Source organism: Lipophrys pholis, assembly GCF_963383615.2.
Source record: "Lipophrys pholis genome assembly, chromosome: 13".
Lineage (NCBI taxonomy): Eukaryota > Metazoa > Chordata > Actinopteri > Blenniiformes > Blenniidae > Lipophrys > Lipophrys pholis.
In genome coordinates, this window is record NC_137632.1 from 9149024 (window position 1) to 9290734 (window position 141711).

The following is a 141711-nucleotide window of genomic DNA, read 5'->3' on the forward strand; positions in this document are numbered from 1 at the left end:
GCACAAATTTGGCTGTAAACACTATTACACCCTCCTGGATAGCTGATAACAGGAGTGCTGGACATTTTGGCGCTGTCTGAAATCTGCCCTTTTTAGCGTTGGTGTGTAATAAGCACATGTGGACACACACACTAAAACCTTGATAATTAGCCATACAAACAGCAGTCTGTGACAGTAATGGCAGGTTGAAGGTCAGGAGGGTTTTAATGTTTTAGTGCTCTAGCCGTAATGTATCCTTGTTAGAGAGCCTCTTGACCTCTACATCCTGCCAGAAACAATATCACTTTCACTTCATCCTGTAGGTCGGTCACCATGCTCCAAGCTTGTATGCAACCAACTTCCGTATGCAAGGTTCATTATATACTTTCATTCCTTATTATTTTTGTCCATCGCCCCCAACAGTCAGTAACTATGTGTTTTGAGGCTGAAATGATGCAGCGAGTCTCCGACTGGCTACTCAGTTGACCTCATCCTCTCCTCCGCCCCCACCGCTGGTCCCACCAGCTCTTCAGGAAGCTAATAATCTCCTTCCTGTCTGACACAGGACGCGGCGGAGGGCAGCCAGGCTCATGTGTGAAGCGCATACATGACTGCATGTGAGCGTACGTGCAGGCGCAGGCACAATGATTATTCAGCCATAACGGAAGTCATAAAGACTTCCTCTGATCACTATCAGTGTAGACAGAGGGAGTGGAGAGATAATAGAGCCACAGGGTATATACGCAAAACTAGACCAGCACTGTAGGCCCACTGACACCAAAACAAAGCTGCTGGCTGGGAGGCCTGCAGACTCCACATACCACTCACATTATTTCTAAATGCCACTAAATGTCAGGTGGTGTCATTTAAAAAAAAAAATACAGTTAGGCAACGCCGATATAAATACATGACTTACAGTGAAAGGTGACCATATGACCGCGTTACTCTGACACAGTGAGGATGTAAGTCAAGATCTGTCTGGCAGAGCAATAATTTTATGCATTTTACAGCGATGGAATTTGACACGCTACCTCAGCTCAACTCTTTTATTTCTCCATTCTCGTCTGCACCAGCACTGAAAACAAGGCTGAATAAATTGTCTCGTGTTACGCAATACTGTCTGGATTTCAAATAAATCTCCAGTGCGTGCACACTGTTAAGCATGAACAGCATGGTACACCGTGATAGGCACACCTGCAATAAATAAATCCTGGCTTTGGCTGAGGATCAGATCAGAATATGAGGAAGGGGAGGACATGCAAGGAAAGTGAACATGAGGTGAGGCGATGTGGGGTGAAGTGAGGTGAGAGGACATGTCTGACAAATCTCTATGGATCAATTTTTTTTTTTAGGGTCTTTTGCATTTATTGGATGTCTGATATTGCATTTATTGGATCTCTACAGTCGACACAGGCTGTCGACAGTGGAGGTGGGGAACAGGAACAGGGAGATGACACGTGGCAAGGATCCTGTTTGCCAGGAGTGAAATTAGCTTGACCCATCCCAGCTGCTGAGGGTAATTTTCGGCCATGTGCTATGTGCTCCCCTTGGCCATCAGGTTCGTTCTGGACTCAATAGTTTATTTTGAGCCCACCTCACATACCCTTTTCCTGCTATTTATCCAACTTATATACTGCTTTGGCCATCTTAAGAGGCACAGGCTCACACTCTCCACTTATAAGGTTAGGCTTAAAACCTTTCTATCCAATAAAGCTTGTGGTTCAAGCCACCCTGGACCCTTTTCTGGTGAAGCTGCTATAGGTTTAGACTCCTGGGATGCCTTTACTGCACTGAACTGCTTTTCATACAGTGCTGTTTCACTATTACATATCATCAGCATTCTGTCTATCTGTGCTCTCTCTCTTCTTTGTCCTCTCTCTCTCTCTCTCTCTCTCTCTCTCTCTCTCTCTCTGTTCCTGAATGCAAGAACTCTGACTGTGAAACTGGAAATCCCCATCAATTCTGCAATGAGTGGATGAGCTGACTTCTTATGACAATCTGTATGTTGCTTGTTTCTCTCTGTCATTTTCCTATCCTTTTCTCTCTTTCTATCTCCTAAACCCAACTAGAACAGTAGAAAGTCTCCACCTCTGAGCCTGCTACTGCAGATTTCTTTCTGGTAAAAATTAGTTTTTTCCTTAGAAAACAAATTGGAAATTGAATCGAAAACCCATGCGAGGGGAGAACATGCAAACTACATTAAAAAACCAACCCTCCTTTGTGAAACAACCTCTACACCGTCATGCAGCTTCATATCGTAACTTGTATGAAGGACCCATGGTCATGTCAATGTGGAACCTCTTTATTTGCCAGATGTCACAGCACATGCTGTTTGTATGTTTGTTTGTTTTTTACACACTGCACCTATTTGTGCATTAGTTCTCTGCAGTGGAATGACATGCCACCAGGCCTGTGTCAGCTACACGTTGTGCAGTTAAAATGTATTTATTTTGCCGTTTCTTTATGAGCAACAGTTTTTTGTTTGGTCTTCCAGATGTTGCCTTGACCTGGAGAGTTTCTTTTGACAGTCGTTTATTATTGACTCTGTGGCAGGGTGCCAGTTCCTTCTGAGGTCTTTAATCACTTGAGTGTAACTGCAAAGTTTGAAAAGTTGAGGAATTAGCAAATTGTGAGTGGAAAAATCCTAATGACAGTTCATAACCTACCTTACCAGACTTAATTAGTCAATTAACGCCGAAGACGATTTTCCATGCATTCAGCAGAATCTATAACTTGCTAAAAACTTTTTCTCGTGGCTGCAGAGTCAGCAATTTTCCAAAAATGAGCTCTGATGCGGTGGCAACAATAAAAGTGGGGTCGCTGTCCCTCTCCACTTGTAAACCAGCTCCGAGAGATGTCACACACAGGAAACATCAAAAGGCCAAAGTTTAACAACAGACCAATAAACTAGCCATTCTTACAACCTTCTTTTATGTGACCCAATATCGCACTATCACTCTAGTTAGCACTTAAGGGACCAACAACTTATGTCATTAATGGCCGCTGCTAATCCTGCCTTTTGACCTGGGCAAAAAATACATCAGTCACATCCATTTATTCACTTTTCTTATAATCAATTATAGCCCGATCAACATACATTCATATTCTTTTCTGTTCATCAGACACACACATTCTTAGGATAAGCACAAATGACGAAACTGTTTATCGATGTACAACCGCTGCACCATTGCTTGAATAGTGTTGAATTACAAGTAAAAGTAGTTTTGATTAAAAAAACCCAACAAAAACAACACCAACCCTCGAATTAAAAGAGTTGTATTGTCAATACTTCCAAGCACATTTCTTGATGAAACAATAAAGTAAATACAAGACTGAGGATAGTCAGCAAACACAACTGTGAAGCACAAATGTTCTCTGTGAATGTAATGATGTTATTGGGTACAAAAATACAGATCTAAAGGTTTTGAATATAATTTGAAACTGACTCAAAAGCAGAATCACCAAATAATGTATGTGTATTCTATAACTACTTCAATTGATTTTTCAGGTAGCTCTTTGTACTTTACTTGGGTATTCATTTCTCTATACTTTTACTCCCTACATTTGAAGCTTAATACTTGTTCTTTCTACTCCTGATATTCCTCAAAGTGACTAATTAATTGTTGTAAACTCTTGGAGGAAGACTCACACTAAAGCAGCAGGAATTAACAAATGAATATGGCACATTTAAAAGTGATCAAGATACATTGGTTTGAGATAAATGCCAAGACTTCATGTTTCCATTTAAAACACTTTAAATGGTGTCTTATAAAAAGGTCATCCAGGTATTGTCTTTCTTTTTTTCAAACTCTAAAATAAATGACTCAGAAGTATGATGTAAATTGAATTCTTAATCTATGGTGAAGTGGTCAAGAAGATGGATGGATAATTAGAATGTTACTGTGTGCACGTGTGTGCATAAGAACATCTCAGCTGTCTCACCTGTACATTTTACTGAGGTAAAGCAGGCAAATCAGTCATTTTTAGTATCTGTCCTTATCCTACAGTGAAGAATACTAGCAATTTATGATTTTACAAGTAGCAAAAAAGACAACATGGTATTGATTTGACATAAATGTGAATAAAATGAGATACTTTAGAAAAAAGTCAAAATTATTTGGACATACTACAAATTAAAACAATATATTTGTCATGTGTTATTCCCATCTCAGATTTTTAGATTAGTTTACATTGAAAGAAAAAAAAAAAACTTCTTCACTCTGTTTTCGTCTTTTTTTAATCCTTAGTTCCTCGTCCCAGAGTCAACAGTCACTGTGATTTAATGGTGGTCTTAACAATATGAAGAGATGGAAATTCTTTCCACGGTTTTCTGTCTCTCTCTGACTCTGTTGCCTCCCCGCTGTCTCACCCTGCTCCTTGTTTTCTCTGTCCTGGTCTAGATGTTGTAATCCACACCTGGATGGGCGCCAAGCATGTCTGCAGGCACCTGCGTTGGACTGAGAAAAACAAGAGTAAAAAGAACAGATCCCGCCCCTTCCTCCTGTGTGTGTGAGTCCCCCCCTCCACCCCCCCACCCCCCTCTCTCTCTCTCCGATTAGTTTCAATGTGCCATGTGACTTCCTTCCTGTTGTTCTGACCCCGGGGTCACTCCGCCTCAGGGTCAGTGTACCTCCCCTGCATCCACTTCAACACTATCCCATTTTGCTTATTAAACGCAATCTGAAAATCTCAGTCTTTTTTCTGCCTTCTCCAACACACACACACACACACACACACACACACACACACACACACACACACACACACACACACACACACACACACACACACACACACACACGATCATAGAAAGACAGCAGCAGAGACAGAGGAGAGATGTAGGCAAAAGCTGAATCTGATTGAACTTCAGAGGAACTCAGTGACCACGTCCTCCTTCTTTATGGCGCTCTCCGACTGACCTTTATGTCTGTGGAGTACGGCAGGCTGTGGTGGGGGGTTGTGGTCCTGCCTCTCACAATTCGCTTGTTAAAAAAAAAGAAAAAAACCCAAAAAAGAATGAAAAATGGACACCTTGTTTTGGGGTCAAGACATTGACTTTTGGATAAGAACGGCCACTTCTTTTGTGCAGACAGAATCACATCATGAATAGTCTGCCCGCTTAATTCAGATCTTTTATCACACCGTTGGTGATAATCGTTATTTTCTTTAAGGTTTTGGGGTCAATTTGACGATTACAACCCAAGGTCGTCTGAGCATTAAAAGAACCCGAGAGGTTCCCCCTGGAAGTCTGCATGTACAGTTGCAATCTGAATTATCAGAGGCTTCGCTGTCGCACGGTTTTCCCACAGCAGTTCCTATCTAAACACCATTCGTGACCCTTTGCAGTGGCAGAACAAGCGTCAGAGGGCCTGTGGTGGATCCAGGGTGTTGTCATGGTTACAGATAAGGTTGGGCGTTATCAATCCCTTCAGTTATGGGAAACACATGAGCATGGATGGTATCACAAGTGCTTTATGTGTGTATTTGCTCATGTGATTATTGCTGCTACATATGCGTGTATGTGATTGTGTGCACATACGACAGCAGCATGAAATGGCTGCATGAACAGAATTCTTGAAGCGGGAAAAGAATGACATTTATTTAGCTTCTTTTTTTTAATACATCAAGTGACCTTATTACTGATGGAACAACTGCATATGTCTGCCATGATGGCTCAAACACAACACTTGCAAGAGAGTGACAGGGGAATGAATAAAGGAGAAAGGTCACCGTGCATGATACTATTGCCTGACAGTGTCTTTGTGGTGCTGTAGCAACAGATCAGAGAGTCCCCACTGGGTGGAAGTGTCAGTACAAAGCCAAATATCTGCTTTTTGTAAAGTTTAAACCTTCATTCCTGTCATTTCTTTCATGCTAAACATGATATGTAACTGAAATTCTCTGAATACAGAGTTATCGACCTGGTCAGGAGTGGGATGTCACGTATAAAAGCCTTATATTTAACTTAATTCTGATCAATAATGATAAAATAACTCCTGATACATAGCAGTAGCCCTCAAGGTTTGGATAAGCAACTTATAAGGAAAATGTAAGACAGACATAGTTACCACACATATAATTGTGACATAACTTTACACACCACCACACAGTCCTTTAGTAAGGTTCAAATTGTAACAGTATCCCATTGACCCTTTTCCCCAATGCTGTTCTCCTACTGAACTCTAAGGGGTTACAATAACTTTAAACTTTGCTCAACACCATCTCGTGCAATATTGTCAATGTCCTCATGTGCAATTGTACAATGTCAGTGTGAGACGCAATCTTACTTTTACTTTCTACACTGTGCTATATTGGCATTTTGCGCATCATGCTGTTCATCTTGCAGTTGCACTTTTTTAATTACTACTTTTAATATACTTGCTCTTTTCATATGGACAATAATTCCTTTTACTAGCAGCAGGCCTGCCACTGTACATAATCTTCTGCTTTCACCCACCCACCTTTTTCGTGTTTTTTTCTTTCTCTTAGTCTTTTTTTTAACGAGCAGCTCTTTAAAAAAAGCAAAAAAAAATGTATCCTCATTTTTTCTGATTCTATCACAAGGTTGATATTTCTGTTTGCTAGTCCTAAATGTCTCTTTTCTCAGATTATTGGATTATTATTGGTGAATGGTGATGTTTCTTTTTCTTGAGCTGTGGCCTCAATCACCCCTCAACTAATCTCCCCACCCCAGCCTCGCGCCCACATCTCAAAATCACATGCACTGACAACATTCTCAGGACCACAGCTGCAGCTGAAACGTGTGTTAAATCTTTTTATGCGACTTTGAAAGGGCAATACATCATTTTATTTAATCCAGACTGAACTGATGTCATGTTTTGAGTTTTTCTTCATGTCTTTCAGAAAAGCTGCTGTTTCTAAATGCACTCCATAAACATTTGATTTGATTCAGATGCCGGTCTAAATTTAGCTGTGCTTGGTTATGACAATAATGTCCATTCGACTCCATTCAGGTTGGTAGAGGTTGATTTTTCACCCAGGTTGACCGAGCGATTGCAACGAAATTGTTTCCCATTTGTTGTAACTTGACATCCCGCTTGGTAACTGAGCTTCAGTAACACGACCTTATCTGACACATGCTTAACTACCTAAGTTTTGTTTGACTTTGGATGGCACACACAGAGCGGATCATTGTGTACTGAAGCTCAGTCTCATTCTTAAAAGCCTGAAATTCCGCCACCGCCTGAATGAATGGCTGAGCAACTGAGTGATGAACGTACACCACTGGCCACACTGCTGATTGTTCGAATTACGTTTCTGGCATTATGAAGGTCAGACCATCTAGTAAGCTTTGACCTATAGACTTGTTCCAAGACGGCATTCAGTTCCTTTTCATAGTAATCTGTGAGCATGAACAGAAAATATCTCTTCACCTAACAAAGCTCGACTTCAAGGATGAAGCAGTAATTCCTCCGACAGAGGAACAGTCTGTATCGTGTTTAATCTTTCCGCGCCGTTGTTGGGAAATGCTTCGGTCCCTGTAGTTCAGAGTGAAAGGGATGTTTTCCAGCGTGGCTGAACACAGGGTGCTAAGCAGTCCAAATTAAACCTGCTTCCAGCTGCATAACGTTCTGTTCCCAACCTGGGTACGACGAGCCCCCCTGGCACGGAGTCAGACATAAGTTTGAGTGCTTCTCAACACCTTAGCCAAGCAGAGCAAGGTGACCTACTAGTGTCATGTCAGCCATTAGTTCGACAAGAGGAGTTGAGAGTACTTTCTCCCTCGGCGTGCCGAGGGTGTGTGTTACCACTCAATGAAGGCAGAGTTCCGCAAGCAAACACACAGAGATAAGCTCTTTTCAGGAATCGGCAACACTATACAGTTCAGTCTGTAAGGTATTAAACGGCTATACTGTTTGTTTTTCCTGTTCGCTGGCTCACATCACATTCAATGAAAGATTTGGAGGATTTGAAGGAGATTTTCTTCATATTAGAAGAACTATGTGTTCTGTTTTCAACTCGGTTTGTTCTCCCCTCCAGTCTGCCCTCATTGTACTTTATTATTGTTAACTCTGAAAAAAAAAGTTTGTTATTTTTTTCAGTTTTATTTTTATACCCGGTGCTGTTAGTAACCTGTTGCCAATCACACCAACTGCTTACAAATTTATTCTCCTGCTGCCTTTTTTTTTGTATTAGTAACACTTACATTACAATCCTTAATTCATTTGGCCAGTTTATTTTGTAGGTGTGTGCAAACATCAAATTGAAAATGAGCCAACATTGTTTATGAAATGATAAAAAAAGAGTCATTTTTGTAAGATTTCCAAATGTCGCATATGTTTTCCTCTTAATTTGCCTGACAGACAATCCTGCTTAGATTTGCATGTTCTCCCTGTACAAGGATAGTTTTCCTCCAAATATTGCATTTTCTCCGCACAATTCCAAAACACCTTTAAGGTTGACCAGTGTCCAGAGTTTATTCTCTCTTCAGTCATAGTGGGATGGGAGTGCTGGAGTCGATCCCAAAGGGTTTGGAAGACCGATGGGTGGGGGATCAGATAATAGGGTCACAGCAATAGGAAAGATGCTATAACTGCTGTTAATATTAAATGTTGATTGATTGGCCATCTTCTATCTGAAACATTGTCCCCACCATTTTGAGCTTGGGTTTGTTCATTTACTTTGTGTTTTCATTTGCTCTTGAAACAGCAAGTAGAGTCAGTTTTCTTATATTCCTGACAGCAACCTTTTCTTGATATTAGATAAATACCTTCTGTGCCAAATTATACCTTTACCAGACAGATCAGGGGTTGTTTCATACGCTGATTATAAGATTGTGTTTGAATTTCTGTTACCTTCTAATATAGAAGAGTCAAAGCATAAAACTAATACAGTGTATGGTACTTTGGGAGGCAATGTGAACATGTTTTTTATTTTTTTATTCCATTCATTGGGTATCTATTTTGAAACAGAGGCAGCAGAAAGGATTGGGACAGAATGTTGCAGTTACACACTGTTGATTCCATCATGCCACACGTTTCCCTTTTTGTACATTTTAAACAAAACCGTGCTACCCTTATCTCGTGGTTTTGTTTGCTTCCGGTAAATTATAGCTGATAAACGAGTTTGCTAGAGCAGAAGTTGTCAAAGAGTCAGGCATTGTTGAGGAACACGCAGACAAGTCATGCTAATTGTCACTGCAAGTGAGCATGCAGCACCAACTGTGATGCTTAACAATTATTTCAATGATTTTACTGTCAGTCTGAGCTCTTTCGCACATTACAGACATCCTCCTGGCAGCACATAATGAATGAGGAACCAAGGGAAAAAATAAATTGTACAAAGATTGCAAATTAATGATTCATTTGAATTCTGTTTTTCACATTTTCTTTCTCTCCCAACACCCCCACCCCCCCCCACCCCCGCAACCCCCCACACCCCCCTCCACCCTGTGTTTCTCCCAGATTGGTTGTAACCTCCGTGTGGAAGAGTGAGCGCTATGATGTGCAACAGTTAAGCTTAGGCACACTCATTAATTCTCGGCACCAGTGAATCGCTCTGTTTGCATTGTCTTTGATGATTGTATGTAAATAATACGTCAAACCCGACAGAAGCACATAATCCTCGTGCCTTTTTCCATACCGGCACCCAAAAGAGCAGACATCACAGCGTGGCGCATAATAGAGGATACGTGCGTGTTTGGGTGAATGCGACTGTGTGCACGTCACCCGCCTGTTTGTAACAGAGAGGCCTTGTGCTACACCTGCTGTATACCAATATCCAGACCGAGCAGAGCATGCTCATTAAGGAGCGCAGCGCTCTGACAGGATGTGGAGATGAAGACCTTCAGCTGGAACGATGCCTGTGCCCACACACGCCTCACACTAAAAATGCAGTGAATGGATTCAAAAAGAATGAATGGCTTAAAGGGAAAAAAACCCAAAAACCAACACTTTTTTTTTTTCTTTTTATTTCAACTGCAATGCAGTGCAAGCAAGGGGGAGTTTTGACTGTGTCGGACGGCTTTTAAATGTGTCATCAAATCTGCTGTGCTGTACTGGTTGATCCAACTCTGAATCGATCCCAGTTGACTATGTCGCCTTTTCAGGTATTGTGCAATCTGTACAGGTCACCAGTTCATCACTGGTAATCACATGCACATATTCACACCAAACAAACAGAAACGGAATAATGGCCAATGACATCATTCCTGCCAATAATGAAATAGTTTTGTCCTTTTGTCAATGCAGTGAAGCCATTCAGGTCATAAGTTGACAGAAGAGAACTAAGATATTGATCCATCATCATAATAACATTTTGGCAATATTGTCATTACTCGTTATATGTTTGAAGTGCCATTAAAAATAATCCTTGTAAAATTGTTTAACTGCAGCTGATTCTGTAATAATAGAAAAGTGCATTTATTTATTTATTTATTTTTAGAAATGAAAACCTTTTTTTGTAGGTTTTGGGCAGTTTGCTATGAAATATAGTGATAGTAGATGAGATACTCATGACGTTCATTCATTGAGGAAACATAGTCAGCAACACTCAATTATGGTCGTAAAAAACCTTTATTGTTTTATTACATCATTGGCAGTTATTACTTTATTAGCCATGATTATATTCTTGTTTTGGCCTTTGGGAGGACTCTGGAAGATCTGGAGAAAGCCTATACACGCACAGGGGAGAACACAGAAAAGCTTCTCTAATCCTGAATTCCAACTGGAGATATTCTTGTTATTGTTGTCAATTACACTCCATCACCACGTCCATTCAATCTGTCAGGCACAAGAATTGTAAAAGCAAAATTGAACTGAAATCAAATATGACAAGTTTAACAAAAGTAAATTGACTTTTGGCTATAATATGACTCTCATTTTCTCATATTTCCATTAATCCAATTATTCAAATTTCACTATGCAGATTAAAATAGTGTGGCTGGAGTGTCTTCTCGTGTGAAAAAATAAACAAGTCCTCAGAGCAGAATTTGACCGCAAACCAGAGAAATAATTGGCTTCTCACTCAAATAACCAAATAACAATTGATGCTTTAAACCAGTGTTGGCCAACCACGGATCCAGGACCCCAAGGGGGCGCTGTCAGAGATCACAGGGGAGGTTTTGCCTGCGTCACAATTAGATTTGCACGTTAAGAAACGAGTTTCGAACAATAATGTAGGCCTGTGAAAACTATTCATTGCTCTTCTTTTGATGACTCCTGCTTTTTCATGTTGGCGTAAACGGACGCGTCTGCTAGTGCTTCGCTTTGCTGTAACATTTTGTGGAAATACTATCTGATGGTTAGAAATCCACACTGTAATCTCCCGGCAAGTTGTTTCATCTTGACATACAACGATAATGATTAAACCCAACATTGTACATGCTTACATGACATTTATTGAGGGTATGGAGAGCACATATGTACATTATATCTCCATGTTATACACAGTGGCAGGCGCTATGTAAATGTGAGCCTTTGTGTGCTTGTCAGGTCTTGATCCTTAATTTTCTTGACAGACTATAAATGCAGACGGCCTGTGGGTGACTCTAAAGTAAATTAGGATGGACCAGGCGGTTCATTGCAACACCATTCAGCGGCTCTTCTTGCACACACTAAAGAGGAGCCAGCCATGCTAATTAAATTACTCATACCTCTTAAGTAGGGCAATTATAAGATTTAATTAGTTGCCAAATGGTTGATTAGATAGTTAGCTAATGCCGCATTTAAAAGTGGCACTGCATTATGTGACGCTGATTGTCATTTACACTTGGGGGAGGGGTAGGCAAGAGGGAAACTCAGACCCTTTTCAGGTAAACAAATATAATGTATGTAGGATCAGAGGCGAAATCGTTTGGTTGGTTTCTCTCTCCATTTGTCATCATTTCTGCTTTCAGATGCTAAGTGCTTTGGGGTTTTCTCAAATCTTTCATTTCACCGCTGACAGCGGAGACAAATGAAGGAAGAACGCTTGTCCAACACACAAAGGCGACCGAGCGGAGGAACATCTGACATTTCCCTTCTTAACAAGACCATATTGACTTGTTGAGCATTTCGCATATTCCCAGAGTTTTCTTTTCTCTTCTGAATTAGAGGAGCGCGTGATTACGTCATCTCAGCTTTAATTGTATTTGACCATGAGTAGTTTCCCAGCGCCATCCTTCTGGACACACATGTGGATTTTCTTGGTATCCAATACAGAAATGCACACTTATAGACTGGTAATAGAGTAGCGTGTGTTTGCATCCAGATGCAGTGTGGGTTGTTGATGTAAATATGACACACAGCAAAGAGAGGCAAATAAGAGGTCCTTGGAGAAATGACCCAAGGGAGGAAAAAGCAGTACAATGGATACGCTGCACTGACAGGACCTCCAGTTACCATGGAAACGATACAGAGGTTACTGACATAATATCAGAGTTCCCTGAAATCCCATGTTTGCATTATTTTATTAATACCTATGTGGAAAAGAAACTGCCATCAAAAACATCTGCTGGTATCCAAACTTTTTTTTTTTTTTTTATCATTGTAAAGCATGAAATGTGAGCAAATGTAAAATGTCTGTGAGTGGAGGAATTTCTTTCTCTAATCTTTATGCGGTCTCTCAAACAAAAACCAGATGAGGAGGTTTCCTTCAGACTCCCTTTCCGTGCATGCTTTTCCTCCCATTTACATGGAAATGAATCTGAATAACAAGACAACAGATCATGGCAACAAAATAATGTCTGTTTAAAAAAAGAAAACACACACACACACACACACACACACACACACACACACACACACACACACACACACACACACACACACACACACACACACACACACACACACACACACACACACGAAACTGGGTGTTCAACCCTTCATCAGGCAGGTGACCATATTTAGCAATTTGTTCTTCAAAAAATGGTAAAATGAAGGAAACAGGCATCATTATTATTTTCACTGTATTTATTTATTTTTGGGGATAAATAACACATTGTATTGTTAGTAGTTATGTAGAAGTAAATTTTGATGGCAGCTAAACAAAAATTTTATGAAATAGAAAATGTGAAAATTTCATGAGTAATGTGTCATTTTTGCAAGAGATTTCAATTCAATTTCATTTATATAGTGCCGGATACAACACAGTCCTCTCAAGAAAAAAAACCAACAATTCCACATGAGCAAGCATAAGCAATGGTGGAAAGGAAGAACTCCCTTTCACCAGGAAGGAACCTGCAGAACCAGGTGGTCGGTTTCTGGTGTTCGGGTTTGGGTTAGGGGATACAAAGGGAGAGAAGGATAAAACATCGGCAGATTATTGGTAGGGATTCAAAACTAAAATGCTTAAACAGCGTTCAAGCGATTCAATAGCTTAAAAAGCATTCCATAGTGTATTCGGAATTTCAAGTCTTGGAGCCACAATAACTAATTTACACCTATTTTTGTCAGTGAGCTATAAAGGGTTAACCTAAAAAAATGATTGTGATGAATGTAAAAATCAAGACAATAGGCTACTTTTAAAACCCAATGGCTGTTGTGATTGTTACAGGCTGATTATACAAACAATTATTATGCATTTCATACAAGCAGAAGTCAACAAACATTATCTATTGTGCATGGATCTAAAAAGATATACCTCATTGTGCAGCACATTATAAAATCTGATGTTTAACTTAATATTTAGACTTGGCGCGAGACAAAACATGCATGGCATGAGAGTGTGAGCCGAATTCTCAGCGCAGGTGTTGTGAGAGTTGACATTTCTGCACTAGGCATATTTCAAAATACAGTACATTTATCTTCTTGAGTATTGTCTGCAGGTGAAGTAGCACTGACCAGCGTGAGGAGGGAATAGACTGTGTGCCCTCTGGCAATAAAAATAATTCTTCAGAAGAAAGCTAAATGGACCAAAGGGAGAGTGAACACCTTTCATTCTCATCCCCCCTCTGTAAGTATTACCCTAACTGCACCGCTCTACACGCAGGGTACAATTTGCTGGAGGGTATGAATCTGGCCAACGCATCCATCCTACTTTCTTCTGAATTATTTTTCATGGCTGGGGGAATGAAATCTATCTCCGTCTCACATGGATCAAAGCTACTTCACCGGCAGACCTGACAAAACACATCAAATAAATGTTATTATTATTTTTTTTTTTTTTTGTAAATTTAATAAATGCAGCGTGAGACCCACAGAATTAATTCTCAGATCGGGTCTGGTGAAGGGAGCAAACTGAAGTTGATGCCAGATTTTCAAGAGATTTTAGCATGAACATATTTACCAGATAAAAGCATTTGATAACTAATGAAGGCATTATATTTTAAGTTCTGAAAGAGAATCCTGCAACTGTTGTAATGTTACATTATGGCTTATTCCTTTATCAATTTCTTTTTTTTTTTTGACGACAAACATTCTTAAAACCCACGGTCTCTTTCCTGTTCCCCCTGAGCATGACCAAATACCTTCCTTAGTGCACACGTGCATTTCCTCATGCCTATATGACCGAAACCACACGCCGGAGATGTTGTCAGCAGTACAGGGCTTTGTTAATTGCCTTGTTACTTGACTTTTTCAAAGACAGCCTCAGTCTCTGCTGACAGACAAGACAAATAGAAAGAAGATGTTTCCAGCTGCTGGGATTCAGAGCGGGCGCGGCAGATATGATTCATCTTGTGGCACTGATGCATTGCCAGTGATTTATTACCCTGTTTTTCTTTTCTGAAGTATGATATCATTTTGTTTTTACACTAGAGAGTTAAATGGATGTTCATCAGGTTCGGAAGGGGAAGAACATTTCCATGGTGGCCATGTTGGGAGAGTGTTTGTTGCACTATTGACACAATACATACCCCAACATGGGGGCAGAGGAAAACTGTGTGTGCCTGGAGAGGAAATGTATACTTTTAGAATTATACCTTTTATCTAAGCAGTATTGTTTTCACCTTTTGTTAAATATTCCTGTTTCTTTTGTTCCACGCTGAAGAAATTGAAGTAAAAAAATACACACTGTCACAATAGACGATGCCAAAATTGTGTAATTCTTGTTTTGCCACACTTATGATTATGAATAACTTACTAATTTCCCTGTAGAGGCAGATTTTGAAGAGAAACATGAAACCAAAGCCAAAGTTTAACTCTTGGCAATCAGCTATATCTGCCTCTTAAGACAATGTGTATTTTTTTGAGGGTAAAAACATACAGATATATCCTCAATGACATTCCAAGATGAAATACAATTCATCCCACATTTCGAGTTCAAGTTACCGTCAGATTTGAGTTTTCATCGTCTTTATATGAAACTTTTCACAATGATTGACACTTAATGGATAATGGAAATGTGAGAGACCCCATCACTGCCTTTCATTATCCTGTAATTCTGTTTCAGTTTTTAACCATTGGCTAATCAGCTGCTAATTCCTCCACTTTGAGTTAATGTCTAATTTTGCTGATCAGCCCTCCAGTTCATCATGTTTTCCGACTGAGAATTTGTACCTTTTGTAGCTGAAAATGGATGAAAATGGAGCTGTGAGCCATAAAAACTAAAATAGTGAAATGTATCATACTGAAATGCTGCTTCGGGCTGAGAAGTCGAACTGTAAAATTGGTTGTAATTCAGACAAGATGCAAGTCTTTTTAATCATTTCGAGTAGATTTGAGCCACTAATATGAAATGTTGATTAGCTTTGCAGTTTCTAAAAAAAAAAGATCCCCCCGGTGAGCTGTGTGAATGCACTCGTCACCTCCTATATGTGTTTGTGTCTAATGTAATGTCTCGAAGGCTGATGTGATGGGACGTGATGGATGTGTCTGAGGAGACAGACCTTAAAGTCGTTAATTGAAAATCGAGGCAGTACTGAGATGATGATGATATTGATTTTCACACTCTCAGAGAGCGGTACATGGAAGTCTGCACCTTTGCAAGACATGGGTGAAGAGGTGAAACAGAACAACAGTGGGGTCAAAGTGGAATATTCAAAACGGGGTGTGGGTGGTAGGAAGACCGGAGAGGGCAACAGGAGGTGAGAGCGGGGGGGGGGGGGGGGGGGGGGCGTCGTGGGGGTGGGTAGTAAAGTGGGTTTGAAAATGGACATTATGGGCCCTTTATTGCTTGGAAAAAGAGCGACCATCCTTCATCTAGTACATTACGAGAATAACCCTAAACCACTGGCTATCGTAAAGCTGGTGAAGGCTCACAGCTGTGGGAGGAACACTTCAAACCTGTGTCTTCTCTCCACGGCATCGATCAGACCGGAGCAAACCAGTCCCTGGGCTGTTTCTAAGTCAACTGAAACCTACCATGCCTCCGACCAGTGCTCAAGTAATCAATAGAGGTGGGATTCCTGTTTACTCCTCTGCTTCATGGCCTTTGAAATGTCTCTGATGGAAGGACTCTTGCAGCTTTTGTCTGCTTCCTCTGGCTTGTTTTCTTTTTTTTTGTGAAGCATAAACCTACTGACGCTTAAACAAACAGGACTGTAACTGTCTCAGGTGCTGGTTTCAACACCAAAACAAGCGTTTAGGATCAATACGTTGCCTTTTCCTTGACAATATCCACACACCGCAAACAATAGTTCCCTCTCTCTCTGCACTGCCCACACACTCTCACACGGCTGAACGATAACAAACTGGTTCCTCCAGCAGGAGATGATACAAACTTTCTATGCAAATACTGATGGAAGCATCATTTATTTGTTCACATGGCAGGGATCCAGATTCCTGTGAAGAGGAAGCATGTGTTCAGCGTTTCTGGGGAATCCTTACCCATAAAATACCGTTTGTTTATTCCTTTTAGCTTGAGGTGCAGCTGAGTTCACTCTGGATTCGATTTGGCCTCCTGCGAGTGAACAACAAGACCCAGCTGCCGGTTAAATGTTCGATAAGTCCCAATTAATTAGCCTTTTGTTTCTGTTTCCCCATTGAGAATCCTAGAGTGAAATGTGCAGCTAACAGTGATAGTAATTGGGGGTTGATTGGGGGGGGGGGGTTCTCTGTCATCCGAGACCAAATGTAATATCCAAGCATGTGGGAGGAAAATAATAATTAAAGTGACTTTATGCCCTGCTTTACTTTCAAGCAGCAATAGCTTTTTCATATCAGTAAAGCAACAGAAGCAGCGAGCTTATGCTAAAAAGTGATTTTCTATCATAGTTATAGTCAGTGATGGGCCACACTGTGTGATAATGGAGAGCTGAAGTCAATACCAGGTGACTATGAGTGAAGGCAGAATACACATTGGACAGCGCTCCATCACAGCACCAACTCAACAAATTTTAGTTACAAATTAATTCAAAGCATGTTTTTGGATTGTGGAAGGAAACAAGAATACCTGCAGAAAAACATGTGAAGTCTTTGCCCAGAGAGAGAGAGAGAGATACACGTACTGGGAAGCTAAAATGTTAACATCCACTGTGCTGCTCCCTGTCGATTCTAATTACAGGTAAAGTCAATTGAATGCCTCCTATTGACAATGTAATAAATGCAGTGAAATAGTAACTTCTAATTTAAGTAGTTCTGTTCTCGTATTTTTACTTGCACATGGAGCAACAGCATTCAAGGTATCAATCATTAACCTTCTCATGCAACTGCTTTCTGCCACATTGATATTCTGTTGCTGGATGTCTTGATGTGTTTTGTTTTGTTTATTGGGAGCTGTGGCTACGGTTGTGGGTTCGGTCTCAGAGCATCCCTGTTCGAGCGTTGAAGTGTCCTTGAGCAAAACTGTAAACACCAATGAGGTCACCATGACTGTGTGTGAATGGGTGAATGTGACAGCTCACATAAAAGTAGATTTTTATTGTGTGTTTTTACCATTATTTTCAATTTTACTTGTATACATATTCAGTTTTTTCTGTGCTGTTGTGTTTTTTTTTAGTTTTGTTTTTTTTAAGCTCCTTTCACTTCCTCTTCAGAGGGGCCTTCTTCAGGTCTCCATTGTAAATACCATTTGTTTTGTTATTGGCTTACCTTAATAAAAGTTCAATATCCTAGTTGTTTTGGTGGGGTTTTTCTTCATCCAGAGTTTGTTCGGCTTGCTTTACCTGGACAATGTTTCCAGTTCAGAAGAGGGCGTCATCAAAGAGTGAGCTCAGGATATTACAGCTTCTTGCGGTTCCCTGCTGTTATTACGCCGTAGAGTGCCTGGTTGTCGTCCTGACAATCATCTCCTCCATGTGCTTCAGCAACTTTTTTTCCCCGTTTTAATCTTGAGCCCCCACCAACCTTAAAACACATACATACTGCTGACAGACACAGCATGCACCTGCTGCAAGCTGCTCTCTGAAGTGTCCCCGGGGGAATTCTGGAGGCCAAAGAGAATCAGCAGAAACAGGATATATGACAAAGGTGAACACATTTAGCGGCCTAAATGGCAGACTGAGAGGGATTCAGGGCTTACTGGTGGAGCATCAGGGGGCAGTTTGGCCCATATTACCTCTTGGCCTCCGTCCTTCTGTGTAATAGCGGACCCTTTCAACCCCGGACAAATGACTGAAAGGCTCTGCTGGCACTTGTGTTGTTAGGTATAAATTACAGAGAAACCCCCCCTACCCTGGTGGTTTAAATTTATATTAATGGTCAATTGTGCAATTGTGTTACTCATACAATTGTAGTGCAGTAGAAATGTGAGGTAGAGAACTTAGTCTTCCAATAATGATAAAGTTTATATATATATATACTGTATATGGCCGGGAGCTGATCCCAGCTGACTACAGGAGAAGGCAGGGTACATTTGGACAGTCAGTCCATCACAGGGTAAACACAGAGAGACAGACAGTCAAAGTCTCATTTTCACACATGCAGGCAATTTGGAGTTGGGATTCAGACATATGTTTTTCAATATTTATCAGTTAAGGCCATATTTATGGGGATTTTCTTTCAAGTCTGAAAACAGAATCATGTTGAATGAGTGACGTTACTAGAAACAATTCCCCACACAAGTAGATCTCAGCTTTGACAACACTGACTGCTGCATTGGTGCAATTGTTCTATAGAAGTGTGGCCACTGTGTGATTGTTCTTTGAACGAAGGTGAGGAGGACAAACAGCAAATTTAGAGCCACCAGTAATCCTAAATGCCACGTGTTAGGATTTGTTTGAGAAAAACCAGAGTAGAGGAGAAAAAAGAACCAATCAAACAAACAAAAAAAACCAACAGATCAAAAAACAAAATTACCTTGACTGGTGAAGCAACAGATGACATCTCTTTTTTGGGTGAAACGTTCACTATTAAAATTGTAAACGAGACAGCGCGAACCACGATTCCATCATTCTACCTTGATTTTGGCATTTACTACTAAAATCTAGTCATTGTGACAACTTCACTCTCAAAAACCATGAAGTTCTTACTCATAAAGAACAGAATGGGTGACGTGATCTCTGAAGAGAACTAAGGATTGGTCTGCTGGACCTTCATCACCATGGTAACAATGATGACCTACTCTTTTTGGGGTCAGGAAAACACTAAATATTGTTTTATGTTTTTCTCTTAATAGTGGTAAAGGACGTCACCTCACGTGAAATAAATTATCAAATGAGCAATGTACACTAACTGGCCACTTCATTAGATACACCTTTTCAAATACCCATTACTGCAAATCGGTAAGCAGCAAATCACAAGGTAAGAACTTCATGTAGTTAAGAATTTAGACTCTCAATTTCAAATTAACCATGAGAATAGGAGGAAAGATGATTTCTGGGTCTTGGAACGTGGTTGTTGGTGACATACTGGCCAAGTAATTACCAAATAATTCCCCTCTGCTGATCTACCGCTGATCTACGCACAACCATCTCTAAATTTTCCAGGAAAAAAAAAGAAAAAAAAAATAATTATTGTGTAATGAGTGGCAGTTCTGTGGATCAAACAGCCTTGATGACACCAGAGGTCAGATGAGAATAGACAAACTGGTTTGAGATGGTGGAAAGGCAACAGTTATTGAAATGACTACTGGCTATAACCAAGGTTTTCAGCCCATCTCTGGCCACACAACATGTTAAACCTTGAAGCTGGAGGACTACAGCAGCAGAAAAACACATCTGGTGCCACTTTTGTTAGCGGAGAACAGGAAGCTGAGGCTACAGTTCATGCCGACTCACTGAAGTTGGAAAAATATTACCGATGAGTCTTGATTTCTCTACCACATTCAGATGTCAGAATCTGTAAACAACTTGAAGGAACGGTGAACCCTACCACGCCTCAATGTTTCAGGGATATATTCTTGGCACACTCTGCACCCGCACTGACAACTGAGCATTGTGGTTCGCTGGACTCAAAACGGCCTTCACAGTCAACAGAGTGGAAGGAGAGATTCTCATCGTGGATGTTCAGTCAACAAATGGTGCCGCGTCAATATAAACCAAAATCTCAGGGGCTTTCAGCAACTTGCTTAATCTCTAAAATCAAGGATGAAGACAGGTCTGATGGTAAAACCTGCCACTAGCTAAATCTATCTAATATTATGCCCAGTGTGTGTGTGTGTGTGTGTGTGTGTGTGTGTGTGTGTGTGTGTGTGTGTGTGTGTGTGTGTGTGTGTGTGTGTGTGTGTGTGTGTGTAAGCCCTCTTGGGCGATACTTTTGAGCAGGACTTTGTACATTTTTACACTTGCACAACCTTTCCCGCTCCTCCCATCATGTCCTATAACATCTCAATCGCACCCTAAACGTGAATGTAAATCGTTTTGACAGCCTTCAATAATTAATCACTTTTGTCACTGTTGCTATGAAGTTTGACAGCCAAGGGAAGAGAGTCGCAGCCAATAAAGCAACCACCACGCCAAAGTTATAATATTACTTCCCAGGTGATATAAATCTGTCATGACATAAACACTAAGTCAACACCTGTATGGAAATTTGTGTAAGTTTTGTATCACACCTGGCGACACTTGGCTCAGAACCCTTTGGTGGAAGCTATGAAATATACACACAAACCTTAAAGGCAAGATCCCACACTCCGAGGCAAATCCTTCCAGTCAGCACTGCTTGTGGGGAAACATTCCTCTGAATTACAATCACAATTTGTTTTTGTTGGATGACAAATAGGCAACTGACGTGGTCTTGTTTTGACCTGAGTAGTAGGAAGAAGCCACCCCTTCTTAGTAAATAGCTGTAAGGACTGAATCTGCTCCAGGGAAATGTCACACGTCACGCAGTGTATGCACCCTGTAAATAAGAAGTGTGACGAACTTTTTTTTTTTTTTAAAGTTTGCTTTACCTTGGTGACATTTTGTGTTTCACACAAACAGAAAAACTCACACGATTTAACCACCATAGGTCAGTTTTGACCTGCAAGCCCTCGTCTCACTGTGGCAACAGTCAGAGACACAAAAATGTGTTAAAGAGCAACAATGTGGCTCTTTTACAAATTCATTCACCCATTCATATTCATGATTCCTAATTTCTTGTACATTCTGATTCATGAAAACGTAAATTCAGAAGGGTTAGATCCAAGATATTTCCACAAAGAACTGCGAGAATTTCCAGCAATTCGCTTGCAAGGTGCAGTCACTCATGGAATGAAAATGTTATCTCCAAATATTTTGAGGTATTTTGGAAACAATGAACCCTTTATTTGTTGCTGTCCTCGGAGAAAGTGCTTTGGCCCTGCCTTAATTTATCATTGCAGATACTCTAGAAGCTGCACACAATAATGTGAATTGCTTAGAGGTGTCCCATTTATCATCTACGAGGCCAAGAAAACAACCATTAAAAACAGCCTGAATTGTTAATACTGAGCTAAATGGATCTACACTTTAAGTTTATGTTCAATTTTAACCAAATACACCAAATGTTGCAGCAAAAACTGAGACCCAGACGAAACCAATGTTTTTCTCTTTTAAAATATCTATAGAGCTATTTGTTTCAAGTTTCAATGTGTCGGGCATTTGTGATCATTCAGAGGTTTTTGCTTGTCTTTGTTATAACAAGTGGTTGTTGGAGTTGTTGTTGCCTGTCTGCCATTTAAAACCAGTCTAGCCATTCTCTCCCCAGAGATCTGGAATCAACATCAACGTGGCAGATTGACCCTTCCCTGCTGCTCCCTGGTTATTTAGTCTTTCGACACTGTTGTCTGTAAACTTTGTGTGTGTGTGTGTGTGTGCAGTTTGTGAAATACTCAGTTCAGCCTGTCTGGAACCAGCAAAAATGTCATAGCATTCAATCTGACCCCAGGTCTGGTATGTCTGCCCTGAACCATTAATGCTTTAGTTTATGATCCTATGCTGTGTTAGGATCTAATGTCGTCTCTTGTCCCTGTCTCCTATAGTCTCTGTAGTCTGCCTGGTCTCATCATATGTTTTTTTTTTTTCTTTCTCCTTGTCGAGAACCGGACTGCGAATTGGCGCTAGGCTCTTGGCTTCCATTGGATTCGATCTTGATTTGAGATCTCAGTCTTGAAATGATTCCAAATCTCAATGTCTGGGATCCAGGATTAATGTTCGGATCCAGTTGACGTCAGTGCAGTCGCGCTCGATATTTGATGTCTGTGGCTGAGTCTCTACTCATCTTTGTTTCATTCCAGGCCTACATTTGCCCCACCATCATGTGCTGCTTTGTTCCGGCCATTCATCACATTTTCATCAAGATCTTCACCCCTGCTGTGTATATAAGCTGTGGGGTTCTGTCTGGATGATGTCAAGTCTTTAACATCATCCTTCTCTCATCAAATAAACCTCATTAAATATCTTTTTGTGAAATTTGTCCCTATTTGAATCCTGTCTGTGAGGTGTTTGGAACGTCCCTTTTTGTGTCCCTGACTGACCTTAAGATTTACTGAATCGCTGCTGCTGTGTGTTAAATGAAACATTCTCAGATCTTGGAATTTGGATACAGTTTGGCTGGATTTATGTCCCAACTTTTACATAAAATCCCTTAATTGTAATGCTGGATTGTATCTTTAGACTCTGTTCACTGCCGTCTCAACAATCAATGATCTCATTGTCAGAAAATGTCCATCTTCTATATCACTATGTCCATCTTGGGGTCATAGGAGGCTGGTTGACACACAAAAAGACAAAATCCCACACAAAGGCTGAAAGGCATTTTTGAATCGTTACATTAACCTGCAATGTATGTTTTTGGACTGTGTGAGGAAGCTGGGAAACACGCAAACTCCACCAAGAAAGGCCTCAGCAGCCAAAAATGAAACAAGAATCTTCTTGGTGCGAGGTGAGAGTGCCAAACACAGCTCGTGGAATTTTAATAAGATGGATACTTTTCCATGCTAATAAGTTCACATGATAACTTTGCCAAGTAATTTTACTTCCTGCATTCTTCCTGCGATATGGCTCAAACCCTCCCTAAATTTGGTAACCATAGTCTGGAACACTCCTCGAAGACGCACAGGTCGAAAGTGACAAAAGATCACACACCAACACACACAGGGACACACACACACACGCACACACACACAACCCCAGCAGTCTGTATTGAGCAAGTCATCAGTCATCTGTGAGTCAATACCCCAGTAAATCTATCAATAAGACAGCATTTCCAATTTTCCTTAGTCAGTAAAAGCAGTAATCCAGACCGGATTAGGAACTGAAGGTTATAATGGAAACAGTTCTTGTTCTGGTAAAAGAGAAAACCTTTGATATATTCCAGTAACAAACAGAGACATTGAGATTTGAAATTAACCCTTTTATCACCTTGTTGCTTCTCTTTAATATTTTCTTGTGTACTAACAATGAAAAGTAGAAGAAAAATTGCTCTAGAAATTGAGGTAGGCGTTATTTTTGAAGCAGAGGTCATGCGAGCGTCAGTGTTTGAGCTCCTCGCTTTGGCGAATCGTCTCCTATTACCAGTGAATTCAAACTGTTCTAAATAGAAAACCACTGTAAGTGACAGTGTGTTTCTACACACATGGCCAGTCAATCTTTTCGATCACATTAGGTGTACTTAGTAGTTTTTTTGCAAATCACACATTGTATTAATTGACAGTTGTAGTTAATAATGAAAGAGCAATCTTAAAGGCTGGGGCATGGTGTAATGGCACAATTTATTTGAACTAGAAATGGTGTCTTATGTACAATTTTTGATAAGCTCCACATTATTCTGAAAAAAACACAAAGTTTATACTTTCAAGCTTTCATATAATATCCTTCAACTCCTGAGGGTATAAAACAATTTGGGCAAGATTCCTTTGCACGGTTAAATAATATAATTGTATTTAAAGGGTGCATTGAATGTATTTACTGTTTCGCTTAACAGACAAAAGACTGGCTTTGACACGATTGTGCTTTATTGCTGTACAGGTACAGTACTTATAAAACATTGGGAACGTAACAATTCAAATATCACAATTTTGTTTCTTTTCACAAACACATCTGTATGCAGAATAAAATATACTGTATGTCATGTACAAAAGAAAGATTACATTAGAAATAATAAGAATAAAAAAACTGTATGAAAGGCAGTGAGATATCCCTTTTCAGGTGCTGACATTTTAGTGTCTCTGTGGACAACCATACATGGACTGGGGAATACACGATGAGCTGATATCCGAGTGGAGGATTTATAGATTGCTGACTAACAAAGATGACTGGCAGTAATGCGACTGCCACATTTTCACACGCTCACGATAGACTGACATAATTTACCGTCGCGTGGATGTGTTTGCGGGCCGTTCCAGTTAAATGTGGATGATGAGCGTTGGGATGAGCCACAGGAGACAGTGGAGTGATTCACAGTGCATCGAGAAGCAGTACAGCGCATTAGACAGCCTTTATCTTTTCAGCAGGATGATGTTGCAGGAAGCAAGGCCAAACATGTGGTCTGACAATGGCTTTAAATGACAGGAAAGCAAAAACAAAAACAAAAAACAACAAAAAAAAAAATCCTAATTTCATGACTTATGTAAACATGGGTAAAACACAAAACCACACGAGTAACCAGAACTCAGAACATAGTGTAGGATAGGATAAATACAGAGGTTAGAAAATTGTCTTTCACTGTCTTGACAAGCTTGATCTTCTGTAATTGTTTGATCACAGATGAGTATAAATTTTTGTGTGAAAATATTTGATATAGTACTCCATTTCTTTTCTTCTTCTTCTTTTTTTTTTTATTTCATTTTTTTACATATTACTCATGCAGCCCCAGTCACAGCGCATAAAGTGTGAAATATGGAGCAAATCAATACCTAGATAGGTTGCTTTAAAAATTAACTGCATACATAACTTGGAAAGACAATAATCACATTAAGCAGGTAGGTATATTTTCGATACAGGTGCATGTTCCAGACACAAAGGGATTCAGGTAAACTTTTTTTTTTTTTTTGTTTGTTTGTTTTCACATTCAGCCAGTCAGTCAAAAATGCAGCTCAGCTTGCTCACTGTCTCCAGTTTCTAAGTATCAGCCGTCTCATCAGATTCCTCGAATATTTGTGCACCTTTCACGCGGCTGAGATCGATTCGGTGATGGTGCCGCTAATTTGTGAGGCTGAATCAATCAGATACATTGCAGGTGATCAGGAGGAATGAGAAATCAATTAGCGCTATTGATACTCTGCGACTCTTAACAGTTCGGAGCGATCTGTGACGATCAAACAGCATGTCGGGGCACACCCGGCCCATTACAGGAGTCAACACAACACCGCATAAACAATGTGCCATGAAAACATCCATATACGGTTAAAAGCATCTGCCTTGCATCGGAGGAACAGAACAACAGGATCTAGCGGAGAATAAACAAATATTATTAGAGTATAAAGAATTTCATAGCAATAGACAGTCATTCTGAAAAAAAAAAAAGAGATATTCACATTTTAAAATAAACTTCTTCTCTTTACCTCAATCATTGCATCTAACCCAAGACATTCTTAAATATCAGTTTCACCATCATAGATAGTATTATCTCCCCTCTTTCTTGAACCTTCCCTTTCAATGCCACCTTGCGGCTCTTCTGCCAGAGTAAAAGCGAGAAAAGACAACACCAGTCACTATTTACATTGTGGTTAGCATGGAAACACCCGTAAAGCCGGATTGATCCACGGAGGTGAGGGGGAAGGAGAAGGGCCATGTGGGGATAAGGGTCTGCCAAAGGACGAAAAGGTAAAAAGATGGCGGGAGGACATACGAGGTGAACAGTGGCCGTGAGGACGCACTCACGATGGGGGATTCTGTACAATGACCTTCTGTGTGGAAAGTCTCCTGAACAACAACTCCCTAACACACAGACCTGTTCAGGTGTCGAAACGAGACACAATTAGAGTTACGTTGCTACTTTATACATTAAGTGCAGACTGTCCCCCCCTTTTTTTTCTGTAAGTTGTACATTTGATCTAATCCAGAAACAGTTCACATGATCAACACTGAATGCAGCAACTACTATGATTTGGTCATTAGTCTGTACATGGATCACTAGAAGGAGATCACATTGCTATTCATAAGCACATTTGTTAGTTTAGACACATCTTTCACACGTCGTTTCACTTTGGCACAGAGTTTCATGTTCACAACATGAACTATATACCTGTCAGCTAAAGCTTTGTAGATACAGCTTTACCATTATACCATAAATCAGGGGTCTGCAACCCGAGGCTTCTTACCCTCTCTGCAGGGGGTTTTCTGTGGCTTCCATGCAACTACTGCTACAAAAAAACTGTTGTTTCTCAAAATTAGGTTTGCCCGTCTTTCACCGGACCAACAGCCAGTCACATGCACACCTACAGTATATGGGCAACTGAGCCCCTGAGTAGCTTGAAATGTTTTTCCATTTCCACTTTGGAAACGAAACACGTGCGAACGGAAATGTATTGACATCGGTCGCCACACAAACAGAACCACAAGAAATGTCGAAAAGGCTGAAGTCTCCATGTCAGGCCACTAATTATTGATGTATGTATTAATGCAGCAACATGCCCTATGCATGCAGACTGTGTAATGGTGTCGTGAATGTACACGTGAGCGGCACAAACAACATTGTTAATTGTTGTCGATCTTCTCGCAGACGTGTTGTTCACATGTGAAGTCCTACGCCAGTGAGGGGGGTCATTTAGAAAATGTTGCACTCTGGAAGCCATTTTCAAAGAAGTGTCACTTCCAGGCACTCAAAACGCTGTTGTCGTGCAAACGGACAGAAAGTTCATAAGTTTACTGTTTTCACTTGAAAACACTGTGGAAACAGGGACTTTGCGTCAACCTCAAATATATATATTTTTTAGGACTCTTTAAGTCCTTTTTGAGCAGATACTGTAGATCCCAAGTCGGGACTCAACTTTTCCATGTTCTCACTGTGAGGACAAAGTGCTTACCACCACGCCACCGTGACACCCCCATTTCTTTTTATAATATGCAGCAAATATATATCTACAATCTTTCATTTTGAAAGGTGTGATATCTTTGTTTGAAAGGTTAAATCTGTTGTGTGGCGAGAGAGTTGGGGGAGGAAATTAGCTCTTTTGGTCATTCAGGTTGCAGACCCCTGCTCTAAACCAAAACAGGCTCATTTGTCGGATCTCCATCTCATGGTAAAGGTGTAAGTGCAGTAGTTTGGAATTTGGCCAGAGGGTTTTGTTCCTCAAAGGCTGGTGGTAACGAGAGAGAAGAGAAGTGCACCTTCGGATCACGCTGAGGTTACCCTGACCCCTGGTCACTCGTTGCCAGGGCTGCAGCAGCACCCAAACAGGAGAGGCTAAGTGAGAGCTGGGTACCTGAAAAAAAGGTCTCAAGCAAGTACACTCATGCTGAAAACCAGAGGTTATTATAGGCGTTTGTTGACTTGTAAACTTCAGAGATCTGAGACTCGGGGAGGTGTGCACACACAAGAAACTCGTGGGGACATCACAGCACGTCAAGTATAGTCAGCACCATGTTTTGGGGGCGGAGCTCTGTCGTGTGCAAGCAGTGACTAAGATTCTCATTGCTGAAAATTAAATTAAATCTTTCTTACATTTGTTTCAGAAATATTCGAATATTTTGAGATCACTTTCGTATCGCATGTTCTTAAGCTGTCATAAAGGTTTGGACATCTTCTGCAAAAGCAGAATCTTCAGCCCAGGACTACGCCCGTGCTTTGCGGCTTGGAGCTTCGGCATTGTCAATGAGCATAGTAATTATTGGCTGAAACCAAAATAGTGAATGAAGGAGGCGGGTACATCGAATCTAGCAAGACTGACTGCGACACACAACCCCTGTCAGGGAGAGGCTTTCCTGTTGGTCCAGAGCAGCGTGGGGGGCAGAGGCGGGGACTGAGGAGGGCGGTGCTTCCAGTAGCCCTGCCCCTCACACTGCGCTCGCCGCCATCGCAGAAGCTGCCTCAGAGCCGCGCTCTCGTCCCCTTTAGACAGACGTAGCCGCTGGAACACCTGGGACAGAGATGGGATGGGAAGTCAGTGTGAGCCGCGGAGTTAAAACCAACACGTCCACATTCAGAACACAGAACAAGCCATAACATTTGACAGATGGTAGGAAGCTGATGCATACATGTCAACCTTTATGGTTTGTTTGACTTTATGTGGATTTGTGCATAGGCGACAAAAAAAATAAGTAAATACTGAAACTATTCCAAATGATGTTTGCTTCCAAGTTGCTCCAGCAAACTGTTTCAACCTTGAGAGGGATTTGAAGCCCGACCACTCGTCTAACCATTGAGGCCACCATTGTCCCCGATGTAGTTGAGTTTCTTCCTTTTAGACCTCCCATGTTGCTTTCTTGACTAAACACAAATGTGGAAATATTTTGAAAGTGATCTTATTTGGAGCAAATGTGTCTGATTAAAGCAGGAGGAAACCAATTGGTGCAGATTACTGTCTCATCATAATTGATGACTCTTATCATGAATGTCCAGATGTATTCATTGACAACTTTCAGGCAAACCGAATTGAAAACCTATATTCATTTCTTTTAAAAAAATACATGTCCATTTATATGAGCACATGAGGACTTTCAGCACCGGTTGCACAGGTGACACCAATTTGGGGTAGACATGTATGCTGGAAGGACCAAACTATGACTGCAAAAGACAGACACAAAATAAACATAGACACTCTACACCTTCAATCTTATCTTCCTGAAGCATTGTGAAAATGATCCCATTGTCATGGTTGATCAAAAAGCATGATGCAAAACAAATGAAAAAGGTATAATTTTGTCCAATTCTTCACCACGAAGTGGGAGAAGTTTCTCTTCTTCAACTGGGTCAACTTTCCTCATTATTCACACAATAAATGTAACAAGTATGTGACACAAGGTCTTTCCTGTTGAAACCCAACTGAAAACACTGAGGGGGAAAACCCTTCCTCTTGATTCCTGTGACTCGTTTCCATATTCCCGTCTGTCATTTCAAAACTGAACACTTCCTCTGGATACTAATACAGTCAGCGGAATCTGTTTTGGAAGCTCATATAATTCCCCTCAAGGAAGATCCTGGAAATTACAGCAAGGTCCGTCTTTCAGCAGCTGAAAGTGGCTTCTCTACTTTCTCGTGCGCGCCCACACACACACACACACACACACACACACACACACACACACACACACACACACACACACACACACACACACACACACACACACACACACACACACACACACACACACACACACACACACACACACACACAGTCTTAACACTCTTTATAGACGACATCATCCGTCATCTGCGAGTCAATATCCAGCTAAATCAATCAGACGGGAATTCCAATCTTCCAAAGTCAGAGGTACCTGCAAACAGGCCTGAGCAAAGATGATCTACACCAGATTAGAAACCGGGATGTGGAAGGTGGAGGGGGTGTAATAGAGGCAGGTGATGGGCGGTTAAAGGCCAAGAAACCATTCCTTAGTGCTCACAGATGAAATTCAAAGGGAATACAGATAGCACATTTTTCTCCAACGTTCAACAAATCCCTGGAAAACAACAGAAAGCGGAATAATGCTTTTCTTACAAGCCATTATGTCTTCCATCCACGTGTCTCCTAGTGCTTACTAAACATTGAAATCAGTTCATCTATCCACTTGTCCATCCATCTTCTCTACTGCGTTACCCAGCTTAAGGTCACATGACGCTGGAGTTCAGCCCGGCTGACTCTAGTTGAAGGCAGAGTACATCCTGGACAGGTCAAATATACAGAGCGACACACACATTCACAGCTCCAGGGCATTTTAGAGCCATCTATCAAACTCAAATGCATGTTTCTGGACCATCAGAGGACACCTAAGTTCCATAGAAAGCAAGCAGAGAGAAGACGCTCTCTACATATGAAATGTAAATTAAAGGCAAACCAAGGGCATATTTTCAATCTTGAGTATAATTGCTGTAATTTCAGATCTGAGTGAACATGAATGGCCAACATATATAAAATGTAATTTCAGTGGACTTATGTGTGATGTGTATTAGAACAATGATGTGATTTCTGAAAGCTGAAATGTTCCCACTCAAAACCAGACCAATTAAAAAAATAAAAAAAAAATAACATTAATCCCTCATAATTAAAATATGGTCTTAATTGAACCATACTAATAAGGATCAACTTAATGAAATTATCAATCATACAGTAACTTCGGATCAGATTGAAGGAAACAATTTAATAAAAGGACCAGTCCTAGACATTTTTAATAAAGATGGGTGTGTATAATGATCATACCAAACATGAAAATTATCATAGTGGACATGAACAAAACATGAGGGCCTCCACTACATGCTCGCACAAAAAGATTCTCCTTTCAGTTTGTGTGTGTTTAGATTGTGATCAGTTAACAATAACGCAAAAGATTATTGAAAAAAACTGTTTTGCATGCATTAGCCCTGAGCCACTGCAAGTATAGCATGAAGTGTGTTCCTATGGATCTGGACGTGTTGTAGAAAAAAAGTTAACACATTGGTGCATCAGAAGAGTTTCACAAAACATTGCAAGACCTAAAAAGTGGCACAACACAGAAAGAAAGTATGCAAATAAAAATCATGGGGGACCAGCTGAGGAAATGCCTCTCACCACAATAAGAATAGCATCTTGATTTGCGTCTCTTTTTCATGTATGGAAAAACAGATGCATAAAATCATCATAAAATAAGGAAATGTTATGTATCATGTTAGGTGGTGTACATTTATATAGTTATATGATCTTGTACACATTTAAACTAATCCTTATCTATGAAAGAAAATGTGTTTTTTGCGTGTTAATTTATGGTCAGGCATGATCCCCCATCTATAAAGTTATGCCTATTATTGTACACACAAATCTTTACTTGATCAGACAAGTGTATTTATCTGCACAAATTGTGGGAAGAATTTAAGAAGGGCTTAAGATAAATTGCCTGACACTTTGATAAATAAATAGTGGATGGTGAATATTCATCAATTATATGGACATTTCAGTCCATAAGTGATCACATTGTTCCGCAGGTAGCAGATGTCCCACATCTTTGCAATCTCACATGGGGATTAGGCAACTATGATGTGCTCTGTAGGTGTACTAACTTCCCGATCTGAATCCACAATCACTCTTACTGGCAGTGACACGGATAATCCACTTAGAATGTTACAGTCATTTAATTACTGGTAGCATGCTGTATATGGCAGATGAATAATGCTCATGTTACTTGGCTGTGATAAATAGAAGCACAATGTGGCAACACAGATATAACAATGTTTCGACCTGTCAGTCACTGTGTCTTCTGACAATCACCGCTATGCCTGAAATGTTGCCAGCTGTGCTTTGCAGGGAATTGGCTATTGGGGGGAAACGGTGGGGAATGAGAATGAAGCTGACCCCAGTGAAAGCATCTTTTGTTTTCAGCGTGATTCCAAGTATACTGATGATGTGCTAATTTTTCTATTTTTCATTTTTCCTCAAGTGTGGAGGGACTGTGCTGTACTTCTCACAGATGATGCCGAAAGGAATAAATATGTTTTGTACACCAACTCAACCCGCATGGCTGATTTAGAAACATAGTTTTTTTCAGACCTTGCCCTTCAACCCTGGCGATTGTGCATGCATGCACGTGTATATCACACACACACACACACACACACACACACACACACACACACACACACACACACACACACACACACACACAGCTCATCCCTGTGTGTATCTATACTGTATGTACTGTACAGCAGACACATGAACACGCCTAAAGATTGACTGTCTGCACGAGTACAATACTCAAGAAGCTAATCCATAATTTACACCTCCCTGCCAGGCTATTCTCTGCTCTGGCGCCAGATAGGAACACCAGCTACTGGAACCGTAGACAAGAAGGAACACCGTGTCCTTCTGCAATGCATGACTTTACACGCACGCACGCAGGCAGGCACGCACACACTAGTTTTTGACGCTACAGAATCTAAAACACTTATTACATTAATTATTTTTTAACTATGTTGCCATAGAATCAGGAAGATAATATGCAGCATCTTATTAATTATCCATCTCTACTTTTGAGTGTAATTTCTATTCATTGGCATTGCAGTTGGAAAGGCGTCTACAACTAAAGCTTATGCTTTATTTATCCTGTCTCAGGAAATCTGAATGAGTGGCCCTCTTTTAACACTTATGAAGGCTTTGGGGGGAGGGTACAAACATCTCCACCAACATGCTAATGGGACAGCAATGTTATGGTAATTGTATGATAATGTCGAATGACTAGTGGTCAGTGCAAATGCTTGCTCACAAACAGAATGAGATTTGTGGTGCACGAGGAACTCGTCCACAAACTGCAACCCTGGACATCTCGTCCATGTGATTCCGGCCATGTCGTCAGTGACAAATTATTTCAGCATTATTGATTTGAAAGATTGGATTTCAAAGTACAATTGACGCATTTGTAAGGATTATTAAGTATATTTGACACAAAAACACAAGATATATATTTCATTATCAGCCATGATAAATTTTTTCAGCATTATTGATTCGAAGGATTTCAAAGTATATTTGACACAAAAACTTGCTTGTGTATTAAGGGAGGACAATATTGTGTATTTTTAGCGTTTTGATATGGCAAAGAGAGGATTTGTTGGAGCATAACAATCAGCTTGATTTATGAGCCTAATGGCCCTTTTCTGAAGTGAGAATGAGGGAGTTATATAATAAGTTGAGTGAATTTTGATCTAATACTGATCCGATTTTACACATTATGCCAATATTTTTTGCAAATTTTGACTTGAGGATATTTATACACGGCTTCCAACTGAGCTTTTCTTCAAAAGTAATTCCTGAAAATATATTGCCATGCGCACAGTTTGTTTACCATTAAGAGAATAATAAATAAAGAGAAACAAAGCCATATGATACTACACTAAATATATATGGACCATGGTTTTAGGCAGCGAGCCGTCCAGCCGGTCAATTTTAGAGTTGTCCAGGGTTGCAGTTTTGTGGACGAGATATTCTAAAATCGATATATATATATAAATATATTTACTTTTTGTGGATCAGATTGTAGGTTAATCCTGACATTGGCGGTCTGATCCGGGGCTTTGCTTTTCCTTGTGCTGAACTGTCCTTGGGCAACGCGTTGCAAACAAAGTTACTCCTGATTGAGGGCGAGCACCTTCCAGGGCTTCTCTTTCTCCATTGGCGCTTCACTATGTGCATGAATGTGTTATAAATGTGCCTGACAGCATAAAGCGCTGTGAGACCACTTAGTAGCCTATAAATGAAATCCATTTCTTTTTTCTCTCTCTCCAGACTAGAGGATGAGATCAAAGCGTGCAATGAGTAGAAAAAGAGAGAAATTGCAAAAAGGCAGCGATGTTAGTGGTCTCTGACGACCGACAGCTTGTATGAGCTCTTTCCTGGATAATATCTCGGGACAGGCTCGGTGGATTCATGCAGAAGCAGTAAGTTATTCTCTGCCCAAGTTGGGAAAGTGCAACATGTTTTGAAGCTGTGAGGACTCCCATTCATCTTGCTAACACAATGTCTGGAGAGGTAAACAAAAATATAAATCTTTGTTGCATCCACCTATTTAAAAGCCCGTTTTCAGTCTAGACTCCCGTTGTCTTCTCACAACGGGGATCAAAACAAACTACTCCATTCATTCTTAAATCAGCCCACCTCCCTCCTATGTTCCTTCATTCTTTCATTTTCATTTATCCCATTAGTTCTGCAAATCCACCATAAACACAGTCTGGAATGCAGCTAATTGAAAGGCATTCTGGGTCACAGAAATGTTCCCATCTCCTGAATGAACCCATGGAAGTGAACTTGTGTCACGCGTTAAGGAACCGAGTAAAGCCCATGTCTTGTTCCGTGTTTCGCTGCGTGTTTCTTTGGTCATAACTTACACACACACAAGAGGAAGCTGTGTGTCGACCACAGTGATAATATCAGGCGCGTCAGGAAGACGACTACAGAAAGAGAACAAGTCTTTAAAGAATTTGCTGAAAAGAAATTCAACAGATAGATTCAGGAACATAAAATTCTTAAAGATGAATCAACAATAAAAAACTGCAGCTCGAGTTGTAGTGCTTGTTTAGAGTAAAACACATGGCAGTAACTTTTGGCATTCATTTTTATTTGGCCTGGGCTTAAGCAAATGCCAAACCACGGACGGAATCACAAGAGAACACATGTAATTACCAGGCTTTGTTCATATTGATGTATTTAAAGTGAATCCACAAGCTGCAGTTTCTTTCTACAAATGAAAAATGAGAAAACAGGGGGGTGAAGCAGCACAACGACTGGTTTGAGGATCTGAATGTTTGCATCGACAAACATGATAAACAGAAGGCACAAGGAAACTACCAAAATAATGTTGATGCTAAAGCAGTGGTTTTCAAGAATAAACTCATTCAAACAATCCATAAGAACATTTGGTAACACTTTGAATGAACAGTATAATGCTTTATGAGGGTGCTGGTATACCATTATAATGCATCAATAAATTCAGGCTATAAACGTACATGACTATCCATGACTACTTATTATAAGATTCATAAAGGATAATAGGTGGCGGAATTAATGTGGTAAGACCTTGTATGTTTCATAAGTCAAAGGCAAAGTGAGAACAGTTTTATATGAATGAATCTGAAAGCCTGGGTTAGATATTATGTTGTAACTACCAGTTACAAAAAAAATATTTCTAACACTCAGCAAATTCAAGTTAGTAATCAGTAAATTAACTATCCCTTAATAATGCTTTAAAAACGAACTTTATCAGACTTGTCAGCACTTGCAGAATAATGTTCAATAAACAAGCATTACTTTATGCACTCCAGGTGAAGTGACTGATATTTCAAGTTATTAGCATTTATATGATGCTTTGATACAATTAAGAGATACTATGAACGTATAAGATTGCTGTAAGCGAAGAAAAAAAACAAATTGCACATTTCCCGTAGCTTCTGCAGCTTTTTTGGTCAAACAGTTACTTAATCTAAACAAGCATTCAAGTATTATAACATGATATACAATCTAGGATTTTATATTGCTCCGTAATAAACTGGTGTCACTTTGCCATGGACGCATGAAACATTATCACTAGCAAAGCGTTAACAAAACCAACATTCTTTTATGGGCCTTGTCATAAGCTGTCACACACATTTGTGGCATTTTTCATACAGCATCATAAATGCTTTACAATGCCATATGATTGTACTCACAACGCATTATACAACAGGCCTTCATATAAAGTATCACCAAATATTGTTCTGCTGTGACCTGCAGTGAACTTCACATCTGCACGAGCTCTGATCTCCACCGAGGATCAAGTTAAAACTTCTTGAATCCTTCCTACAGGATGTTTATCTTTCATATCCCAGAAAGGCGCATTTTTCAGAGTTTTAATTTAGACTTTTACAAAACTTATGAGGCCAATTTTGGACAAAATGAGAATAATTAGCGTCACGATTGCACACTGAGTCTATGAAAAACACTGCTATTAAAGGGTGGAGAGCGGCGCCACATGACATAGACTCACCACAGCCCTACATGTAGACAGTGCTTCCAGTGACCCCCCCCCCCCCCCCCCCCCCACTGGCCCCCTCTCTGTTTTAGAGGGCAGCTCCCGCACCGAAGGGAGAAAAGTTGAGATGACCCCTCTGGAAAATAAAGGAGGGCGTGAGAGCTCATTCGAATCACAGAGAGAGAAGGAGGAGACAGAAAAAGAGTCATTTGGGTGGAAAGTGGACGCTCACATTCGCAGCTGGAATCTGTCTTAGACTTCAAAAGTGGGGTTTGCTGGCAAATTACTATTTTATTCTACATACACAAACAAGGGGAACTCAGCCCAGCAGCGAATTCAGAGATAGAACTTTTCATCACGCCGATGATCGTGAAGTGGGTACACGGCGTGCCTTCGCATCTCGAGTGGAGTCGTCTTATCAACAGTGCGCCCTGAGCTGCTCTGAGAGTGGGACGCTCTGTCCTCTGCTCAGGCTTCTGCTTCATGCACCACTGACACTGACACTCAGTCACTCACTATTGCAATCTGTGATGAATCTCAATTAGTTTCCATCTGATGAATCTTTGTTCAGAGAAGCCCTCCCCAAAGAAGAAGATGCTGCAGTACTTTGCATGGCACATAAACACTCAAATGAGACTCTTATTTAGGCTTTTTAATTGATAAGATGACTTTCAGATAAAAGTGTAGAGCCGCAATGGTGAGACAATCTGTAAAACAATAATTTCAATGTGGCTGTCTCGCTGGAGAAATTCACCATGTGTTGTTAAAATTGTTGTTAGTGTGCCAGGCTATATGTTATTGCCACATTTCTCAAAACTTTTAATGGTGGTTCAATCATGTTTCTATTCTATCACAACAGTAGAAATGTGTCAATTTTATTGTTATATACAAATTCAAATGGAATTATAGTCAATGTTAGAGTAGAGCTGCTGTCACTACAATGAATAAATTTGTCTGTAGCTGAGCAGCTGGGTAACAGTTGCTGGTCAGAACATAATTTAGGAAAAGGCAAAATTTCATAGCAGTTTTGTTAGCAGGTGATAACAATATGAAAAACTCTTAAAATCCTGATTGCGGAAATATTTCCATTGCACTGGGGATAAAATGATCTAAAGAGGTTATACATATATAGTTGTAAGTTGATTATATGGCGTTGATGCAAAGTATTGTGGCCTTTTAGGTGTTTTGTTTTGTCTATCAATCAGGAAATTAAAGATATTTCACGTGATTAATGATCAAGATGAAATATTTATTCAGAACAGTTCCGATAATAATCAGGCTCTGTATTGTTGGGCTGATATGGTGGGTTTGATCGTCCATGTTGTTCATCGTAAATATACAACATGTTAATTTTTCCAATAATTGTACAATTAACTAACACCCACGTTCATTATATTCCAGCGTTAATCAGGCTCTTCCACTTAAAGTGGATCTCCCTGGTCATTACAGCATTACCAGTTCAAGGTAACAAAGCCATGTGTGTGTGTGTGTGTCTGTGCATTCAAACATGTGTGTGAGATGGAAGCAGGACAACAAATTCAATCCTGTAACCATACACCCGTCTGCAGAGCCGGAAAAAGCTCGCGTGTCATGAGTGATACATGCTGTTTGAAGGGGGGCACTTTCCCATCAACTTAAACAGTAAACAAATCCACAACCGTTATATCGATGTGCTGTAATTGTGTCAGAGTGTTTGCCGGCAATCAGAAGTGTCTGAGTGGCAGATATAACACGCAAAATGTGTGTTACATCAGTTGTCATTCAGGAAACTCGCAATACGGGGAAACGGCACTCTTTACTATCAAAATATTAATTATTTACATGGTAGTCTTAACACTGAGAGTTGTCAGTTGTGTGTTTACCTGTGTATGGTGGCTGTCCATGTGTCTGTGCAGCGAGGCGGTGCTGGAGGAGTTTGACTTGCCGTGACTCTCATCCTCCAGTGACCCTGAACACGCACAATGAGAAACACATTACAAACCACACTCAAGTGGATGGAAGTTTTCACACGCAAGCACACAGACTCACTTTTTAAACACTCCACAAGTAATCAACTGGAAAGAAACTATTGTATTGTGTGATTGTATTTAGTCATTTTAGGAAAATTGTAATTATTTTCTGGTTGCAACTATATGAGGCCTGTAGTTTTCATTTTATATTCCGCACGTTATTTGACAGTGTAATGTAATTTTAATTTCACTCTTTGTAACTCCATTTCCAATTGCATGTCTTATCTGCTTTCACGGAGGCTTTCCACTGCAGAGATAATCTAATGTTTTATTGGGGTATGTGAATAGGTAAATGTACAGTATGCAGCCTCATCTGTCCTGGGGGATTAATTACCTGCACAGATATAAACAAACTATATTAACATTTTGCACTGACCAATCCTCTAAAGGTAGAGTAAATTTATATAAGTGCAACCATGGAAAGAAAATTAAAACTATATTGAATGTTACAGGAAGTTTTTATAGCTTTAGATGGGTTAAAACAAAAGCATATGAATAACTACAGACAAGAAATGTAAATGATTGCTTATTAGCTAATAAAAATGCTGTCTTTCATTTTGAAAACACCAGATATCTGGCATTCCGTGAGATTTTAGTGTGAGGCACACAGAGAGTTGAATTGAGAGTGAATTGCTTCCGAGGTGCTGGTTCTGTTTTGCTTAGATTCAAAAGCCATGTATTGGATGTTTTTTGGGCTGGGCTGCTTGTGAAATTGCTTTCATCACTATGTGGGTTAGATCAATTTAGACCCCCCCCCATACCCCAGCATAGTAAACATAATTTTGCAGCAAGGAAGGATGTGTAAACCACAGGGAGGGTCTATCCCTCCCATCTTCCCAGAAAATTGCACAGTGGAGACATCCATCACACGGCTCATATACATGCACAACTACACACCAACATGGCATGTGCATAAATGTGTTGTAGCAGGTGGGAGCCAAAAGAATTAGACCAATACAATGTATGTTTCACTAATGTGACAGTGGAAGTTACGGTTGCCAAGTTTCTACTGAAAAGTTTCCAAAATTCGCTGCAAAGTGTAACGCACAATATGTTCTACAAGCCCAAGACTGTGTGACAGAGTGCAGTGGAGTAAATCAAACAAATACTGATACCATTAGAAATCTGGTTTCCGTTTTCCACTGGGGTGGGGTTTGGGGGGTGGGAAGAGTGGTTGTTGGCGTTCTTGTCTTGGAGCTGCAGAGATGGTGACGTGGGGGCCGAGCCACAGTCTTCCCTCCCTGGTAGATTGATGTTAGAATTGAATCCTGGTCGGAATGAAACAAGGGAGACTATATCAGCATATGTCATATAAATTAATAACTATTTACATTCCGTCATGCCCAATATCATCAGAGCACACATTTCCACGGGGATGCAGATAGCTCACACGCCGCTGCATAGAATCGACAATCCATTAAAATGCACATTGCAACTGTACATAGTGTTAATTTCCAGGATCTTTTAAATACCAATGCGATCCATTTCTGCACATGTGCTTACTACTATAAAAGTAAATGAAAGAGCTGTGTTTGGCTGGAAGGTGATTTTACATGTCCAGCCTAGACCCCAGGTGGGGCTGCCCCCTGCTCCTAAGCTCACACATGCTCTCTCACTCTCCACATACGTGTGTGGCTGCGTGAATGGGAATTCATCAGCTGCTGTACCCGATCAGGAATGTGTTCCTGCTGCTCGCTCCAAGTCACAGGATGCCTAAATATAAGCATAGTAAAGTCCACTGTGGGTCCCATGGGATAGGTGTGTGTGTGAGAGAGTAACAAAAACCCAGCGAGAAAGCATTTGCTAAAGTTGAGTCACGGTGAGTGTTTGGGCATGGATATTTCAAATATTACATTTTAGGATTTTTGTATGTTGCAGTTGATGTACGAGGTGACTTTGGAGACTGATTACTTGAGGTCTGCCAGGACCACCTGCCTCCTTCCCCTGGCAATCCTGTGGTTTTCTCATTCCCTGAAGCTGAGGGAGGGTAGGGGGAAGCGGGAGAGTCAGCTGTTCTTCACAGGGATGTCTAGGATAGCAGCTGTAACCCCTGTCCAGTTCCCCAGCATCAGGTATCACATTCAGTCATTTAGCAGCTGAGAGGGAACGGAAGTAGTCCGTCCTGTTAATCCCATCGGCATCCCGCTGCACTCGGATCTAAGAGAGCCGCATTGCTTTGCCCACTCAAAATACCCCATCGCCCAGTTCCCCTGTCAGACACAGTGTTTCCATGACGCCTGCACTTTCCTTGCACAGGTCCAGGTGCTGAAGAAGAGTCAAGAGCTCGATATCACGTGAGGTATATGCGTCAGCATGCATACTTGCGGTTATACCATCTCTTATAAGGAGTTTGGCTTCCTGCCGTTTGAACCCACTTCGGTTTTGAAGTATGACACAACAGTTTGTGACACGAGACAAGTAGCTCCATAATAAGTATCAAGCATATTGACTGATTAGTAACAGCCAATTCTACCACTTGATCTTAATTTCCTAACTTGTTTCTGAGATAATTGTCCAGGATGTCCTGTTTACTGCTGCTGGGCAGTCACAATCCCCTCAGTAGAACATGAGTGAGCTGTTAAATATTTGATACCCATCCTCTACTTGTTCTACAGCTCATGCATAATTAACACAGCCACAACTAATACACTTCGAGGAAACAGAGACTCCGATCAAAACACCGTGGGATAACACACTTTCTATCTTTTCTGACGGGCCTCTTTATTTCTGATCATGCCATTTCGGTGGGAAAATTTACTTTCACGAGAGCACCACAAAGCAATCGCTTTCTCGGTTTGAAACCTTTGACCTGAGAGCCCGCCTACTTCATTGAAGATATGTGACTAATATGTTTGTCCTGCTTTTGCAAAGGTCAGTCTTTGCATCAGTGTCACAGTGTGTGTGTGCTCTGCATGCACCACATTGAGTTGATGCATGTGATAACACAGCTACAACATATTTCCAGAGCAGCGTGATGCTAAGTGGGGTATGGAAGCTAGCTCATTAGCTATCTTGAAGAATGGGCTTCCAAAGAGGGTGGCTGGGTGCAACACCTGAATCAATGCAAGGAGAACTCCAACTGAGCTTGGTATTGGTGCATTTCACCTTTTTATCACTCAAATACACAACATGTGTCTTAGAGCTTCACCCACACACACAGAGGAAGGTTGTTATATACCTATGACAACTCTTGTCATACAAACGGTAATAGCCATGTGCCCTATAAGTCTTCTTGGGCCTACTCGACTGAGACTTTGATCATGAACTTATTATTGGAGGTAGAAAACATAATGGACACGTGCTTCTGCGTGACTACACAAAGCACCAAAATGCACATGTAGTCAGCTTGGCTGGATGGTACACTGTTCAGAAAGGGACACACCACAATCCCTGCACACATTGTTTTTGTCTTTATGTAGGCCCCAGTTATCTGTGGACTAACACAAGCGCATTATCGTACTTGGTAAATGTGACATTCACTTATTGTACCACTTCAGTGGTCTCAATGTGCTTTAACATGAACAGTCACATTTGCCCATTTGCTCTGACAATCACAAACACATTCACACACCAGTAGTTGCGGCTGTCATGCGAGGGGCTCTCACAACATTTGGAGATAAATGTGGTTTAGCATCTTGCCCAAAGACACTTCGACACATCAGCAGGGCAATCGGACCTCTACTTCTCACATTAAAAAGCTCTACTAGCTGAGCCATGGCCGTCCTATCATTCTTGAGGGGGTTGATTGATTTGCTGCTACAATTGCTTTGTGTTTGCTTTAAATGCAATTTGTGATGTTTAAAAATGGTATTGGGTTAGCTTTATTTTAAATGATCACAGAGGTGATTTCAATATTCTTTTTTAATAATACTTTATAATAATTAATACAAGTTTAATCGAACTAAGTACTGTGAACCCAGTAGAGATTTATAAAAAAGAGTAATTCATTCATTCATTCATTCATTCATTCATATGATATTGTGAAGCACTTTGAAATATCTGGTGTTGGAATGCTGCTTCATAAATAAACTTGCCTTGCTTTGCCTTATGTTGCGCATGTGTTTTATGTGCTTGTAATCATGAGCGTTAATGAGACTGTGAATATGTGTGCGAGCGTCACTAACAGACCTCCATCTCTTGTCTTGCGTCCAGATGTGGACTTTCTCAGCAGGCTGCGTCCGGAGCTGAACAGAGTGTTGAGTTCATCTAGTGGACTGGTCAGGGGCCTGCCGTTGGCTGGATTAAAGAGCAGGGGGGAGGAGGAGCACGAGTGGGCTCTCCGAGGCTCAGGACGAGTCATTTTTGCAGGAGAATAGGGAGGCGGCTTCCCCAGCGGTTCCCCACCTGCCCTGTGTGAGGCTGCTTTGGGGGAATCTGAGCTCCCGGTGACAGATGCTGTTCGTGTAAGAGCCAGGAAGCCGGCCTCAGGTGGGAAAGGAAAGTGTGAAGGTGGCCTGTAGGGAGGAGGTGGCGCGCTGGGGGGAGGAGGTGGCGGTGGAGGGGTGAGTGGAGGCGTAGACTTTTTGTCGGGCATGAGGACAGTGAGACTTGGGGAAGAATCAGCTCTCTGGCGGGCGTACTGTGGGGACAGGGGGCTGTCGGGACCAGTGGCGTAGTTGAGGTTTGTCTCAAACACAGGCAGCTTCTTCACCTCCAAGGGGGTGAGGGGTGACTCATCTGAAGCAGGGGAACAGGTTACCGGAGAGGGGGGAAACACCAAGAGAGGTGGCCGGTGGGGTAGCAAGTTGGGGAAGGGGGCAGGGATGTCACAGCTGCCTTCTTTGCCATGCTGAGTTTTGGCAGCTCCACTGCTGGATGAGCTCTGGCAGTGAGCTACATCCATGGCAGCAGTCATTCCTAATGGTGTCCGCTTTGCCTCCAGACTCTGAGGAGGAGATGTCCCAAGGCCCACCAGTCCCAAGCCTAATGCCTCAAGTTTGGCTGCTTTCAAAACCACAGCAGGAGTTCCACCATCTTCCTGAGGGAAATACTTCATTTCCTCGTAAACCGCCTCTGAATCTGCTTGTTCTGGGCTATCGGGAGGCTCCTGAAGGCTTCGAGCTCGTGTCTGGGACCCCAACATCTCTATGTACACGTCCTCCTCATCATGGCCTTTGTACAAACTCAGTGCTACCCCTTGTGGAGCATCTATAGAGGCCGCTCTTTGCATTGTGCCTCCAAATCCTCCATATCTGCCACCACGGAAAAGCAAGGCCAGTTTTACGTCAGCAGGGCGCAGCTGGTGCAGATGAGGTGCCACAGCATTGATGTCCTCATAGGAGCCTGACAGCTTCGTGTTGGGACTGCGCTTAGGTTTGGGGGGTGGCACCTTTCTCATAGTTGTGTAGTCGTCACTATGTGGACGGGGCTTAGATGAAGCTGAGGATATTAGAAAAAAAAAGACATAGAATGTCAAACCAATATTCAAAAGCAATGAGGTACCAGAGAAACACCATCTGTCATATGTGCCAAAGAGCAGTAGAAGTACCTGCAGGGTCTGTGGGGGACAGTTGGGATTTGGGGGGGCTTCCAGCTGGTGAACCGTACCCCTCTGGAGTGGAGCTCTCTTTGGCAGACATTGTCAACCCAGCACTAACTGCCTCATAAGATGCACTCAAGCGGGTGTTGGGGTCCCTTTTTGGTTTGGGAGGAGGCTGCTTTCGAGGGGAGGAAAGGCCTCCCCTGCCTGCCACGTCCTCATTGGTATGGGCAACCTGCTGCAAAGATGATTTGATAGGTGGACTGGCAGAGGAAAGGGACATATTCTCCATGACGAGGGGGATGGGTACCGAGCTTGAGCGAAAGTGGCGAATCACTCGGTTCCCCCCGTTGACAGGGCCCTCATGTATCTTCCCACTTTTCTCCATCACCCTACAAATAGGGACAGCAGAGAGAAAAAAAAATTGTTATGTCACCATCTGTATGATCTATAGTTTCTTAAATCATGTATTTGTGTCTATGATTGGCTGGATTCAGTTAATTATGCATTACTAAACTGTCTCTATGAACACCAAACGAAACAGCTCAATAGGATGAAACTAAAAAGAGATTATGCATTAAATATAATCTCCCTGCTGTAATTTGATAACATCCGGTTTGGTATTTCCTCAGCTAATCTGGAAGAGCCATCTGCTTGTCCCCATCGCAGGCGGGGGGTGGGGGCACCAGGCTGATCGGGGAAGGGTATTTTAAAGACCTGAAGTGAAATTAGGAGGTTCGTTTGGGTGAATGTGTGCATGTAAGACCCTTTTAATCCCCCCTGCACATACAAAAAGCATGACTCCTCTCCCAGTCTGTATACTGACAACCCATCTCTTGTTAGACACCCCCCTGTGCTTCTGTCTCATGTTCCAGCAGCAGATGTTACATGTACAAGGACACATAGAGGATACAGATATTATAAGTGTGTATGCGTCTTATGTTGCCGTTGGTGCTTTGCAGTCATGTTTTTATCTTATTGCTTCAACCATAACTGGTTCAAAATTTTTAATGGGAAATTAAATGTGACAATCTTTATACTTTGCTGACCTAACTTTCATTCGGGGGCTTGTTTTCAAAGAAAGTCCATGAATGCCTCACTGAGAAAATTCATGACAACGAAGTCCAAAGTTCAGTAAGCTCATCATCAGCCATTATTAATTAACAATTAATGACACAATAAATCAACAGAAAGCAACCATTACTGTTTCTTTGACAGGAAATAAGATAATATTTAGATAATAAATGCATTTATTAGACAGGATATTATAAATTTAAAAAAATAAATAAATCAGAGCACATGTACACATTTGTGTGCGTATTAGTGCTGAATTGCTTATGCTGCAATTCAAGTGGTACCATAAATAGGGTAATCATTTTCCAACAAATAGAACATGACCTTTCTCAATGAAGGTCATTCATGTAGCATCACAACTAAAGAGCTTCTACTTATCATATAACACAGTGCTCCAGGTTGTTTTGATTTTTTTTTACACGCTAAATAGGCTAAATTAGACTGAGGTAAAGTAGGGATAACAACAGTGTTCCTGAAGTTCAACACACATAAACACAATCTAATAATGTCGCTCATTATCTCAAGATCCATCATGAAAGTTAAAATTACAAGTCTGCAACAACAACCTTAGATAATGACACCACTAATCACTTGAGGTGCAGACAATAGACACACCCAAGCCAAAAAAACAAAACAGAAACAAAACATGCACACATGGACACAAACACCTTTAGAAAGGTGACTGTTTAAGTAAAACCAGTCGGACTGTGAAAACACACATTAGCTATTCTTCTTCTGGATTAAAAATGAAGCCTGAAGTTTAAAGAATTTCCCTACAGATTTGTGTATATGTATTTGTGAACGTGGTTACATATACGTGTGTATCTGTGTATTTACTGTATATCTGTATGTATGCGTGTGTATGTGTATATGTGAGTATGCAGTTATGAGACATAATCAATCGATGTATTCCTTTTTATATGATTTATAAATAGCAGTTTATCTCTATATATGTGTATTATGGATATTAGGAGAGTGAACATAAGAAAATTAAATTTTAGATCCCTTATTGGTCTCTGTCACAATCATATAATCTGTGCATACTAAAAGAAACGTGCAGGTGAGCTACAAAGCTGGTTTATATAAAGTAACTGCAAGACATAAACTTTTTAACTTCCTCCCACTCCTTTGGTTTCATGTCTGATTATGTCTCAAGACATTATGCATATATACCTCATCACTGTTGTTTATAGTTTAAAAACAAAAACTACCAATAAATAAAATGTGGATTATACTAATTTGCTGGAAACTTCTAATCTCTGCTGTCAGAGTGGATTGAAAGTGTGGGAGTTGCAGAGATGTTTGCTATTTTACCTCCTCACAGGCTGATCCTCCTCCTTGCCCACTGGCTCAGGCCTTTCACCGAGGGGTGGGCTGGTGCCCAGAGTGTTGAGCAGACTATTGCCATGGCTGCGCAGGCGGTCGCTCTCTCGTGCAATGTCAGATGCATTTTGGATGACCAGCTGGTCGTAGGTTCGCAGTCCCATGTCTTCCGCTCCCTGCAGGAAACGCTGCACACTGCCCTCTTCTTTTTGTAGCAGCGACAGCCTGTGATGGACCCGCTGTCTGGCCAGCCAGCCTCGAACCACTAAGACACCAGGACGGGATAAAGACATCACAGGTGTCACACAGTCACCCACAAATCCAAAGAAAGTGTGCTGGTGTGTCTTTTGGATATTACCTTTCTGACAGGTGATGATCTTCTTATGAAACTGGTAGCAGCGGTCGTTGAGCTGGTCTGCTTGCCAATATCTCAGAAACACTTTAGTGCTGCCCATCTAAACACAAAATGGAACATGTCATGTGACCAACTTCATACGTAGGGTTATTTTCTGCTCTGCCATTATAATTAGCTTCAAGGGATAGCCAGCAGACCCGTACAGGCACTTTTCTGTTAGAAATCTCCAAGTAGTGTGACGAGCTGAGTGATGGGAGAGCAGTGATGTAGCAATGATTTATGATAATAGGTGGGTGTGGAGTGCGGACAGGCTGAGGGCTTGCATGTTGACAATGCACTCACTTCCTGGGCTTAGGGGGCATTTGGACAACGACAGGGGTCACTGTCAAACAGGTGCACGGGGGCCGTGATTGTGACATACTTCCACGGATAGCACAATTCATTCCAACACAGGCTACTTGTAGGAGTGGTGTGTGTAAATCAGGGCTGCATGAAAAGAGTCTGCGGGGCGCTGTGGAGGAGTGCGTATGCGCGTGTGACCCGTGGGGTCACACACTCAGACACAACAGCAGTCTAGCAGACAGGACGGGGGCGGAGGGGGCGGAGGGGGTCAGTGCTGCTGCGGGCGTGTGTGTGTGCGCAGAATTATGATGAGGCGGGACAGCTGGAACGAGTTGTTAAGATTCCATGGGATCCTTCAAACAAAGGGTCAGGGATTAAGTCATTCGGCAGATCCTTTGTTATTGGTGGAGACCGAAAAAGACTCAGAACATGGACCCGAACACACACCTGCCATCCCTGCAGCTTGGACTGCTGCAGCACACAGCGACATCTCTCTTCCGGTGACAGTTTTTTCTTGTCTCCCATAGTCGGGACAACGAGGTCTTTATACCTGGGAAGAGGAGAAGAGAAAGTAGTAAAGACTCAGAAGTTAAGATTTTGGACGAGACATGCTGACTGCCTGCTTTAGAAACAATGGGTTTAAAGGTCAGTGGGGTCATTCGGCAGACCGGCCTGACGGCATCTGCTCCTATTGGTGTTGTCCTGGGTAACCGTTGCTATGAGTGGTCAGCTGGACTGAGTCAGTGGTTTGTTTGTTCCTGGGATGGTTGCAGAGAAACACACCATGAGCTGTGCTGATGATAATTGAACCTGCAAATAAAAACAAACCCATATATACTTTTTCTTCATCACGTTTGCTATTCTGCTTGTGGCAGAAATGCATAACTGAGGAGCAAAGGGTTAAGAGAAGTGGCTTTATGTCAGGAGATTTAAATGTCTTGACCCAATATATATATATAAAAACAACAACATGTGATTGAAATGAAAACAAAACATTGTCTCATTCAGAAAATGATGACATTTCAAAAGCCCCTTAAACACACTTCTTGCTTTAGGGAAGCTCAGCAGTTTACTCACTATCTGTTTCTAAATAACGGACAGTTTTTAAAGATACATTCGAAATTCTAATCATCTAAATGAAAGAAAAAAAACTCTTACTTATATGCTTAATTGCAAAGGTGGGGGTGTTGAGACTGAATCATTCACAAAATAATCATTATGTTTTTACTGTTGTCCAGCACCTCCAACAAATCCCAAACCTGAGATTGCAATAATAAATGAAAATAAAATACAAATTTACAATTGTGTTTGCAGTGACAAGAAACATATGCAGAAATGAATGTGCTAGCAAATCCGCATTAAACCAGCTCCCATTATAGCCTTCAATCTGCTTAAGGGAAAAGGGGAAGCCCTTCTATTTCTCTTTTATTTCCCCAATTTGGGCCAACAAATATAGAATATTTACAGGAAATTTCATATGTCTTTTTTTCCTGTCTGTTTTGAAAGTTAAATAATGATTCATTCACATAAAATGTTAAATGAATTTAATAAATAAAATTACAAACATGTGGAAACATTTACTTTTGTAATATGACCCAGGTTCATAAAAACATCTTCCTGGCTTGAACTTTTATTCATTTCCTGTTCTTTAGCAAGAACATCTTTATTTTGAATCATTCAACTTAACATTGAGTTTTTTAATAATCACAAAAATGCAGTGAGATCTTGAAGGGTTCAGAAAGACCCAGAATGGGAGTATACAGTATTTAATGAAAGATATTGTAGCCAAGAACAATCTGTACATATTACTACCGACTATCCATAACATATCTCTGCTTTAAAACATTAATTTATAATAAAGTAACAGTGGATATCTAAGCCATACAGTTAAGACAATAAGTTACAATAAGACATTTTCATTGCCCCAATAGCAAAAAGAAAGGCCTTAAAGTTTCAGTAAAACATGGCAATGAGCTGCTCCAACAACCCTGGGAATAAATGAATTAACTCATCATGATCATCTGAAGATCTATTATTTATTTTTTGGTGCTGGCAAGCTGATACAATGGTGAATAATAATAATAAAAAAAAAACTGTGAGATACAGTAGACGTGCTTTTTAATATTAAATCATTTTAAACAGTCAGCTGGGATTGGTCTCAGCTCAATGCAAGCCGAGAAGGAATAACGTTGTGTGGAAGATGGATGGATTAATGCAAAATGTACAACATTAAATTATGACTTAATAATTGTTCATTTCTTTGTCTGGAAAAAATGTCACTAATCCAAAGTACATCAAAGAAAAACTTTAATGAGGCCTATGAAAGCAATAGCTGTCACTGCTGGAACAAAGGTGACTTTGACTCCCAGCATTTCTGACACTGTGTTTTAAATAAGGTCACATTTTTATGATCGGCCAGACAGAACATTTGAGATTAATTTTAGAATATGTTAGACATGTTAGTATGTTAGTGATACTGGACGTTACACATGACACCCAGTAATTAGGACATTTTCCAAATCAAAAAAGGACGTTGTATTCAAGCTGGTCACAGTGTTTTCTCAGCAAATAGTTGGTTACTTTCCTCTTCAGTGAGTGCAGCCCATGATGTCACACAACTACTGAGGCAAGTATAACAAGCAGATGGCTGGAAACATAAACCACTTGTGTTGTCAATAGTGAGTAAGTGAGTGCACGTGAATATAGGATGTGTTTGATTTGCAGAAGTGAGGTCTGCCTGAACTCTCCCTAACCCTCTCTCTGTATGGTAATACCGGTGCTGCAGACAGCCCATGCTGTCCCCCTGGCCCCATAAAACACAAAGGAACTCTGTAAACCCATGACCTCTCATATGAGGATATGAAAACTATCGATGGTCCCTGCTTTTACAAGACCCGAGGGGGCTTCATGTCGAGTCAAAGACATGAAATAACCCCTTTGATAAGAGTTTAAATGGATGACTATATTGCTCTATCATAGCTTATTGTGACCAAAGGACTCCTGACCACCACTGTGACTGGCCGTCACCACCATGGTAATGACATTGCATCGACAACAAACAAACAAAAAAAAACCTACTTCCTCTCTAAAACAGCTCCTTTCTTCTTCTCAGAAGAATTTGCGCATTAAGTAACTGATATTTTACTTAGACGAGATGATATATAAGCTTCTGTGGGTTATTTAATAACTTAGAACAGTGTGTTTATCCATCAGTCGAAGGTTATGATGACCCACATGAATACAGTCACATAAAACTATCATCTATTTGCTTATGGAGTGCTTTGGTGACCTGCACTGTAAATAATGGTGTGTCTTTCTCTTCCTCGCAGTGGGAACTAAGGACAACGGAGAGAAACATACGTGGACAGCTGGGTTTAAAGAACCAAGGTTCAAGTGGTCATGTTTGACCTTACACATGGGCAGAAAATAAAACCCGGCAACAAAACACAAAGTATATCATAAAAGACGGATAAAAGCAACAGTGAAATAGATTTACCCGTGAATCACTCCCTTTACAGGGACACTAATGTAATTCGTTTCAAGCAGCCACTATGAGTTAGTGAAGTGGCCTGTGTTGCCCCAGTGTGCACGTGTGTTTTTGTGTATAAAACCCACTGTGTTGATTATCACAAGGAACACAGCTACATCAAGATTAATGGTTGATTGATTGGCCTGTCAATTTGATAAGTGGAGCACGAGGCCCTGTTTGGAATGAATGAGAAACAGAAAGAAGAAATAAAACGTATAAAAAATCACAAACAAAAAAAGAGAAATCCAAATCTGTGTGAGCATACGGGAGGAGGAATGGGACAGACAAAAGAAGAGTTAAGGCTGAAAGAAAACAAGACAAAGGGAAATATTGTAATTATGTGGAATGAAAAGGGAAGGAGCTGAGAGACGGTGAGGGAAAAGTATGCGAGGAAAGAATCAGAGGTGGGAAGCGGCTCTGTGAAGACAGCAGTGTAGTCCACCCCCGCTCTGCACGCAGCTCCTTCTCCGGCCAAAGCTATGTTCATTCATTGGTGCTGTCTGAATCGAACCGATGAGGAGTGAGATGAATGGCACTTTTTGCTGGGCTGACTGGTGTCTTTGTGTGTCGCTGCCTCCCAAATTATGCACGGCTTTGATGCATAAACAGCAGAAGAGATACACATCAGGCGAAGGCACGTGCAAACTGACAAATTGTATGAAAAAATTCAACGCAACACTCACACACAGAAAACACCATAGCTGTGGAGTAACGCATTATTGCATAGCAGTATGTGTTTTTCTTTTGAGAGTACAATTTGATCCCGCTGTCAAACAATCTCTTTCCTGGAGTTCTTGAATGCTGTGTTTAATAACTGAAGCTGATCAAGTGGTTTATGGATAGTAAAATATTAAGAGTTTCTTCAACTCATCTAATGACGGTGGTGAAGCGTGTCACACCTTGGTGTTAGTGGAGTTAGGCCGTGTTATAGAAGATAGCGTAATAATTTAAGCAAACCCTTAAAAATAAGTGGTTAGTTAAATGCAGGATGTATAATCTATTAAGAGCTATTTACTCATGTATGCTTAAACATGTAGGACTTCAACAGAATGTAAACCATTTTTGTCTTTTTTCATGTTAATTGACATTAACCCTTTCAAAGACATTAGATCAATTAAAATTTGTAGCACTAAGGTGGTGTTGAATTATATTTTTTAAACTTCAAAGCTTTGAATTCAGCATAAAGATACACAGATGTCCAGAAGCTTGTGGAAAACCGATCAAAATCACACATATTTCAAAATGTCTTGTTCAGAAAAATCCCTACGTAGGCTTTAATCCTTCATAAAAGTTGTCTCTACATTACTGAAATCTACTATCCAACAATACAACTTGTTATTTACAAATAACATACACTAAATATGAACTATTAAATGTATGGGTGCATGTTTACAATGAAATAGTATATCTTCTAGTGGTTTTCTGTTTAAAGGTGCTGATGTTTAAGAACAGCTAATCCCTCGTTTGCAAGATAAATGCAAATGCTTTCTCCCCGCCTCATTTTATGACAAGAGAAGCTTTGTACAGAAACACTTTAGTGTTTAAACTATAGTAAGAACTACAACAAATAGGAATGATAATATTTTTTTCACAATATTCTAGTATATACTAGTATTTATCCCAATTTAGCATCCTCACATTTACCTAATAAATGATTGAAAAGTATACCAAAATAGGCAAATATTATATGTTGATGTAACACACTCATATTATTGAAGGAGCTGATAGTAAATTATTTCCATTAATGTACTGGACTCCTGCTAGTACCTCTGGTCACCTTCATCAATTGGCCTATTGTTATTATCTGTTAAAATTGGCATACTGTTTATATGCATGGTATATAAACCGTACATATAAAAAAACATTTTATCTACCAGTTGTGACAAATGTTGAAAGATTTAGACAAACAGTTCAATAATCTGAGAGAATCATCTGAGCTGCAACCACAGCACTCTCTGGAAGATCAGATCTACACACAAATTGCCGAGCTGCAGAACTTGTCCACCTATTGTATCGTCCCTTTATTCATTCTCCACTCTACAGCCCGCTATAATGGAACAATACACCAGAAATATTCTCAAGAGTGGGATGTATATATCCGCCCTCTTCAACAGATGGTGCTGGATTCTTCTGTGTGTACATGATCTTCCTCTACAACCTATACTGAATATGGTATTCCATATAACATTAATGAAATCCTGCCCTGTATCAGTTTCAAGATGGAACATCTGCCGCTCTTTGCATTTATTATAATCAACCTTTGTAGCTTCGGGAGGAAGATGAGTGCAAGAAAATTCTCATTTTATTTTTTTAATCTGATAGTGGAACAATTAAACACAGTTTGTATTGGATTGATGTTAATTTAGCTTGATCTGGCAGATTAATTAATTTCTTCAGAGTCGTACAGCACAGCGGATCAGTGGTTAGCCTGCCACCTCAAAGTGAGAATATCCAGGTTTGATTCCATCATTTCAACAAGTACCTTCACAGTACAACATGCATAAGTAGATTTTCTTACTCCAGGTACTTCTCCTCCTAAAGTCCAAAAACACGCATTTGATGCTAACTGTGGACCTTGACATGTGAGTGTGTGTCTGTCCCTCGGTGTTTGTCCTGTGATGGACTGACCACCTCACCAGGATGTGCCCTGCCTTCACACACAGTGAGATGAGATCGGCTCCAGTGTCCTCAGCTGGATGAAACTCTGCCCTTTTTTTTTCTCACGGCTATCACCATCTCCTAACTCCTCACACAGTTTATGCTGCTACAACAGAGTCTCAGGTTTCCCTTTTCTTGCAATCAACTGGGTCTTGTTATACTTCGTTATCTGCTGACAACACACCGCTAACACTGAGATTATCGTCCAAAACATTGTGGGCCACGGCTATCTCAGACCCTTTTTCTTGACCAGCACATCAACATACCCGCACACACAAATGGATTATAAATCACAAAACCCTCACCATGAGTCTTTCAATTACAGCTTGAACAATGTGAGTGCAGGCTCTATAGGGACCTCGCTCTAAAATACAAAGGGGTTTGTGGTGAGCTTATGGATGGACTCTTCTCGGTTTGCTCGGTCTTCTGCTTGTCCACATCCAGTTTTCTTTTGGGGCTTTTTCTATCATCAAGGCAAACTGTGTGTATGTTTGAGTTGCAAACATCAGTAGGATTGGTAATTCCTACAAAGCGGACGCAATATGTTTACAGTTTTATTTTCTCATCTTTATTAGGGATTCCTTCAGTTGTTACGTGTTACTTACTCGTCCACCAGGGAATTAATGTCGGAGCAGAAACCCTGAGTCTGAAGCATAGCCTTTATTTTGTGTTGTTTTTAAAACTCAAAGTATGACTCCTGATTCTTTCTTCCTTTATCCCTTTGCTCAGATGAAGTTTGGGACATTAGCTTCAGTTTTTGGACTCTGAGGGCTGAGCGTGTTGATGTGATGATGCTTACAACAGTGTAGTGGAAACTTTTGGGAGGGTCATGTGACCAGATTTGTCGTCTCTTATTATCTGGCAGGAATGTTCACATGTTAATCCCTTTATCCTCCAAAAAAAGAGGGAGAAAGGCTGAGGCAGACTGAAGATAGAGAGAGAGAGAGAGAGAGAGAGAGAGAGAGAGAGAGCGAGAGCGAGAGCGAGAGCGAGAGCGAGAGAGAGAGAGAGAGAGAGAGAGAGAGAGAGAGAGAGAGAGAGAGAGAGAGACTTAAAGTTAAATCCTGCACTTGTTCTCAGGATCAGACGAATAGCAGGAACAGGAAGAGACAGACTAGCAGGTAATAGAAATGGAGAAGACGTGGCAAGTCACAGAATCGCATCAATCTTTTTCCTTTTCATCAAAGGAAGGAAAACCCCTGTGACAAACACAAAAAAGAGGCCGGTGATATTGAGTCAGAGTGAATTATGAGGGGTAGAAATGCTTTGCCTCTTTGTCAGAGAGCCAGGAACATAGTAAAAGAATTAGGAAGGCAGGTGACGGGGAGTAATGACGTTAAAGATCCGAGTGCAGGACATTGTGACCTTACACACAAGTGATTGGTTAATGCCTGTGTGTCAGGCTGACATGAGAAATGTGATCGTGGCATGCATCAGCAGCAATGTTCTCCCATCATATTGGGAAAAAAAAAAAAAGAAGGCATTCAAGGTCAAATTGCACTCTGAACAATAAAGGTTGCTGTGACTTTTCAATTCTAATGTGTCATAGCTTGTGAACATGTGACTCTCTTCCCGTGCATTCACTTGTAATTGTAGAAAGGGGACATGCTCAGGAAGGTTGGACTGACCTGCTGGACCTGTCATGCATACAGCGACAGCGGTCATGGTGACTTGTGGGAGTGTGATGCATCTAAACAACTGACATTAATGAAGCCGCCACAGGCAAAAGGCATGGCTTTCCATAAACTTTAAGACTTATCCACCGAAAGAGAAAGGCTTAGAGGGAGGAAGCAGTGAGATGAATGAAACGGCAGGAAATGATCTCCAGAGGACCGGTTTTTGACAAGTTTGGACACTTTGGCTCAGGCACTGACCTGCTGAGGAAACCAGGAAAGGACAGGCGCACGGGGTATCCGTAGCGTATCATTCGCACCATCTCAAGCACGCCGATGTACTGCAACTGGGTGGACACATGGAAGCTGTCAAAACTGTCGGGCTGACCGCTGGAGTTGGGGCGCACACACTCGACAAAGTGTGGAGTACTTGCTTGTAGTTTACTGATCATTTCTGACAGTGAGTTCTAAAAGAGAAGAACAATAACATCGATTTTTAATAACACAATGATACAAAATCTGTACTAGTAACTGGTTAAACTGGCAGCTTATACACAAATGGAAAAAAAAAAAGTCCTTTAACTTATTACAATGTTTGATATGTAGGACAGTGATTGGAGAGAGATTACATTCAGTTAATAACAAAGTGGTCAGATTCTTGGACGTGTGCTGGAGGAATGAGAAACACAAAGAGCCCTTTGCTAAGTGTGTGTGTGAATGTGAGAGAGCTTTTCTTCAAGCCCTGAATTCAAAGATGTTGCATCCAAGGTCACACAGACTCGTGCGTAAACACTTACATCTGTGTCTTGGCCACTCCTTCCTTACTGACGTCAGTCTATGCACTTCCTACCAGTATGTTCAATGGTCAATACCTCAGCCTTCGTCTTTGAACGCCACCAGCGCTCACGCTGGCATCCTCCCTCCGAACATGCGCATGCACTCAGCACACAGTGGTTGTTGTTCATTGTTCATTCATTCATGTGTGAGTGCTTCATGTTTGGCTTGGTACGGCATCATTCTTCAACCCACTCTCTCCTTCCCTGCCATTCCCCGAGGGATTCGTAGACCACAAGTCCACAACTTCGATTGTGCAACACACTGGATTCATTCAGAGTAGAAGTGCTGCTTCTTTGAACCACATTTCAGGCTTCTTGCATCACAAAAAGTCACAGAACAGTTTTACTCTAATTGAAGATTAATGTTACTTTTTATAGTTATGAAGCACAGTGCTCTCGCCTGAAGACATCTTCGGGTTGTATTGTTTAAAAGGCCATGAGGATTACATAAACCGGGGGTTCCAAACTAGTTTTTCAGGACCCCTGTAGGAGGCCGCCAGAGCCATAGTGCAGTTGTTCTGTAGTGTGGTGATCATTGTGTTTGACTAAAAGATGAAAAATCTCTTGTTTGACACCAGGTCGGAAACATAAACAAATTACTGTAGGCTGTGGCGGCTACAAGGTTAAATCAGTGAACTTAGAATCGGAAGTTCATAGATTCCAATCTCACAATGAACAGATTACCCTCTCTGAGGTGGTGCATTCAATGTATGTGTGACAAATACGGCATTCGACTTCTTCTTCACACAATCAACTGGAAACAGCATTGTTTCTGCATTCCAGCGTTTTATGTGTAAATAGCAGTACAGTTTTCATGTGGGGGCCACTCGTCGGTGCAGTGCTTTGGTAATACAACCACCCATGCATGCACACAGAGAACAGTACGACGTAAGCGTTCAAGCTCCTTGAAACAGCCTTGGTTGAACTTGATGAACTCAAGACCGCACTTGCTTAAGGAGCGACACGTCTTCCAAGACATATGACCGGTCTCGTTGACTTGATTCAATTATGAGGTGGATTTGCATGTGATCCACATGATGGTGAAGTAAAGGCACACTTTATTGAAGTTATGCAATTCAAAAGAGAACAAACACTCTGGAATCTTCCATTGTGATTGTTGTTGATCGTTCAGAACGATTCAGTTCAGTTTCCCTGTTTATATGGAGTTTGACAGCAGTTGCAATTTAGAAATGGTGCACTCTTGAAGCCATGTAATAAAAGTGCCATTTTCAGTGGCTAACAGAACAACGAGGAGTTTGCAGTTTTAACTTAGGGTTAGTGAAAACTGCAATCTTATATGTTTTGCATGTGGAAATAAAATGCATGCTTCCCGATGATTTTACTCCCACTATTGCATGTTTGTGAGACTGGGTGCGTCCGCCTACGGTTCCTTTCAATATAATGTTTTAGAAAATAAGATTTCTCTTGAGGCAATCTGGAGGCAGGGCGCTTCAGTGGAAAAGTTTGCTAATCACTCACAATTAAAACTACAATGACTTGATATCAGCCTCATCATGTGTTTGCTAAAAGGTAAAATGAGCCTTTCACTTACAACAAAAAGACGGCCAGATTTACTATGTTTATTATCATCAGCCTCAGCAGCATCAGGATTCCAATTAATGGAAGATGTCATTTATATTTTGAGAGCTGAATACCTAATTTATGCCATTCTTATTTCTGAAACTCGTAAATCAAACATGTAAAATTCTTGGTGGCATAGTGAAGTGGTGGTAATCGCTCTTGCTTCTCAGCGGGTCTGTCTCTGACCTTTCTTTCTGGAGGTTTTATGTGTTATGAAAGTGTTTCCTAAAAGTTGTGTGTTCAAGTAATCAGCGACTCCACTAGGCCTGCACAATATTCATTACAGATGCGGCATGTCATCTATTGTGATCACAATCTGACTTCTTAGGGATTTGTAATTCCACATGACAACATGCTTTCACATCTTGAAACCAACTGTCATCAGATGCAACCAGTGCTTGACGTACTTGTTTTTAGTCATTGCGTTTTGATTCATGTGATATTGCGCATCTGGCCTGTTGCCACCAGCATTGACGTAACATTGAAAGTAGGCCTCTATGTCAATACGTTGACATGCAGAGCAATCTGTAAGTACACAGCGCGTGTACACACCCTGAACTGCAGTTGGCATCACAACGGTGATAAATTTGCAGTATATTGTGTCCCAGGTGTAAACTGGGACAATCACACACACACACAATATATTATATTGTGTGTGTGTGATAGTCTTTCTGTGGCAAGACTGTCCCTGCTTTTTGCCCAATGTCAGCTGGAAAAGAGTCCAGAAAACTCTGGATGAAACACTATTACCTTTGATGTAGTAGGTTCTGAGGATAGATATATGTAAAATTCTTAATTCCATTACTGACTTTGAGTCAGTTTGTAACATCTTTCCTTTAAAAATCATCCCTCAATCTGTGTATGACCTTAAAAAGAAAGTACACACACACACAAAACAGGCACAGCCTGATTTACTAGGATCCTGTATAAAGCCTGCAAACATTACATGCTCACTCTGAGTAGAGCCGCTTTCACATCTGCGCACGATTTCAAGCCCAGCTTTACACGTGAAATCCTCCAGCCCCAAAGACAGTAAAATGAACAGACTAATTTTGTCTTACAACTATCAAGGCTACATTTATAAACTGCATTAAAAAATGCACAAGATATACCACATGACACGAAGCAGAAAGATTGGAACTTTTTCAGAATGATGGGAGATAATTCGTACCCTCAGCTGGACAGCCACCGTGATTGGTCCACAACGCTCGAGTCGATGGAGGAAAGAGCTTGAGCCTTTTTTCTTTAAGATCTGGGCAGACGATCAAGACAGAAGAATAACAAAGAGAGAGATATGCTGCGGGATTAAAAAAAATGACAACAACAAAAACAAAAGCTCATAAACAAATTTGACTATACATTTAAAAACATGATAAAGGGTAGCAAAATCAGATTAACGGGCACTACTGGAGAATTCAGTCACAATTACAATTTTTACATCCTTTAAAGTGAAACATACCGCTGGCATTTACTGTGAAACATGCATGTTTACAGCTCAACAGTATGCGCAATACATCATTATTACTGAATGTTACCGAATAAGGCGACTGGGACAGATCAGTCAGGTGAAATGTACTTTATGTAAGACTTTGCTCTAGATAGCCAATGAGCCACAGAGACACCAGACAGGACCTCCTGGAGGTTACACAACCAGCAAGATTTTTTTTACTCATATATGTTTACTGCTACACTGTACTTGCCAAAATACTGTAGCAGATAATTAAGGGAGGACTGGGACCGGACAAGGAGACGTAGTTTGTGCAGAATATTGTTATCAAGTGTGCCATTTGAGTTTTAATGACACAATGTAATGAGAATAGTGTACAAGTACAATCATTCTCATCTGTGTGTGTATGCATGCTTGTGGTGTATTTATCTCTTGCACGGACGTACAAACAAATCCAATTCCCAGTGATTTATATATAGCAACATGATGGGAAGTGGCTTAAATTTGACTAGTGTTGTCCAAAAATACCATTCTTGGATGTTTATTGATTGCCACAGCAGTCACTGACCAGCCAGAGGGGGAAAAAAAAAACAATACTGTGAGAGACTGTGTTCCCTCAAGTCATCCATTCCCATTATCTACTTTGAAACAGCAGCATGAGAAAAGTGCCTTCATAAAGATTTAAATGTACTCGGAAAATAATCAAAAGACCACAGAGAACCGAAGTCTTGGTGTTTAAGTATGTGCTGCAGTTGGGCCTGGCCGCCAGTGCTTGGACGAACTCCACTATGAACAATGTACTGTACCTTGGTTAGATCGCGGTACCTCCGGGGTTGTTGGGGGATAGAGCTGGCACTGGCGAGGGAGGCCGATGGCATCCTGTGGAGCAACAGGGCAGCTTTCGGCCCCCTCAGCCCAACGCGGCCCTGGGCAGCTGGCACCAGAGAACCAGTCTGAGTCAGCTTGGACTGGAAGAGCTGCTGCAATAATACACTCTCACTGGCTGTTGGGCACAAAGCACATACACAGAGAGGGAAGAAAATAAGCGCAGAAGAAGCCACAGCATTGGTTGAGAAAGGGGGTGGAAGTGAATAATGGAGCCGTGTGATGAACAGAAACAAAGAGAGAAAAGGAGGAAAGATCAGAGGAAGTGGGAGGAAACGCAAAATCTGTGTGTAAACAGTCAGGGAACAAGAGGGGGCAGACCATGTCACTCGACAACACGTGGATAGGTACATAACAAGGAGCCCATTCAGAAAGCGAAACAACATGTGTGTGACCATGAGTGTGGGGTTCCCGGTAAGAAGGCTGAAAACAACAGAGAGAATGAGAAAGAGTGGGGTTGCAGAATGACGATGGGTAGGTGTGTCACACAGAGGATAATAAACCTGAGTCCTGAACTCATTCAGTTGAGTTAATTACTCACAGCTCTGACAGGAATTGTCTTTTCATTGGAGACAATCATGTCCGCCACCTGAATAGTTTGAAGCACTTCATAGGTTTCGATTTCTAATTCCTTACGCAGAACAAAGTGAGGAGCAGTCTGATTAATCCCAGCTTGCATAAAGTCAGATGGGAAATTATCACGACATATCTTTTTGTATGCATCCTTCACGTACGCTCAGACGCTTCTGTTAGGACATATAGACCTATTTACCCTTTTTTTTTTTATGTTTACAACTAAAGTGAGGAGTAGATGGCACCTGTGAGAAAAAATAAAAACCGCATCAAATGTGTCTGTGTGTGGCTGAAAAGAAGCGACGCATGGATCGGTCAGACGAGCGGATAACAGCCAAGTGTGAGTGAATGGCTAGCCGTTGGAAGATTAGCCTCATCATGGAAATTATAGCAATTAGGCTGCTGGACGCAAGGCTAGCCTGGCAGTCGCACAACGACCGCCTGTGTCCTGTGAACCACAACAGCCCACATCTGGCACCTTCTACACACAATATACACACAGACGGTGCTGTCCGCTGCATATGGGATTAAACACACACACACACACACATACAAACACTATCGTGCTTGGACAAGGAGCGGTTTTGTGCGCTGTTTGTTTGCACAAAAGTGCTTCTTTGTGATGAAGTGAGCTCTGACGCCACAATGTGCTCGCGCGCCTGTTATTCATCGGGTACTTACACTTCATCATGAGCAGGAGATTCTGAGGAAGGCAGTCCTTGTTTTTTGTGAGTGATCCTGTGAGGTCATATGAAATCTGGGAAACAAAAACCACACATAGACACTCAGTCATACACAGAACAGAGCCGGTAACTGTTTATGCAGTCTGAACTCTCATCAATATAAGTAAGCAGAAAACACATATACAGCTTAGTTTAGGTGTGAGATAAGTTAGGAGTACTATTTTATTTGAGCCTGCACAACTTAAGGTGTTTATGTGATAAAGTACAGATTTCATATTATTGTCACATTGAGTATGAAACTCTTAAAGTAAACACATGACATATTATGCACAATCAAAAGGAGTTGAATGATTAAATAATAGTGACTAACGTCACAGACTTGCAGGTAATACAAAATAATAAAGGAGAAGCCGTTAACTTGCACAAGTCATCAAACGCTTAAAATTTCCTTTTGATCCAACCAAGTATTATGCAGTTTTTCCCCCCAATGTGAAATACATTAGCAGCAGTGTTGTGAATAACTTGTTCCTAAGTAATCTAGCAATCGTGCCAATACTTTGAGAACTACTGCCACAATGAAACAATTACTAAAGCAGTTATAAAGCTGAGATCCCCTTGGTTTGCTACTTTTGTTGTGCTTTTAATCAATTACAGAGCTGCTGTCTCGCTCTGTCCTGTTCATGTGTCGACTGGTGGCAGGTAGACGCGGCACTATTACGGTTGATGTGGGTTGATTATATCAGCCTGCTGATAAAAACAATGGAGGATGAGTAGACCAGAAGGATGAGCATCCCTACTGACGAATCCCACCCTGCATGCTGCTTATTTTTCAAAACATAAGAATAATGCTCTCGTTCACTTTTCCATCTTTCATCTTGTTTGTTTTGAACCCATAAACACACAATCGAGTAAATATTTTTTTCTGCTATAATGACTCAACAGCGTGACACAAATGTTCAGTGAATCACAGACAATAATATGAACGAAGCATGACTCAGGTGAACCAGCAAATGTGCGACTAAGACTGAGCGATGAGTCAAAATGTTGACTCCTTTTAGAGCTCTGAAGGTAAATTTAATGGTCTGACAGAATATTGAGCGCATCATGTCAATTTGCTTCATCCCCGGGGGGACCATAAAGCCAGAAGTATGCCTTTCATTGAAGAGGCAACTTACTGACCCATTCTATTTGTTTCGACTTCCCAATAAACCACGCAAATGTGCAGCATAAACGTCCCAAATTAGTTTTCTGGGGCTAAATAGCACAAACTCAAGCGTGGCTTGAGTGGAATAAAGACCTACGATGCCTGTCGTAAACGAGTGTAACGTTGGCGGACTTGACTCAGACCTGCGCTGCGTAGTGGCTGACAGTGAAGGCCGGGCCTTGGTCTTTAGGTGGGGGGTTGCCGTTGCCATCCTTGGTGGTGAGGGAGAGCCCGGGAGTCGGGTTTGAGTCCAGCTGGGCAGACAGCCTCTTGTACAGGGTCTGCTCCGCCGGCCGCAGGCTCTGGCTCTCCTCGTCTAACACACACAGAAGTCCCTGAGGCTTCTGCAGGAGAAACAAACAGATGCTCACATTGTTCATATTGGTCATTATTACAAACTCCAATTAATAAAGGGAGCAATACATTGTTTTCCTGAGACACTCCTACTGATCCCCATCAGGTAGGGTTGACCCTCAGATATGAAGCTCATCCATTCATACTTCTTTGTTTTTTGTTTTTGAGGGTATTTCTTAAATCATTATTTTTACATGGACAAGTATGAAGCATAAAACACTTGCTTTATTTAAATTGCAATGCAGGTCCCTAGTTTGGCCTTAATGTAAAAAAATTAAGGTAAAAAAAGAAAAACCTGCTTAGGGTAAAACTTAAGGTAAAAGAGATCCAGCAATATAAACACCAAAAACAATGCAATGTAGAAGCAATAGAAAATACAGAAGAATTTTACATATCGACTGTAAAATGTGTGGCACAATAGGATATTTTATTGCCATGGCATTTTAGTGATGAAACTTTGTTGGCCCTTTTAGAAACAACACAGTGTAAAACAACAAACTTAAAAAAAAAATAAATAAAAAAAAAGGGTATCAAACATACAGTAAAACGTGTGAAATGTTTTAAAGTGACTTGGTAAAAAAGAATGGGAAAGAATGACTCATTTCTCTTAAAAAAAAAAAAAGTACATTTGTGTTTAAAAGGTGAGTAATATTGTGTGAGTATCGCTGGCACTGATATGCATTAGAACCATTGGACCATAAGTCATTGAAATCTTTAGTTTGTTTGGAGAAATTCAATGCTAAACTTGCACATTTTCAATCTAAGGAGGAATTTTCGTAATCACAAATTGAACAATCTGCTGTCGTTATACTTTCGTAATGTGATTTTAAATGCTTGGCCACAGTTCTAGGTGGGTTTGCAACATTGGAAGACGTTTTTTGATGACGCTGGAGCATGCGGGCCCGGAATAGAAACCTACAGTACCTGAAGGAAGAAATCCAGAACTGCTGGATGGTTGCTCGGGGAGCACGAGGTCTCCATGGCGATGCCTTCCTGCAGACACTCGGCCTGCTCCTGCTGGAATAGGACCTCGGAGACGTAGCGCCTCAGCCTCTCGTTGGTCATATTCACGCACAGCTGGAATGTAAACAAACACATACACAGACCTGAAAACACAGTCTTCGGCACACACAGTGTTACTCCTCAGGGACAAGCTGTTGAATGTTTGTGTTTTCAAGCAGAGAAGTGTCCAAGTACAATCTGGACCATTACCCAAGAAGGCAGCAGGCGGCAAAGTCAGTGGAGTAAGCCATAAATGTATGAGGATACAGAACATTGCCTGTGGGTCTATAAGGCCTTTGTGTTTGTCCACTAAATTAAAGACAAATGCTGAGAGAGACGAGGTTTTACTGAACCAGGGCTCATCTAATCTTAGGACAAGAGGGGGTGTTTCTATGGCATACTGTTTATGTGTGGAGATCTAGCAAGGAGAGTGAAGCACATACTTCTACAGCAATGCCACGGGAAAAATCTAACCATGACAGAGTGCCATTAAAGGGGACATATCATGCTAAATCCACTTTTTTAGCCCTTAAATGCATTTTGTTGTATATTTAGAGTGTTTAGAAGTACAGAAAAGTTCAAAGTAGTCTCTTCAGGTGCTCCGTTGATATCTTTATATTCTGTTTTGGTCATATTTTGCGATCGGTTTCGATTTTTCTATTCTCTATTACGTTTTTTGAACAATGACGTCACAGTATTCTCAGCGGAACTGCCAAATTAGGACATCGACGTTTCGAGCAATCCGCCATTTTTGTTTCTCGCTGCGATTTTGTAGTCCAACCGAAGTTACGAGAGGATAAGTCGAAATGTTCGGTTGTTGGATGTAGTAACCCACAAGCTTCGTTACACCGTCTCCCAGCATCAGAACCTTTTCCAAGTGCCTGGTTGAGTTTTATTTTTCACAGAAATGTACCCACATCTGTGGGTAAGGTCATTTTTGTGTGCGCGAATCACTTTAAGGACGACTGCTTCAGCAACCTCCGCCAGTATAAAGAAGGATTTGCCGAAAGACTTGGTCTGATTGAGCGGTCAGTTCCTTCTATCTATGGAGACGACGAACAGAGCACTTCGGTAAGCTGTATATAACGCTAAAAAGTGTGATGATAAGACGTCCCTGTCATTGTTTTGTTAGCATTAGCAGTTGCACCGTCTTCATATGTTAGCGCTGTGTGCTCGTTTTAGATTATAATGTAACTTCTGTGTTAAATAGTCGTTGTAATACAGGCAGTATTGTAGTAGTGGGCATGGATGGAGAAGTTAGTGTAAATATAGTAACACACCATTGCGTTACATCCATATGAAGACGTTGTTCTGTAGGTGCATCATCGTCATTTTCATCTCGCTGCGCCGGGTCCGACTCTGGCTCCAACATGTATGGCTGGATGGACAAATCTTCCCTTGTTGACATTTTGTAAATAATGTGTGAATATAAAGTTTCTGCGCCGCTAGATAATTGTATCTGTTCTATCAAACTACAAAGATGGCCGAACAGGGTGACGTTGAACCGAGTGTCACCTCTGCAACCTGGAGAGGAGGCGGGGTATGAAGAGACCGCCCCAAAACGAGTTGCTCTCAGAAGCACATCAGAAAAGGGGTTGAAAAGGGGCCTGTGGAGCTCTAATAATGAGGGATTCAGACCCAAGCATTGCAGTTTCGCGTTGTATAGACCACAACTGTATGATTTATATGTAAAAAGGAAGGATTTAAAAGCATGATATGTCTCCTTTAAAACTTTGGCATCCATCTTTTTATCTAGTGTAAAGAATTTAATAAACATTTTCATTCCATTTATACAAAGATATTCCTTATTTACTATATCTATCAGTTAACTGTGTGTGTGTGTGTGTGTGTGTGTGTGTGTGTGTGTGTGTGTGTGTGTGTGTGTGTGTGTGTGTGTGTGTGTGTGTGTGTGTGTGTGTGTGTGTGTGTGTGTGTGTGTGTGCTTTGATTGAGTGGTGTGAATTGTTTATTTGATTTTGTGCATCTTGTTAAACAAAAAATGAAACTGACAACCACTTTGGCCATTCAGAAGGACTGAATGTGATAAATAATGGGCCGTGTTTCTCTAAACACCCTTTCACTCGTTATTGTTTTATTGTAAATTCTATTGCATGCGTTCGCACAATAACAAAGAATCTAGAATATTGAATTTCATGGGCCCATGGGGAAATGTAGAAACATTAAGTCTGTCCTTTATTAAAACACAACGTTTAAAAACAGCTTCTGGGAATTAATTAGAGTCAGCTGAAATAGAATAAATATGTCACTTAAAATCATACTGGGTATGAGAGAGAGAGAGAGAGAGAGAGAGAGAGAGAGAGAGAGAGAGAGAGAGAGAGAGAGAGAGAGAGAGAGAGAGAGAGAGAAAACGAACAACACATGAATTTAATCTAAACAGCATGTGTGAATTTGTGATTACCTGCATCTCTTTATTTTGTTCTGATTAGCATCTTTACACATTTTTTATAATGTCATTCACATGTGTGGTCTGCAACTTTGTGATTAAACCACTAATATTGGAAGCAGAAAATTACATTGTAGTTAGAAAATCAGTCAGAACAACCTCAGGAAGTGTTTACACACTGTCACGTCTTTCAGCGGTTCAAATTAAAATGAGGAAAACACAAACAAACGGGATTAAAGCTTCCTGACACAATAACTCTGTGACCCACGATGAGGATGCCACCCTGCCTGATTGAGAACTGCTGATCTAAGTGTGTTGTGGCTCCAGTCCTTGCTCTCCTTACGTCTGTGTTTGTCTATTCTTTGTCTTCAAGCCCGTCTAGTCCATTAAAGGCTTAGTCCCAGCAGGTGGTTGATTGAGTTAGCTCATTAGCAAAGTGCTGAGCAGGTACAACACAGCCCTGACAAACACAGTCCTAATTAACAAGCCCTAATGACCCTGATCATGCTGTGCATGTAGGGCATGCTTGTGTATGTTTCAGCATATGTGTACGTCTGTGTACAAACATGTCAGGGCTTGTTTGTCAGTGATGTACTGACGGAGATTATTGTGTTTGTTTATCCAGATCTCACTCCTATGTTCTCTTCTGTGGGAGGCGTGGGTGATTTGAGTTGTAGGATATTAATAGGCGGCGCCAACACTCAGCGAAGGGTATGCTGGGCATAAAAGAAAGAGGTTTATAGTCTCTGTAATTCTGCTGCTATGTTATTTTAATCTGCTTCCTTGTTTTCTGTCCTGTGACCTAGAAGACAAAGGTTACATAACCCCTCACTTTCTCTGGGATTAGAGGACATCTACGCAGATGAGGAAGGCCACCGTTATCTCAGTGCCACACACACACACACACACACACACACACACACACACACACACACACACACACACACACACACACACACACACACACACACACACACACACACACACACACACACACACACACACACACACACACACACACACACACACACAGCTGTTTCCATCACTCCGGGGGACTTTATGCTGATTTACTGCTCGTCCCATCCTTGAACATAACCACTGCTTGCCTAACTCTCGACTCAGTCAACCTCAAAACACGTATGTACTTGCAGTTGAATGATTTGTGATTTTGCGACATCAGCTGTGTTCTCAAATAATGTGAATGTTCGCACAGATTTACGTTCTGACAAAGATAAGCGTAACTCACGCACACACACCCGTGCACACACACACACGCCCATGCACACACCGACTACACAAACAAGTTGCGTTTTCATGTGTTTCAGGGACGTTGCATTGACTTACACTCATTATCCCGAAGAATGACTCTAAGCTCACCTATACTGATGTTTTAACCTTTATGATTTACAGTGAACGGATGGAACCAGTTGATGGTAACATTTATCCACAGTGACAAATTTACACACGATCAAGTTACATGAACAAAAGATTGAATGTCTTCAATTCCTGCTTCTGTTTCAAAAATAAAACTTCTAAAAACAATGTTTAACATAAAGTCCAGACGTTTCATTTGGAATGTGGTTTTGTGTCTCAAACAAAACTATAAAACACGTTGAGATCCATGACTGTATTTAACAAACTAAAGCTAGTATTACCCTAAATTGCACTGTATACTTTTACTTAAGTGAAGAATATTAGTACTGTTGACTCTCCTGGTTAGAACTACAACTTGCCTTACTCTTAATCCAGAAGTCCCAAAGTCCAGTGCAATTTAATGTCAACAAGACAATTCAATTAAATATTTTAATTGGTTTTTTTTTTTTATCGCACAATTAAAATAAAGAGTTTCTTGTGCAATGCAAAATAATTCCACTGCTGATTAAAACTTCTGTCAGCAGTCAAAACTCAATGCATATACTTTTTTTGGTCATTAAACATGAAGACAATATGAACATGAATACAGAGCAGTGCAAATTTGTTTAGCTGTGGTTTCAGGAATGAGGAAACTGATCTGCAAATATCCGATATCATAAAATGACAGTTTAAGGAATAATGGTTCCTTTTTTGTTGTCGTGCTCTTGCACTGAAGTGACCCTGTCGTGGCAGCAGTGACCCCAAGCCCCTCCCCCCCCCCCATACATTATTCTCATTAGGATTTGATTCCAACCCTCCCCAAGCTCTCTCATAATGTCTTTGTGTAATGAGATTTATGTCCCCACAGCAGCAATAAACACAAGTTTACGCACACACGCAAACAAAAACAAACACATAAGTGTCCTTTGCAGAGGCTGGAGCCCCCCCGCAGTCCCACAGGGAGGAAGCGTGAGGCCTGAGCAGCAGGAATGAGCACTTAAACTCTCGAACAGGATGAATTACACTGTAAAACACACGCACACTCAGTCCTATTGTTCTTACAAAGCAGCGGGCTATTAACGGCGCGTCTGATGAGCACATGGCAGCTTCACAAGTGAGCCATACAGAGCTGTACATGTTGTACTCAAAACAGCACAATATAATTGCACACAAACAGTCACCTAAGGACAACCGAACATAGCAGACAAGCTGTGCTTTCCACATAGCCCTAATTCATGTGAAGTCATTGTCCACGGACTAATATTTTACATTAAACATCTGATTGTGAAATCACTTTGGATGTTGATTCAGGAAATTATGTGTGACGGTGTAAAAAAACAAAAAAACGAAACTGGCAATGCACTTCAAATGTGCCCGTTTTTTTTAAAATGCAAAAACAGTAGAGTTTAACTTTACTGGATTCAGTTTGAATTTACAATCGATTGTCAATAATGTGGACTAAACATTGTTTCCATTAGCATTCACTGCTTTGGCGCGGCTATCATCAAAAACATGTTGCACAAAGACAGGCATTGTGTGAGCCATCGGTTCATTCGAGGACAGCAGAAAATCACGCCACAGTCGGCCACAGACCTCCCCTCTGTCATCACAACTACTGACAAAAATGTCCGCTATAAAGCGGAGAGGAGCCCAAAATATATCAGCCAGTTTTGATTAAGATCTGTTTGGAACTACAATGCCATATCTTTTTTCTTTTGTCTTTTGTCAGGAGAGATTTCTGCAGCTCGGTTGTATTAGGTGAAATAATCTGTCAGCTCACAGGGGAAGAGGAACACTATTGATTCAGTTGTTTTTTTTTATGGCAGGAATCTGAAAAAGAGGAAAAAAAACAACAACAAACAAACAAACACCATCCCACCTGCTCGAATCCATTCCTCTGAAATTCCTCAAAGCCAAACATGTCCAAGATTCCAATTTCCAACGCTGGATCACTAGAAACAATAAAGAGAGGCAAAATTCATTCGACTATTAATCTTGTTTTGCAGGAAGCTTCATTCTTTTATGTTTGTGTGCCATCACAACTGAAAGTGGAGAGTGCCTGGAGAACTTATAAGACTGTGTGGTTGCCGTTCCTGTTGATGTCACCTGGTACCAGAGTGATAAGCCTTCACAACCGCAGCAACGCCAAAGATCCTACAACCTTCACCTGATTGTGTGACTGTTTCTCAGTTTTGACACAAGGTCACGCCCCCCATGTGAACCTTGGGTGTGTCCTCCAGCCCTCTTCTTGATCACGTGCCCACATGCCAAAACATGGGTGTCACACAATGTAAATTATTGCAATGCTCCATTCTGTGCATAGCACGACGCGCCGCAATATTTCGCATTGTCCTCGATAAGGCCGTGAATGAGCAGCTGCTTCTGTGCAGCGACAGATAAACTGCTGCGTTTTGTGTTAACAGATATCATCGGCCTGAGCTTGCATTGAGGTTTTTTTTTTTTTCCTTACAGGGAAAACACTGCCAGGCAAACATGTATAAACCAGGGGTCTGTGACATTTATGAGCAAAGGAGACGTACGTGCCCAATTTCAAGCAGATACAAGTTGTCTGGAGCTGCTTTCGCCATTTCAAATCATTTTAGCAGTTATACTGGTTTTATTACCATTTTAGCTGTTTGAACCATTTGAGTTATTCAAGCGGTTTTAATCTTTTCTAGCCTCTTGCAGGTTTTTTCTGGAATAGTTGTTTAATGGGGTTGTTTTTGTTGCTTTAACCATTTCAGCTCTTTCATTTCTAGCGTCTCTTTTTTGATTAGCTGTTTAAACTATTTTAACTTTGTTTTAATCCATTTTATTTGTGTTTGTCATTTTACCAATTTCTTTTTATTAATTTACCTGTTTCAGCCATTTCAACTGTTTTCAACACTTCTTTTACTTATTTCTCTCCACATTTCAAACATAGAGGTAAATTAGCATCACTGGTAGTGGAAGTAACTGAAGGAGTTTCTATTTCCCTCTGATACGTTTCTACTTTTCTCGTGGTTAATTTCCTGAGAGATGGAATCCATGCTGCTGTATCGGGATATGCAACAAATATCTTAATGAGTTGACTATTGAGTCTTGACTTGAGTTAACGTCACAACTGTGACCTCAAACTACAAGATGAGAATCCCTTTGACATGCAACACACAAGTTGCTGACCCCTGACATGAACACACACACACACACACACACACACACACACACACACACACACACACACACGGACACAGAAATATACCCGATGCTGTCATCTGGTCCCTGAAGATAATCATTGATGCCATTGACCAGATAGCTGAACAGGCGTCCATAGATGGCTTTGGCGAGCTGATCTCTGTACTGTTCTGACATTTCTACAGTGTGACGTCGAGTTATCACATCACCTGAAATCAAAGAAGAAGCATAAACACCATTTCTGGTATGAGGTAATTCAGACAACAACATAGTGACGGCAAGCCATGTTCAGACATTTCAAATTCTAAGCTATTAGGACCTAAAGGGCTGTCGCTGTCACACCAGCATGAGGCCAGCGGAAGATCAATGTGAACTAATGTATATGTACAGTGTACAGTATGTAGTTCATCTTTGTGGGTGGAGTTTTACCTAACTCAATTATGTTGAAAAAGCTACTAAAGAAATCCAGAAAGTTGAGTCACGCAGGGCAGGAACAGTATTAGAAGCATTTTTTAATAAGAGATAGTATAGTCACATTGAGAAGAAGTAATCATAGTAGTAACAATAAGGCACAGTATTTACAGGATAATGACAAATGCTTGTAAGTCTTGTTATTTTTTGTTTGAAGTCACCTAAACAAAGCAGTTAAGATATTGATTCCCCAGCATTTTTTTTTCCAGCGCCTCCTCGTGGCTTACAGGCTTTTTTCAGAGCAGAAGTGATATATGCTTTCTATACTGAGGTCAGTCTTGCTGCAAAATACACTGTAAAAGCCATTTGCAAAAATGACCTAATAATGATTTTACTACCAGCCCCAGGCAAATATAGGAGTCCTTCTCATCTGCACTAAATTGAAATATGAAATCATATCTTGTCCTCAACACAGCGTAGGCACAGTTTGTATGTTGGAGAAATCGGGCAAGCTGATACCTTTGAAGTACTGAACGTCCGAGGTGAGGGCGGTGCCTAAGTCATTAGAAGACACCTGCAACAATCCAGAGACTGGCGAGAAAGAGAGGGAGAGAAAGTGAAACTCGTGAGGCAAAAGGTTCATGGCGGCGAATAAAAACAATAACAACATTAATAATTAACTGAGCGTCAGAGCGGTAGGGCTGGGAGCGTGTCATCACACCCGCCCCCCTGCAGCGCGCTGACCATGAGCTCAATCTGACAGCACAACAAGCTAAACTTGGCTCCACTGCTTGGCATAACCATCAGCGGTTACTCATCATTGGATTTCTGAGCAGAAAACAGGTGACGGCAACCAAAAGACCCTCTGCTGACATCACCAGCAATGACAACACATCTTCTGTGACAATGGCGCTTTTTCCGTTCGGGCGCTGATGTCATTTGTTTACCGTGTAACCAGAGGTCAGAGGTCACAGGAGCACATGTAGTGGTTGCATAATGAGGGGAAGTAGACAAGGAAAAAAAAAAAAAAGAAAGAAAGAAAACACAGGCTGTTGTGGGGAAAATGCATGTAAGAATGATCCTCCCTCACTATGGATGTGCTCCAGCAGAAAGACAGCTTACAATACAGGTGACTGTCTGGCCTTAAGCTAAAAGCTGGCAAGCTGCCAAGGCCAGTGAAGGAGGAGAGAGACCGAGAGAGAGAAAGAGAGAGAGAGCGAGGGAGGGAGGAGCTACGGGGACAAAGTAAACAAGATGTGTTCATGAGATGTGCTCCTCCCTCCTCCCTCCTCCCTCCTCTCTCCTCCCTCCCCTCCCTCACCCACTACGGGGGTAGTAATGTGGGCCCAGTTCTGACAGGGGTGCTAACCTCTCTCCAGCAGCTGCAGGTCGGAGGGGAAGGCTGTATCAGCATCAGTCAGGGCAGTGAATCGCACGTCTCCGAGGTGGAGCACAGCGGAAAGCAGCGTGAACACAGAGTCAACCTCCTGGTGAGAGCAGAGAAAGAAGTTCAAATAGAAGAACACATTGTACACTTGCAAGTGTTACAAGTAGTCATTAGTAATCATTAGTTCATGCTTTCACTGGAATCTTGAGCATTTTCTTTAAGATGCATCAGTTATTGATCGTAAAGCATGACTTTAAACGATGCTGTAAAACAGGAAACTGCTACAGGAAAAAGGGGGAAACAGTTTTTCTTTTTTTTTAACTAATGTTCTATCGTTTTGTTTTTTTATTCAAACAATTCAAAACACATTGAAAACAGTGTCAAGTTACTGTTTATAATGATTTTTCCAATCTGTTTTCACACATTGTTTGCTGTAGAACACGAGTGAGTCTCATCAATGATCTCCAGCCAGTTCCTCTGAGTTCCTTATTCTTTAAGCTGGAAAGCTTTTTCACAGATGCTTTTTCAAATGCTGAGAGTCACAGACACGATGGGAAGGTCGGGTAGCTCCTAGACTTTGACCTCTGGACTGCTTCTGCGTCACGTTACTGTATTCTCTTCATTAAAGAAATGCAGATTCAGCAATGAGTTTTAGTTGCAAAATGCATTAGAAAAAAAACCCTTCAAATTGCCAAAATGCTTCACTTATGTGTCAACCCGCCTCCTCCCATTCACTATTTCCCCTCCTCTGTCTCGCTCTCCCTCCCTCCATGCCCTTGAGTAGAGGACGCTTAATGGAATACCCCATTACCCACTGCTCTGAATCTCTGAGAGGGGGATGTTGGAGTTTGAGGATGTGTGCCTGTGTGTGTAATATGACTGCGTTTGCACTCTCTCAAGGCAGGATATTGGAGCTGATATCTGCGAGATAAACACAAGCATTAGTCTCTGTCTGACACTCTATACACAGACAGACCGCCCTCCCCTCCCGCGTTGGGAGGAGAAGAAAGCAAACGAGGGGGAGAAAAGAAACGATTGCGAGCGTTAATGACGATTGACCTTTGGGTCGGGACTGGGAGTCGTCCCCTGATGGGAGCTTAGACAGAAACCAATGGGTGGTCTATCACTTCCACTCCTATCCCACCCCCGCCCCATTCTTCTATCCATGGGCCTCGCTCTTATCCAGTGGACAGTAGTGTCCTCTGATAATACCACTATCTACTGGTCTATTCCGCTGTCTTTTCCCTTGCCTGTGTGTATTGACTGCGAGTGGATTAAAAGGTGAGATGATGGTCACTCACTGCTGATAGATGCTGACTGGGAATCTAAGAATAGATCCTGATAATGGGCTGAGAGTACAGCTAGTGGAGCTCAGGACAGACTGTACCAATGCTGACTGCACGCACGCAGTTTGCATAAATCAACACCCCGTGTTGAAACTCGGTCAATTGCTTCATACAGACGGAGGCTTGGTCAAAGGGACAAGGTACAAAATCACTGGGTGCATGGCTCCAACTACTTCCATTCCAGTACCTTCCAATATATTATTCAGTTATCCATTATTAGTGCGTGGACAATCATTGCTTGAATGAATTAGGGGAAATTACCTGTCACTGTTGTTATTGGCCACGTGTTACTTGAGCATGAAATTCAAGATATTTGACATTGCGAAATACCCAAAGTTCCTAGGATACATATGTAGCCCTTCTGAATTTGAATCTATAGAAAACGTGAACCTGCATGTTGCAGTATGAACAAAAAAAATCTGTGTAACATCACAGGCCTCATAATAAGCCTGTGACTTGTACTGGCAGAAACCTTTGGCGAGAACAAAGTGAAGTGTTGATATGCCAGTCGATACCTGCTTATTGAAGCCCAGAGATCTCAGAGCTTGTTTAACGGCAGCAAGGCGTTCCCTGCTCTGGGTAGAAGCTGCAGCAACTGGGACGTTCTCCGCTGGAAGTCCTCCACTGAGATACCTGCGGTAAAAAAAAAAAGTTTGACAGAAAACTTACTGACTACCACTTCGACCCCCCCAAAAAAACAAGAACAAAGCAAGGAGGAGTCATATGACAGGTGGTTTTCAAATGACTGCAAGTTCATAAATCAAGCTGATTATGATGCTCCAACAAATCCTCTGTTTGCCACATCAAAAACACAAAAAAATACACTATATTGTCAACTTAATACACTAGCATGTTTGTGTGTCAAATATACTTAATAATCCTTCCAAATGTGTCAAATATACTTTGGAATCCTTCAAAACAATAATGTTGAAAAAATTTGTCGTGGACCACGGGGAGGAGTTGTCCAGGGTTGCAGTTTAGTGGACGAGATGTCCGTGCACCGTTCCAAATAGGTCCCTACATGTTCAGCAGGAAATTTTGTGAACATCTCTGGGCGAGAAAGGGTCCTCAAACCAGCAGGTTTATGAGCCTATCAGGTTCACAATTGCAGTTACAATGTGAATTGAACTGTGTAAGAGTCAAGATGGGTAATTTTATTTTTTAATTTTTTTATAAATCTGCAGAAGTGTATCACACACACCAAGCATGGAGTCATATATGCTGGACTGAGGGTATTTCCAGGCTCTGAAACCGGTCAAATGAGGTCAGCTGGTTATCAGAGAGGATTCTGAATTATTTAACCAGTTCTCACTATTATGTGGTCCTAAATCATTGGTAGCAAATATTTCACATAAAAAGTCACGTACGTATGAACATGCATTGGACTTGACCGATTTAGTGCGTTTCAGCTGTTATGTATATAAGGGGGGACATGAAGATGGACGGTTGGTGTAACAGTTGGGCATGGAGCTAGAAGTAATGCAAACACTGCACTCAAAAGTCACATACCTGTGCGCCAGGACATTGTGAAGGTAAAGTGCGCTCTTCTCTTCAGGTGAGAGGCCTTCAGCCATCAGGTAGAAGATGCTGAAGCTGCGTTGGTGAGGTTGGAGGTGCACCAGGCGGGACTTCTCAAGCATGTAGGTGTACACACGGGCTTGGAAAGGTAAAACAGGTCTGTAAATAATTACATTCCACTACACAGAGTGGCCCTTCATTAACAGATCCAATTAAAGGGATCAAGAGAAGGTGACATACTTGAGCATTGAGAATGATATGTCAATATTTGGGCTTTTACTGCCCCCTGCTGGTGCCTGATTACTGTGCACCTCATGTCAGAGGAGCAGACTATGGATAGCGTGATTCACAAATATGAATCCACATGATTAAAATAATGATGATGTATTTTGTTATAATAGCAAAGACAATTAACATAAATGTGTGCAACAAACAGAAACTAATCTTAGTAAAATTGTAGCAAAAATAAGTGAGAATATAGATTTTTTTTTCAAAGCTCTACTATATTGATTTGACAGTCACAGCACAGTTTAGTTTACCTCTGAGCAGAGTCTTCCTCTTTTCACAGTACTGGAGGGTCAACAGCTTGATGAAGCGGCTCGAGTTGCCGTTTTTCGGGGTCTTTGCATGACCGAAAGCCTCCAGAATACAATTCACCTGCATATTCCATCAACCAAACAGCAGTTTATCAGTACAGTAGTATACAGTGTATATTTAGTTAACATGGCTTTCTGTCTCATGATAACTTGAAATTATTCAGGAGCTGGACTCCTTTTTTGCGTTGGGGGGGGGGTTGATACAAGAAATTTCTCCTGTGTACCACTAGATGTCAATGTACTTCCACTATCTGTGCACTCGATATTTTTGGTGTCCCAGAATGACGAGCTGACCCAGATATTGACTACACAGCGATGACTTCATCAGCACACAGCAACCCTCGGCGACACGCTGCTTTTGTAACACAACTGACAGGCTGGCTGACAGATATACAGAGTGCAGAGCAGGTAAATCAAGCGTAAAACACCAGGAACAGATCTGAACTGCAAACAACTGGGAAAATACAGGAAGCACTAAAGCGTGAAGTGATGACCTGAAACACTTGCTTTTTTTATATTCAGTGTGTAGGAAGATGCTAAATTTGGCGGGGAGGGGGGGGGTGCTTGAAGGCATATTTTTTGCTTTCGTAAAACAGTGTATTGCTTGTCTGTTCTGGGAAAGGAATTACGATTGTAGCTTTCCTGATTTACAGGTAAATTCAACTGTTTTCTCAATCTTTTGCACTCCACAGCCTCTCTAAAAGTCTAAAAGTGAAATTTGGAGTAAATACTATTTGAAAGAATGCAAAAGTTGGACAACACAGAACATGAACATTAGATTTTGATAGTAACTAAGGACTCAAGAGTCATAAACCCAAGCTACAGTCTTAAGTTTCTTAGTCATGCCAGTCTGCAGGACTTGTTGCCCACAGACTGCTTGAAGTGGAAAAGAGAACAATATGGAGTAGACAGACACGTCCGGACTTACGTGTTTCATTCTGGGCTCCAGCAAAAAGCCTTTAGGGCAGGATCGAGCTGTCAGGTGTCTCATAATGTGTTTGCACGCCTCAGTTTTCCCAGAGCCGCTCTCCCCACTAGAGAAGCGACAAGAAAGAGGAAAGTGGAGATTTATTTCACAGCTCAGGTTCAGTCTTCATGTATAAATGTTTTGAATTACTTATTTGTAGCCATATAATTTCTCTTTAAGGAACACTGAATATGGAGTTGTAGTTATTGCACCAATGCTGTAACATACAAATGATATTCATTCTAAATAGTATGAACCATAAATATATCATGTGCATACTTGATTGCATTTCCCCATGGAATAGGGTAGAAACTGTGTAAAAAAGAGGAGGAAATGGGCCATATGAAAAAAAACAAAAAAAATAATCACGTTCCCTGTATGCACCTCAGAGGAATAATGTTTCCCACATATGTCATGTAATACTAATACCTCCACCCACCTGACATCACCCCTTCAGGGAAACCGCTCCCTCCCAATCTATTCCTCCTCACAACAACAACATCGCTCCATTCACAGCCACTTTTCACACACAACTGGAGTCCTGTTTTTAATTTTCTGTTGAGTGGATATTGAATCTGACATAAGGCACCTCTCCAGTTCACGCACTGACACTCACCGACATGCAGAGAATTGAGACCTGCGCCGTAACACCAAGCAGATGGCTTCACAAGGTCAAAAGCCCTTACTAATGACCACAGTATGCTGCGTGGAGCTGTTTCTTGGTGTGTACGTGTGTATCTGTATTTCCAACTAACAGCCCTGCTGAGTGCCAAGTCCAAAGGTCCTTTCACTGTCTTTTCATTTACCCGTTTTTATTAGATTTCAAGGGCATTTTGTTAGACTACTTGCCCCGGGGGAACTTGGAACTGATTGCTTGTAGATGTGTAGGAGACAGCTTGCGTGCCGAGTGTGTGTGTGTGTGTGTGAAAGCATACAACACGAAGCTTGACCAAAAAATAAAGCAAGAAATGGAACGATAAAGTGTATTAAGGACCGCATCCAGGAAAAGAGCAATGTGTGTCCGCGCGAGTCAGATGTACGATGTGTGTGTCTGCGTGTGTGAGCGAGATGGATAGCCTGTGGCCGGGGTGCATTAACTCTCTGCCAGGTCGGTTACGACTCAGCGGGAATGTCACCGGAGAGTCGGAACGCGGGGTTTAATTGCAATCAGTCCGGCCGAGGACAAAGAGCAAGATGCCTCAACGCTCCCAGCAAACATCCATCTCTGTGTGAACCCTGAACAGGTCTGCAGCTCGGCTCAGACTGAGAGCCATTAATCTCTCGGGGAGTGGTGAACAGGTGTGTGACGGAGGGGCGTGAGCAAACCTGGTGGCCAACTAAGCTGTTATCCACCATTACTCATGTGGCGTTAAGATATTTTTGTGTGGAAAACACTGAGGAGCAGGGAGCACTGAACATAAGACCATGTGCAACCTTATGCAGAAGTGTCAAACTGAAGCCCCGGAGGGCCGCAGCTTTGCATGTTTACCACATCTCACAGTTTCAACACATCTGATTGTAATGAGTTGTTCATTATGAGGCTTTCTGCAGAGCTTGGTGGTGACGTGTGTATTAGACTGAGGTGTGTGGGAGCAAGAAGAGAGCGGCAACATGCAAGACAGCAGCCCACCACAGTAAGAAATGGACGTCTTTGTGTCTTAAAGGGGGGTCTGCAAAGTGATGCAGTGGAGAAGTGGTTGGCACCCTCATTTTACTCCATTTTTTTCCAAAAAGTTTTTTAATGGAGTTTTCTTTGGGCACTCTGGTTTCCTCCAATAGTCAAAAAAATATGTTTGGAGATAATGATTGGCTTTCAATTGCTGGTAGGTGGAACTGTCTGTCTGTTTGAGCTGTGAATGCCTGGTGGTCTGCCCAGGGTGTTAAAGATAACTTACTTTAATAATATCTCACCACGATTGAACTCACACAACGTAATACTGTACTGTAGAAATATACCCTGCCTTCACCTGTACTCAGTTGGAGTCTGTTCCTGCCACTTACAAGTCTGATGAAGTGGTGCAGACATGGTAAATGGGGTTCACTAATATAGCGTTTTTCCACTAATTAACATCCCCCAAAGCACTTCACAATGCTAGTCACAACCAAATTAAGGGTGTGGATGTGGCTTTGCTATGGTTCTCAGCTCAACGCATTACTGCTGCACAACTGCACCTAATAAAGTGGCGGCTGGGTGCATTTTATATTGTGTACCTCAGGATGAAGCACTGCGGGCGTCTCTCCTGCTGCATCATGTGGTAAGCTCTCTCCGCCGAGGAGAAGATGTGCGGTGGCAGAGAGGAACACAGACGGCCCGTGGAGCTCAGGTACAACTGACTCACCTGAAAAAAAAAAAAAGAGGCAGAAACTTACGTAACATGGACACACATCCAGACTGAGCAGCGGAGGAGATAAAGTTTCAGGAAAACAGAAACTGAGCAGGGTGTCACTTTCGAGGTGTGTCAGTCTCATTAAAACCGGCGGTTTACCGCTCAATGGTGCCATGTAATTGAATCTCAACGGTCTGTTCCTGATTCAGAAAACACATCTGAGCAAAAATAAAGGCCCAAATGTCATTTATCAACATCAGGAGGGGGTGAAATTAAATATCTGAGTGAGATCCAAAATCCTCCGTGAAAACACCAACAAGCATTTAATGAAGAAACTCAACAGTAGCACAGAATATGTTTAATTTGGGGACTTATCTAGTCACTGCAAAAACCAAAAAAACTAATTAGGAAAAAAAATCAATCTAAATATCACTTATAGTCTGCCAATAGGGAAAGTACATTTTGCTTGGCAAAAATCGAAAAGCCTCAAAAACTAAAAGACGACCACAATGCAGCAAGATTTACTAGCATATTTTCTTAAATTTCAAGAAATAAAAAACAACTAAAATACGACTTCTGACGAGAGCACACTATAAATAATGAAGTTTGTCTTGAAATAGGGCAGAATAAGCCTTTCCCAGATTTTAAACATGGATCTTACTGTGAAGCAAGAGCAATAGGCTTTACATGTGAGGTTCCACTTTTATAGAAAACAAAGTCACATTAATGTAATTCCTCTTTCAATGCAGATTAAACTTTTGGAACTATTTGCTGAAACATTTGCAAAAGATTCAGATTTTTGCGAACAAAGGAATTCAAACTGAAGTTAGATAAAAAAAAAAAAACTGCAATTCAATATTTAGGCCCAGTCAAACGTATCGATGTTGTCAGAATGTAAATGGTTATAAACTTCCCATATTTTGGCATGAATGTCTGTAGTGAATGCATTAGAAATTGGCTAGATGGGACACTTCAGGCAAATAAAGTAATATGTGCTGAATAGAAGTCTCAATGCTGTTATGGAGAATGTCATACAATTGTGATAAAGAAATGGTGTGTGTTCAAAATGATTGTCTTCAAAATAAGATCCAAAAACTGAAATACTAACATTGTTTGCACAAAACTCAAAGCAAACTAATATATTTCTGGACAAGCTCATGGAAACACAGAATAAGCAATATTTCTGTGTAAAATGTAAAAAAAAACAACACAGCCAATGTAACTCCCTCTAATTTCTCAAAAGATGTCCTGTATCAGACAGTGAAGCGTCCATTGTTTATCCGGAACTGTGAGCGAGCTGTCACATCCCTGTGTGCACCCGCTCCATCAAACGGGTGCCAGCGTGGCGCTCGTGGCAGTGAAGGAAAGAGGTGGGATTGGACGTCCGTCGCCAGACCAGAGGAGGTGACAGACGGCCAGCAGGTCACACGTGTTGTGACATATGTCCTCCTCAGACTGGCTCCTCCCTGGTCCTCCTCACATCCTCTCAGTTGGACGGGGATGCCTGGAGTGGATCCAGGCAGTGGCAGGAGCGGGGCAGCCTGAGGGGTGGGGGCGGGGGGGGGGGGGGGGGGGGGGGGTATGGGACTTGGCAGAAGATGACGCCTCCTCCTTCATTCGACTCCTCCGCATGGGCGAGTCTTCAGACTGGCGTTAATTCAGCGGGTTTCAAAATGATTCATCTGCTATTTAAAAGCAGGTGATACCCATGCTGTTGGTGTCGCAACAGTAAATGACCATCAAACAACGAAAGCGTCTGTGAACCAATTTGAATAATTGTTTCACATTTAAACGCTTTCCCATTCTCTAGATGTACACTTCTTTTCCACTACAATTGGAATATATACCATGTATCTATACATACAGTATATGATAGTGCCAGTGTGAGTTTGAAAATGAGTGCATGTGTGTGTGTGTTTCTGTGCTTTCTCTCTCTTCTGTGGCTTATGCAAAGTCAGCCTTACGCTGCGTATCACTGACAGGAAGACTGCATTATTTATCAACCACAAGGTCCATTTCATCTGTTCATGTCCTGCCGATTATACAGCGAACATGTCTCCTTCAAAGCATCGCTTTGCCTGCACATCGCATCGCTGAGCAAAACTGCATGATATAAGCACTTATCACAGTGCACACCAGGAATTCTCAACTTTTAATACTGCGAGCGCCACACAAATGTCATCCTCAACAACATAAGCCAAACACTTCTACTACAAGGATTTAAAGGAGGGGTAGGCAATTTTTTTTTACATTTTTTACAGGTTTTACTCAAGTTCTGTTGTTATTTTTATTGAAGCTAAATGTTACGCTGTTTTTATTGAATGTTTTCATTCTGTGTTCATTTTTTGGAAACTGGCTTGTTGCCCTAAATAAATACAATGGGGACGCACATGGTCCACAGGTCCAAAGTCCTATTGGCTTAAGTCAAATGCAGTCAATTTGAACATGTGCTTACCAAAGTGGAATAGATGGGCAGCTCTTTGTTTGGGTTGATCAGAAGAAGGATGTGTCCAATGTAAGTCTAGAAAAAAAAAAAAATGCAGATAAAACATACTTCAGCCATTTTTAATTCAGCAACTCAGAAACATTGCACATTGCAGTTTTGTTTTGACTGGGAAAACTGGCGTGGGATGGATTAAAAATGCCAAAAGTCAACCAGACCCAGGAAAAAAAAAAGATGTCTGTGTTAGTGCCAGTATTTATGGTGTTTGTAATTTCTGTTTTCAAAATATTATGGTAATGTCTTAGACAATAAAGGCCAAGGGAGGACCTTCAACAATAACCCTGGTAACAATCTTTCTTTACCTAAGACAACAGATCCATCCTTACACACACATGCACACACGCACACACACACACGCACACAAGGCCTGAAGCCAATCAGATAAAATAGCACACTCCCAATTTCTGACCCTTTCCACTAAACTCTTAACCTTGTGTTCCCCGTGAAGAGACCTCGGGGCAGTTTGAAAGCTACGTAATGTTCTGTCTCCTGGGAAAGTGCCGGCATTGCTAACACGCTGCTCTGTCCTTACGCCCTGGCTCAAGGTTAATGACTTGAACAAATCCCCACTGCCTGCAGACACAGGGCTGAATTCAACTATCTTTTTTTTTTTTTTTTTTTTTTTAAACAAACTTATCCGGTATTAAGTTTAGTCGTTTCTTTTACTGGTAACTATGTTTATTCTCATGACAGGATTGTCAACGGGCCAGCCTTTATATTTGTCTTTTGTTGCATCCTTCCCCAGTTTCTTGCCATTGTCCGCAGGGATTTAGTGGCGGACGGGTCCCTCTATGCTGGCAGAAGGCGGAGACCACTCATCAAAGACCCATCTCTGACCACCCCGCTGAGAACATATGGAGCATTCACTGGCTTTGTTACCCCCCCCCCCCCCCCCACTTCTGTCCTTCACCATATCCCCTGCTCACCTCTTCCTTAAAATTATCTCCATTCAATACATAAGGTCAAAAATATTTGCTTATTTAATTGCAAACTTTATGTTCAGAGTGAATATTTTGGAGAGTGACTTTTGTTTGAAAAGTCTTAGGTGAAAATATTCGGGAGCACAAAGCATGACAGTGACCCATACCTCTCTATGTACCAGGTCGGTCATGCTCTGATGAAACTACAACAGTTCCACTTTACCGCACTTCCTGCTGCCATTTCACAGCTATTTCCCAGATCGACTGCACCTCCTGCATTCAGCACTCATTATTCTAATCGTTTCTCTTTTCTTCATCCACCACTTGTCCTGCCTTTCATCGTTATCCCTATGTCTAAGTCTCCTGCTGGCACAAACCCTACTGGGTGTCTGTAATAACAGACTATTACCACCTCTTCACAGAAAAGCGAGCACCGATCGCGCCACATTGATCTGAGTCCAGGATTTGTTGAGCTCCATCACCATGAAGCCCGACCAGAGTTTCAAAGGAGAGGGGGGGAAAGAAGGGATAAAATGATCCAATTGTTTGAGATGAAGGCATTTTATTCTTGAATATAGGAATAGATTTTTTTTTTTTTCAATTGAGCTGATATGAATGAAGTTGATTTGGTGAATGTTTCCCTTGTTCTATTCACCAGTTGAAGGTTTTGAACCCTCAAACTCAACTACTCTGGCAGGGTCCTACACAGCTAAAATTATGGATTGCATTCAGTAGTGAAGATGTAGTTCTGGCTGTAATATCACAATTATGTTAAGGAATAGAGTAAAGCATCCGTTGGGGGATTTACCGCTGAGAAATGAGGGGCTAATAGCAAAGTGCATGCGTGAATCAAAATTCCAATATCTTTTTGGACGTCCTTATTTTATTCGGTATATTATTTTTAGTTTCAGATTCCGGTCAGTTGTGTACAGCATTAGAGCAGGGCACAAATGAAGGTTAAACGTAGGTTTTCCATTAAACGTCAGTCACTGATGTGTTTAACTGGTTTGGTCTTTAATTTATTATTACTTGTTGGGTTTGTTGACTTCATTTCATCACCAGCGTTTCCATCACAGTTTTCGAGGAGAATCCGTGTTTGTGAGACGTTTAAAGCCGGCTAAATTACATGTACACATGCTGGAGGGGATTTCACTGTGGAGCTCATGGGAACAAAGAGCGCGTGTTGCGATCCAACCGTAACACCCTGAAATTCACAAACCGGGAACAACACTCCAGAACAAATAAACAACTCATGCGTGTCCCAGTTACGCCGAGGGGGAGATTGCGTTTTATAACAATGTTTACTTCTGTGGTTAGTGCGTGCTCGTTGTGTGTTACTGCGTGTTGTTAGGCTGCAGGGGGACACTGGAGCCTTACGTAGATTTGGTCATTGCCGAAGCGTTTTTGCATCTCGTAGAGCAGGCTGCTGTCGGTCAGCTCACTGAGGGACGCCAGGTCATCGTTGGGCGCCGGAGGCATCAGCTTGACCTGAGGAAAGCACAGTTAATTAAAATGAAACCCAGCGAGAGGTCACGGTTATCTTTGACTGAGGTCTACTGAAATTGTGCATTTTTGTCTTCAGCAGTTACAAGAAATCCTTTATATTGGCTGGATTATATTGACTTGTTTTTCCATTTGAGACAGTAGAACTGGCTCAAAGGCTCTACAATGTTTTAGGTCTTGAGGAAAATATGATGTGTGGTATGCACACTCCCATTTTTAGTGTGCTTGAAATGTTGACATGAATATTATTTACCACACAGGGTGGACTACTGGACAGATCGTACGGGGTGTGAGGCTTTATCGGCATCGTCAAATTATATCTCCACATATAAATAAGTTGATATGACATTTTCGAGGATGTAGACTAAATCTGGAAAACTTGTGGTCAAACTTACCGCTGCTGTATGTTCAAATGCACAAATCAAAAATTGAATTGAAGGTTAAAACTTTAAAAACCACAGGACTTTGGTTTATTTGAATTGTGGAAAAAGCAAAAGCAAGTTTAAGTATTATTTCTAGATTACTGTTTCTTATCCGACTGACCCTTTCTTCAGTCATCAAAGTAGGACTGAGCAGTAAATGGGACATATAAAATCTTCCTCCTGGTGTAATGGTGTAATCCCTCTGGACATTTGAACTTATAAGTGCACTCAACGTCTTACTGGGTTTTTTTGAAGTGTGGCAGCTGTAAGAAGACGAGGTACACTACCTGCTCTAGTTTGCTGGCTCCAGAGCTGAAGGGGCCATCGAGGCCATTATCCTGAGAAGGCTGTCGGCTTAGTGCTCCACCTATCTCTCTGAACATGGTGCACTTCTCCAGCAAGCTGTCTCGCTTAGCGATGGAGACACCCAGGGGGTTCCTGGATAGAAGTAGTGGCAGTGGGACAATGGGCAAATTTTGAGAAAGTCCATAAACATAAAACCTGATTGAGATTACGTGGAGTGAACACGAGGCACACGCTGGTGCTTATGAAACTGTTAACTCACAGGTGCTTGACAGGAGTGTTGAGGTCATGTGATCCTCCATCATAGCGTTGGTCAGTGGAGGGTAGAGGAGTGGACGGGTCCTTCAGTCTCTGCAGCCAGCTCTCCTCCGCACTCAGCAGCATATCCGCTATCGGCTCTGACACAGCAATATCTAACCACATCACACACAGCACACATCTATTGTTTAAAACGTTAATGTGAACTCTGTATTACGTAAACTTCCAAAAATCACTGAAGGAGTCATGAAAACTGTACATCGGTACACATTTCTGTGTTGTTTTACCAACCCTCTAGTACAATGAATGCGGATGAGGCTTCGCTGGTGCAGAATGTGAAACTCACTATAGATGAATCCAACTGTGCCTCAGTGGAAATGGGGGGTCAACACCTCGCCTGCCTGTAATAAGGTCTAACAGGGCAGAAGGGAGGGGAATAGCTTCGTCCTGTCTTTTTATTTCTCTGTGACAGATGGTCCCCTGACACCCATCTCTTGCTCTTGTCTTTTGTTTGTCAAGTGGCGGCAGAAAGTGGAGAGTGGAGCTCCAAGTGAAATACAAGGGTATTGCCTCAGTCTCCAGGGGCTTGTCTTCAAGCTTCTCTAGGTCTACGTCCTGGAAGGAACTATTGATTAAGACCCAAGTGAGGCAGTGAGAGGCATGATTAAGCCATAAAAGTAAATGGTTTGAAGCAACTATGACATTTTATCTCGCAATGGGGAGGTTAGAAGGTATATTCAAAAAACCTGCACATTTCACCATGACAACATGGGGAACATTTATAGCCACTCAATAAAGGGGTCAGCGGCCCATTTCAAAGGACGGTTGTATAACAGCTCCTTTAGATGCAGGAGGCCAAGTTGTCATCTGTACATGTTTGTGAACTGTGCATTCGTACACTAATGTTAGCAATCAACTGCGAATTTATGACAAAATATTCATTCATTTTCTTCCGCTTATCTGTTTCCGGGTCACAGGGGTGACAGTCTGAGCACTGTCATCCAGATCACAATGCACCATTTAAGAACCTTCCTGCAGGTGGTGAGCCCATGGGAAGGTGGCGCCTGGCGTGGGACACGAACCCACTACCCTGAGATTGTGAGTCTCATGCGCTACCAACTGAGCTAGCCGGGGGACTTCAAAATATTCATAAATATAATTGCTCTCATGCCAGTATCAAGTATTGGGTGGATCGTGTGTGCAAGTACTCGTACTTCTGAAAGTACAATGATTTTTCACCCCCCGACGAGACAAAACCAAGACGTGTGGCACTTAAATGTGTAATTAACCCTCTTATTTATAAGAGACTGCAATGCATGTTCAAGTATCAGTACAACAATGCGTTACAGTCAGATTTAATGGAACTGAAACATTTCTAAAGTATTTCTAGGATTTTAAATTGCATTATAAAAGACTCATATCAGTTTTTTAAATTGGCAAATACCCCAAATCAGTCACTTGGTCTGTATTTAAAAAAAAAAAAATCATACTGGTGCATCCAGCTCCAGATTAATCATGCTTACACACACAGTTTGTATCTATGTTTTGACCTGAGGCACGTACCTGTATCCTTAGTTTAATTTAACTTTCTCAAAACATGTTTTGAAGAAGAAGAAAAAAACCTCGAACCTGCCAGTCATCTTGAGTGCTTTTGACTGCCTCCTTTCTACATTTCAATTTGTTTTATCCTTATTAGTTATGATTCAGGCTTTTTAAGAAAGGACGATAAAACCAAGTCACAGTGAGTGATTTGACACATACGCCTAGGATTTTCTGGTGACCATTTATCTGTTTAAGCGGTTTACTGTTTATTATGAGTGACGGCCGGCGTGCACAAGACGCTGCATTACACAGGCCGGAAGGAATGTCTGCATATTTTTGGCACCACGAGCCATCATCTTAGATGCGATCTATCACATTCCCACAATTGAATGACCTAATTAGTGTCTTGTTCGAGGCTCATTCAGATAATAATTAAATGTCAAATGCTTGTGTGGAGTGTCTCTCCTGTCAGATTCCACCAGGTAGTCCGACTCTAAGTAACAGTGCTCGTTTCATTACCTTTCAGTACCAAACATGAGTTAGCTGAAGCAGGCAAACAGGTACATTCCAATGACTTTGACACTGTCTAGGCTTCATCTATTGATTACAGAGCAAAAACAGCTGGATGCCGCTAGTCAAAAGCATTTCAGATGTCTTGGAAATCTAGAAGCATGAATTCAACACTACATTCAAGCAAAAGGTTTTTAATGTAACCCCCCCCCCCCCTTCATTCCTCTTGTATCCATGCATAACTGCAGCAACAGCGGTGGAGGATTTTCTATGACGATATGCTTCTTCTTTAAGCATTTAGCAAATCAATCTTACCTTCTCCTTGTCATCACGTCGAACAGCTCACTTTCATCACTGCGCATACTGTATGTGCTTATTTGTGTATGGCATGTGGGGCTGATCTCTCCTTTCATCAAGAAATGAGGTCTCACTTGAAGATGCACTCAGATATGCACAGAAAGGCTCACCAGAGACTGATTATAAGGGAACTTGGTTCTCTGTGTACACAGTGCAAGAGACTGTGTGTGCTTGAATTTGTCTTTTATATTACTGCAGTGATCATTAATGCATTTGAACAGTTTCAACTGAACAGGATGAAATTAATTCCTCTGCATTTCTGCTTCATTAACTCTAAGTTGTTGAAATGTTTCTGCCCAGTCAAGCTGAATTCATTTGCGTTTGTGTATGCACACGTATGGATATGTTTGTGTGAATATGCAAAAAGAAAAAAGAAAAGAAAAAGGTTACCAGAGGGCTTGTCTTGGTTGCAGTTCAATAGAGCCGGGTTTGCTCTGTGCCTCAGGAGCCGGCTAACAATGCTCATCTGTAAGAGATTGGAAAAAAAAACCCATCCACATCCATTTTTATGAATTCAAATGAAACTCAGTATAATAACAAAGACAATTCAATCCAGGATTGTTGCTTTTGATGACCTCCCTACCGTGGATACTGGCGCAACAAAGGTTACACTTGCTTTTATGGCTACAAGAGTCGATAATGCAATTGTAATACGGTATATCGTGACACTGACCTAGAATTTAAAGCTTCTGTCAGTCTCTGTCACACTAACAGGTTTATACAAGTGTTGCCCCTGACTGAGGAGACCCCCGTAATAATGAGCACACGGATCACAGCGAAAGAACCCTGTAGTTTCTACCTGTCAGTTTGACACATGTGATATCTGTCACCTCTGTCCTTTATTCTTCCGTCTAGGTTTTCCTTTTACACCAACAGAGATGCACCGTCTCTGTAGACTGACTTGTTCTACTTTCCCGCTTATTATTGCCTCGTCTTCTGCTGCACTCTGTATCACCTCTCTTTGTCTATGTGGAGGATGTGCTGTATGAAATATATATAGAAGAGTAAAATGTGATCTGAATCCTCATTTTTTGATTCCTTGGATTCACATCTCCTTCAAAAGTGTTTCTCTGTGCAGACAAAAGAAACATAAATATGTGGGCATGAAGGCAGACAAAGACAAAACAATGTAAAAAGACTGTGCACGATATGAGTGGGTTTGTATACACTATAGCTGTAGGGATATATGTACATATGTAAATACATGTGAAACATCTTCTACTGAATGGAATTGGGGTGTGTCACAGCCTTTAAATGTTTAGTTGTTGTTTTTTTTTCCTTTATCCGTACATTTCTCATCCAGGTTTTCTGACCAAGAAAAGAATACATGTTTATTTTCTCTATGATATTTGCATTTTTTTGATTAACTATGTAGGATGTTTCATTAACATACTTGACTCCCAAACTAGTACTGAGCTTTTGTCATATTACCAGGGCAGATCCACGATTACACCCTGAACAGGTTTGTCAGTTCATCGCAGGACACGAAGTCACACACACTCACATTCACACTTGTGAGAAATTTCAAGTCCTCAAACAACCTCAGACGCTTGTTTTAGGGTTGTGGGGGGAATATAGAGTTTCAGGAGAAAACCCACGCAAGCACATCCCAACAGAAACCCCAATCAGACTCTAACTGAGGCCATTTTCACTGCAAGGGGAGAGTGTTGTAGATTACACACTCACTGAGGAATAATAAACAGCAATGTCACCTCGGGCAACACTGTGAGTTACTACACAGCTCTTAAAAACAGCTAAATGAGATTCACTTCTGCTGCTCAACCACCGTAGTTTCAGAGACTGAATGTAAACGTAGATTAAGAATATTCTCATTTTTATAAAGTCCAATATTTGGCAATCCTGCCGCTGCAGAAGGAGCCGATGTTGCACAGCAGACGGACACTGTTAAAAGTGGAGCAGAAAGTGACTCAGCACTTTCAGCAGACAGACTCTGACCTGTGTCAGCAGCTGCTCAGCGACGAGTCTACAATGTCTCCCCTGCTCACAAACTCTATCAGGGCCACTCACAATCTATAAATACTGGCGGTACATCAGCAGCCCTGCAGGCTCTGAACTCGTCAGTGGGTCAAAGTTTAAAGAAGGACCAGGAAAAGGTTATCGGCGCACGAGGATCAGCGGGAGCCTTGCTGGAAATGAAGAATGAGATGAACAGTGCCGTACAGACCCCAAAACACATTTTAATATTTGGCTAAAGTGAACAGAAACCCTTGAGAAGCAATTTATCAACTCCTGCCTTTGCTATATTTCTGGAATTTTTAACATTACATTACCTTAACTCTGATTCAATTCATCCGATCCCTGGGTTGTATTTTAATATAATGTCATTTTGGCCTGATGCTCGAACACAAAAGTATTAAAAAAAATTATTTTCCTTAGAGATTACAACTTGAAAAGTCTCTGCAAAACCCTGTTGAAGCCAGGAGCCAGGGCCCAACTTATCGCTAGACCAATAGAGGGAAGCTTAATTAGCTGCAGTAATGGGGTCATACATCTTCTTAAAGGGTCAGTCTCTTATGTGTGCCACACTGCAGCAGGGGTCTCTGAGTTTAATGCACCAGCAAGCATCACAGTTGCAAGCGAGATTCGCCAAGATGCAGTTGGCCTCTGTGTCATATTAGAAAAAAAAAGAAAAAAAAAGAAAAAAGTTTTATTAGCAAAACCAGTAATCTACTTGAGTGGATGCATCTTGAACCCTGGATGTCCTGTGTAACTGTCTTGTCACTGTCTATAAGATGAAGGTGACAGAAGCTAAATGTTAAGAGGGCTCAGGGCGTAATTTGTATGCAGCAGGCAAAGCACTGACAACAGTACAGAGCCGATAGCTGAGGTGATTTAGCACTGCAAGGAAAACCTAATCGATTCTCCAATCCTCCAAGCTGCCACTCTTGAGTCAAATACACTTTTATAGAACACACATGCATGGAAATCTTAAAAAAAACAAAGAGGCACATGTTCAGTGTAGACTGATGTCAGTATATGCAAATTTAGATTTATCAAGTGGTAATTATCTAAGAACTGGAAGAGTTTTGGAAGAAGGGAGGAAAAGAAATGAGGGCACGGGATTGGTATGAATGAAACAGAAAGCCTTTGAAGGACCTGAGAGGAAGAAGAGAATTTTTAAAACATATGCTAGAGGGAAAACACAGCTCCAGGAGAGACGAACCAGAGAGGTGACGGTGAATACCAAATGAATAAATTGTCTTTGTCAGCAGCCAAGCACACAACCCAAAATGTAATTAAATATCTACTTGGGTCAGCAACATCTGAATGTTATCGCTTCCTTTTCTTCGCAGCTGGACCACTCCCAAAACACCAGCGTCCTCTCCCAACAGCTCGCCATGAAATCAATCTCCTCTGCTCTCGGAGAGGCTCATAAACGGCTCATCTAAAATGCTGGAACAAATGTGTACACAGCGCTCGTATGTGCCAGTGTTTTCTGATCAATGGACCCGAAATACAGTAGTTCATCAAAGTGTGTGTACACAGTAACTAGAGGCAGTAACTGGAGGTACTCCGCTGAAGAACCATCCATCAATAATTTTCTCATATTTTCATTAATGGCTGTCATCATACTGGATCAATGCAGCCAGATGGACTGAAATTATAGCCCCAATTTCATTAATGTCAAATGCTTTTCTGTGCCACTGTCCAATACCTGTCCATATTTAGCAGCCAGGTGGAGAGGTGTCCAGAAGTTGTTGTCGGCAGGATGAGGGTCCGCTCCACTCGTCAACAATGCAGACACCACCTCTCTGTAGCCACTGGCACAGGCAATGTGGAGCTTTGAAGAGAGAACAAACCAAAGAGAATGAGGAATTTAAGTTGCAAGATGAAGAAGAAAAAAAAGAGTGGACAGCAAAATCTTGTGGGGATCTATATGCAGAGATGCAAAGAAAGACTTAAGCGAGATTAAAGTGACCTTTACTCACCAGTGTAACCCCGTCGTCATTGGGCTGGTTGAGGCTTCCCCCTGAGGCGATAAGCTGCCTAACATCAGACAGCATCGTGCTGGGTCTCTGGGTTTTCATAGCGTGCATGGAGGACACATCCACACCTAAATACATCAACGCAACTCAGAAAATTACAATGCAGAGGTTTCACATGAAATCATACAGAGTGTGATATTCTCTAGGCAATAGAATCAAATGAGATGTAACACCTGGGTTATTAAAACAGAAAACCCACACATATATTCCAGTTTTGCTCTGCCTTCACTTTTATGTCTCCTTCATGTGTTTCACTGTAGGTATATCTGGCTGTGGGGGTAGTAGCCTCCTGATCTGAGGCTCTCGACCCTCGCAACCTGCACTCTAGTGATTGCAGTTGTTGTTCTCTCCTGTTTGAGTCTGATCCTGCTGGAGGGTTTTTTTGTCTTCTTCTTCATTGTCCCCTGAGCTTTCTCAAGTAGGAGCTTTCTCATTCTTCATCCATCCATCTTCTACACTGCTTCACACAGTGTGTAATTCATTTTAAAGTGGAACATACACATGGGTCTTCACATGCATGTCATGACTTCCATTCAATTCCTGCAGATTAAATGTAATTCTCATTTAACATTAACCACCTTCCCTACATCCCTACAACGACCAAAAAGCTCCTACACTGTCACTGCGTGTGAAGATTTATGTCCCCACCACACAGGAGCACATTTTTCAAATTTTATTTTGGGAAACTTCCTAAACCAAGAAACAGAAATTCAGAAACCTTAAAAAAAAAAAAAAGAAACTTGTATAAAGAAGTTGCTTCAACAACTCAGAACAAAGTATTTAAGTCATTCCAAGGATTCTTTTTACATGTTTAAAGTAAAAAAAAAGTACCACATTTTTGCAGAACTAACTTGCTTAAGAGGATTTGGTTAAAGCTGAGCGTGGTGTTGTATGATAGTGGTGGTGCAGGACGAGTAAAGATTACACCACAGCTACAGTGTGTACTGTATGATCTTAGAGGGCTGCTGGCGGTTTGTGAGCTCTCCCTCTGTCATTTTTCTACAAACTGACATCAAACATGAAGTATTAAATCTGTAGTGGGAGTGAATCATGGAAACAGACACTTTTTGCATGTAATAATGCTGCATCTTTAACCTGAATGAGGTCACTGTGAAGCAATGGTGAACTGTGTCCTTGGTCAGCACCTGCAAGCTATGAGGACAAGTGCACTGCTCCATAATCCCATGCATGATGTTAACCTAACTTTGATTGCTGTAAAATAGTGAATTGATTGTCAATCAATCTATTTTTGACTTTGAAAAAGGCTCTCGGGTGCTAATAGTAGTTTTCCCAAGCATACTGATTGAAATTGTTAATCGATAGGTGAGCAGATGAGAGCCTCGGACCTTGAAGTTATTTGAGCCTCATTCAACGGAGCAGAGGAGGCCACAGGATGGATTTTCTCTCCTGGTAAGTTGATTTCAATCTAGTTTCTTGCAAAAACTTGATAGGGACAGAGAGCGAGCAGCCACGTTGTTATAGCAACAGTGAGCCTCTGTGTGTAAGACTGTGCCTTATGATGGTGGCAAGCAGGGCTGCAGGTAGGCAGGAGGCAGGAGATCACCACAAAACAGACACAGACATCCCATCACAGCTCACAGCCCTGATGGGATAGCTGTCTGCTGTTGTCATGTAATCCAGCCCAGTTTCGTGTGTGGCCGCTGGCAGATGAATGAGGGGAAACCCTCCATCATTGTCTTTCTCTGTTTCTTTCTAGCTTTGTCAACATAATGCCAGTTCCTCTTTCGGATCTTTCGGCATGTGTTACTGTAAATGCTTGGCACAATTCCCCACTTCTCCCTCTTCCACCACCATTCACCTCTCATTTTGCCATTATCTTTGTAATTCCCAGGCCAGAGTATTAAGCCTGTCTTTGGTTCTCCAATCATCATCTGCTATCATAAGGCCTGGAGGTGTCTGTCACCTTCACCCAAATGCACACATTTACACACGCATGCAGGTAATCATTCTCACACACACACACACACACACACACACACACACACACACACACACACACACACACACACACACACACACACACACACACACACACACACACACACACACACACACACACACACACACACACACACACACACACACACACACACACACACTAACATGCATAAGTAGTAATCTTACTCATTTATTAATATACTTTGAATATGACATGTTTCACAATCAGTGCTGCAAAGCACATCAGTGAAAGCCATAACTACTATGTATTATTTTATCTTTTAGTTCTTTATGGTGGAGATGTGATTACAGTATAAGTGCCTGCATAATGGATCTATATACTGAAGCATTGATCATAAAACCGGGGTATTCAGGCACATTTCAGACATTATTTTTCCTTATGTGAGGTTTGAGCAATACAAAGCCAGCACAGAGAAAATAACAACTATCCATCCATCTTTTGTGGTTGCTCCGTTCAGGTTAGGTTTGCAGGGACTGAAGCCAATTCTAGCTGGCTTTTGGTTTATATATATAGTCTGTTGTCCATCTTTGAATTATAGTCAAGAACAGTAATGAGATAAAATCTTCACAAAAGGGGCTCTGGAACAGGATCAAACCCCCGTTCTCACTATGAGAGTCAACAGTGCTCACCACCATACCTCTAACTATTCAGTCTGGCCATGTTTGTCATTCTGAAGAGAAAGCAAGAAGCCAAGGGGCTTACATGAAAGTAAATGTGAAATATCGACATTTGCATGTTTCTCTTACTGTTGCACCACACAGTATCTCAATGGGTGACTGGGCTTTACCGTTTTCTTCCAGATGCTTTCGGAGGATATAACTGGTTTCAGTTCCCTCGAGGGCGTAGTCCAGGGGAATGTTTCCATTGATGTCCTGGAGAAGAATATTCACTCCAGCCTACCAAAAAAAGAAGAAAAGAAAAAAGACACAGTGTTTTAGCCTCGGCCATTCATCAGACTGGAAATAATGATAAAGCAGGACGTTTTATCTTTACTTGCCAGATACTTTTACCTGAACAGAACCATGGTGATGTGACCAGACAATACAGTGGATTAAAAAATCTCATTAAGTACCTCCCGGGGGAGTTTGGCAGTAAAGACTCAGGCCACTGGTAACTGTAACCTAGCATTACCCGAGTTAGCATGTGCGCTTGTGACAAGATTAATGTGTGTTTGCTCAACAAGGAACCTACTGGAGCACTCTTCTGTCACGGCCCGAGATAACACAACAGGCCTTCCCTTGGGGTCCTTTAATGACTGTTATTCAGAAAACAACACAGTCGTTGGTCACAATATGGTTGTGATTGATTGCCTCACTTTGGGGGGACTCTTCTGTACTCATTATTTGTGAAAACGATGCACCACTTCCCCAATAAAGCAAAACGGTGTCCAAGCCAATCAATCTGTACTTTACTCACACTGACAAAACAAAAAGGCCTTTTCTATCATTTTTTTTCTTGTTTTTATCATTATTTCTTTGAGTTTAGGTACTAAAAACAGCATACAAGTGGCAATTGTCAGGATTTGGGTCATAAAGTGCTTCCTGTTGTTTGACTAGGCCATAAAAGACACGCCAGCATAACGATCGTGCTGGACGAGGTCTGATAACAGAGATGGGAGACACTAAGTGAGGGCTCTTGTTTAATATTTACAGCTAATAGAATTCTAACGACCCAGTTGCAGTGCAGCAAAGAGATTTATAATCGAGTCCTCAAGCAGGCTGAGAAGGGGTGGGGAACGTACAAAGTGGGAATAAGCTGACAGAACAACCCAAAAGGCTGTTAACCGCTGAAAACCAATCACCAAAATCAAGAGAATTTCAGCCTCTAAACCACAAAGTAACCTTTAGTTTTTTTACTTCATTAATAATTTCATATATCCCCACCCCCAACTTTTGAAATATGTTGTGCTGATATTCAGAGGAAACATTTTTCATCCAAGAAATCACATGGTGTTGGAACCAGATGCAGCTCTTGGGAGAATTGGCTCTTGTGAGGTCTACGGTTTCATTGAGCGCCCATCTGTGCTATCTAGCGTGAGCTGTTTTCACTCACTTATGAGGGTCGAATAGGGGTTAACAAAGGAATTAATTAACATCAACAAATATGAGCTGCTGTTTCATGACTATTCATGAATTGGAAAAAAAAAAAAAAGACAAGAAAATGAACCTTATCTCAATGAGAAGCACAGCTTGAGGAGCAAAAGATGAGATGATGAGTGAGCCAGTGGGAGAGTAATATTATTCTACTCTGCACCCACCCACACATGCAAACCTCCCCAACCTGTCTTTACTCTTTAAATGTCAAAGTAGGGCTGGTCCATTTACTGTATAATCCGTGGATGTGTGTATTGAAACCAATGAGAAACACTAAATCTCAGAATGCCTCTGTAACCACAAATGTTCATTCAACCATATGGGGATTGAAGAGTGAGCTGTGGCACTCAATAAATGCAATTTATATATATATATGATTTTATTGTTGTATAATGTCCATATTTGCTCTTTTTTATATATATTTTTGTTGTATCTGATTTTTTAATCTGTGCTTTAATACTGCTTTATATAACTTATCTTTTAATGCTGCTAACATAGAGTGCCAAACTGCTTTTCATAGGTATTGTTTTTTTGTAACAGTGACAATAAAACCCTTATTCAATTCATTTCAATTAAATTGAAAAATAAAATGGTTAAAATCAAGAGTCAACATATTTGTATTTTAATAAGTATAACACAGTTGCCTTGTGGTAATGTATTTCATTAATTTTGTTGTAAAGCAATGTACATCCCCTTGTGTCTGAATGGTGCTATATGAATAAATATGCCTTGCTTTGTCCAGTTTGCTGGTGAAGTTGTTAAAATAACTATGCAGAAGAGTTTTTTTGAACAACCTCTGGTAAAAAATAAATAAGCAGGAGAGTCAGTATGTAGACTGGAGGTGTATCCTCGTGTAACCCCCAGTGAATAACTTGGTAAATGGTAAATGGACTTCACTTATATAGCACCTTACAGCTGCGTGAGCAGCCCTAAAGCGCTTTACATAGTTCATCACATTCACCCATTCACTCACACACCATTGGAGGCTGCAGCCATGCAAGGTGCTGTCACTCCAATGGGGTTCGGTGTCTTGCCCAAGGACACTTCGGCATGTAGACAGGCCGAGCCATGCGAGCCAACACCCTGTGTCTACTAAATTGGAAACTTGTCCTGAAGCTGACTTGTGGTGTTATAGGAAACGGTTAACAAAAAGATAATCCACAAAGAGAAAAATGTGATACATTAATGTGAAAATGCCTTATATACTGAGCTTAGGCTACAATACAATCTCACAATACCAGACAACTAACTATCAGTAAAGAAATAATTCCTCAAGACCTCTATTACAGTGCACAAAGATCAACAGACACAGATTAAGTAGCAGGAAGCAGGATGAATGAGCATGTCATACAGTGATATATAAATCCCAATCTTCCATTCGAATGTGTTGACAGAAATAAATGAGTTGGTGGGGCTGGCAGTCATGCAGGCCATAAAGGGTTAACAGGTTGACTTCTGAACCAAAGCGTGACCCAGACACATAATGACGGTTGCACCGACGACGTCACAGAGACGTGTTAATACGACACTCCTGGTGGTCCATAACGGCAGTTAAACCCAGTGACGGCTGGAAAATCAATAACAACTAGTAGACAAGCGCTGAAAGCTGTCCCAGGGGTCGTCACCGCCGAGGTAGAACTCCTTCACAGCAGACATCTACCCACCATGAGCAGCTCTCGTAAGCTTAGCTGTCAGTACTGTGCATGTCTGACGAGACAATAACCTTCTCTGCTCATCAATGCAGCTAAATTTGTGTTGTGTCCATAATATGCATGTTCCAGAGAAGAGGTGCAAAAAAAAAGCAGAGGCCTTTAAGGTGGTTCAGTGACAATAAAAAAATATAAGAAATTATTAAATTAACTGCAATCTTTCAAAAACTGCAGTTCCTAATTTGTCCACTGGGAGCTCTTTCTGAGACTTAAAACAGCATTAGCTTCAAAAGCCATACAACGATGCCAAGAAGCAAGAAGTTTTTGCCAAAATGAGAAAAACTAAGACATTTAGGATTTGAGATTTTTTAAGGATTATACATTTTATTCATAACTACTATGTTTTACGAAAAAAGGGAATACATTTGAATAATTCAAAGATACAGTGACTGTTGGTTGCGCAAAGACCAAGAGAAAACCTTTGGAGGATACACTGCTATCCTACCGCTTCAGCCCAATTAAGATCACACGACACCCCAAAATCTAGAGCATATTTTTGTTGACTCCGCTGCAAGTTCCACTGAGCAAATGACAAACTTTCAGTGCTGCAATTCACAGCATGTTCAGGAGACACGTTGCCCTCCTAAACACACTTTCCAACAGTGAGATTCAGGTTGAAAATGAAAGTCAGAGTTGGAAAAAAAAGGGAAATAAATAAATAAACAGAAATTTCAAAAGGGCTGTGACAAATATCAGTGCACTGCTCGATTGCATAAATCGTGATCAGAAGTGTGTTGATCTGTTAAAAATACAACTTGCCAGATGCTGCATAAGAACTCCAGCAACTGCAAATACTTTCTTTCAAAACAATGTGCTGTTTATGCTGCACATCAAATACTCGTAAAGCCTGATAACAGAATAAATTAGTCACATCTTTTCTATCAATATATAAAACACCACAAACACAGATATGAGCCACAGCAATGAGACCAAATTGCTAAACTGAATTGAGCATTCACTGCATTGTTTTAACAAGTATTGCATAAAGTGTCAGTTTAGGACTTGAAACATATTTAAACAGGGGTGCATAACAATTGTGTGACTCACCATTGGAATGGGGAAAGCTACGTTACCGATGGCACATACCCCCCAACCCCACACCCACCCCCCCAAAAAAAGAGTCCAACTGATGTGAAGTGCAGTTTACAGAAGCAAGGGGCTTACTGTTAGTCATTTAACTTCAAAGGACTCAAAGTTCAAGAGTTTTAAATTCATCATGTACAAGCACGGAAACTGGGTCAGCTCCACAACTCTGCTGGATTTTTAACTGGAGGACGGGGGGGGGGGGGGACATTTTTGTGTTGACAGTGTTTTCTGTCTTAGAGCTAATGAAGCTAACATCTTAGAAAGAACTAAGAAAAGGTCATAATAAAAGAAGAGTCAGCAAGACAAATAAAAGAAGCCCAAAAATCTGAAAACACTAAGGAAATGGGGGTTTGCATACAGCTGATACTTCCCGATGTTTTCATGCGACTCCATAGATTCTCATTTGTCCAGGCAGGAATCATCTGCCACTCATATGTCCTGTTATACTCATAAAGCCACTTGGATTTCCAAGTGGATTTTCCAAGTCATATGACCAACTGCAGTTCACCTGATTCGATTAACTTGACATGCTGCCATGTGATCACGAAGCCATGGCTTTGTTATAAAATACTCCAAAACTTAATCTGATGATGGAACACTGACAAAATCAGATGCAAGACCAAGATAACTGTTGTTCTTTAAGTTGTGCTTTATGTAAAGTTAAAAATGTATGTTTTGTCTGGTCTGGTAAAGTGCTTTTAATTACCATGCGGAGGTCATAAATTGTATCCCGCCCTGCGGCAAAAATAATCAGGCATAAGTGGCTAATATGTTTAGACTTGATGTAGAGTAGGACATGTTTCATGCTGCTGTCAGGAGGACTGAATCAATTCCAGGGTTAATGAGGGCACGATTCCCAAGTAAATGGGAGGTCAGTGGAAAGGTAATAGCTTCTGTTCTGCTCTGTAAGGACAGTATGGTTGAAGCTTTCCAACTGATATATCATATTGGGAACGGAAAAAGTATAGAGCTCAGTCACACTGTATAAATTGGAACACTAACAACTGATTAATCACCTTACACACCACTGTTTTATTAACTTTTTGTATTTTTGTAGCAGCATATGAAAAGACAACAGCTCCCTGTCATGTGGTCTTTAGATGTGCAGCAATCTATCTACTAAATGGCCAGTTAATCCAGCCAGTGTCTCCATAAACATGAAGCTGGAAACTAGGATTGGGTTGTGGAATGTTTTGGGAATGACAGAGTTTAGAAAAGGCCGGCTCGCCTGCTGTTTGGAGGCAAGAGATAAGAGAATTAACATTAGCTCCAATCCGGATGAAGGGCAGCAGATGCACCCAGACGTCTCATCAGCCCCCGCCCCACTGCTGCTTTCCCTACAAGACAAGCTTGGTAACATCTCTGTCAGCAAATTCTGCTCCTTTGTGTAGAAACTGTAGGCAGGAAATCAAGGACACAGAGGCAGAGGACAAGGAGAGAGGGGGTGGGAAAAAGAGATGTGGGGTAGGACACAACAGATTAGTACATATTAACAGCGCTATTCCTTCCTGTGCCAATCAAAGATAAGAGTGCCAGCCAAGCTCCTCCAGCAACACCACTGTTCCGCATCTCATTAAAATGTAAACGCAGTACATTCAGAGATCTCCCACTTAAGCTCTGATGATGCAGCAGCTTGAAAAAGGAGCAGGAAGACTGGGCACTGGCAGGGCGCGTCGAAGAGGAAATGGGTGTTATAATGAATGAAGAGAAGAAAAGGGATATTGCATCTCAATCGGAAATATGGCTTGACTGAAGCTATTTTTACCCCGGGGGGACAGGAAGAGCCCTGAGGTTTCCTTTCACAAACCAAATACACTTGCTTTGGATACAATGAAAGAAAATTGAAGGGTTTGTTTCGTCCTCGAGTACACAAGGCTATGCTTGCATAAAAGAGCAGACACAGAGTCAAATAAAGAGACCTTCACTATCACAAAATGTTGTGACAATGGTTGATTTTATTAGCAACGAATCATATTTTGAATTTCTGAGAAAATGTTCTCCTCACACCCTGCTCTCTGCTAACAGAGTTGAGTTTGTGTCAATATGGCCTAATTTAGTGGGAACTAGTTCTGACTCGGTAGTAAATGGGATACACTTAGTTACTGCCTTCCTGGGAGCAATAGTAAATCTCTTTCCCTCAGTCATGGCGCACCCCATCATGAAAGCATTACTCACTGCAGTAAATTCCATTTGGCATATCCCTATCACACCCATACAAACCAGGCAGCCAGCTTGAATCTTTCGGAGCACATGCAAATAGGCCGACGTGCGGCACACGAGACCCCGACAGTCCAACAGTATGCACTATGCATGGGCTGACATGTTGGTTTTATGCACTGTTTGCCTGGGAGCTCTTCAAACATATCCTTCCTCTCAGGAGTGTCTCTTTCCAGCCCCACAGACAGTCGACAGCAATCACTCAGGACCCAATCAGCAGAACCAGGCTGCACAGGTTCCTCCGGAGCTCACGACTCCAATCGAGCCTCCCTGGGTGTAATCAATGCCAACCGAGCAGGCCCGGCCCACTGAGTCACTGGGTTGGATGTGCATACCCTCCCCTGCAGCTGGCACCACTCTCATTATGGGCCTAATCAGTGCAACTGCAGCTCTTGTCAAGACAGCCTCCACAGAATAGGCTCTCTCTTTGATATCACACTCGTGCAGAATTCCTAAATACTTTTATTTTTAGAGACCTGGCTGTGCTTCCAAGTGAATAGAAAGTCATGTTGCAGATCCTACACAATGCATGCTTGATCATCTATGGAATCTGTTCCACTGAGACTGAATCTCTGGTGTGAATAAAACAAATATTTCACAACGAGTTCAAAGTGAAACATGTACATGTAGCAGTTCCAACATACTGGTCCCAGTAATAGGCCGTCCTCGCATATTCAGAGTTGTGGGACTGCAGCACTGTCTGTGACACTCCTTAATCACATTGTCAAGTGTGATTCTCACCAGCAGCAGAAGAAGCACCACGTCTGCATGGTCACACACACACGCTACATGCAGAGCCGTCCACTGGTCTTCGTCCTGCAGGTTGACATTCAGGCCTCGCTCAATCAGAAGCTCCGCTGCAAACACATTGTCATGGCGGGCGCACTGCAGGACACAGAATCAGTCATCACCTTATTGTTGTTTACAGAACAGTGTAATCTCAAAAGCATTGATAATTATGAACAACACACATGAGTGGCTTGATGCATTTGGCATAATTATCGTATGCAAAGAGAAAATGTACTGTGCAGCAGTGGGGATAATTACACCCTTGTATTGCCACTGGGAAACTAGAAAATTGCTAATAATAAAGATATGGAGATGGGTTATTTGAAAGTCAGCATGTAAAAAATATGAGGGACAGCATCATGCAGTGTAGACTAATGATAACCAAGTATTTGGGGATTTAGCTGTCATTTGGTTTAAGTTATATTTAAGCGCAGGAGGTAGAAATCTGGTGAAAAAGTCAATGTCAATTTATAGTTTATCAAAAGCAGTTTGGTTATATCTTACCAGATGCAACAAGGATCCCCCCGAGGGAAGTGAAGTGTTGGGATCAGCTCCGTCTTTCAGGAGACGCAACACTGCAACACAATAAACATCCATATGTCAACACCTGCTGTATAAACAGACAGTGTGCTTAAGGCATGACGCAGACACACACACACCACATTAGACACAGGCACGCACTGAATTGTGCCACTCACTATCACAAGCAATATGTGTCAAGTGTCCTCTGACTGTCCTTGCTGTGTCAGGGTGGATCAGTTTTACGACTGAGAGCGTGCTTGGGACCTCCTTGCTTCAGCAGCAGGTCAGAAAGCCATCAGGTTTATACACTATCCCATCAGACACCGTGAGCTCCAGTGAGCGGCACAACCCAGTAACACACTCACACAAATGTACTGAAGAAGACACAAGCAATACAAACAGATCTGAGCATTAGCAGATGAGGAGACAGCAGAAGGCTGGCGAAGATTGCCATGATTTCACTATACATTTGATGCGTTTGCGTCAGAATGCAAGCAAACACAGCACAAGACAGTGACAAAGTGAGATGGACAGATAAATAGAGAGTAATGGAAAAACAAGTGTCAGAGAGTAGTGGCAGAGAAGGAGTTCTGAGGTCTGCATATATGTGATTCCAGTGGCCCTGACAGCACAAGATGGATAGATGGACGCAGCAAGACAACCAGCAAAAGCCAGACAACCTTTCCCCACACAGCGCATGCAGACACGTATACACATCAAAATCACATTAGAGAAAAAGCAATGGCCCTGAAGACAAGGAAGCATTGTATTTCTATAGGAAAAAAGCCATGCTGATCATCCCCATGAGGTCAATTCGTTCAGGCAGACGTACTTAAATAACCTCAGCAACCCACACTGATTCAGCACTTCAAAGCAGCGGATGTTGGTAATCCTGGTTTTTATCTCAACACATATACACATGAAGTGGTCAAACAATCCACCAATGTACACCCGGCATAAAAATAACAGGAATGTAACAGTATATGTAGCCATCTGGAATACATAAACACAATAGTCTAGATGACTGAGAGACATATTTAAAAATCAACACCTCTTCAAGTCTCAATGATAACTACAATGAGAGGCTCTCTAATCTTGTGACACATCAACCTTAAGCTACAGCTGTTACACCAACATCTACATGATGATCAAATACCAAATGGCCTTTTGTGTGATTCAAAACACATGCCACTGGGCATTAGTATGGTACATTTTACCTGAAATACACCAAGGACATTTTATATATGCCATAAATCATATAGAAGATAATACATTTACTGACAATATGATTTTTATTTCACTTGTGATATCAATAGAGGGGTAGCACAGGCAGGTAGTGATTATCACTCCAGCCACATTTCAAGAATGTTCTTGTTCGAGTCTACGTTGGAGTGTGTAGGTTTTCTTTAGGGGTGAATGAGTGTGTGTTGTTTGTCTCTTTGCTTTTTTCTTGTGAAGGACCCTGTCTTCACATATAGTCCCTGTTACCCTGGACTCAGCTTCCCTATGTGGGATCAAGTAGTATAAAGACCAGATTGAGGAACGGATGGATATTATAACCATATTTAAGCATCACATGTTAATGTTCAAGAAACTGTTGGTCTTCATTATGTACACTTCTGTAATTCTCAGCAATATTGTTTAATTCATGACAGGTTGCCCACGCTCAGCTTAAAGGATTTTCACCTGCACGTACACCAAACAGGCCAGACACTGTCTTCTAATAGCTGTCAGCAGTTAATGGCCTTTAAATGGTTAACAGAAAAAAAGAAAATAACCTGATGAGACAAGTTAATGCATAATGCTCTGCTTTCTTGTCTTGTAAGCTTTATGTCACAGAGCAACATATGCAATGTGTCTCATTTGCTTTGTAAACTATAATCTAAAGATTGGTCTCTACTAGTCGAGATTCTCTCTTTTCTGTAAAACTGCACTTCTCTCAGAGCTTGTTGTCGGGCTTTGATTGAGGAACCGGCTTGAGTTTTATGGCACATTATTGAATGAGTGTAAAGAGAGGTCGAGGGGTCAAGAGGGGCATATTGACAGCTGAGCGGTTAAAGAGAAAAAATGTTTGACAATATGGCCATTAGAAATCAATACCACTGTTGTGCCATAAGTAGATTCCTCAAGAATGACAGCTGTTTCCAGTTGGTATTTGCATCGGTCAGAAGCATGCCAAATTAGGCATGCCAGGAATATTAGGCATACAATTAGAATGTATGTACCCCAAAAAGAACAAATAAATGCCTCGAAATAAAACAAGAAAAATAAATAATAAAAAGAGGGAAGATTAATTTATAAAAACTGGAAAAAAAGGGCATGACTGAAAGACTTCCTGAGCTGGTTAGTTCTGCATTTTTAGCAATATACTGTATCTGCAGAAAGGAAAACATACCCTATTGATCCTCTTAGGGAAATTACTGCTCTGCATTTAAGCCATCGATAGTTAGCCTTAACTACACATACCAGGAGCAGTGAGCTGCCACGATAGCTGGTGGGAGTCAAGGGCAATTTGAACCTGTGGACGTCTGCTTCTTCAACCTCGGCCAAAACCCTCAAAGACCTCATATCATTAACATTATCAACAAGTTCATCAAAACCGTTTTTGCATATCGTATATTTATATATGGTCGTGGCCCAGCAGGTCACCGTCCAGTTTTGCTCCCCCATTTCACTATAATAATAAGTCAATGCTGTTGGGCACGACACTGAACCCAAAAATTATCAAAATTGTTCGGCAGCCACAACCATAGATGTGTCTTTATGTGTGCGTGTGACTGATCATGTAAAGCAATTTGAGACTGCTAAAGTGATGACAAAGTCCATTTACTTAAAGCATTAGTAATTACTTCATTTCCAAAAAGGCTTGGCCTTTGCCTTTTCCTTTGAAATATTCATCCTGCATGCTGGAGAGATGGTAGGAATCCATCCATCTTCTATATCGCTTTATCCAGTTCATGGTTGTGGTTGGCTGGAGTCGATCTGTGCCGCAGGCCTTAAAGATATCTGAACATTCTTTCAAAATTTTAAATCAAACTAAGACAACATCCAAGCAAGCCAAATCAAGTATCTTTTAAAGTTACAATCTTTTCAGTGAAATATTCCCTCTTTATGTATCCACGCCCCTGTTGAACAAATCATCAAAGAAGCAACCAATAAAAAAAAATCATACTTGGAAGAACATTCATAACCTTGAAGCTCAGATTTGATTTAAAAAGTCATGCAATGAAGTGCAGTTTTGCACAGAGCAAGAACTGGCGACTGTTGCCCTTCATCTTTTGAGAACGAGACCCCATGAAAGATTGTATGAGACTGGATAACATGTCAGCAAGCGAAGACGGATGGTGAAAGATGAATGGCGTTAACATTTCAAATCATAGCTTGACAGTGGTGTGAATTACTTCTCAATAATTCTATAAATCAAACAGGCATGCCAGAGAAAGGATTTTACCACAATGAGAGAAAGTCATGTGTCAAACTAAACCAGGGTGCATGACATATGTTCCTTGTTTCAAGCTCTGAAGCTGTTGTGTGGAGCTCCCAAACTGTTATTCTCTTGTACTGTTGGGCTGATATGATATTTTATTAATCTAAAATAGGCAGTTTTGTTGTAATGCAGCGTTGATCTCGAAGAAAAGGCAGCATTACCTGATATTATTGTGTGGTCTTGTAGTTTTGCAGAGAGGAACGAAAAGGTTTATCTTTGCTGTAAAGGAGTCTTGGATATAAATCATAGATATTTATGTTCACTGAATAATTTACAAAGGCTCAGGTATATGTGTGCCCCACTGCAACAACAGTCATTTTCTTTCCAGGTTAAATCTTTATATGACAGTTGGTGTTTGGTTATACGCTAGATGTTCCTAGTGCACTTAAAGGGGACATATCATGCTAAATCCACTTTTTTAGCCCTTAAATGCATTTTGTTGTATATTTAGAGTGTTTAGAAGTACAGAAAAGTTCAAAGTAGTCTCTTCAGGTGCTCCGTTGATATCTTTATATTCTGTTTTGGTCATATTTTGCGATCGGTTTCGATTTTTCTATTCTCTATTACGTTTTTTGAACAATGACGTCACAGTATTCTCAGCGGAACTGCCAAATTAGGACATCGACATTTCGAGCAATCCGCCATTTTTGTTTCTCGCTGCGATTTTGTAGTCCAACCGAAGTTACGAGAGGATAAGTCGAAATGTTCGGTTGTTGGATGTAGTAACCCACAAGCTTCGTTACACCGTCTCCCAGCATCAGAACCTTTTCGAAGTGCCTGGTTGAGTTTTATTTTTCACAGAAATGTACCCACATCTGTGGGTAAGGTCATTTTTGTGTGCGCGAATCACTTTAAGGACGACTGCTTCAGCAACCTCCGCCAGTATAAAGAAGGATTTGCCGAAAGACTTCGTCTGATTGAGCGGTCAGTTCCTTCTATCTATGGAGACGACGAACAGAGCACTTCGGTAAGCTGTATATAACGCTAAAAAGTGTGATGATAAGACGTCCCTGTCATTGTTTTGTTAGCATTAGCAGTTGCACCGTCTTCATATGTTAGCGCTGTGTGCTCGTTTTAGATTATAATGTAACTTCTGTGTTAAATAGTCGTTGTAATACAGGCAGTATTGTAGTAGTGGGCATGGATGGAGAAGTTAGTGTAAATATAGTAAAACACCATTGCGTTACATCCATATGAAGACGTTGTTCTGAAGGTGCATCATCGTCATTTTCATCTCGCTCCGCCGGGTCCGACTCTGGCTCCAACATGTATGGCTGGATGGACAAATCTTCCGTTGTTGACATTTTGTAAATAATGTGTGAATATAAAGTTTCTGCGCCGCTAGATAATTGTATCTGTTCTATCAAACTACAAAGATGGCCGAACAGGGTGACGTTGAACCGAGTGTCACCTCTGCAACCTGGAGAGGAGGCAGGGTATGAAGTGTGTCATTTGCATTTGAAGAGACCGCCCCAAAACGAGTTGCTCTCAGAAGCGCATCAGAAAAGGGGTTGAAAAGGGGCCTGTGGAGCTCTAATAATGAGAAATTCAGACCCAAGCATTGCAGTTTCGCGTTGTATAGACCACAACTGTATGATTTATATGTAAAAAGGAAGGATTTAAAAGCATGATATGTCTCCTTTAAAGGGTTCAACCAACCTTTTCGGGACCAAAATTCTAGACAATGCTTTACATGTGCAGTATGCAACGGGTTGCGGTGCCCGTATTGAAAGTGGGGAACACGTTTTTGAGTTCTTATTGTGGGAGGAAGAGCAACTGGGCAAAATAATTACATACGTTTATGGTGCAAATTGCAATGAGTGATTCTGGCAAACGATGTGAAAGGGAGTAGCTGAAAATACATGTGCTTGAAGCTGTGAGTAAAATAATGGAAATATGGTTTGTTAAAATCTATGTTTGTGTTCTACCTATATTGTGTGTGTGTGTGTGTGTGTGTGTGTGTGTGTGTGTGTGTGTGTGTGTGTGTGTGTGTGTGTGTGTGTGTGTGTGTGTGTGCGCGCGCATGTTCGTGCGTGCGTGTGTATGGCATGTCTATCAGAAGGGAAATAGGAGTGAGCGCAAAGCAGAGTCGGCTGTCATTTGCTGGAAAATTGCAAAACAGCTGTTGGAGACATATGTGGAGTTTCCATGGCAACGAGATAGGAGCTGGTTGAGGGGAAAGCAGAGAGCATGAGAGGATAAGAGGGAAACCTAAATCAGGTATAGACCGCCAGAGAGAGATTTATCGGGAACCACAGTCTTGATGCGTTACTGCCTTTGCATTTATCACCGTCTATATCAATGTAATATGGAACGACTTTACTGCTTCATTCAAATTGCAATATCCACAAATCAGCCATAACATTATGACTACCTTCCTAATATTGTGTATGTTCCTCTCCTGACCTGACCTGTCCAGCTGTCGACTACACTGAGCCCCTGATAGTGTGCTTTGGTATCTACCACCAAGATGTTAGCAGCAGATCCTTTAAATCCTGCATGCGGTGGAGTTAGGTCCAAATTGATCAGACTAGATTATATAGCACATCCCTCAGATGCTTGTATGCATTGACATCGAGGAAAGTCAATGCCTTAAACTGAGCATTTTAGCTCTGTGGCAGGATGCGTGAGCCTTTTGAAAGATGCCAGTCATCAAGGAATACCGTTTTGTTAGGAGTGCACATGACAAAGCTGAGAGAGGTGGTATAAATCAATGTGGAATCCACATGACAAGAAGGATCTTCTGAATACCAGCAGAAAATTGTCCAAAATGTCTAAATGACCCTGCAAGGCTGTGGAATGTGTTGCCCAAGTAAGTGATGCACAGGAAAACCGCTCATTACACTGATGGTGGTAAAGAGAGGTTGGCATGGCCACTTTGATCTAATGAGCCAAATGCATAACAAACTTTGATCCACTCAGTATCGTAATGCCTTTCTATAGCGACAGCACTGACTCCTGCAGCATCCTACAAGGACCAGCCTTTAATGCAGCCCACCCAATGAATGGTGGCACAATAAAAGAGATCATCAGTGTTCACTCCGCCTGCCAATGGTGATAGAAATATGAAGGATTTGTATATTACAAATGTTGCATAAAACCTAAATTGCTAACTTTTATAGATCTGACAAACCACCTTCTTGCTAGAATAGAAATAAATCCCTGCTGCCATTCGTCCATGTTAGTGTCTCACCACTTTTTTAGTGCTCACAGAACATTAATGTTAAGTGCACTTTGTGACTCAGCAAAAGTCTGTTCCGATATACTCAATGCCCCTCAATATGACTAACCTTCCCAGCAAGCCATATGTAAACACAATGTTATTCTTCATAACATGAATTTCTATAGCCAGATATAAAGCTCACAACAAATACTTCTTCAGCTGTGGCACAAGATCAAATGTACTTTCCTTGCCTTTCGCTCTTCAAATCTCTGCCTTCCTTTTATCTTACTGGACCATGATATTCTATGAATCTGATCAAATCCCAGTACTACATGTATTGTATAACATCACTTGCAGCGGTATTGCCAATATAACCAATATAGCAACTACGAGTAATCGCCACATGTTAGGCCTAATTCTTTGGAATCCCCCCATGAGCTCCTGTTCAAAGCCCTCATTTTTATACAGGCGTTATCATACAATCATCGGCACGAGGACTGTCTCACCTCCCTGTGCTATGTTTCTGAAATGAGCTTTAACGCTTTTCCATTGTTTCAATCTTGATGAGAAAAAGGCACGCTGAAGGTTTTTTTTGCAATAATGCCTAACGCTGAACTCATATTATCTCAACAATGAGTTCTGTAACATGAAAAACGGCTTCTCCTACTCACTAGTTTGAAGACAATGTCATTTTATGGATTTTTTAGTTCCTGTAACAATGTCAAATACGCCACCACACCAGGGGGGTGATGCATTTTTATACAAGCAGTCAAGTACCTAAAATATAAGGTAAATAGACACCTAGAAGCCACAAACCACACTATTTTACAGATTAAACAGACACAAATTACTTTAACCATAGATCTACTTTCTGTACCATTTTACCCAACTTAAGATCCTGGAGGGATGGACTTGATCCCAGGGGACTATGCCCAAAGGCAATGTACACCCTGTACAGGTCACCAGCCCATCACAGTTCTTCCAATGCACAAGAACATGTACTGTTTCTTTCAGTCTATCAGTTGTTGATTAAGTTTATGAATAAGTCCATTGATCTTCTTGACTGCTTTATTCAAAAAAGGGTCATGAAGGGCTGGAACTGATCCCAGCTGACTATAGGAAGAAGGTAGACATAGGACAAACACAGAGACAGACAGTCACACACATTCACACCTAAGGGCAATATACAAACTTGAACTGAGCATGCTCACACTGTGAGGCAAGAGCACTAACCACTCTTTTTTCCCATCAGGTAGTTAAGAGCTCATTTAAAAACAAGGTTACAGACTAAGAAGGAAAATGCAACTCCTTGTTTGCATGCAGTAAAATGAAATTGGGGCTGCAAAGTGAATATGAAAGTGTTTTAATCAGTTTTCTGGGCTGGCCATATCTGGGGGGAAAAGTGTTGTTACACACTTCTCCTCCTCTGTGAAATGTTAATTAAAATACTCAAACATAGTGGGTAACGTCTGAATTCAATTTCAGTTTCACACAGAGTAGTGTAGACCTCCGCCAGGAAACGAGTTCACAGAGTACTTATATTTCTCATCCTCTCTCACATCTTTGGCTCCATGTCGTGTTCGTCCGTGCAGCCAAACCTCCAAAGGAACATTGACGCGTCATCGAATGAATGAAAAAGTTAAATTTTCAAACCGACTGATAAAGACCACTGTCGCCGCAACATTTCAAGGCACCGTCTGATGACGTGCGTCACATTAAAGGCAAGTCATGAAGTCTTGAATTGAACTGTAGCGTAAGATATCATGACATCTCTTGCTGTCACGTCCGTGGGCCAAGACCCCGATCTGTCACACACGTGGCAGGTGGTTGACACGCCTTTAAACCCAGCAGGGTTTACTGCAAAGAAACATCAGTGTATTCCGCCGGCACTCCATTTTCTATCTCTCCTATTTCCTCTGGTTTCAATTTTTAAGTCATATTACTCTGCATAACGCTGCGCATACCTCTTCGTCTTTCACTCATTCACTGCGGAGAAGTGATTACAGTGCGAGTCCCTGCGCTGTGGCTGCATGATGAATCCATACAGATTGATCAATCATGAAAAGCCAGCCATTCAGACACACTCCAGGAAGTAATTACCTTTCTGTGAAGTTCACACAGTGCAACACAAGCACGGAAGAAGAAGAAAAAAAAAAATCCATCCATCTTCCATCCCGGCTTCATCCAAGTTACGGTTGCGATTGGCTGAAGCCAATTCCAGCTAACACAAGGCGAAGGACGGGGTACACCCCGGACAGGTCACTCATCCATCACAGGTCGAACACTGACAGACAATCACCCACACACACTCTTACACCTACAGCCAGTCTAGAGTCACCAGTTGAGCTCATGTGCATGTCTTTAGTCTGTGCTAAGAAGCATGAGTCCCAGGGAGAACGTGCACATTTCATACAAGTTATTCTTTCGTCTATAGCTGATCATTTCAGCAGGAATGTTTTTTCCTCCTATTGCAATGTTTGTTGGAAGCAGTCTATTTTAATCAGGATTCTTATTGATTAAAAATTCTATGAATCAAATTCCCTGAGTGGGCAGGAACACTACCCTTCACCTTTGAAAGATCAGGTCCTATTATCAAATGTTGTCTAACCACTACACCACCATGCTTCCAGAAGAAATACTGTTTATCATTAACACTAAGATCTGGCAAGTAGAGAAGAAAGCTTTACAATGCCGTGGTGGTGAGTGTTCTTGCCACACAGCTCAAAGAAACCAGTTGAAATGTTTGGGCCCGAGGGCCTTTCTGTATACTTTGCATATTCTCACAGGGATGTGAAAGAGCAGAGCACTGTTTTAGAGAAAAAAGATTAGACCCATTACAGTACTGAAACTAAATATAGCACTTAGGATATAATCTCCAGGATACTGCAACACTCTTCCTAATGAGGGTTTAGTTTTAATGGGTACGCTTAATTGTACACAAATGCACAGTGAGTTATACCTCAACAGTAGTAATTACGTGGTGGTTAGAGGTCAGACAGGTATTAACAGATGTTTAATTAGCATCCGATTAATTCAAAGGGCCATCTTAAATTCAACTGAACTCACTTAATAGAACATGTATGTTAAGATCTGCAGGCCAACCGGGCTTTTCTTTGTGAAGTCTGCATGTTCTAACGTGCCTGTGTGTGTCTTCTCCAGATACTGCCGCATGCAGCCCAGATATAAAGTTTTTTGGGGGGGTTAACTTGTGCTGACGAAAACAAAATGGCACTGGTGGAATTATTCTGGTGAAAGTGAAGCCATCATAAATATTGAAAATATTAATAGTTACAGAGACAACAGGTGCCGTCCTACTACTTGAATCCCACTTTAATGAAGGGATTGGTTTGGGAAAACAATTGCAAGGAAGCGTCAACATGAAAGTGAGCCAGATGTTTGCAGAAGACAGTTGTATGGCACCACAACCTGGCAGGACGGTTGTGCGCTATTTTCATTTTGTTACCTTAACGCTGCAATAGCCTCTCTAACCCGTTGCATCTCTCACTATGGTTACTCTTCCTCATTGCTGCTCTTCATCGCTTTCTCTTTCATCCTTTCTCATACAAGAAAGACTGTGCAGATGACTTTTCTGTGACTGATTGTTTCTGCACCTTCTATGAATTTTGACTCTGCTACTCTGTATTCAATCATTAGGGCAGCATAGACTCTTTCCTTTACTGTATTACATTCTCTGTATTCATTCCTGCTATATCCTCTCCAGGCCTTATTATACGCTTTATTGTTCACCTTTACATATACAGCAACAATTTATTCTTTACAAAGACACATTTGCATATTTTTTTCTCAGAAATTCTCACCATCTTTGGTCATTAACAATAAATTCATTTGAGATGCCTATCATTACTTTGAGATTTATTTAATACCAATTGTCAGTTTTCTTGGCCTCTTTTGCTTTTTCGACACCATGTGTCAGTCTCGTTTTGCATTTCAGTCGAGAAGGAATCTATGACATAAATATTTAAAGACAATACTGTGAAAAGTCTAAATTAATCAAGAGATTGACCGACTCGTTTCTGCAAGCCTTTCCCACTACAGCTTTGATTTAAATGATTTAAATTCTAAAATTAGCCAATTATCAGAAAAGAAATCACAACACACTCTAGTTCAGTATTTCTGTTGCAGTAGGCTTTCCTGGCATAAGACAGGGTTATACAGGCGATGTCCATTAGTTATAACTCCCACCATCCCCTAGATCAATCCCTTGGCTCTCGGTGCGAGATGCGCTGGTAGACATTTCTTTTTAGTAGTAAGGGGAAAAGATAGCGAAATGCTCCCACATTACTCTCGGGACGGTCCTAGCCTCTGGTAAATCCTATCACTCTTCATAAAAGAGGAAGAAAGCCAACTCAAGCAGCAAGAGTGAACAAACTGTCATCACTCAGAGTACCAGGACCACTGAAGAATACTTAAGAAGCTTTGTCAAGATGTAGCAAGTGGCAATGTGCCCAAGTGTTTTGGAGAAAGAGACAGAAATCAAGTAATAGGAACAAGACGGGCCAGCGTGAACGGGATGGACAGTTTCAAGCAGTCTATTGATCATTTAGAAGAGGATCTAGGCCTCATGTAAAAAAAAAAAAAAAACACATCTGTACCCTGGTTCACTGTTTTGTTTAATGTAGATCCAATTCTTGCCTTGATCACCACCAAAAGGTCAGGAGGCTTCCACAAAGCAAAGCCAGAGACCATGGTGAAGGGTTGGGCGATTAGGCAGAAGGATATCTAATTCATGCCAAGCCAAGGAACCCTGTTTTCAGCCTTGCTGTTGCGATGGGATACCAGCTGCTCCCACAGACCCCGGCTGAATCTCACTGGCTGCCAGAGAGCAAAGATTAACACAGCAACCTGCAAAGACTGCTGGTCGGCTGGCAGGAATGCGTCTGGACAGCCGGGGAGCTGATTGGCAAATGGCTGTCATAAACGTAAAGGATGGGGAGTTTTGGCGGAAATCAATGTCATTTAGTGTAAAATGGGACGACACTATAACGTGTGCTGATTCAGTGAAAAATTCAAGGAGAGTAGGCTGCAATCTTACTTACAATCCAAGTCGACAATCGATTATTCCGAGGAACAATAGATGGATCCAACAATAGATAAGATATTGCAGATGCACTGGACTCTCAGACATAAAATCCTACATAGACATTCACACTTTTTGACAAACAGCAGTTAAAATTACACTGCCAAGCTTAAGTCATGACCCTTCACCATTTTCAATTCCTCATGAGCACGTTGTTTTGACTGCTAAGATTTTACGTTTTAACACCAGACTTCCTTCAAGTGGTATTGGCAAGCTTCCAAACATTTAAAACACAAAGTCTTGAATGGCTGAAGTGATGCCCAGCATTTTTGCAGTCGGGAAAAGATTCTAACATGCTGATGTGTGTTTTGTCGCTTTTACTTGTGGTGACGTTGCAAATTTGGAAACACAAAATGAAAGCTGAAATAATGCAATGTTTCATCATCTTTAAAGCTATGCCAGCCAGGTCTAACAGCCAAGTAAGTGGATGTATCCCATATTTTTAGCCTTTATTTTTTTATTTCCGCCCTCTCTCCAGTTGTCACTGAACAGAGTAGGTGGCGGGGGGGGGGGGGGGGGGGGGGGGGGGGGGGGCTTGTTTTATGCAGAGTCAAAGGAAAAGAGACATTCATTTTGTGGAAATTATAGTTGTTTTTTTCCCAACATCCCGGCATCTGACAATATCACCTCTGCTAAGGTATTTTTCTCAGTTGTTTGCATGAGGACAGACACCTCACTCTGTTCAAGTGGGCACTTTTGCAGCAGAACAAATCGTGTGACCTCTGGTGAGCAACACCAATTTCTCCCTCTGCAGCTGCATGTGTTGCCACAGTCTGTGTCATCGGTCAGCATTGTAAAAATCCTCTTCTTTCGGTGCTCACTGTGTACATGTCCTTTTTGCCCACCGACTTTTCCTTTAATTTCTCACATCCACTCACCTTCTTTGTCATCATGGTGAATGATGGCGTCCTGTAAAACATCAGCAGGGCTGAAGCGGACGTGGGGCTTCTTGCGGTGGGTGGACGTGGCTCGGACCTTTATTGGCCCTTGCTGACGCTGAAGGCTCTTTTCCCTCTCGTAGTACGCCCGGATTTGGTCACAGCGCATCCTCCGGACAAGCCGCTGGCGCTGGCCAATGGGAAGAGACTCCAGCAAACACTGGTCTATCTCCATGTTTTGGCGAAAGACATTACATAGCTGGAAACAACCTAGCAGAGCGAAAAGAGAGAGACAGAAAATTAATTATTATGTTTCATGATAGGACATGACACAGCTGCATAATACAAATGACAGATTCTTATTGTGGTTCAGTCTCTGATAGCACCTGTCTGTTTGAATCTGTACAACCATGGCATTTAATAGTATTTCATCCATTATGACAAAGCGTTAAAGGTACAATAGGCCTTATTTTCAGCCTAAAATAATCCTCAAATAATCAACAAATTGTGAAGAAACAATTGTCAACGCGATATTAAAGATATCAGCATATTGTGCAATGGGAAGAAACACATCCACTTTGCTTTTGCTTCGTCAATCTCCTTCTTCAACATATAATGCCAAATAAAACTGTCAGAGCTGGAATAGTTCGGACACAGCAGTGCTGCCACCCACAGTTTCAAACTGGCATTACATGTTGCACCTTTCACAAAATCATAAAATAAAACATGCTAAGGCATCAGCTTCGCCTGCAGGTGGAACTTTATTGTAGTTCTATGCATGTATATCTTTGACAGCAGTTTGCTCAGCTGTGTGCAGGCCGTCATGTAGCATATTTACTGTGGAGGATATCTTCTGTCTGTTTAGCCCAAGGGTGGGTTGAGTAAGGCATCACTGCATTTTATGTGTTCTTTCTCTTGTCCCAGTGTAGCAATTCTCCTGACTGTGCATAATCGCTCAGCCTCTCTGCGGAACTTAGCCAAACAGATCTCATCACAAGGCAGCTGCTGAACCTATTATGGTCTGCGTGGATGATTAAGACGTACAGCGGTTGTGCAGCAGGTGCACAAGGAATGAGGACAAACGCACATTTTAAAGAAGAAAAACAAAAAAAAAAGCTTAGTGGAGGAGGTTTAAGTTCAAAGTTAAGTTAGCAAAGCTAAAGAATTGTGTCTGTGTCTGTGTACGTGTGTGTACGTGTGTGTAATGTGGCAATGATGGCCCTGACAATTTGACAAAATCAGGGCACAGCCAGCCCGGAGGACGAGCACAATATGAAGTTGAGGATGTCTTAGCAGAGACAGGGTCTGGTTTTATTTTTCGCGTGTGTTTTTTCTTCACTGTGACTCACCAGCTCCTGTCAGTTTGGCCCCGCTGTCTCTATATCTCATCCTTTCTTTTATCAAACTCAGCTTTTCTGCTCCTTGTGTGCCTGTTTTAATGTTATTCTGACCTCCTTGGAGCCCCCTTTGTCTTTTGTATTGTCTATCAAGTCCCCTTTTCACTTTTTGGATGATCAATCAGACATTGTTTTTATCCGTCGACATTTGGAAACATTTTGTGCGCTTCTCACTTCATCGTCTTTTAAAATATTCCTGTATCAGACTGTGACTGATTTAATTAAATTTTTTAAAGGTCAGACCGGTGAGAGTAAGCGAGTGTTTAGGCGAAAGAAAAAAAAAAAACCCTGTGTGGTTTAATATTAATGGGCATCAGAGAGATGGCTTTGGGCAAAGGCAAACTATCATTACAACAGTGTCACGACAGCGGTCGCACTGGCACGGTGATAAAAGCAGCAGAGTTTTGTAAGGTTGGTGAGTTGTGGTGAAACACAAACAAATCGTCTCCGATCTTAAAAGCAAATTTAGACACTGTGAGCTCGCAGCTGAAAAGCCGAAAGACAATGTGGAGAAAGGCTACAGAGATACGGGAGATTTTTGAAATAGCACCAACAATATATAAGCATAAAACTTTGAAACTGCACGCTTCAGTCGAGCTTTGAAATGAATGAAAATCAGTGTCTTTTCCCACAAGCTGTCAGAGGTTGTCTGGCAAGTGAGACGACAGAATTGGGTGCCGAATCCAAGATGACATCAAGAAATAAAGTGTAGACACACTCAACTAAAATCTCAAGACACCCTTCACAGAAAACAGCAGTGACTGACAAACTGTTTCCATTTGAATTTTTCCCAGGGGTATAAGCTTATCTGTTGCTGACCATCTGTCTCTGTGGTATCAGATTTATATCATAAGACACATTAGTTTTCCTCCAGCTTAATTCTTTTATAATATACCTCCACCTCCACAGATGAATTAATTAAAGATTTGCATAATTTTTTGTTTTACACTGAGCTTGTTTAAAGATCGTAAAAAAAAAAAATATGAAAAGAGGGATTAATCAGATGATGGTAATAATCAGATGTTTAGATGCACTTCAGAAATTAAATAATTGAAAAAACCCTGGGTTCTATCTTTCATATTATTGCCACATTTCTTTCGGAGGATGTACATACTTGTCTTGTGAAACAAATCTATGCCCACAATGTTCACATTAGCTGTCCTAACGTGGGAGCTAATTGAGGGTTTTCATTATTCATTAAAACATAAAATTTGTCTCCTCCTCAATCCTGAAGTAGATCTTGGGGGTCTTTCCGAGGCTACACGTCATCTTTGTCGTAATTTATGTTCGACCCACATTCTGACTACATCACATCTGTTTTCAAAGATTCTCTTTTCCACATGTAGAAGATGTAAAAGGGTAAAAAGAAAAAAGATCAGATTAACGGGGACACATGCCCAGAGACATCAGAGTATTGCTAGATAATCCAGGCGTGTCTATCAAGTTTATCTTAATCAGAAAACTGGTGTTATCTGGTAAAAATCTCCACATTATGCTGTTTGCATGATCACGTGTATCATCCAATATCCCCAATAATCAGATAATAATCATATTTATAAAGTGCATGTAAAACAGGCTCCATGTCTGCCATCTACAAGACGTACTGCCATGAGTGTGAATGTTGAATGCAGAGCTTTGAGAAGCGTTACCGTTGATAAACCCCACAGTAAAAGGTGTCCTCAACAGTCTCCCAACGGACAAAAGTGTACTGTTGCTACTTTGAATTGACTTTATACAGCTGTTTCTTATCTCCGGGAAGTGTGGGAACGTTTGGACGAGATCTTTATCAGGCAAATACAAAGACATCCAAATAGAAAAGGAGCTTCTGTGTTTTTATGTCTTTTTTTTTGTTTGTTTGATATACAACACATTCATTCAAACACCTGCCCCCCCCCCCACCCTGGTTTGCCACACACACACACACACACACACACACACACACACACACACACACACACACACACACACACACACACACACCTCCTGCACAATGCATCAGAGCCATCTGCTCTGGTTCAACATTAAAAAAAAAACTGTTCTTTTGTATTCAGGTTCCAGACAGGAGGGGGAAGGAGGGGTCATTTTTATATTGTTCATGCCAGGTGCTTCAACTGTATATTTTGGGAACTTGGCGGCCAGTTAAGCAGACACACACACACATATAAACACAGCCAATCCACTGCCTTTTCTAATATCACAGCAATTCATTTTTCATCGGCCCAGCATCCCCAGGCTGCTGTTATTGCTTTTTTTTTTTCCCTGAAACTATTGCACCTTGCCTGTCCACACCTTTTTTCCAACAGTACTTTTTTCATATATCAATTGTAGAAGCAACTCTGATTTGTATTTAGTCTTCTAGTCTATTCAGAGGCAAAAAGTGTCCTGAAAGTATGTAGTTATTTGCAAATTGCTTGAAATTGGACCCAAATGCAAGTGAAAGTATTGTCTAAAAAGATTCTTAAAGTATATCTATGTAGACCTCCAGGTCATTGGTATCAATTGTCTTAAAGGGAAGATTTGATGTGAAACTTATATCAAACATTAAGAAAGTGCATTCAAGACAATGGAGATCTTCAAAGTATAAGTATATATATATATATTTTTTTTTTATCAATAGCCAGCATTCAGTTCAATTTACCTGAATAAAATACAACACATCTTTGAAATATCTTCTCACACATACAAAAAAGTAGACAAGCATATATTCTATAGCTAGAAACATATGCTTTGGAAAGTAGTGAAGTAGAGTAAATTGTACGTGCAATACTTATGAAAGTATAAATACCTCCAAATACTACTTATAATATGACTTATTCCATCATCTATAATACAAAGCACTTGTGGTAATGTGATATAAGAAGTTCAAATCAATCTCGAATATAGTAATAGAGTTTCGTTTCAGAATGAAGAAAATCCACAACATCAGGACCAAAGCTTGTTTTACCTCGAAGGCAATAAGCTGAACACAATTCAACAAACACAATTTTCTCGAAATGATTATTGTGAGTGCAAAAGATTAGTAGAAGAAGAAATCAGATTTTAAGTGATTGAATTCTAACAAACCTGAGCTGCACCTCATGAGGTAGTTTCAACACCAATGGATCTGCAAAGTCATTTCCTGGATTAAAGGGACACTATAGAGATGTTTTTAATCATCCCTCTGTTGAACATTAGGGGGTGGTGATGAGTCACTCCAGTATCAGTCTGATCTGTGCCTGGCTTTTTCAGTTTTGATTGGGCTTTTTTTGTTGGTATTGCAGCGCTCCAGGTTGGGTTCAGTGGGTATGTGGTGATTTCCTGCTTATCGTAGACGACAAGACTGTGTAGTCGCCAAGAGGATCAGCGATTGTGTTGACTATTCCTCGAGCTTTGACTGAGTAAATACACCATTTTGTGGCGCAAACTTGCATTGCAAGACAAAACGCACTGGTTCAAGTAGGAGAAAAGACTCGTGAAATTGTCTTTGAGACGCCGTCATGGCTGTTTTTCCTCGATTTGTTGATCATTTCTGATTAAATTGATTTACATTGAGATTATCCTCGGTTAGAGTCTGTGTTTTCTGCATACTCTTCAGGTTTCTCTCACAGGCTAATATGTGAATGCGAGTGTGTGTGGTTGTCTGTCTCTGTCTCTGTGTTTGCCCTACGATGGACTGGTGACGTGTCCAGATTGTAACGCTGACTTCACTCATAGTAAGCAGGAATAAATCATTATCACAAAAGTCATAAACTTGTATCAGCAGTGACAAATCCAAACCCAACTAGTCTCTTCCATAAACCGACTGTTAAAATTCTCAAAACATTGACATAAAACTTAAAAAAAAAAGAAAAAAAGAAAACCCTGAATGATTCAAGCACACTAGTTTAAACAAGGATGAAACATTTTCACATCTTCTTCCTCACACTTTGTGTTTGTCTTGACAGCTTGGTGGTAAACTGTGAAAAGATGAGGAGAAGTGACAAATGTGCAAGACTAAGAGAAATCATGTCACCAAATGTAAAAAGCAGAGCTAAAACACAGGAACTGAGCCAGTTCAGTCCCATAAAATGAAAATACGATGAATGCTGCCTCCGTCTGTGCCCTCATTGTGACAGTCCTATGTTTGATTCTCTCTGGCTGCTCATATCCTTCGCTCTGTCACCTTTACACACCATCTATTGAACTTACATTCAAGGCTGCAGTCCCATGAACCCGCCAGCTGACGGCACATGATAGACGTCACATAGGATGACAGACGGTAGAGGACATGAGTCACATACAGGACGTTAAAGTGCAGGATGTAGACGACAGATATATGAGAGATTGCGAAATAATATACTGTGCATTACAGGTCTGAAGTTAAAATGGCATTTTGTTAGTGAATGCATTTTCCTAACTGGATCAAATCAATCATACTAATTAAAATAATGTGTGCCATGAGGTGAACAGCACAATAATATATACGAGACTTCAGATCAGGTGATATATCACTAAAATATTCATCTTTCATGCTTTGCTTCAGCCGACTGTATACAAAGAGACTGAATGGTGTGTTAGGACACTGATTGGATTAGCTGAATATTCCCAGGAGCATTTCTTTGTTTTCTGGAGATTTTCTTTCTTTCTCTTACATGGAAACATCAAACATCAATAGGGAAAAATAAGAGGAATGTTTCTGTTCCGCGCTGAAATAATATGCAAATTCACAACAGACAAGTTCTTTTTTTTTTTCTTCTTTTTTTTTAACGAGTTTGTTGTGAACAAACAATGCATTGGGAAATAAATGTTGCTTGCACCAAGTGGCCACGTGAAATATCACTGGCAGTGTCTCCAGTGTGATGAATGGCTGTGGACAAATAGATGGAATGTGAATGAGAGTTGGGAAGGACAGCGGGTTTAATGGGAATCAGGGCTGAATGAATCCGAGGGAGAGAGTGGTGAGACGGAGGGATGGGGATAAAAAGCATGAGCCTCCTTCCCCTCCTATCCTGTCTCCAGGCTATCAGTTATTGATTGAATGTAGAGCGCGCCTGTACATGGCTCCAGCTAATATCACTGACTGCACTGCAGGAGCTTGTAAATTAGAAAATAGCCCACACAGACATGTGCACAAATGTACACACACAGGATGCAAACTGGAAACACTATAAATATGCAGCGTATGAAGACGCAAGGGATGAAGGGGAGAGACAGGTAGTGCTCTGAGAGTGGAGCAGAGACTTTGACAGCCTGCATCACCTCTATAATATCGTTCACTTATCTCCTCTCTTTCATTCTCTCTTCTTCCTTTCCATTACTGCTCAAACACTGTCATCTCCCTCTTCCACTCCTCGCTCAGGCTGCTCATCACTCTTTCAGATACTTGGCTGCATTCTTGATATGTCAATCACCCCATCCTCACCTCCTTTCCATTTTCCAATTCTGCCATTCCCTCCATCTTCCCACTGCTCCTCTAAATCACCCTCAGTTTCCCTCCATCTGTCCTTCTCTCTCGGAAATGACTTTCTCTCCCCGTCAGTCTGTCACTGTGTTAAGGACATGCCAGATGCTTGTGGGTTCTGCATCTTTGTCGCTCCATTTCTTTTTTCCCTTTTGCGGCTACCTGCCGCATTCACCGGTCAACTTCACACATCTGCAGCAGCTTTCTGCAGTGAGCTCCAACACACACACACACACACACACACACACACACACACACACACACACACACACACACACACACACACACACACACACACACACACACACACACACACACACACACACACACACACACACACACACACACACACACACACACACACACACACACACACACACTTCCCATTTGAAGTTTAGGCTGCTGTGTCTGCAGCAAATGAGCAGAATTTCTAAGCATGTCCACTCCAACAGCATGATAACCTGAATTCATTGGAAAAAGTGCTGATAGAAAGGGCACACACACCTATGACTAAGGCATGCAGAAGTACACCGACACACGCAAATAACAGCAGCTCAATGGGTACTTACAACATTTGATGAAATGGTAGTGAGACATTTTGTGAGTAAAGTCAGACAGTCCGCCAGCTGTGTCAAAAGGCTCGTGAGGCAGGCAAAAAGGCAGGTGAGGAGTCAGAGAGCCGGGCAGGCAGATAGTAGGCAGCTACAGGTTAAAGAAAAACTAACTAATGCAGAGCTCGTAACCGGCACGATGCATTATTAATCTGGCTCCCTGCATGCTATCCAAACTCCGTTCCCCTGTCTGCATTATTCACTACCGGCAGTAGCAGCTGCGGTTGCAGCTCATGCAGCATCTACATGCACGCAGTCCCAGACTCCCTCACTCACACACTCACACACACACACTCACACACATACACACACACACTCACACACAGACATGCACTCCTTCGGTCAGCCCGTCGGCGACGGGGAGCTGCGGCTGTTCCTAGCTCCTCTCGCCTACAGCCAGATAACCACTGCACAACGTCTTCCCAGCCATAGCCGACGCACGTGTTCCACTGGCGTCACTGACTGACAGCCGGCTCAGCCCTCCTCCTCAACACACCCCCAATGACGCAATGCTCTTCACCTCCTTACACACCCCCTCTCAGTCTCCTTCCGCCACAAATACACACACACACACACATACGCAATGACTCATACAGATGCACACTTTTTTTTGGGGACAATCCTCATCCTTCTCTGCTAAATAGAAGGATTCATCGTCAGAGGCAGCAGAAGGGAGATAGTAAGGGAGGTTACCTGGGATAACAGGAGGATGGGATAAAAGGTGGTTTAGATGGAAGACATTCAGATACAGCAGGGGGAGCAAAAGAAGGAAAAATAAGTGAGAGACAGAGAGAGAGAGACGGAGAGAGCGAGAGCGAGAGAGAGACACACACACAAAGCTACTGCAGTGCGGCTTTTGGTGCAGTAATAGGTTAAGTGTTTTCATCATGAGCTCAAAACTGCCGTCAAATTAACTAGTGATCAGTATAGTTTATTAAATTGATAACGCTTAATATCAGAGTATTATTGCACACTCTTTAATGTACTTGTCATGGAGCACCACACAAACACGCACACACTCGTGGTGTGACGCAATGTGAACTCTGCGCTTGCAGTGTTAGTGTGTCTGTGGGGCAATCTCTATGACTTTGTGCTTGAAGGCTAATTTGCATACATGAATATCTTAGCACTGCATTAAAGAGTGTTTGCAGAGAGAGGTGAACGAGAAAGTAGGGAGATAGGAAAGAGGCTAAAAAGCTAAAAATGACCGTAAACGAGCTTAACAGGGTGTGCAGCCCGTGACTAAAGCAGGGTTGTGACACACATTTCGAAATGCGTGGCACGGCACATGCATATCTACAGGAAATATGGCATGCCGAATTTTCGGTGGGAGATTCTGAGCTACTATTTCACTGGTACTGTCGAACACGGGCATGTCGAGATGGGATGAAAGGACCTGAGAAGGCTCCTTCTGTGAAAGCAGTGAACAGAGAGGTGCAAGGGAGCGAGCTTAAAAAAAAGGAGGAGAGGCAGGTAGACTGGGAGTTGGATGGGTGTGTATGTGTGTCACACAGGATGCTCGAGTAAGCCCTGTCAGTGGAAATCAGGTCAAATAAACTACAGGCGGCATCTTCTGCAAAAACACAGCGGGAACAACTACTCGCAGCATCTACCTGAGTTAAAGAACATTGTCAGCTGCATATGTGAGCGTGGCTCCATGTCGGTGAATACATTTGCATATGCAAGCAATCATAGACCCATTTACATCCTCCTCTTTTCCTGGGTGGAGTAATATTTTTAGCAACATGTCACACATTGATGACCCCATTAACCCATTACTCTTCATGACATCCCGACCACACAACGCTAGATGTGACAAGCAAATGTCAAACATTTCCATCATTGAGCGTCATTAAGCATTAATGGCTCGTGTGAAATGTCATCATCTGCATCTCCAGCACCAGACCCTGAAAACAGAAGCACCAAATGTAAAACAAAGATCCTGCTCGAAGGTGAATCCGCTCAACTCTGGTGGAGCGGTGACAGGATAATAAGTTAGGCTCCTCATGCTGATGCTTTCCATCTCTCAACAGCAACACAAAGGTCAAGCACACAGGCAGTAAAGTAGAGGGGGAAAAAAAAGATTTATAATGGACTATTAATTACTTCTTGGATGGCAGCGGTTTGCATTTATCACTGAATGACAGAATATGTTGCAAGCAAAATTCTCAGATCTGTAAATGATAGAATATTGAAACATACCGTGAGGCAAACATTTGGAAAAAAAAGATTAGAAGAAACTTTGTTTTCCTGCTTTTTTTTTTCTTTCAGGGTACAAACATATTTTACTCACACAAATCCTAATCCAGTTGTTTAACCAATAAATTATTATGCTTGCTTTTAAGTGTTTAGTTATGCAGTTTATGTTTTTACTTCTGTCTTATTGCTTTAAGATTTTTTTTTCATGTTTGGCATCAATTTGAATTGCAAAAAAAGCTTTTCTTGAAAGGAAAACATATGACTTGTTTCATCCTACATAATGAAATTTAGTTTTAACAGAAGCTCCACATTGCATGTCAAATAAGCATTTTAAGAATAATAAATATTAAATTGTAAATGTTTAAGAAAATTATACGATAATACAATAATATTTCTCAAGTTCCTGCAATAATATGCTTTATGTTTATTGACCTTTGTATGTAAAAGTCTTTCATTTCCTATAATAGAAAAAAAAAAAAAAAAAACTATTTACCCCCCCAACAAAAACAAGACATCAGTATTTACAACACACAATAAATTAATAACTAAACAAAAGGGGGAAAAATAATATGAACTTATTATCCATTCTCCTGTTATTAACTAAATATGGTTATTTATGAATGCTGAAACTGTTTGCACATGCTGTTATATCCTGAATGGCGCCTCCTCTGCTTCTGCACAGCAGTCACACATTCTCACTGGAGCAGCTTCTGACCCACTGGAGACGACACATTTCTATTCTCTTTAACACAGCTGTCACTCTGCCATCGTCACCCTGAGGTGTCAATCAATACTGCAACCGTGTTACCGCCACGCTTTCTGTGCTTGCCACCCAGGAGGCTGTTTGCATATGCTGCATGCATGAGACCTGATGGACTAATGATACCAGTGCAGGATGCCCAGTGCAGGATGCCCAGTGCAGGAAATGTTACCAATTACGGCAAAAGCCGAAGCACTTTGACTGTTAGGGGGGGGCGATGCATTATGAATTGAATGAGACTTCTTTGAATAAATGATTAATTATATATCATATATTTACACAAATTCATATTTATTTTTACCAGAAAAATTTAGATTTTTGAAACGTATTCGATATGAAGATGGCTTGTGAAAGTGTGCTAAACAAATAGACTGTGTAAAGACCATGATAGTTAATGAGTCTCAAATACACGAGGGGATAGTACACTGGCTTACACTGGTTCTCCGTAAATTTTTAATTATTGCAACTGTAACTACGGTCTGAAATTCAGCAGTGGAGCCAGGAGCTGCTCTTTCAGGTAAAACAATGTGATTCTTGAGTTTTTTTTGAGGTGATTGTCAAGTCAATAATAACTGGAATTGTTTAAAAAAAAAAAAAAAAAAGGCAAATAATGTGTTCTTATTCAGTAAAATATGTTTTACTTCTCCTATTACATTTGAATTTGTGGTTCTCAGGTGCTTTCTGTCTTCTCTGGATAAACACAACACGAACATCCAATGTCATCCTATTGATTACGTTACCATTGCACATGCTTGGTCAATGTAAATTGATCTTATGTCCGCGTTTCACCAACCAACAATACTGTACATGATATCTTGGATTTCTGTTCATGGTTCCCAATTAGAAATACATTGAATCTGTAATCCACCCATTCAGCTTCTACACCACACTATCCAACTCAAAATAAAACAGGGAAAAGGGTACAGGCACGCTCACATTCACATTTACAGGCAAATTAGGGGTCCCATATTAACCTGAAAGACATGTTTTTAGACTATGGGAGAAAACCTACACAGGTTTGTACATGTATTGATTTTATGTAGTTACCCAAGCCTCTTCTCACACTCCAAAAACATGCATGTTACATTACTGGTGACTGAGCAAGTGCACTTAGGTGTAAATATTGGTGTTTGTCTCTGTGTTTGAGCCGATAATGAACCGAAGACCAGGTGTAGTCAGCCTTTTCCCCGTCAGTTGTCAGCTGAGGATTCAACAGAAACCCTAAGTGAGTTGGACAAAGTGGGTATCGATGTTAGATGGATGATCTGTTCACAATTTGACAGAGAAAGATCACTATGTGTTGCAGAATATTTTGATGCGCCATACAGTGGCCATTAAATCAGGTCTCTATGTTGTGTTGATGACCACAATGTTCTGTGGTATCCCTGAAAAGCTCAATGAATGTAGACTGTCTGTGGGCAGGTGTTAGGTGATGTAAGACCGTATGCTTGTGTGTGTTGTGGTATTGATTATTAAACTATGAAGCAAAGTCTATTTTGTGAATCATTTCAAAACCATTGCCATAGTTTCAGAGCTGATTTTATTTCACTGTAAGCCGTCTTGTGACTATTTGTATTATAACATTTCCTAATAGTTGTTTGGGAGCACGTTAAAAACACGTAACAGCCAGATTCCCCACTGTAATGCTGGTGCCGACATCCTGCGCAATCAGTTACACCACAAGGAAATATTTGTTGCTCAGGGGAGGAGAGAGACAGAAATGAGCAGGGGCTGAATGCTTCCATGAAAAATGTATGACCAAACGTAACTAAGTGGTTGTCTGAATAGGCTGAAAAAACATCCTTCGGTGAAACAAACATTTCAGAAGGCGGTTGATTTAAAGATGTGTCCGTGTTCAGCTGCGCAAATGCTCTTTATGCAACGTCTGTGCGGTTAAAACAAATTGCCCCTCAGACTGCTGCGCGGTGCAGATGTCATGCTGGGTTTTTTAATACGCTGTTAGGGTTATGGGAGCCATGTAGTGATGTTGTTCAACACCTGCTGTTGTCACACCTGCTTGTTAAACAACACCACAAGGTCAAGTGGAGTTTTGCTTCCCAACCTGTTCTTGGATTGTGTGTGTGTGTGTGTGTGTGTGTGTGTGTGTGTGTGTGTGTGTGTGTGTGTGTGTGTGTGTGTGTGTGTGTGTGTGTGTGTGTGTGTGTGTGTGTGTGTGTGTGTGTGTGTGTGTGTGTGTGTGTGTGTGTGACTAAAGTTGAAGCCTGGACTTGTTTGATACAATAAAATGTATTTCTAACTCATCTTCTCGACTCTTTTCAAGCAAAAGCTGTAAACAGCAAAGAGATGTGTGGAGCAGGAATTCACTTGGATGCTTGTCAAGCGATGTTTGATTAATAATTGATGCCTCCCTTATAAATAACTGCAGATACAGTTTTCTGTCCAGAGACAGCTTATCTAAAATATTTTAAATACTCTGTGGATTGTGTTGTATTATAATTCAACCGATCGTTACTGCAAATTAGCAGCTGAGGCCAGATTGAAACTGGAATTACTATCTAATAAACCTAATAGCAGTTAATGACCTCACAGCGATGCTGTTCAGTCCCAAGGCAGATACCTGCCTGCAGAAGAAGGATTTGAGAACTTTTCTACACCCTCGTCCAACAAAAGGAGGAACTTCTGCTCTAATATTCATTTTAACTAACTTTAATCTCTCCCAGGCTTTGTTTTTCTTTATTTGCCTAATAACTCCAAGTAAGTGGTGGCAGGGCGGCATCAAGTTTACTTCTATACTATTACACTATAAATAAATACAAGCACTTAAGTAGACAATGTTAATGTATTTGGGCTTTTCTATTGGTTTTTCTTCATAACAGTCATCTTTCTCTTTTCCCTAATTTACACCAGTTGTGACGTGGCCATGTTTTCATTTCCTTCATTTTCCCCCTATCACATGTGTCTGTAATATCCACCTCGTTTCAAGTCTGCATTTTGTGCTTTTTGCGCTTCTGACTTCAACACAATAATCTTATTCAGAGAATCACCAGATTCACAATCTCTTTCACGAAGAAACTTCTTGTCTGACCTGAACGTTTGCAAACAACTTCATGTAGCAGTAACAGTCATACTGTCCCTGGAGTGGAAGTCCAGGTCACTCGATGTAGAAACTGCAGTACTGGTCACAATGATGTGAATCAGTCTAATATCAGTGGATGTCAGGGTTCATGTTTGATCCGGTGTCTTTTGTGTGTGTCTAACTTTGTCTCTTGTTTTAGGCTCCTTGGTTTCTCCTTTTCGTCTCTGATTGCTGCTCCCCGCCTGATGTCTTTCACCTGTGCCTGAGTGTGCGATTGGTGCCACCTTGTACCTTTGACATGCTGTATAAGGGACTTGCCTCATGTGCTCTGGTTGTTGGTTTATCTGTGTTACTGCGTCTGGTGTCTCTGTCCTCCTGTGCTGCAGCGTCTGTGCTTTTGTGAACTTTGCTGCAACTTTTCGTTTTTTGGACGTCTAGTTCATGCAACGGCAGAGCCAGGCATCTCTCAATTCACCTCTTTCAACCCACATGTGTGTGAGGAAGACCAAAGAGTTTGGTAGACCAGGGGTGGTCACACAATGAAACACAGCTGCATTTTATGAAACTTATGCTGCAGGCTTATCAGACAGCACAGCTTCAGACTATTGGAGCCTTTTCAGGTAGATCTTACAAGGAATTTGTAAAGAAAGCTGGGGCATACCGTGGTGTGGTTACGTTCATATTACACTTTCACTGCACCAGAGTGTAAGCGCAAACCAGATGCATTGGTGAGGCTGTTTAGATGTTCACACCGACACTGGCGCTCTACACTTTCTTGCAAAACTCAACTGGGTTGACCTGCTGGTGGTAAAGCAGTCTGAGAGACAAATTTAAGTCTGTTACATTTTTTTTATTAGCACTAGTATGTGGGTAAAAAATGCAAACAGCATGACAACAGAAGGATATAGAAAAGATAATCTGTCAACATGGTTCATCTGCAATAATACTTCCAGCACCAGAAATATTAGTCGGTTAAATCATTTGGTGTTTTATTGACGTACAAAACTGCTTAAGCTGACCACAGTTTTAGAACAGGGAAGTTCAAGCGATATTATGATTTGTCAGTGTATTAAATAAAAAAAACGTGTAGATGCTGTCAGATACAAAAAGGCTCATAATTACTCCATAATTACTCCACTGAAGGAATGCAAAACCACTTCTCTCTCAAGCGTTTAGATATTAACCTGTGTCGAATGCTTCCTCGCCAGGCACAGGCCAACTTTACAGGTTCTGAGAAGATAATGCAGCACAATGATTAAACCATTGACAGTATGGGAAATGGCAACTTCGACAGTACTGCATATAGGGCAAAGCGCCTCATGTTTCAGCTGCAATTAAAATCTGATGTGGTTTTTGAAGACCTGTTATCAGGACAATTTCTTTCAGTGACAAAATTGAAATGGTGAACAGTCAAAGCTGCAAAGAATTTTTGGTGGCAACATACAGTAAATGTAATAGTAACTAGCTTCTCAGTCAGACCCGGTGGTCCGGTTTAAAATGTTTCTTAACTGTTGGCATATTTTTAGTGTTTATGACTCATTTTTAGGACATTTATCTTCAACAATTTTATTTTATTTCTGCTTGTATTCAAGAAATAATGGACTGCATAAAAAAAGAAAAAAAATGTTTGTGTGATTTTAAAGATGATTGTTGTTTTGGATGAAACTCAGAAGGGAAACCATTAGGATTGGCATTTAAAAAGATCAAAAATAATTATGATTATGAAATAAAAACCTTGTGTATTTCTACTACAATAGAACGGCCTGATCAGATGAAATTATATTTACAATGAAATCTTCCCATTTTCCATTCCTTCTGAATAAGTACTTGTTTGTTTCATGGAGAACAGTCATCCAGCAGGTGTGACGATATACGATCAGCGTTAAAGCTGGTTACTCATCGCATGTGTCGAGTCCATCAATCTGTTAGTCACCGGCACATGTGTCATGCATGTATGCAGTCAGAGGAGCAACATTTGCTGTTGGCCAGATCAACAAGCTTAATATGCCTCCAAATGCCTCACAATCATCAACAGTAATGATCTTGTCTGAAAAGGTTTATGCACAACCTGACAATCAAGACATAAAAACATCATTCATTGGATTACCGAGACCCCCACCCACCCACCCACCCACACATGCACACACACAAACACTAACATTAGTTGTCAGTACAGGCCATGAACTCTGCAGTCGCCAGGGAATCTTGAACGTCTGTATTTTCACAAAGGCAAGAGCTGTCAAAAGGAGGTCGAGGGAGGGACAGAGAGGAAGCATCGGTAGCGGTATTCAGCCAGTTGATTGCCGGAAGACTGGAGGACTAATTCAGCTAATTATCACTGCCAGCCAGAGGAAGAAAGAAAGGACGGAGCAGAGTCACCAGAGAGGTGACAAAAGCTGTTAGGAGAATTTACGAGACAAATTAGATAAATTACTAAATGACAAAGTCCGGGAGGACAGATTAGAGCCGCAACAATTAATAAGTTGTGAGTTGGTTTCTTCCTTTTCAGACATTGTTGTGTGAGTGCCTCACTTTCCGCCTGTGATTGTGTCCCTCTCTAAATCCCCTCCTCTCAAGCACTTCAGTCCCTTAAACTGCAAGAGAGTCTCACTCTCTCTCTGCCTTTGTCTGTCCTTTACTCGGCTCTCCCCAAGCGCCCAGCGGCTGGTACAATATACAGCACGGGAACATCAAGGATGCATGCAGACTTCAGCAGGAGACAATCAATACACAGACAAATAAAAGAACAGCAAAAACAAGCAAACTCGTGAGCAATTCAAACCCGAGCGGCACCCGACAAAGAGAAAGGAGGCCCCCCTCTTACCTTGTTCTGTTCTCCGCTTACTGAGATGAAACTAGTGATTGCCGCCTGACGCATGGTGTACTGGTGACTCACGGTGAGATAACAGACTCACGCACAGTTGGTTTCAACAACTAACCCGCGTCACCAGTCGGCTTATTTTATCCTGCCGAAACACACAGCTGCTCAAAGTGTTCTGTAAGAGGTCTGCTGGGTACGACAGCTCCTGAGCACAAACAACACGCACATGCTGGAGTCTCCTAAACACGCACAGTTATGCTCAAACTTCTTTTTTTGGCAAAGTAGAGGAATCTAGGCAATCACAGAGCGGTGCCAATTTCAAATGGAGATGAGGTGAAAGCAACCTGAGAAACAATTCTCACGAGTAATAAGTATTATAGGTTAAATTATGAGTGAATATAATTTTCTAGCTTTTACTGAACCACATGTCATGACCTGATCACCTGTGCGTTCGGCCCAGTTTACAAGACAACAATCGACTGAAAACCACATCGTGTTCTCGTCTTTGTTTCAGAAAAGTTTTGCTGCGTGGTGTGTTTTTGTAACACAACCACCCACACATGCACGCAGAAAACTGTATGATGTTAATGTTCAAGTTCAAAACTGTTTTTGTTTGTCCTATAGAGCTACTCAGTGTCTGGTGTATGAAACAAATACAGCTCTGCTTTATTGGAGAAGCACTGTTAAATTCAAGATTCCCTCATTATAGTTGCATGTGTAAAACTATTCTTGACGACCGCAGTAACCAGAGTGTGAGAAGAGTTCCGTTTTCCCTTGTTTACGTGAAGACGGAGCATTTAAAAAAAAATAAAAATGTCACTGTGACTTTATGAGAGAGATTCTGTCCTTTGTCCCTGGCTTCTTTGCTGACTTCAGACCAATTTGAACTGTTGTGGTGTGGACTTGTGTCTTTTCATAAGCCTGAACTAAAGCCAGCACTTGCTACAGATGACAACTTTTTACCACAAAAGACCTGTTGGTATAGATTATTCCATCCATCCAGCCTCTCTGCTGCTCTATCCTGTTCAGGGTAGCAGGGCACTGAAGCCACTTACAGCTTAGTATGGATGAGGGCAGGGTGCACCCTGGACAATTATAAAGAGATTTCTAATCAACAAGTTAAAACTGCCAATTTGTAAAAAGGGTCAGACATGACTGTACTTCTACTCATTGATTTTCATGTAATTTAATGCTTCTATTGAGATAGTTGTAGCAGTTTCTAGGCAGCTAATATTGGGAAACACCCTGGGAAGGTTGCAAGGATTTCCTAAGACGAACACAAAGGGACACAATGAGGCAAATTTCTGGCATTGCAAAGACATCGATCAATAAAGAAACACGTCCTTGGACTGTAGGAGAAAGCCGAAGACTCTGAAGGAACACAGGCTCAGGTAGAACATGGAAATTCGACACAGAAAGTCAGCGGCCAAGAAGCCTAATGAGCCAAAGCGTCATGTTGCCTCTGGTTTGTCTCCCCTGCTGAAGCTGACAAATTTACAACGAGACTCGCCAAAGACGTGAGAAGACATGCAAAACAAAACGCTGCTGAGAGTTTCCAGTGTTCTCCATCTGTTTGCAAGTGTCGTTAAACAATCTGATATGGAGAAAGGCAGCATAACAACTGCTACAAGCAGTTGTGGACCCACGTTGGACTAATTTATCATACTTCATGATTTCATTAAGCATTACTGCCTGATATGCAAACCCATGTTCGACCGGTGATGACTTGAGGTGAGAAGAGAAAGAAAATCTGCTGAGGATTTCTGTGCCGCTTTCTAACTTATAATATAACTGCATGAAAATCCCAAACTCAACAATGGCGATACATCTTCATCTAAATGACAATTTACATCCGAAGAATATTACAAAGTATGCGTAAGCTTCGCTGGTTGAGCGCCTGCATATCTCATCAGGCTGCTTGTTGAAGCATGTGCATATTTGTTGACAGATTTTGCACTCCACTTCATACTTATTCGAAAATATATTTTACCACACAGCTAGACAGAGCAATTCAGTATGAAAAATGGATGGAGAGAGAGAGAGAGAGAGAGAGAGAGAGAGAGAGAGAGAGAGAGAGAGAGAGAGAGAGAGACTTTTTGTAAATATGGTCACGTAAGCATTAACAATACAGAAAAATTGGAAAAAATTACTGTAGATAATGTAGAAGTTCAGCAAATCCGGATCTGTGACATAAGACTATACTAAAAAAAAGAGAATGATTGTGAGAGGAGAAAGACGCCTCAATTAATTATTTCAGTGCAGTTTGCAAACCCCTGTAAAAACATAGTAACACCTCATCTTGATCTGTTGTATGACTGAATGAAAAAAAATATTATCCAACTATTCATCTTCTATACCCCATAATCCAAGCCAGGATTGTGGGGACTGGAGAATATCAAAGCGTTTATTGACCAAGTCGGGTACACAGGAGAATCACTGACAGATATACACTTACCCATAATACTTCACATAAATCTAACATGCATACCTTTGGACTAAGGAGTTCAAAGAAACTGTCGAAAGCACACACACAGGCCAAGAGACAACATGCAAACTTCACCCAGAAAGGCCCGAGCCTAGATCTCTAACCAAATATTCTTTTTGTCAGTCCACAATATTAAACAGTAAACCACTCGGAAAAGATCTTTCAGTTTTTTCCTCCTCCAGATTAGTCCCCAGCCTTGTTCTCTAGATATTGAAAAGTTTTCACATTCATCTAACATAAAGTCATGCTGCAGAATATAAGTCGAGGCAGCTGTCCAGCATGATAGAAATGTCAGCGTAAGCACCACCTAAACCAGACCTGGGTGCAAATATTTCACTTCCTTTCTCAAGGAACCACAGATGGGGACACTTGAAAACGTTATTTCTAAAACCATCTTTAACTTTTAAAAACATCTTTCCATCCATCTATCTTCTATACTGCTCAATCCTGTGCAGGGTCATGGGCTTAACAAACACATGTCAAACATATTGTGAGTCCTCTTTTGGGCCCATAAGTCTCTGTGCTCGTGCAAAAAGCCCAAACACCTACCAAACCGAGAAGTCTTTGGGTTTAATTAGTCTAACCCTAAAACATGACTTTATATACAACTTGAGGGAACTTTTTATAGGGACTTTCTTGTTTGTCCTTGCCTAAACCAAACTGCAGTCCTCACAAAAGTAATGAACTCACACAGGCACACACACACTGATAACGGTATGATCTAGGTACAACTCATCATGTCGCCAAGCAACCTCCTCCTCTCCAGTGGTTTATCATCAGAGAATAGGAGGCACAGAGTCAAGTGCAAGATACAGTATGAAGCAAATATCACAGCGTGATGATAAAAGGTGCAGCATACGGGACCCTACAGTGCAATGGCCTCGATCTGAGTACAAAATTTACTTACCAAAAAGACAATAAAAAGATAACCCACTCTACTGGGCTGTTTAATGCTACAGGGCAGTTTTGTTCTCAGAGTACAAAGATGAGAGAACTTGCATACCTCTCCACTACTGACCCATATGTGTTTCCAACCATGTAGTCCAAAACGCTGGCGGATACACGTTCATGCACTCGAGCTTTTAAAGTGACTTAGAATAGATCCCAGCACAGCTTTGCATTGTCTGCACTAAAACCTGGAACTACCCACACTAATGATGTGTCTCCCCATACATCAGCCATAAGGTTTTCACTAATGTGTGGGAATACAAGAATGACCGACACAAACAGAAACATAAAGCCATCCATACCCACTGTACAGTTTCCAGCACCTGCAAGTGAGAGATTTCCTTTCATTTCCAGATTAAACGCTCTCATCTCGCTTCATGTATATTCATCTACTTCCTATTTATAATTAATGTTCTGAGGCGGTCCACAGCGAACAGGCTGGACAGAGGAATGGTTCAGGGAATATCGCCCCTGCTGAGTTGAGAACTAAACATTCTGCCTTTTGCTCCCGAACACTTTCCTCTTACTCCTGTTATACTCTGTACTCACTGAATAAAGCAAGAAAACATGGTTCGGATCATAGAGAAGATGCTCCATGCAAATTCTGTTGCAAACGCATCTCTTTGCAGATTTCCCCTTGACAACAGAGTGTACCATTTGCACACTGTGTGCAGTTGCTGAGAAGATGTGAAGCAAATCAGATTCCCCTCTGCAGCAGCAGACAGGGGATATTTTGACAAATCTGCGGACCGCCTGACGGTTATAGTAATAGATTATGCTTTCCAAATCACCTAAGTGTTGATCCTTTGATCGCTAATGTAATCTCTTCCAGCCCCGTCCCGTGTTCCCATTCTGGATGCCGGCCAAAGGATTTAGATTGACTCCTGCTCGGACACCCTTCAACTCTGACTGTTTACCCCTCAGGGGTCAACGGAGGTCAACCTCCTTCATTAATCACGTAGCCAAATTACAAGCCACGGCTTTGCCTGAAAACTCACAGCATGGCGGCGTACTGCAAGTGAAGAGAACGCGTTGATCAAAGAAAGCCAAGTTCACCCTCCAATAAGCGTAGTGGCACCCAGCAGAAAAGTGACCAAACAATCTCACAAAGTTGTTTGAAAGCAGATTTCTCAAACAGCACACAGAGAAACAAACAGATTTGTGTCAAACTACAGCTCCGAAGTCTGGCAATCTGTATCGATTCTCATAATAGGATGATGTCTCATAATACACCGAAACCTTTTCTGTACAATCAGCTGTTCATTCCCACCCAGAAACACACACACACACACACACACACACACACACACACACACATACACACACGCACACGCACACACACACATATATATATATATATATATATACACACTCCCTTACTCTTAAGTATTTCACGGTATATTTAGACACATGACAACTGCATGGCACATCTGCCTTTCCTTCCATTCCCAGTGACACACCAGGAGCGCCACATGACATGCAAACACGTTAACACACACACGTCTCCGCTCCGCGTTCTTTCTTTTAATTGCTGAAGACGTGAAAAATCACACTTCTTCGCAAATATCGTCCCAACGAGGCTTCACTCTATGAAGACGAGGTGGAAAAGAAAGAAAACAGATCCTTACCGGTGAGAGTCCATTCAAAGGAGACACAAGTCTATAGAGCTGGGAGAAACGTGTCTGCCGACGAAGCCCCAACGAGAGCCGCGCTCCCCGTGCTCCGCCACAAAATCAATTTCACACTCTCTCACCTCGCCGCCACTGTGATGTCACTCATTCATCCCCTTCCCCGTAGCCATGGAAACTCTGCCGCTTGGAGCCGCTCATTCTTTTACATCTGTCTTTCTCCCCCTCTCTCTTTATGTCCCACCCCCTCTCCAGACCCAAGTGAGTCCAGCCCACTTACTCCATCTGAGGGGTGCAATTACACCCCCAGCCTCAAATGCATCCACCCCCTTCGTCAGGCTCTCCACTCCCACATGGCAGAGCTTTGGCAAATAAACGAGTAGGAGGGAACCGAAAAAAAATAAAAGGGGGGAGGCGCCTGGTTTCACCTCATGTAGCGTACACGCCCCAATGGGTTTGTGGTCAAACAGCCATAGTTTGTAAAAGGCAGAAAAAGGAGATGAAAAGTACTGCCAGACAAGGAAAATACAACCGAGCGCAGATATGTCCACAGCCACACAAAAAAAAACCAGCATATAATGACGGGCATTAATACTCATAAACAAACTCATTTGGCCGTTTTAGTGGAGAGTGATATGGTGAATACTTAATGACCCCCGAGATCATTACAACAGTGCTTCACAGCTAATAATCCTGATGTTGACCTTGGAGAAGGGGGATTAAATCTTGGCCCGTGAGAGAAAAATCAAACAAAGACGCATGCTTGCACACATCATCAGAAACCTGCTCTTTGCAGCTACAAGCTGCCATTACACAAACATTTCTTCTCACAAGGCAACCTTTACAAATCCAAGACGTTCATCACTTCAGCCATTAAACTCTGCGGTCCCACTGCTCACCGCCCTGCTGTTTTCATATTTCAAATCTTTACTCTGAATCTGCCCTCCCGCGTTTGTTCATATTCACCTGCAGGGCTGACAGAGGCATTCATAAGTGGAAGATGTAAGATACGTTTTTAAGAAATCAAATATATGTCAGGGAGTCACTGAGAAAGCTGACTAGTGAAAAAATAGAAAGAATATAGCTGGGGTTATTAAAACAAGAAATTGGCTTGTAAATCGCTTCTTTACTGTGGTAATGGCTGGATATTTGAAAGAAACAAAATAAGCCACTTTTTTGGTATTACGGGGTTTAATTTAATGCCGTCTGCTCCACAGCAGTCCAAGGTTTTTTTTAATATGACCTCTCGAGAAACAATGTAGGTTTTAAAAAGGGAAGGTATATCATTAAAGCAGAGCTCAAGGAGGCCCCACATAAAGGTAGTCTCCTCTTTATTACTTACCACATACATTATCTAACTTACGTAGAGGCTGGGGTTTATACCGCTGAGCATCAAGCAGGGTGGAAGGCTCATCAGTCTATCTCATGACCAACACAGAAAAGCTCACCTTCTCACCAATAAATCATTTAAAGGCAACGATTTCTCAAGAAAACATAAACAGAAGGTGTTTGGATTATGGGAGGAGGTCAAAAACCTGCACAGGTAGAACATGCGATTGCCATGTTGCCCCAGAATTGAACCCAGGTTTTAGCAGTCAGTGAGGCAACAGTGCTTCCACACCATCTGTTTGTTAATTAGCTGTCTGCACTTTCCGCCAAGAAAATCCCTCCATCTGTCCACATCAGTCCCGGCCCTCTTTCTTAAGCTCTCTGCTGTGCCTCCCATAATTAATGGCGGGTTTACCAAACACCAATAAAACACAATGTTTGAACATTTCAGGCTGATTACTACACATATTAGACCTGCACACAGTCAAACTTGACTTCCACCTATAATGGCATTACCATTAACGAGGCAGAATTTAAAGAACACAAGTATTTTCTTCTTTTTTCAAACAATGTTAGATCATATTATGATTGCACCACATCATGTAGTGAGAAGTAGCGACTGTAAATTGGGAACAGTCAACAGCCTCAACAGATTAATGTAGGATGACCAAACATCCTCTTTTGGACAGGCATGACCACTTCTCACATCTTGTTTGGATGAGTTAACCAAGTCATGAAAATAACTTTTTTTTTTTCCAAAGACATGTATTAAAAGTAATCCACATGACTCTGCCTTTTGTGCAGTTCTATTACGAACGTAATACATTATTTTGAGCCTTACAAATGCCAAACCGCAGATGCTGTATTTCAGGGGAACTGAAGGAAAACGTTTTAATTTACCACCTGAAGTATAATAACCTTTTTTTTTTTTCATTCCAACTAGGAAATGGTAACGTTCCCATTTCCCAGGTGCTCATGAACGCACCTCGCTATGATTTCTCTGCTGTTGTATTTGTGCGTTTTTGGTTTAAGCAGTCAATCATTATCACAAATTTCTTTGTAAAGTTTAAAGTTAAACCGTCTTCAGCCTCATTAACTGTCTTGGAAAATACAGAAACTGCACTCATTGTTTGTTTTCCTTTTTTTTTCTCTCTCTCTTCTCTGATTAATGCCGTCTTGCACCACTTTACTCACCAGGCTTCAAAATAGTTGTCCGTCAGTATAGGCAGAGTTCCATGGTCGGACTCATTATACATGATTTGACGTGATATCTCCAAAGTATTACTAACATGCATTCTGCCTGCAGCCTTGCACAGAATAAATTAAATCAGTGTACTAATATACATTGAGGAGGCGGGACATCCTGCTGCAGTGATGATTGACAGCTTCAAACTGACCAATTACCGCTCAAGACAAGCAAACCTGTGCAGGGGAAAGCAAAACAGAGATATGAAGCCTGAACTTTCGAAGCTGTGACGGGAGCTTGTTGTTAGGGCTCATGAAAAAGATCCAACTCTTGGTTTCTTAAATAGCTCCTCTGATTTTGTGTCCGTTCATTTACCAAACATGACGAATACCAAATACATTTTTTATAATTAAAGATATTTCACTGTAGCTAATTTTAACATTGAGGGATACTCATAGAATGTGAACTGGATCACTTAAATATGGGGGATCAGATTAGACAATCAACAACTAAAATGTTTCTCTTATCACTTATTCTTCAATAGTATTACTGAAAATATTAGAATGAGGCCACCTAACAAAATTATGTCATAATGGTTGTTTATCTGTGAACACTGTCTTTATTTGAACTTGAATGTTGCAGTAAAGAATTGGACTGGTAAAAAAAAATGTAACTTGCCCTAAATTATCCCACATTTGTGTGACTTATCCATTCATACTCCGGGCTTCAGGTGAGCTAAAGTAAAAAAGTGAACGCTTTCGAAGTTGACTGGATTTAGAAGACGGCGTGAAATAATCCAGTGGGGGTGGGAAAAGTCAAAGGGTAAATGTCTTATTATATCCGGGAATCACCAGACTAGTAATACTCACACCAAAGGAGGGAAGCTCTAATCCAAAACTGAAGCAAATCCCTCCACAGTGTAGTCCCAAACCCTACGCTATCTCGATGTTATCCTTTGCTTCAGGACTCTTATCTGCCCTCCCAGAAGTCAACAGTGAATATGACATGGGTAACACACAGTTCTTTATCACCCTTTTCCTCAGCACTCACCTTATCCTTCACCTCAAATCCCTTCTCTTTCCCTCCACTTCATTCCACCATCAACACATCGGAGCTTTAGGTGAGTCTTTTTCTCACAAAATATTGCTGGCACACTTTATTCCCCGTCTCATTGCTTCATCCATGTCTATCTCTTTTCCCCGGTGGACTGCAGTCTGACATGAATCTGCAGGAGGCGCAGATGATGCGAGTCATGGCATTGTCGGAAGGGGGTATTATGCCTCATTAAATATTTGCTTAATGTGATTAAGTTTAAATGTGAGAGATTACATGTTAGAAAACAGGCACGCATGCATCACAGCCTGATGTTATCTTTCATCTCAGCATCACCTCGCCCCACGGCGTCTCTCACAGATCAAAGTGGTATTTCTGAAAGGGAATGCTAAACCACTCCTGATCAAATCACGAGCGTGGCTCTGCAGCTGGGCTCACACTCAGCACTATAGTGCATACTGTCTAGCTACAGGCAAGAGAACCCGGTAGGTGGACAAGTTTTGGTGTGCGGAGTGGGGGGGTCTGGGAGGTTCTGTGTGTGCATGTGCATGGGTGTTTGTGTGAGTGTTGGAGGCGCAACAGTGATGAGAGCTGCGAGGCGTCTACATTTCATGCACCTGCCCACATACACATTTCAGGACGGGAGACAACCAGCTGCTCCCTCGGCCGGTCTTTTCTATATTACTATTCACTCTCTGTCCCTTATCATCCTTCCCCTGCACCGTCCATGCCATGACAAAAAATCCAATAACTGCAGCTTCCATTCCTATATGCTAAATTACCCTCATATCTTTCAAGTGTGTGTACTGACAAGGTGCTCATTCTCTTTGCAGTAGTCTCTCTCTCTCTCTCTCTCTCTCTCTCTCTCACCAATGAAGGCAACAATTCCTTGAGTATGTGAACAGATTTCCTATCCCAGAAATGCATCGTCTAACTCAAATGCATGACCCTTAATCTTAAAATTTGTTCTAAAAGCATTTATTAACCTTAAAACTGTTGAAGAAAACACACCACACACACACACGCACACACACACACACACACACACACACACACACACACACACACACACACACACACACACACACACACACACACACACACACACACACACACACACACACACACACACATGCACATGCACGTCAAGTAGGGCAATATAACTCCCACACGCCTATTTGAGACCATTCTGAGTCATATCAACTCTATGGGTGGTTATTTCACCATATTTCTGCCGTGTACGTACAAATGTAGTAAAAACAAGTACTGGCAGGCCCAGACACTGACCCTGACATGATGTTCCCTCCTAACACCGTGTCCAATGATAGCCTTGGAAGGGAAACAAAGTCAGCAAGGCCGCTTGTCACATGCCAGCGGCAGCACGCCTGCATTAACATGAGGAAGTCTTCGATAGAAGAATGAGGTCACAAGGGGAATAGCCCTTCTCTCCCGTGACAGTGCCAAATATCATATAGATCTTTATTCAACCTCCATGTCACCTGCTCCACCTGTTTGGTATTGAGTCCATGCAGCTGGCTTTGATGGTAATATTTCATCAGATGAGGGGAAATCTCAGACCAAAGGTTTTGGATTTAATCTTAGCCTGCTGGAAGTGTTCCACTCCCAAATAACATGCTGTTGCTGCTGCTGCCAGCAGTGTTTCCCACCACCTGTCATTAGCTTGAGCTGCTGTTTGAGGAAGCCAACTGTCCAGTCCCGCGGGCTTCACTCATAAGAATAGTCCAAAATTTCACCCCTTCTCGAGATCAACTTTCAGCTCATGACAGCACCTGAAAAATTATAAGTCGACCAAAAGCAAAAACTAAACGTTTCGCTTTTAAGTACTACTTTTAAATTCCTGTCTTTACGGGTTAAGTTTTTCATCTGCAGCACTGAAAATCATCAAGTGACCGGGAATCACATCCCTCATTCAAGGTTACAGGACGAGTTGAGAATATTCCGATTACATAATAACGAGTTGGAGAAATATGACAAATATGAGACTTTTGAGGTATGTCTTCTACGTTCTGAAAATTCTGATAACATAACTGTGTTTTATACTTCTCATTGTAACAAATACAGAGGTGTTTTGATCATTTCTTTAGAAAAGTGTCTCCTCCTTTCATCGGGTGCACTTTATTGATGCTTTTAATTCGCAAATATGAAGAAATCACACTCTAGTTGATAAAATGCAATGCGAACAACAAAGCTTGTGAAAAACAAAAGAAATCCATTTTCAAATAGACTCCTAAAAAAAAACCATGTGATTTTATTTTTGAAAAACGTACTATATTATATTATATTGTAGTGCTCAGTAGTGTCAAGCTTTTGTATAAACTTGTCATAAAAAATCCTGATGTGTATTTATGCCATTTAAAAACATTTCATGTGAAACTTGGGTAATGGTAAAAGTTATCTTAAGGCCAAATATCACACATTTTTCACAAGGGTAGAAACTTCCAAATTCCAAGAACTTTAGTGAGTGCCCTATGAAGGGGCCTAAAGCACAAAAACAACATTGCAATAATAAATGATTTAGGGTAGAAACATTGCAAGATGTCTCTCATATTTCTATTTTACACACTTATTATTATTATTATATGTATTTCTACTGCTCACTTGGGTTGGCACAAAGCGGATGTCGGTTGATTCTGGATTGGCTTTGGACTGAAATAACCACAAAAAGTCAAACGTGAAGAGTACAAAGACGGGTGAATAGCAGATTTAATTTTCATGAGGCTGAAAGCTGGAGGTTACAATATTCAGCAAACGTCGGACTGAATACATGTGAATATCAATTTTATGAGAACCTCTTTAGATTAGCGGATTAAAGGTCTTAAATATGCTTTTAATTAATGCAATGGTGAATTGAATAGTTGTCATGACGAAATTCCCTCGGCTCATCAATCTTGATGATGCCAGTCAATAAACTAACTAATTTGGTCAGTCAATGAGAAATAATCCACTTAAATATGCTGCCCTTGGCTTCTTTTGAAATTTGCATTTCTTCCGAATAATACAGAAAAAAAAAACCCCAAAAAACCCACACACAGACATCTGCCTCAAGTCAAAAGATCACCAATTGAAAATAGCACGTATTGGTGTGGATTACAGTTTGTGCTCATCAGATTTAAGGGTGAGATGAGACTATGGCTTCCCCAGATGAGCGGGTAACCCCCTTAATCCCGCCTCACCCCCTCTTTTGTCTGCCCGGTCAGCTGTCTCCCGTCTGACGTCAGGCGCATACATTGCATCTATCTCCTCGTGTCTGTGTGTCGGTGGGTTTTTATTGCTGA

The 141711-nt window shown here is 41.3% G+C and overlaps 1 protein-coding gene across 1 annotated transcript; it reads right to left on the reverse strand.

Moving 5' to 3' along the window:
* Positions 1 to 28050: 28050 nt before the first annotated feature.
* myo16 (myosin XVI) lies at positions 28051 to 120955 on the reverse strand (the record flags this gene model as incomplete). The annotated part of the gene is made up of 35 exons (XM_080478118.1): positions 28051 to 28221; positions 37627 to 37712; positions 38889 to 39041; positions 41902 to 43152; positions 43262 to 43644; positions 45641 to 45914; positions 46008 to 46104; positions 46794 to 46896; positions 54408 to 54613; positions 57735 to 57815; positions 58817 to 59013; positions 60150 to 60225; positions 61499 to 61699; positions 62634 to 62786; positions 68348 to 68420; positions 69710 to 69851; positions 70573 to 70644; positions 71423 to 71540; positions 73302 to 73419; positions 74296 to 74443; positions 74844 to 74961; positions 75829 to 75934; positions 78079 to 78206; positions 80650 to 80715; positions 82995 to 83105; positions 83830 to 83980; positions 84108 to 84258; positions 86903 to 86978; positions 90189 to 90314; positions 90463 to 90587; positions 93288 to 93396; positions 100347 to 100490; positions 100899 to 100969; positions 113543 to 113812; positions 120928 to 120955. The coding sequence occupies 35 exons, from the start codon at positions 120953 to 120955 to the stop codon at positions 28051 to 28053; spliced, it is 5883 nt and encodes a 1960-aa protein (XP_080334244.1).
* Positions 120956 to 141711: the final 20756 nt, after the last annotated feature.